This window comes from Chiloscyllium punctatum, chromosome 23 (genome assembly GCF_047496795.1).
Source record: "Chiloscyllium punctatum isolate Juve2018m chromosome 23, sChiPun1.3, whole genome shotgun sequence".
Lineage (NCBI taxonomy): Eukaryota > Metazoa > Chordata > Chondrichthyes > Orectolobiformes > Hemiscylliidae > Chiloscyllium > Chiloscyllium punctatum.
Window position 1 is genome coordinate 11,203,091 of NC_092761.1, and position 144,179 is coordinate 11,347,269.

The 144,179-nt window shown below is 44.8% G+C and overlaps 1 long non-coding RNA gene across 2 annotated transcripts; it reads left to right on the plus strand.

Annotated features, from left to right (window-relative positions):
- The first annotated feature begins 6,371 nt into the window (after positions 1–6,371).
- On the plus strand, positions 6,372–56,112 carry LOC140494025 (uncharacterized). 2 transcript variants are annotated; one of them, XR_011963838.1, is made up of 8 exons: positions 6,372–6,451; positions 14,657–14,763; positions 17,167–17,266; positions 20,139–20,243; positions 36,791–37,363; positions 42,345–42,451; positions 48,285–48,469; positions 55,507–56,112. It is a non-coding gene; the product is annotated as an uncharacterized lncRNA (long non-coding RNA). The 2 variants fall into 2 exon arrangements; XR_011963839.1 differs by having other exon boundaries at positions 48,285–48,402.
- The last annotated feature ends 88,067 nt before the right edge of the window (positions 56,113–144,179 follow it).

Genomic DNA, 144,179 nt, shown 5'->3' on the forward strand with positions numbered 1-144,179 from the left:
CAGACCAGCTGGGCCCAGCACAGAGAAAAGACCGTGATGTTTTCTTTGCAGCATCTTTCCCCACCTATACGTTTCTAGCCTCTACCTTATTCCCCCCTCCCTAGCTTTCAGCCTGAAGCTCCTTCACCAAAAACCTTGCAGCCTCTTTCTCCAAACCCACCATCACCGAATCCCCCACCATCAACATTCTGGGGGTTTACTATTGACTAGAAATTGAAGTGGACTTTCCCTATAACTACGGGAAGGAAAACACCCTCCAAACTCTGAAGCCTGTCCACCATCTACAAGAATCAACTCAGGAGTGCAATAGGATATTCACTACTTGGCTAGGTTTGGGTGCAGCTCCAAGAACACTCAAGAAGCTTGACAGTGTCAGGAAAAAGCAGACTGCTTGATTGGCACCACATTCACTCCCTCCTCCACTGATGCCCAGAGCAGCACTATGTATTATCTCCAAGATACATTACATCAATTCATAACACTTCAATAGCATCTTCCAAACCTATGACCAATACCAAATAAAAGGAAAAGGGAAGCAGTTTCATGGGAACATCACCTCCTGCAGGTTCCCTTCCAAGCCACTACCATCTGGAGTTGAAAATCCTTCGGCAGTCCTGAAGTGTCATTGAGCCAAAATTCTGGAATTCCCTCCCAACAGCACTACCAATAGGTCTATAAACCACACCGTCTGCAGTGATTCAAAAAGGGAGCTCACAACCACCTTCTCAAGGGCATTAGAATGAGGGAATAAATGTTCGCAGAGCCAGTGACACCCATATTCCATAAATTCATTAATTCCTTCATGCCTCTTCCTTCCTTCCACAACACCCCCACCCATAGACAGCTGCGCTGCACAAACACAAAGCCTTGAGCAGCATGTGGTAACCCACAAGGAGGCCCAAGCTACATTCAAGCCGTGCTCAGACAGGGGTGGTCCTGAACGAACAATCATCCCCAGTGATTCACACACCGTAGTCAACAGTGAAACTATCAGTTGTCAACGTTTTCACAAAGAGATTGGTTGGGACACGGGATGAACGGCCAGTGGAAGTGGTAGATGCAAGTACAGTTACACCATTTAAAAGACATTTGGAGAGGCACATGAATAGGAAAGGTTGAGGAATATGAGCCAAATGCTGACAAACTGCACTGGCATAGTTTGGGAAATTTGGTTGACATGGATGAGTTGGACCGAAGGGTTCATTTCCATGTTGGTGACTATGATTCTATTCTTTTCAGCCACAGTGGCATTTTGCAATTGTCCTAAACTATGGTGTAATTGAACAAGTTAATGGAGGCTTTTGACATCAGGGCCACAGTCCTCTGTAGGCAAGGTGTTGAGTAGTAGCTGCAATTTAGTGGACATTTAATAAACAACATAATGAAGAAGTATAGAAGGAAATTACTACAGATGGTGGAACCTGTACTGAAAACAGCAAATGCTGGAGCTGACAGCAGGTCAGAAAGCATCCATGGAGACCAAGCAAGCTAACGATGTGTCTCCATGACTCGATCAGAGATCTGATGTAGAATCATCTGGACTCAAAATGTTAGCTTGGTCTCTCCATCAATTTTTTTTGAAAAGAAGTTCATGGGATGAGGGTGTCATTGGCTCAGCAGCATTTATTGTTCATCCCTAATTGCCCAAGGGGCAGTAAAAAGTCAAGCTCATTGCTGTGTGTCTGGAGTCACATGTAGGACAAACTAGGTAAGGATGGTAGCTTCTTACTTCAAGCATGTTAGTGAACCAGATGGGTTTTCCGTAACCCAACAAAGGATTCATGGTCATGAGATTCTTAATTCCAGATATTCACGGAATTCAAATTCCACCATTTCCCGTGACACAATTCGAACCTGGTTCTCTAGAATGCAACCTGGATCTTTGGATAAACAGTCTAGCAGTAATACCATTCAGCCATCAGCTCCCTCCTGTGATCTTCAGTATTTGTTGTTTTCAGTTCTCAAGAAATATGTTATGCATTAATTTTGAACTCTGTAAAAGCATCCACAGTGAACACAAAAAGCCCATCTCCGGTTATGATGTTTGAGTCTGGATGACTCAGTCAGATTGGCTAATGAAGCAGAGTTACGCATTTTAATATCTGGCAGTTTCTCCGCAGTTTCGGCTGGCGTTGGGCTGGTCTCATTAAATCTGCGATGAAACAAACAAAGAGATAACAGTCGATACTCCCCACCAAATCTCTAAATTCAATTGCACCGCAACCAAAGTAATTTATTTTATTTCAAAAATGTTTCAGTGAAAGACATTTCAGCAAGCTCACCACCACCTGTCTCAGTTTAATGGGAAATGGGATCAATTCTGTAGCGCCTACTGTCCCAGTGGAAAAGGCCACTGGTTTAAGCCCTTGAACCGGCTATCAGCTGATCTGAGTTTTCAATCTTATTCTTTGACAGATTGCAACATGTTTTGCACAAGGGGGCATGCAGACAGGGCAAACTTCACTTATATTCAACACAAGAAAAGGCAATTCCATTTAAATGAGGCAGATTAATTGATAATCAGGCCTCAGGTGAGGATACAAATAGTCAAGTTTGGAACTTCCAGAGACCATCAAGGTTGTCCATTCAATTACTGAAGTTTGTCTCAGTATTGCTTTCCCAATCAACCTATTTCAATGCATTGTGACACCTCTGGAGCAGGTGGGACAGTTCCAGGCCTTCTGGCTCAAAGTTGGAGACACAAGAGCACTGTGTTTTAGGCTGAGTAAATGGTGGGTTAATTTGCCCAATTATCTTACTAATCTGGAAGATACTGTTACCATCCTAATGCTGGGAAATAAGCAAGGTATTAAATGGGAGCAAAGATGTTACAACAGTCTCTCTGACAAGGGACAAGATATCTTCCATCTGTTGTTTTGTTCATCCTTCGATAGTTTGAAATTTTTTAACTTTCTAGTCTACCATCATCTTTGCAGTTTTGTACATCTTTTCTTTCAATTTGATGTCACTCATACTTCCCTCAGCTATGCACCGCTGTTCATCGTGCATTTCTTTTACAAGTTAATATATATTGTTGAGAATTATAAAATAACTGAATACATTCTTCTGCTTTAACATTCTAACTAGATTCCCATTCCAGTTTAGCGAACTACTACCTTATCCCCTTGTCACTGCCTTTACGTTTAGATACTAGTTGAAGAACCAAATTCCTCACCGTAAAGCTAAATTCTATCATGCTGCATTGCATCTCACCAAAAGGGTCTTTTACTTTGAGCTCATTAATCAATCAGATTATCGGGTCTAAAATAGCTGTTCCATGATTGGTTCCAGAGCATCTGTTCTGTGAAATTGCACAGAGCAGTCGACCTCAAACTGCTTCAGAAGGTAACGTAAGCTGAGTGTACAATACTGTTTTAACTAACAGAGAACCCTCTGAATACCAGGATTCTGTTAGATCCCCAAAATTACTCAGAGCATGGAATCCCTATGTTGTGGAAACAGGCCCTTCAGCCCAACAAATCCACACCAACCCTCCACAGAGTATCCCAACCAAACCTATTCCTCAATGTTTACCCCTGATTAATGCACAGAAACTGTGCATCGCTGGACACTATGGCAATTTAGCATAACCAATTCACCGAACCTGCAGTTCTTCGGATTGTGGGTTTGCAGCCCTGGTTCGCAGTTGCTTCATGAAGTCTGAATGTTGTTGCCTCTATTAGTCCAACAGCACTGTCACTGACACAGGAGCTGTTCCCCCAGATTGGTTTGTGACAGTCAGAGATCCTGCTACAACCTGCGCACATGCCAACCCAGTCATCTCGATCAGAAAGTATTAGAACAGCGCAGATTAGAAGACAACTTGGATCACATTGTGCTTTTGAAATCAGAGGCCCCTATTCAACCCATCACAACAGTGCCACCTTTTTAAAATAGCTATTTGGCTAGATCCCTGCTCTCACAGTAAAGCAAATAATTTCTTTTTGCAAGTATTCAAATTAATTTTGGAAATTAACAGTGAATCAGCTGCCACCTCCTTTGCAGATGATCTCAGCTCTTCTTTGAAACAGCAAAACCCAATGAGAACATGAAGGCAACCAATGTTTAAAAAAATCACATTCTCAGTCACTGTAACATGATGAGTTTTGTTTAACATAATTCTAAGCAAAAGTTAATTTGAAGCAAAAAGGAGAACTCGGAGAGAAAGGTGAACTGCCCATGGGTAATAAAGACAGTCAAGACTAGTACCCACAAGGAAAAGAATGACATAGCCGCGGATGACTAAAAAGGGAGAAAACTGATCATGTAATTAAATTGACAAGAAACAAAAATGAATGGCAAGAGTTGTACAGGTATATAAAAATTGAGTATCTAAAGTCAGCATCGAACCCTTGGAGGTTCTGACTGTGGAATTGATAATGGGTACAAGGAAACAACAGATCATTTAAACCGATATTTTACATTGACCTTCATGAAGGAGGATACCGTTATCATCCTAAAGGTAGCAAATAAGCAAGTTAATCATGGGGAGAAAATTGTTAAAACAGTCTTTGTCACAAGGGACAAAGTATTGACCAACTAATAGGACTAATGGCAGACAGGACCTAATGGCCTGGATCAAACACTTTTAGGGCAACTGACTGCAGAGATATTCAAGGCATCGATTGGAACATTCCAGAATCAGGGGATACAGGAAACATCCAGTGGATTGATGTACCTGTTCATGAAGGGAAGGGAGACAGAAATCAGGAAACTATAGACTAGTTAGTTTAATATCTGATTTTGTAATACGGCAGAGTCGAATATTAAAGTAATAAGTAGCAGGACATTTAGAAAAGCTCATCAGTTAACATGGTAGACTGGGTTTTGTGAAAGAGACACTATGACAAATTTACGACAGTTCATTGAGGAGATAACAAGCAGGGCTGATAAAGGGCAATCCAATGATGTTCTGTATTTGGATTTTAAAAATGCAAATGATAAGGTGCTACAGAAAAGTTAATTGCGTAATACAGGAGCTCACTGTGTCAGGGGTAAGGTATTTGCATGGAGTGAGGATTGGTTAACCATACTGGCTGTTGCCGAGACCTCACTTGGAGTACTGTATACAATGTTAGCTCCCATATTTAATAAGGGATAAACCAGTATTGGAGACCATTCAAAAAAAGATTCAACTAGCTGCTTTGAGAACGAAAAGGTTCTATCAAGAATAGCTAAACAGGTTAGGTCATTATTCAATAGAATCTCGACAGCCAGATTACTTACAGTGTGTAAACAGGCCCTTTGGCCCAACAGGTCCACACCGATCCGCCGAAGCACAACCCACCCAGACCCATTCCCCTGCATTTACCCCTTCACCTAACACTACAGGCAATTTAGCATTGCCAATTCACCTAACTTGCATTTTTTTTGGATTGTGGGAGGATACCAGAGCACCCGGAGGAAACCCACGCAGACAACGTGCAAACTCCACACAGAGAGTCACCTGAGGCAGGAATTAAACCCAGGTCTCTGGCGCTGTGAGACATCAGTGCTAACCACTGTGACACCCACTTAATATAAGGGTCACCTTATGGAAACAAGATTCTGAGGACCTTGACAGGGTAGATGTTGACTAGATCTTCTAGCACCAATGAAGTCTCAAACCAAACATTACATAAGGGAACATTCATTTTGTAAAAAATGTAAAGATTTTTTTTATCTCAGTGAATGGCTAGAATTTTCTAGCCCAAACAATTGTGAAAGTTAAATGTGGTAGGGGAATGGATCTGGTTGGGTTACTCTTCAGAGGGTCAGTGTGGCTTGTTGGGCCGAAGGGCATGTTTCCACTCAGTAGGGAATTTATGATTCTATCTCAAATTATTCTAAAAGAGGGCAAATAGATTTTTGAAATATTGAGCAGTTGAGGGCTATGCGGATCAAGCATAAAAGAGGTGTTGAGGTCTGGGTTGGCCCAGCCATGATCTGATAGAATGGGGGAACAAGCCGAAGGGAATGAATGCCCTACTCCTGCTCCGATTCCTTGAGGCTCCATTTCATGCTTTTTTTATCTCCAAAGAAGAGTGTGATACAATGTGCTGAAGATCTCAGATATTGTGAAAATGGTGTGTTTATGTACTGGTTCAGATGGCATTGGTTCATCAATCACAGCTATACAGTCATGAGTAGGAAGGCAATTCCCTCCATGAATAAAGGAAATCTACTGCAGAGCTCACACAAAGGGATCCTTCCCCTCAGTGAACTCTCCCATCACATTACCCAATATATCAGCAAAAGCAGCACGCACTACGCATGCTCTAGCCAACAAAGGGACCCCCGGGTGATTGATGTCAGCTCCGGACCAATGAAAGGACGGTGGGCGGAACTGGAGGTCCTCCAACCAATCAAAGTGAACTAGGGGCAGAACTAGACTAAACCACGTGATCACCCTCGCACGCGGAGGAGAGTCGCTGTAATGGATGCTCAGGAAGTTATGGAGCGAAAGGATACGGTAAGGAAATAAATAAACAGGGAAACGGGAGAAAAACTGTGTTGTTATGAGCGGAGAGTTTTTACAAATAAGTTGTGCACGTCGGAAAACACAAATTTGAACGTCCCAGTCCCGTGTTTGGAGTAAACGAGGAATTGCCTCAGCGCGGCTTCAGGCCTGAGTGAGCGCCGCCATCTTTATTCGGGGCAACGATTCACTGGACACGTGCGCGGCCGCCATCTTTGTAGGGGGCAAGGTGCAGCCAGGCGCATGTGCAGCCTTTCTCTGGTACAGAGTCATTGGGCAGGATTTACACAGAGTACATTCAAACTCAGAGTAATGAATGTTTATTTCTGGATTTGTTTTGTCATTCATTTAAATGACTTGCTGTTGTAACTGAGTTTGCAGGTCATTCAAAATTGGAGGTATTGTGCATAGTGAAGAAGTTTACCTCCGGTTACATTGAGATATCGATCAGATATGGATTAATTTAGATTAATGTGAGGTGCTGCATTTTGGAAAAGCAAGTCAGGGCAGGACTTATACACTAGGGGAAAGTGAAGACTGCAGATGCTGGAGATCAGAGCTGAAAAATGTGTTGCTGGAAAATCACAGCAGGTCAAGCTGCATCAAGGGCTCATGTCCGAAACGTCGATTCTCCTGACCTTTGATACTGCCTGACCTGCTGTGCTTTTTCAGCCCAGGACTTATACACTGAATGGCAAGGCCCTGGAGACGCTTGCGGAACAAAGAGACCTTGGACTGCAGATTCATAGACCTTGCGAGTCAAGTTGCAGGTGGATAGGATGATGAAGAAGGTGTTCAGTGTATTTTCCTTTATTGGTTAGAGCATTGAGTATAGGATGTGGGAGGTCATTTTGCTGTACAGGACATTCGTTAGGCCACTTTTGGAATATTGTGTGCAATTCTGGCCTGCCTCCTATCAGAAGGGTGCTGTGAAACTTGAAAGGTTTCAAAAAAGACTTATAAGGATGTTGTGAGGTTTGGAGGACTTGAGCGACAGGATGAGGCATAAAAGGCTGGGGCTGTTTTCCCTGGAGTGCCATAGGCTGAGCAGTGATGTTATGGAGGTTTATACAATCATGAAGAGCATGAACAGAGTAAATGAACAAGATGTTTTCCCTCGAGCAGTGGTGTCCAAAAGTAGAGGACATTGCTTTAGGTTGAACGGGGCAAAAATTCAAAGGGGCCTAAAGGACAACTCTTTCATGCAGTGGGTGGAATGAGCTGCCAGAGGAAGTGGTGGAGGCTAGTCCAATTAAAACTTGTTGAAGGCATCTAACTAGACACATGATACGATTAGGAAGTGTTTACAGGGATATGGGCCAAGTGCTGGCAAATGGGAATAGATTAGGTTCGGATACCTGGTTGGCAAGGATGAGTTCAACCGAAGGGTCTGTGTCGGTGCTATACGTCTCTATGACTGTGGGATCATAATAGCTTATACAGCTGTGCTTCATCTCTGGGATCCCTTATGAGCACTTTGTCAATATCTAGCTTGCTCAGTATCGAACAATGGTGTATTTTTGGTCGGTTTAGGATTTTATGATTACTTTTACAGACATTTTTGTAAATTAATTTTTCACTGCTGCCCAGCCCCTGACCATGTGCCGCTTATTAATTTTTTTTCTGGAAAATATTTGACAGTCAAGAATTCTTTTTTCCAATAAGCAAGTGTATTTTCCTTCCATTTCTGACTATCAAATTCTGCACCATTTTCATTCCCTGTAATCTGTTTTGCACTCCCTGAAACATCAACTGTGTTTCTCCTTCCACAGAAACCAGTGATTAATGCCAAAGCCCTGTTGCCTGTGGAGAGGGTGATGTTTGACTTTCTTGTACAGATGCAGTTTGTGTGGTGGAGGTACTCCCACAATGTGGTTGGTTAAGAGACATTACAGAGTATTCATTCAGCAACAGTGATGATTTGAAGGTAATGTCCAAATCAAGAACAGTTTGTAGTTTTATCATCGTGCTTATAATTTCACAAAAATATTATTGGGAACTTTAGACATAAGGCCAGAGAAGGATGATATTAGGTCAGGTGACCAAAAGCATTGCCAAATTAGCAAGTTTTGAGGAATGTCTTAAAGGAGGAAAGCAGAGCTGTGAGGTTTTGGCTGCGAATTTCAGAAAATATTGCTTTGCCAACTGTAAAAGCAGCCATACAGGTGAAGTAATGAATTAACAGATCATTGGGAGTCTCGAACAGAATGGGTTGTCGAGGTCTTCAATGATGTGTGATGCGGCGAGCTAGGGATGATCACAACCAGGAATTAAATCAAGGGTGAGAATTTTAAATTGATGGATGTGGGCCGGATGCTGGCAGGTGATACGAGATTGGGTTGGAATATCTGGTCAGCATGGATGGGTTGGATTGAAGGGTCTGTTTCCATGCTGTACATCTCTGTGGCTTTATGTTGTTGATTATGAATAGGAGCCTTTTGATGGATCAACAAGTTTTGGTAGGAGGGAGCACTTGGGCAGCAGAGATTTAGTTTTTCTGAAGATTACAGGGAGATTTACTGTGGGAAGCTGGCCAGGAGTGTGTTTGGATACTGAAGTCTGGAGATAACACAAGGTGGATGAGAGTATATGAGCTGAGACAAGGGTAGAATCGGCTAGAAATAGTGATCTTGGAGTGGGACTGGGCTGTCACCCTCACCTCACCTCTGGGATTCAGCTGGTTGTCAGGTTGTGAATCAGGGCGGTAACACAATCGGGAGCTGAGTGGCCCTGGTGGAGCCTAAAATGAGTGTCACTCAGCTTACTGTTGCTGAGCAGCTGCTGCTTGGTAGCCCTGTTGATGACATCTTCCATCACTTTACTGCTGATCGAGTGTGGACTGATAGAGGGAAATTGGCTGGGTTGGATTGCCCTGTGTTTTTGTGTTGAACATTCCTGGGCAATGTTCCACATTGTCGGTAGATGCCAGTGCTGGAGCGGTACTTGGCTTGGTGGGTGGCAAGTTGTGGAGCTCAAACCATCAGTATTATTGCCAGAATTTTGCAGGGCCCATAGCGTTTGCACTACTTAACCATTTCTTGATGTTATTCAAACTGAATCAAACTGGCTTAAAACTCACATCTGTGATGTTAGAAACCACTGGAGAAGGCTGAGATGGATCATCCCACTTTGCACTTCTGGCTGCAGATTGCTGCAAATGCTGTCATCTTATCTGTTGCAGGGTGTGAGGCTCCTCCATCAGTAAGGGTGGGGATATCTGTGATGCTTCCTGCAGTGAGTTGTTTAATTGTCCATCACCGTTCACAACTGGGTGTGGCTGAACTGCAGAGCTCCGATCTATTCCATTGGTTGTGGGATTGTTTAGCTCTGTTGCTGCTGATGCTGTTTGACATGAAATAGCTTCAGGAAATGGTTTAAGTAGAACCCAAAGAGATTAAACAAATATATCACAGACAAAAGATGAACTGGACCAGAGAATAGGACCCCTTAAAGATTAACGAGGCTGTCTATGGAACCACCGGGGGTGGGAAAGATATGCAAATATTTCACGTCCTTTTTACTGGAGAAAGATATGGAAGCTCGAGAGTTTGGAGAAATAAACAGAGAGAACATGAAAGTATCCATGTTATAGTGGAGGTGTTACTGGATGTCTTGAATCGCATCAAGGTGGATAAAGCCCTGGGACCTGATCAGATGTATCCCAGAACTTTCTGGAAATCTAGGGAAGTGATTGTTGGGCCTCTTCTGAGGTATTTGTATCATTGATAGCGACAGGTGAGGTGCCATTATTTTAAAAAGGTGGTAAGGAGAGGCCATGGAACAAGAGAATAGTGAGCCTGAAGTCAGTGGCAGGCAAGTTGTTGGAAGGGATTCTGAGGGACAGGATATCCATCTATTTGGAAAAGTAAGGAATAATCATTGACTATTGTCAATGTGGCTTTGTACGTGCACAATAGTGTCTCACTAACTTGACTGAATGTTTTGAAGTGACAAAGAAAATTGATTAAACCAGGCTGTGAACTTTGTTTATATGGACATTCAACAAGGTTCCACAAAGCAGACTGGTTAGCAGGGTTACATAACATGGAATGAAGGGAGAACAAGCCATCTGGGTACAAAACTGGTTTGATGGTAAGCGACAGAGGGTGATGATGGAGGTTTGTTTTGTGGACTGGAGGATTGTGAGCAGCAGTGTGCTACAAGGATCGATTATTGGGTCCTTAAATAAATGACTTGAATGTGAATATATGAGGTATTATTAGTAGCTTTACACAAGACATCAAAACTTGGAGTTGTTATGGACAGCGAAGAGGGTTAGTTCAGAATACAACAGGATATTGATCAGAATGGCAGTGGAGCAAGGAATGACAGATAGAGTTCAATTTAGATAAATGTTAGCTGTTGGATTTTGGAAAGGCAAATCGGGGCAGGACTTATACACTTACTGGTAAGGTCCTGGGGAGTGTTGCTGAACAAAGAGACCTTGGAGTGCAGGTTCATAGTTCCTTGAAAGTAGAGTCACAGGTAGGTAAGGGAGTGAATGCAGCGTTTGTTATGCTCTCCGTCATGTTGTTGCTGTACAGGACATTGATTAAGGCTCTTCTGGAATTCTGTTTTCAGTTCCAATCTCCCTGTTCCAGGAATGATGTTGTGAAACTTGAAACATTTTAGAAAATGTTTGCAAGGACTTTGCCAGAGTTGGACAGTTTGAGGGCAGTGCATGTTTGGAGTGAGCTGCCAAGGGAAGGGGTGGACGCTAGTACAATTACAACATTTAAAAGACATTGATGAAGCCATTTCTCGTATTCTGTTTTCAGTTTGATTTTCCCTGTTCTGGGAAGGATGTTGTGAAACGTGAAAAGGTTCGGGCAAGAGTTACAAAAATGTTGCCAGGATTGAAGGATTTGGGCTACAGGGAGAGGCTGAATAGGCTGGGGTTAATTTCCCTGGAGATTCAAAGATTGAGAGGTGACTTCATGGAGATTTATAAAATCACCAGGGGCATGGATAAGGTGTGCAGCCGGGGTTCTTTTTCTTGAGCTTAGGTGGGTCCAAAACTAGAGCACATGGTTGAGAGGGCAAAGATTTAAAAGGAATCTAAGGGGCAATGTTTTCAAGCTGAGTGTGGTGTGTGTATGGAATGAGCTGCCAGGTAAAGTAGTGGAGGCTGATAAAATCACAACATTTAAAAGGCATCCGATTGGGTAGGTGAACAGTAAGGGTTTTGATGGATACAGACCAAGAGCTGGCAAATGGGACTCCAGTAGTTTAGGATTCCTCGTTGGCATGGATGAATTGGACCGAAGTCCTGTTTCTGTGCTGGACATGTCTATGACGTTAATAAACTAAGATCCGTTCCTCTTTTGTGGAGAGCAAGCTGAAGCACAGATAGGTGTCCTTGGAGGTGAGAAGGTGAAGCAGTGATTTTGACCTGGTGCAGATTTGGTTCCAAGGTCTTGAATTTGCAGAGAGAGAGACGAATTATTAACACTGTCACAACGTTTAGTAACTACTTTCAAGTAATTGGCAAATAATATAAAGTGAAAATGTGAACATTATTGTACTCAGTAAGTTCTGAGCCTCTGGAACAGTCTGAACGACACAGATTTAGCAGATATTCTGAAACAGACTTGAAATTTTAATTTTTCAGGAAAGATTTGGGGGGCTGTGGGCAAATAGGAGGGGAATTGGGACAGATTTGCAGCATCTCCAGAGGGAGTGAGTACAGCCCCGATGGGCTGAATAGCCCCCAGGCCCTGTGCTCTGTGATACTGCCCCATTCACTGTGAATGATGAAGCTCATCCCAGGGCAGAGAGAGGGATTAGCCCTCCACTCTCATCACAATGGGGCCTGGCTGATTGACGGCAGCTCCAGACCAATGGGAGGAGAGTCTGTGTGGTCCTGCAGCCAATGGGAGTGAATGAGGGGTGTGGCCAGCAAGATGACACCTGTCCATGAGCTGTGCAGGTGCAGTGTCACTGGGTGGGGTTGGGAGAGACAGCAGAGACTGGGACAGAGGCTGTGGGACCTGAATTACAAACTCCCGGTAAATTAGAACCAAAAGAACTGCAGAAGATGTAAATCAGAAACAACAACCAGGAGGTTCTGGAAAAGCTCAGCAGGTCTGGCAGTATCTGTGAAGAGAAATCAGTTAAAGTTTCAGATCCAGTGTCCCTTTCTCAGAACTGATACTGAGAGAAAAAATGTTGGTTTATATGAGCAGGTAGGGTTTAGGGGAGGATGTAAGGAGTAAAGGATAGGTGGGAATAGAGTGAGTAGAAGGGTTGGATAAAGGAGTGATAACGATCTGGCTGGGGAGGGCGACTCGCTGTTAGTGGAGACTGTTAGTGGCTAACCATAGGTAGTGTGTAATGGCAGGCTGTGAGAACAAGGCCTGGTGTGTGGGGTAGGGGGGGGCTAGGACTTGGGTTGTTAACCTATGGTTAGCCACTCACTGTCTCCATTGTAAGCTGTTCTCCACAGACATCACTCCATGATTGGAGCTGCAGAGGACAAAGTTGCAGATTGGCGGCACGGTGGCACAGTGGTTAACACTGCTGCCTCACAGTGCCAGAGACCCGCGTTCTATTCCCACCTCCAGCAACTGTCTGTGTGGAGTTTGCACATTCTCCCAGTGTCTGCGTGGGTTTCCTCTGGCTGCTCCGCTTTCCTCCCACAGTCCAAAAATGTACAGGTTCGGTGAAATGGCCACGCTAAATTGCCCGTAGTGTTAGATGTAGGGGAATGGGTCTGGGTGGGTTGCTCTTTAGATGGTTTGTCTGATCTAAAAACCTCTTCAATATCCTTCCCAACCCCCTCAGTACTCCTCAAAGATGTATCTTAAAGTTGTTCTCTTTAATCAATGTTTCCAGCATTCGTGAAGCACTTCAGGAGACTTGTCAGTGTGAAAGGCTCCATACAATGCAGTTCGTTGTTGTTAATGTCTGACATTAGGAGAAACAGGAATGAACACTCTCTCTTGTACCTGATGAACAGCAGCAAAAGCAGGAAGCACTGAGCATGCTCCAGCCACAAAGGGCCTCTGGTGATTGATCTCAGTGCAGGACCAATAAGAGGATGGGGACAGGGCTGGAAGACAAGGTAATGCCGGTTGGTCTGAGTGAATGAGGGGCGTGGCTACACTCAACCATGTGATAAGCTTCTGGATTAGTGGTGCTGAAAGAGCACAGCAGTTCCGGCAGCATCCAAGGAGCAGCGAAATCGACGTTTCGGGCAAAAGCCCTTCATCAGGAATGAAGTGATACCACGTGATAACCTTCACTGGCAGCACTGTGATGTTGTGACCAAGGCATTGGAAATGTGTGAAGGTGCAGTACATGGTTAAGGAAAGACATATTGACCAGGAAGAGAAGGAAATTTTAATGGAACGGGCTGAGACGTTTTACAGAACTTAGTGCACATGGGAAAACACAAATTTGAAAATCCCAGGCCCGTGTTTGTGGCAAACGGGAAAATGCTTCAAATGGTGAAAGGTGTGAGTGATCGCCGCCATCTTTATTGGGGGCAGTGATCCACGGGACACGTGTGTGTGGCTGCCAACTTTGAGAGGGGCAAGCTGTAGGGGGACGCATGCGCAGCCTTCCTTGGCAGGGAGTGATAGGGCAGGATTTACACAGTGTCAGAGTCAGGATGTTTTCAATGTCAAAGAGTGTGATGCTAGAAAAGCACAGCAGGTCAGGCAGCAGCCGATTGGTGGGAAGGAAGTTGGAAACGTAGGACAGGTCAAAAGGGCAGTGCCGCGTTGGAAGGCTGGATCTGGGATAAGGTGGGTGGAGTGGAAATGAGGAAACTGGTGAAATCCACATTGATCCCATGTGATTGGAGGATCTGAACACAGAAGATGAGGCGTTCTTCGTCCAGGCATCAGATGCCTGGGATTTGGCGGTGGAGATGGCCCAGGACCTGCATATCTTTGGTGCAGCGGGAAGGGGAGTTAAAGTCTTTGGGCACAGGCTGTTTGACTTGTTTAGTGTTTTCCTGTTACTTTCACAGACCTTTTGTTAGTTAATTTTCCTCTGCTGCCCAACCCCTGACAATGTGCTCCTCTCTAAACGGACTAAATTTTCCACAGTATCTTTGACAGTGAATAATTCTTTTTTTTTCAACAAAAGAGTGCATTTTCTTTCCATTTCTGACCATCATATTCTGCAACATTCTCATTTCCTGTAATGCATTTAGCCCTCCCTGAAATATCAACAATGCTTCTCTCTCCACAGACACCAGTGATTAATGCCAAAGCCCCATTGCCTGTGGAGAGGATGATGTTTGACTTCCTTGTACAGCTGCAATTCGTGTGGTGAAGGTGCTCCCACAATGTTCTTGGGTAAGAGATGTTATAGGTTATTCATTCAGCGACAGTGAAGAGTTGACAATGTGTGTGCAAACCAACAGCAGTTTGTATTTTTATCATTTTTATAATTTCACAGACATTGAGAATTTCTGACATAAGGCCACAGATGGGGATATTAGGTAGGTTATCAAAAGTATTGCCAAATAAGCAGGTTTTCAGGAATACCTTAAAGAATAAAAGCAGGTCTGAGAGGGTCAGGAAGTGAATTCCAGACCGTGTTGCCTTGACAACTGTCGAAACAGCCAGACCGGTGAAGCAATGAATAAATGCATCTTTGGGAGTCTGAAAGAAAATGAGTTGTCGAGGTCTCACAGGTTGTGTGGTGCAGGGAGACAGGGATGTTCACAGCCAGGAATTACATCAAGTGAGAGAATTTTAAATTGTTGCTTGTAAATAGAAGCCTTTTGATGAATCAACAAGTTTTGGTACAAGTGAGCACTTGGGCAGTAGGGTTTTCGATACTCTTGAGATTATATGTAAGTTGAATGTGGGAGGCTGGCCAGGAGTGTGTTTGGAGAACGAAGTCTGGAGATAACACAAGGATGCACGAGTATTTCAGTAAATGAGCTGAGACTAGGGTGGAGTTGGGTGATGTCACTGATGTAGGAATAGCAGTTTTGAGTCGGGCCCCTCCTCATCACTCCCCCTCACCCATTCACAAATATTGTTCGTTGTTCTGTCTGTCTTTTCTGGTTATGTCCTTCTCTCCAATTCTGCTAAGAACTAATGTTTGACGTCAAGGTCCTGCTCCATCTCCACTCTCCCTTTCCTTTCTGGATTCCTCATATGTGTTGTCCATCCAGGATCTATCTTTGTGCCCTCCTGTATCTCACCTACATACTGCCAGGAGGTGACATCGTATTGGTTTCCCATGTACACTGACAATGCCCAGCTCTCTCTCCCTATCATCCCTCTCCATTGCTCCACTGTTACTCATTCATCAAACTGCTTACCACTCGATTGGCTGCAATTTCCTCCAATGAAACACTGCAATGGTTAAACCCATTGCCTTCAGTTGCTATTACAAATTCCTTTCCCTTATTGCTGAGCCCATCCCTCTTACTGGGAAATGCCTGAGGCAGGACTTCACAATATTGCTCTCATATTCTGACCCCAAGGTGACCTTCTGATCAGACATCTACACAATCGCAAACACCAGGAACTCCAATCTCTAAAATGTTATTTTTCTCCACCTCACCCCAGCTCCATTGCTACTGAAACCCCTTACCCATGTCTGTGTTGCATTAAAGTTGACAAATCTAAAACAGAACCCTTGATTCTGCAACTGCCCCAGAGTCTGGTTCCAGGTTCCCTCATGATGGGACACATCCTCTCAGTATTTACCCTTTTATACCCCTTAATAAGCCAATGTGTTTCAATAAGATCCCCTCTCATTCTCCCCCAAATCCAGTGAGTCGAGTCCCAACTTCTTCAGCCTTTTCTTAAAAGGGAGTCCCTGCAAACCAGGGATCATCCCAGTCAATCTTCTCTAAATGCCTCCGATGAAGTGATGTCTTTCCTTATATAAAGGGTCCAAAATGTCTCTCATTACTCCATATGTAGTCTCACTCGCACTTTATAAAGTTGCTCTCAGGTATATACTCCAAACTCTTATACTGCAAATCCCTTCAAACAAGGAACAACGTTTCATCTCCCTTCCTGATGACCTGTTGTAACTGTGTGCTGGCTTTCTGTGTTTCCTGCACAATTACCTCCTGGTCTCTTTTGTGTTGCAGGTTTCTACATTTCTACCATTTAAATAGTCCTCTGTTCTTTTATTAACTCCTCCAAAATGAACAACTTCACATTATCCCAAGTTATGCGCCATTTGCCAACTTGGTGTCCACTTCTCCAACGAATCCCTCTCTGTAAACAGTTTATAATCCTTTTGGAAGTATACTGGTCTGCATTTTCTCGGAGATTCCCCCCTCATTCTTCTCAACCTTTCCAGGGAGCACCGGGCAGTGTGAAGCATGCTGAGTTGCTGTCTTTTCAGAGAGACTCTTTGGAAGGATTGGGAAGATCTTGCTGCCCATTGGTCAGAACTTGCCCATCAAGCTGCATGAGACTTTCACCCTCCATGTCTTATTGATGAGGCACAGCGGCAGCACGGAAGGAAAGAAAAGGAAGAAAATCCTGCTGTCCGCATCTCACTGACTCTTGGAACATTCTCTCCCATGTGTCAAAGATCTGCCCTGTTCAGTCACATGAAGTCCCAAGGTGGAAACTCATAGAAACCCACACAGATTTCCCCCTGAGCTGACTACTGGTCTCCACAAGGGGTGATGTGTACAGTCATCCTGGACCAGGAGGAGGGGATGGTGTGAGTTTCTAACCTGACCTGACAGTGACAGATTTTATAAACTTGTATTACAGGATACTACAGGTGGATATTCAGATAGGATTCTCAGTAATTGTAACGCCAAACTCTGATTGAATTACTCCATTCATCAGGACCTGGATATTTGCACTGTGTGTGAGTATTTTGTTCCAGCTCAATTCCATTTTCTGCATAAAAATTCTCCTTTGAATCAAACCGTCCTGTCAATCGATCTCCCCGAAATCTTCAATATGTGTCCAGTAATCCATTTATGATGAATTGATGAGTGTAAGGTTTAACATCCTGATGTATATGTTTTGTAAGCACTTGTCTCTCAGCTCCCCTCAATTTCCTTTGCTACAAGGAGAACAATCTCAGTTTTCCCAAACCCCTGATTCCCCAGTGTCTGTTTGCTCTCTATAAGGCACGCATCAGGATCGTGTTGGAACATTCTCCACTTGCCTGCATCAGTGCAGCCCTCAACAGTATGAAAGAAAGTTTTCTTTCTCACAGACCCAATGTACCACTAGAGCGTTTTTCTGTCTTGTAGACCGCTGAGATGTTTATTATAGGAATATGACAGGCTCCATTGGACATCAGGTCAGAAAAGGTGATACTAGAATAGATGGCACGTGATTGGTCAATGTTTTTGGGAGAAACGTGAGATGCAGAGTTTTAAGAGGAAATTCAGAAGCTCAGCGCAGGAATTGGAAAGGGCCATCATCAAGTGAGAAATAAACATTGGGCATCCTGAAAGCTGGAAATAACGAAAGGCAGATATAGCAGAGCTTTGAGAGACTGGAGGGGATTAGACATGGGGAGGATAATGAAGCTGGAGGAGATGCAAGTTGGAAAGGATTGTGAGGATGGGGGATATTACAGAGATAGAAATATTTGTGATAGAGGTTTTTGGATTTTGAGGCTGGAGTGGAATTATAGAGATGTGGAGGATTTGTAAGGCTGGATGAGGTGACACTGATAGGGAGAGTTCCAAACATAGAGGAATTTACAGAGATAACGAGTCATAAAGTTACACAGCATCAACACAGACCCTGTGGTCTAACCAGTCCGTGTCGACCATAAATTCGAACTGAACTAATCGCACCTGCCTCCACTTGGTCCAAGTCCATCCGAGCATTCCCTATTGATATACGGGTCCAAATGTTTTTTTTCCTATTAGAATCCCATTCCCCTACCCTCTTGCTCTACATTTACCCCTGACTAATTCACTCAACCCAATCATTCCTGAACACTATGGGCAATTGAGCACGGCCAGTTCACCTACCCTGTACATCTGTGGATTGTGGGAGGAAACGGGAGCACCTGGAGGAACCCACGCTGTCATGGGGAGGAATATGCAAACTCCACATGGACAGTCACCCAATACAGGAATTGAGCCTGTGTCCCTGGCGCTGAGAGGTAGCAGCACGAACCATTGAGCCACAGTGCCACCCTGAAATTGTAATTGTATTCACATCTATCACGTCCTCTGCAAGTTTGTTCCACATGTGAACCACTCTCTGTGCAAAAACAAAATATAAATCCGGAACTTCTTTTTAAACCCTTCCTTTTCTCACGTTAAAAAGTATGTCCCCAGTCTTGAATTGCGTCCCCTCCTGGAAAGGGCACCTGCTGTTCACATCACCGAAACTCTTCAGGATTTTATAAACCTCTAATCAGGTCACCCCTCAGCCTCCTGTGTGCTCCAGTGAAAAGGGACCCAGCCTATCAGGACTCTGTTTATAATTCAATCCCTCCGTTCCCATCACCATTCTGGTAAATCTCTTCTGAACCTGCTCCAATTTAATAATATCCTTCCTATAACAGCACAACCAGAACTGGGCACAGTATTCCAGAAGAGGCCTCACCAACATCCTGTAATACCTCAACATAACGTCCCAACTCCTATATTCAAAGATCTGAGCAATGAAGGCAAATGTGCTAAAGCCCTTCTGAACCATCCTGTCTGCATGTGACACATACTTCAAAGACCTGAACCCCTCGGTCTCTTTGTTCCATATCACTATCCGAGGCCCAACTTTTAATCAGTGTAAGTCCTGCCTTCGTTTGTTTTACCAAGATGTAATATTTTGCATTTATTCCAATCCAACAAATCACAAACATCCTTCGAGTATAAAGGCAAGAGGAGTATACTTAAGAGTAAAATCAGTAAGGCTAAAAGGGGACAGGACACCGCTTTGGCGAATAGGGAAAGGGTTTTTAGAAATACATTAAGAGCAAATGGGTCACTAGAGAGAGAATAGGCCACCTCAAAGATCAGCAAGGCAGCCTATGTGTGAAGACGCAGGAGATGGGGTTGTTGGGGGGATACTAAACGTGTGGCATCAGTGTTTATTGTGGAGAAGGAGAGATTTGTGGGGGTTGGCAAAATTAGAGATCGTGAGGGTGATGAGACAGGAGGAGATTGGAGGATGTTATAGAGATTGACATGTTTGTGATACCAGAGATAGTGATGGTTCTGAGGCTAGAGAGGACTTCTAGAGATAAGGAAGAGTTAAGTCTGGATGAGGTGACAGAGATCTGGGGAGTTGTGAGGATGGAGGAATTCACAGAGATAGCGAGAATTAGTCATAAAGTGATACAGCATAGTAACAGACCCTGTGGTTAAACCAGTCCGTGTCGACCATAATTCCCAACTAATCTAATCGCCCCTCCCTCCGCTTGGTCCACATTCATCCAAACATTTCCTATTTATGGACTTGTCTAAATGTCTTTTAAACATTGTAATTGTATTCACAGCTGCCTCTTTTTCTGGGAGTTCACTTCACACATGTAAAAGTAAAAACAAATCCCCAATTAGTTTTTCAAACCTTTCTCATCTATTTTCAAATTGTATGCACCCAGGTCTTGAATTCCACCCCCCCCCCACCACCTCTTACACGCTTGAGTGAAAAAGCATCCCAGCCTATCCAGCTTCTCCTTGTGACACAATCCCTCCATTCACAGCAACATCCCGGTTAGTCTCTTCCGAATCCGCTCCGATTTAATAATATCCTTCCTATAACAGCACAACCAGAACTGGACGCAGTATTCCAGAAGAGGCCTCCCCAACATCCTGTACAGCCTCAACCTAAATTCCCAACTCCGGTACTCAGAGGTCTGAGCAATGAAGGTAAGTGTGCTAACCACCTTCTTAACCACCCTGTCTACATGTGACACAGACTAAGAAAACCTGAACCCCTCGGTCTCTTTGTTCCATATCACTACTCAAAGCCTTACTTTTAATTAGTGTAAGTCCTGCCCTTGTTTGTTTTATCAAGATGCAATATTTTGCATCAGTATTTACTGTGGAGAAGGACACGGGAGATGTAAAATGTGGGGAAATAAATGGTTACATCTTGAAAAATGTCCATACTGCAGAGTTCTGGATGTCTGGAAATGCATAAAGGTGGATCTATCCCCAGGCTTTGATCAGGTGTATCCAAAAAATTCTGTAGGAAGCGATGGAAGTGATTTCTGGGCCTCTTGCTGAGATTTTTGTATTATTGATAGTCACAGCTGAGGTGTCAGAAGACTGCGGGTTGGTTAATATGGTGCTACTATTTAACGAAGGTGGTTTGGACAAGCCAGGGAACTACAGACGCTGTGCTAGACTAGGTGTTGGAGGGAGCCCTGAGCGATAGGATTTGTGTGTATTTGGAAAAGCACGGACTGATTAGGGATAGTCAGCATAACTTTCTGCATGGGAAATCATGTGTCACATACTTGATCTGGTTTTTAAGAAGTAACAAAGAGGATTGATGAGAGAAGAGTAGTAGATGTGATCTATATGGACTTCAGTAAGGCATTCGACAAGGTTCCCCATGGGAGACTGGTTAGCAAGGTTAGATCTCATGGAAGTAGCCATTTGGATATAGATCTGGCTCAAAGGCAGAAGACATAGGGTGGTGGTGATGGATGATTATTTTTCAGATTGGAGGCCTGTGACTAGTGGAGTGCCACAAGGATCGGTGCTGGGTCCACTACCTCTCATCATTTATATAAATGATTTGGATGTGAACACAGGAGGTATTGTTAGTAAGTTTGTAGATGGCATCAAAATTGGAGGTGTAGTGGACAGTGAAGAAGGTTACCTCAGATTTCAATGGGATTTTGATCAGATGGGCAAATGGGCTGAGAAGTGGCAGATGGAGTTCAATTCAGATAAGTGCGAGGTGCTCTATTTTGGAAAAGCAAAGCTTAGCAGGACTGATACACATCATGGTCAGGTCCTGGGGAGTGTTGCTGAACAAAGAGACCTTGTTGTGCAGGTTCATAGCTCCTTGAAAGTAGAGGCGCAGGTAGATAGGATTGTGAAGGTGTTTGGTATGATTTCTTTTATTGGCCAGAGTATTGAGTAAGAGAGTTGGGAGGTCATGTTGCGGCTGTTCAGGACATTGGTTTGGCCACTCTTGCAATATTCTGCGCAATTCTGTTCTCCACCTGTCAGAAGGATGTTGTGTAACTAGAAAGGTTCACAGAAGATTTATAAGGATATTGCCAGGGTTGGAGGGTTTGAGATATAGGGAGAGGCTGTACAGGCTGGGGCTGTTTTCCCTGGAGTGTCAGAGGCTGAGGCGTGATCTCCGAGATTTATAAAATCATGAGCATGGATCGGATAGATAGACAAGGTATTTTCACTGGAGTGGGGGAGTCCAGAACGAGGGGGCATAGATTTAGCGCGAGAGGGGAAAGATATAAAAGGGACCTAAGGGCCAACTTTTTCATGCGACAGTGGTGCGTTTATGGAATGAGCTGCCAGAGGGAGTTGTGAAGGCTGGTACAATTGCATCATTTATTAGGCTTCTGAATGGGTATATGAATAGGAAGGGTTTAGAGGGATATCGACCAAGTGCTGGCAAATAGGACGAGATTAGGTTCGGATATCTGGTCGGTATGGACGAGTTTGATTGAAGGGTCTGTTTCCGTGCTGTATGTCTGTGACTCGCAGCCGGGGATCAGCTCAGTGGGTTTCAGTCTCTTAAAAGGTAAATCTTACTCTGTTGCGGATTGTAAAAAGTAAAACATTCAGTAGGGTGAGTGTTTACTAGTTTAAATGCCTCTGTTATGATCTTTTGGTTGAATGTTTTAAATATAAAATACAGGTACCAATGTATTCGAGAGTAGTCTTTTGTAAAGCTGTAAGACTCTGCCTTTTTCTGGATCTACAGATTAAGGTGCAGAGATGGCCATTCGTACAGTGATGTGCACTTCCTGGAGGAGAGTAGGGGGAGTTTGAATGATCCTGATGATAGCCTGCAGGAAGTGATGCAAGTCCTCTTGGATCACATGGATCAGATGGAGCAGTACTTAATGGTAATGAAGAATTTACAAGAGTCAGGATGTGTGATAGGTGGCAGTTTCAGGCCGGAAAACTGCCGATACAGTCAGGTAGATGGGTTACCTCTCGGAAAGGTAGGAGAGGGAGGTAGGTAGAGCAGGAGTCTCCTGTGGAGAAAGTGAGGACTGCAGATGCTGGAGAACAGAGCTGAAAAATGTTTTGCTGGAAAAGCGCAGCAGGTCAGGCAGCATCCAAGGAGCAGGAGAATCGACGTTTCGAGCATAAGAAGGGCTTGTGCCAGAAACGTCAATTCTCCTGCTCCTTTAATGCAGCCTGACCTGCTGCGCTTTTCCAACAACACATTTTTTCAGCCATGAGTCTCCTGTGGCTATCCCCATCTCAAACATGTTTACTGTTTTGGATAATGTAGGTTGTTATAGACTTCCAGGGAATGTTGCACTGACAGCCAAGTTACTGTTACTGAGATTGGCTCCACTATAATGAGAGGTCTATCAGATTCCAAACGCTCAAGGATGATAAGGGACTTTCTAGTCGGGCACAGACTGCTGTTTCTGCAGCTAACAGTGAGACATCAGAATGGGGTGATACTTCCCTGGTGCCAGGGTCAAGGATGTTTCGGACAGGTAGCAGAATATTCTCAAAGGAAAGAATGACCAGTGGGAGGTCATTGTACATTGGTACCAATGAAAAAGGAAGGGGAAAAGATAAATGGCCTGATGAGAGAATATAGCAAATTAGCCTGGAGTATAATAAACCAGGTCCTCGGTCATAATATGTGGATTACTCCAGGTGCTCCATGCTCGTGAGACTAGGAATAGCAGGATGGAGGAGATGAATGATTGGCTAAGGAGCTGGTGTAGGGCAGAAGGATTCACATGTTTTGATCATTGTAATCTCCTCTTGAGTAGAGTTGATGTGCATAAGAAGGATGGATTGTACCTGAATTGGAAGGTGTCTGATATCCAAGCAGGGAGATTTGCTCGTGCTACTCAGGAGTCATTAAACCAGTGAGGGAGTGTGGGTAAACTCAAAGAGATAGTGAGAAAAGAGGTAAGTCTGAGGCTGGTACAGTTCAGAAGTCAGGCGGTCAAGGCAGGCAAGGGCAAGGCACAGAACCAGGTAGAACTGACAAGTTACACTGCATTTACTTCAATGCAAGAGGCCTGACAGGGAAGGCAGATGGGCTCAGGGTATGGTTTTGAATGTGGCACTGGGATATCATGAGTATTACAGAAACGTTGCTCAGAGATGGGTAGGACTGGCAGCGTAATGTTCCAGGGTATCGATGCAAGAGGAAGGATAGAAAGGGGGACATGAGAGGGGGCGGAGTGGCCTTTTTGATTAGGGGTAGCATTACAGTTGTGCTGAGGGAGGATATTCTGAGATTACGTCCAGCGAAGTTACTTAGGTTGACCTGGGAAATAAGAAAGGGATGATCACCTTGTTGTTATTACCTGCGTGGGTTTCGTCTGTTTGCTGTGGTTTCCTCCCACTATCTAAAGATATACAGGTTGGGTGGATATTCCAGGCTGAATTGGCCATATTGTTCAGGGATGTGCAGGCTAGGTGGATTAGCCGTGGGAAATGCAGCGTTACAGGTTTAAGGTAGGAGGCTTTGAGGGTCAGTGTGGATGTGATGGGCCGAATGGCCTGCTTCCACACTCAGGATTCTCTGATAATTCTACTAGTTTTAAAATAGTTACAGAAAATAATAAACCAGATCTAAACGGTGTTCTAAATTGGACAAAGGCGAATTTTGACGGTACAAGGCGAGAACCTTCAATATTTCTTTGCTATTCCCAGGTAAAGGGACAGCTGGAAAGTGGGAACAAAAGAACAGAAGGAAGAGGAGCAGGAGTAGGCTACCTGGCCCCTCAAGCCTGCTCTGCCATTCAATAAGATCAGGACTGATCTTTTCATGGCCTCAGCTCCACTTTCCTGTTCTCTCACCATAACCCTTAATTCCTTTCCTGTTCACAAATCTACCTTTTGACCTAACGATAGTCAAGTTGATAACGTCAACTGCTGCACTCAGCAGCAAATTCCACAGATTCACAGATTTATCTGAAGAAGTCCATCCTGATCTCAGTCCTAAATCTGATATCCCCTTATTTTGACTCTCTGCTCCCTATTTTGCTCTGTCCCCAGTGGAAATCACCTCCCTGCTTCAAGTTTATCTACTCCCTTAATAATTTCAATTTTTTTCCTATCCAACCCCCCGATACTTCGAAATTCCAATGAGTATAGAACTAGTTTTCTCAATCTCTCTGTATACGCCAACCCTCTGAAATCCTGACTCAAACTAGTGATCCTCCACTGCACCCTCTCCAGTGCCAGTACATCCTTCCTGAACTAAGGATACCAAACCTGTACACAGTACTCCAGGTGTGGCCTCTCCAGCACCCTGTACAGCTGCAGCATAACCATCCCTCTAGCAATGAAGGACAATATTCCCTTCACTGTCTTATTTACCTGCTGCACCTGCAAACCAACTTCCTGTGAATCATGCACAAGAAAACCCAGCTCCCTCTGTACAGCAGCCTGCTGCAAGTTTTCACCATTTCATCAGTTAGCTGTTAGTCCGACCAAAATGGAGGACCTCACATTTCCCAACATTGTCCTCCATCTGTTCGACCCTTACCCACTCACTTAACCTATCCGTATCCCTCTGCAGACTTACAGTGGCCTCTGCACACATTGCTCTACCACTCAGCTTAGTGTTGTCTACCTTTCATGAATCGATGCTGTGTCTGCTCTGAGACAATTTCTATCCAGATAGCTCACTATTTCTTCCTTGAGAGATCGAGCATTTCCCCCACTACAGATGTTATGCTAACAGGTCCATTTAAAAATATTGGCATCACATCTGCAGCTATCTAATCTGTCAGAACCGTCCCAGAGTCCAGCACATTTTAGTGAATTATCACGAGTGCGTTTGCTATTTAGCCTCTGCCATCTGTTATAGTCTCCTGGGATGCACTCCATCACGGCCAGACGACCCATCTACCTTTCGGCTGTTATCTTTCCCAACACCACCTCTTTACTGAGAATGCTTCTATGTCCTCATCTGCCATTGCATCCATAGGCCTGCAACAACGAGAGTACACAGACAGTATGTTCCTGTTAAGGCCAAGGCTGGGAGGTGTAAGGAATGCTGCCTGTCGAGAGAAATTGAGGGCCTGGTCAAGAAAATGAAGGAGGGATATGGCAGTTACAGGGTTTGCGTGAATCCCTCCAGGAGTAAAAGGGCAGTAGGAGTATAGTCGGGGGAAACCATGAGGGCTAAAAGGGGACATGAGATAGCTTTGGGAAATAGGTTTAAGGGAGAACCCAAAGAGATTCTACAAATACACCTCGGACAAAAGAGTAACCAGGAAGAGATTAGGGACCCTCCAAGATCAGCAAGGCTGTCTGTGGAACCATCGGGGGTGGGAGGATTTCATGTCAGCTTTTACTTAGAGGATGTGGAAGTGAGACAGTTTGGAAAAATAAATCGGGATAACTTGACAAGTGTCCATATTACAGAGAATGAGGTACTGGATATCTTATAATACATAAAGCTGAATAAATCCCTGGGACCTGATCAGGTGTGTCCCAGAACTTTGTGGGAAGTTAGGGAAGTGATTGCCGGGCCCCTCGCTGAGATATTTGTATCACCAATAACCACAGGTGATGTGCTGTAAGACGGGTGCCATTATTTGAGAAAGGTGATGAGGAAAGTCCAGGGAACAATACACCGATGAGCCTGAAGTCAGGCAAGTTGCTGGAAGGGTTCTCAGGGACAGGATTTGGATGTAATTGGCAAGGCAAGAAATAATTAGGGATAGTCAGCATGGCTTTGTGCATGGAAATCACTAACTTGGTCTTCAGAAAGACGTTCAACAAGGTTCAACATAACAGACTGGTTAACAAATTATACAAAATTGGCTGGAAAATTGGAGACAGAGGATAGTGGTGAAGGGTTGCTTTTCGGACTGGAGATCTGTGATGAGCAATATGGTGTAAGGATTGGTGTTGGGTCCACTGCTTTTCATCATTTATATAAATGATTTCTATGTGAATATAGGAGCTATGATTAGTGACTTTACAGAGACACCAAAATTGGAGATGCAGTGGACAGGGAAGAAAGTAACCTCAGAGAACAATGAGACTTCAAACAACTGGGCTGAGGAGTGGCAGATGGAGTGTAATTCAGATAAATGTGAGGTGCTGCATTTTGGAAAAACAAATCAGGGAAGGGCCTGGGGAGTGTTGCTGAACAAAGAGATGTTGAGGTGCAGGTTCATAGTTCTTTGAAAGTGCAATAGGCAGGGTGGTGAAGAAGGCATTTGGTTAACTTGCATTTATTGGTCTGTGCATTATGTATAGGAGTTGCGACATTATTTTGCAGCTGTACAGGATATTGATTCAGCCATTTCTGGAATTCTGATTTTAGTCCTAGGCTCCCTGCTATCGGAATGATATAATAAAACATGAAAGGATTCAGAAAAGGTGTGCAAAGATGTTTCTAGGGTTGAGGGTTTGACCCATACAGAGAGGCTGAATAGGCTCGGGCTGTTTTCACTGGAGCATCGGATGCTGAGAGGTGACCTTCGAGGTTGATAAATCGTGAAGGACATGGTTAGGGTGAAGAGCCAAGGTCTTATTCCCAGGTTAGGGGAGTCCAAAACCAGAGAGCACAGACGTGAGGTGTGAGGGAAAAGATTTAAATGCGATCTAAAGAGCAATGTTTTCAAGCTGAATATGGTACGTGTATGGAATGAGCTGCCAGAGGAAGTGTGGAGGCTGGTAGGATTACATTTAAAAGGCATCTGATTGGGTACGTGTTTAGGAAACGTTTAGAAGGATATGGGCCGAGTGTTGGCAAATGGGACGAGATTAATTTAGGATATCTGGGCGGCATTGACTAGTTGGACCCAAGTGTCTGTTTCTGTGCTGTGCATCTCTATGACACTAATAAATTCAAATTAAGATAGATTTCTCTTTTATGGAGAGCTAGCAAAAGACCTGACAATTCTCCTTGGAGCTGAGAAGCTTAATCAGTCATTTCAACCAGAAACAGATTTGTTTCCAGGATATTTAATTTACAGAAACACTGAGAGAATTTATTGTCACAATTTTTAGTAACTACTTTCAGGTAATTGGCAAATAATGCAGGTTAAAAATGTGAAGGTTATTTTACTCAGTAGGTTCTGAGCATCTGGAAATGCTTGAACCACAGCTAGATGCAGCTTTTGTTATTTTCAAAAAAGATTTGGAATTTAACTATTTGAGGATAAATGTGGAGGGCTACTGGTAAATGGGAGTGGAGAAAGGGCAGATTGGCAGCATCTCCAGATGGAGAGAGTACAGCCCCAATGGGCTGAATAACCCCCAGGCCCTGGGCTCTGTGATACTGCCCCATTCACTGAATGATGAAGCTCATCCCAGGGCAGAGCCACAGTCATGTACAGCAAGGAAACAGCCCCTTTAGTCAAACCTGTCCACACCGACCAGATATCCCAATCTAATCTAGTCCTATGTGACAGCAGTTAGCCCATATCACTCTACGCCCTTCCCATTCATATACCCATCCAGCTGCCTTTCAAATGGTGGAACTATACCAGCTGTCACCACTTCCCTGACAGTAGATTCCATACACGCACATGAAAAAAGTTGCCCCTTGGGTCTCTTTTATATCATTCTCCTCTCACCTTAAACCTATGCCCCCTCGTTCTGGACTTCCTAACCCCAGGGAAAAGGCCTTGTCTCTGTATCCCATCCAGGCCCCTCATGATTTTATAAACCTCTGAGGTCACCCCTCAGCCTCCTACCACTCAAGTCACAAAGGGACCCGGCTGATTGATGGCAGCTTCAGACCAATAGGGGAGTTGGTGTAATCCTCCCGCCAATGGGAGTGAATGAGGGGTGTGGCCAGCAGGCCAACACGTGACCATGAGCTGTGCAGGTGCAATGTCACTGTGAGGGGGGACCCAGTGAGTGTGAAGAGAGTGGGAGAGACAGCAGAGACTGGGAGAGAAATTGAGTTTGTGTACTAGGTGGGTTGATAAACCCACGATGCAGGCTGCTAGACCTGAATTATAAACTCCCAGTAAATGAAAACCAAAGGAATTGCGGATGCTGTGAATCAGAAACAACAACCAGAAGATCCTGAAAATGCTCAGCAGGTCTGGCAGCATCTGTGAAGAGAAGTCAAAGTTAACATTTCTGATCCAATGACCCTTTGTCAGAACTGATGTTCCTGAGAAACAATGTTGGTTTATATGCAGAAGGTAGGGTTTAAGGTGTAAATGATAGGTGGTGATAGATTCCAAAGAACGTGATGGGAGCAGTTGGACAAATGAGTGCATAACGATCTGGCTGGGGGAGGGTGAATAGCTGTTTATGGAGACTGTTAGTGACTAACCATAGGTAGTGTGTAATTGCAGGCGATGTAATAACAGGGCCTGGTCTATGGGATGGGGGCTAGGACACTAGTACGTAGGAGGCTTAGGACTTAAAATTATGGAATCCAATATTGAGGCCAGAGGGCTGAAGGGTCCCCAGGTACAAGATGAGGTGATGTTCTTCCAGCTTGTGTTAAAGTGTGGCGCTGGATGTGCACAGCAGGTCAGGTAGTATGCAAGGAGCAGGCGAGTTGACATATTGGGCCTAAGCACTTCTTCAGGAATGTGAGGGTGGGGAAGAGGACAGATAATAGGATGGGTGTGTAGGGCTGGTGGGAAGGTCGTTGGGAAGGCAATAGGGAAATGCAGGTGGAGGTAATGGTGAGAGGGTGGAGTGGATATTTGGGAAGGAAGATGGACAGATGGGACAGTTTGAGGGCGGTGAAAAGTTGGAGGGTTGGATCTGAGATAAGGTCGGGGAGAGGAGATGAGTAAATGTTGACAAGTTGTTGAAGGGTCGCTCCATCCCACCTATTATTTACTCTTTTACCCCTATCTCCTGCAGTCCAAAGATGTGTAGGTTGGGTGAATTGACCAAGCTAAATTTCCCGTCGTGTTCAGGGATGTGTAGGTGAGGTGAGTTGTTCAGGAGAAATTTAGAGTAACAGAGTAGCAGAATGGGTCTGGGTGGGATACTCTTCAGAGGGGCAGTGTGGATTTGTTGGACCGAATGGCCTGTTTCCACACTGTCGGGAGTCTAATTTTCCCAGCTGCCATCGGTTCTGAGGAAGGGTTACTGGACCCGGAATGGCCCTTGTTGTGTGCAGGAGCCGGAAACTGGGAAGGGGGATTGGCAGCGGAAACCGGGAGAAAATGATTCAGTTTAGACTGGGAGGTTTTATTTACACGTCTGTACAGGGTGTTAGTCCTGAATTAGAAACTCTTGGTCCCATGTTTACAGCAAATGGGAAAACGGTTGTGGGCCTCAGTCAGTGATAGGTCCTGGGTTATGGCCGCCATTTTTACTGGGGGCACGGTACAGCAAGGTGCATGGACATGTCCTCTTCCTGGGTGGGGGAGGGGTGATTTGAAAGAGGAGCATTTACACATCAGACACATACCGGAGAAATATTTGTCTTTCCAATTCATCCTGCACTGGCTGAGATTTGTTTTGTGAATTCTCTTTATGGGATATTAAATGAGAATAATTGAGGACGGGATTTCAAAAAAGCAGATTTCTGCACTCAGCGGAGTCATCAGGCTCTGAATATCATGAGCATTTTACTGTGGAAGGAGAAAGGGTTGTCTGTTCTGTCTCTGGTAAAATATCTTCAATACTTTTGTAAAGCAAAATGCAGAAAGATGTTCACATTTGTGGTTGAATCCCCCATGGGCGATTTGGCCTGAGTGGGAGCACAGAATTATCTAAATTATACCTAGTCTCTTTGCAGGAACTGTCAGATTTAGTCCCAATCACTCACTTCATGATGTTAACCTGTAAACTCCTAATTTTCAACTCCCTGCAAAATTCTCATTAAAATTCTTTGTGAACTCAAATTCCAGCACATTTTCAGGTGGAATGTTCCAGGTTCTGACAACTGTCTGTTCATCCAGAAATTGCTGAGGTCCATGTTGACGCTGGGGTTACAAAGGGCTGAGCTGAAAGATGAGATGCAGTTCCTGAGCTCCCATTGCGATGCATAGGGACAGGACAGGATGCTGAGGGCAGTGTAGGTGTGAGCAGACAATGAAAATGACAGGGCTGCACTGAGTGTTGCTTGACTTAATGAGTGCGTTTTGGAGTTGGGTGTAAACAGAGGGAGGTGAGACAGGGAGAAGTTGAAGCTGAAACTCTGGTTTAGTTCAGGCCATTGAGAAATTCACATGGTCCCAATGGGAACAGCCAATTTGTAAGTGATATCTGCAGAGTATTTGTTAAGTTTTTGAAATATGATGTATGAGCTTAAATAAAGATCGGGGCTTTTGATGTATAATGGAAATGTTTGAAGTGAAGGAAGGTTGAAAGTTCTTTTAAATTCTCTTAATGGGAGTAATTAGCTGAATCTAGAGAGACGTTGTGACAGGAGCCCTCAGACCTGTGGTGTGCTCCTCTTGTACAATGTGGGAAATAAGGGATACTTTCAGTGTCCCTGATGGCTATGTGTGCAGGAAGTGGGCCCACCTACAGCTGCTGGGAAACTGCTTTTCAGACCTGGAGTTATGAGTGGACTCATTGTGGAGTCATCTGAGAATATTATGGACAGCACGTTTAGTGAGTTTGTCACACTGTAGGTGAGGGTTACACAGGCAGAAAGAGAATGGGTGACCATCAAACCAAATAAAAGGCTCAAGAAGGCAGTGCAGGAATCCCCAGTGATCATGCACTTCTCAAAAAGATACTGAATCCTGCTTGGGATTCTGTTGGGGGTGAATGCGTGGAGTGGCTTCTCGGGAAATCAGCAACAGCCAGGTTCATGATACCACAGATAGCTCTGCTGTACAGAACCGGAGGAAAGACAGTGGCAGGGCTATAGTGACAGGGGATTCAATGGTCAGGGGTACAGGCTGGCACTTCTGTGGCCACAGACATGAATCCAGGATGGTATGTTACCTCCCTGGTGCCAGGATCCGCGATTATCATGGAGCAGCTGGAGGGTAAAGTCAGTGGTTGTGGAACACACCGATACCAATGACATCACTTAACAAAGGGATGAGATCCTGAAAGCTGGATATAGGGAGATCAGGGATACAGTAAAATGTAGCTCCTGAAATAAAATAATGTCAGACTTACTCACAGTGCCATGTGCTCGTGAGAGCAGGAATAAGAGGACAGATCAGTTGGACGTGTGACTGGCGAAATGTTGGACCAGAGAAGGGTTTAGATTCTTCCGGCACTGGGACCGTTTCTGGGTGGGTCCTGTACCAGCCTGACCGGTTACCCCTGGGCAAGCTCGGAGAAATCTCCTGGTGGAGTGTTTTGCCAGTCCCATTGGTGTCGTTTTAACGAGTCTAACAGGGGGATGGGAACTAAAGTGTAGGCTTAGATGGGTCAGATTCAGGACAGGGAATGGGAGGTAGAAGATTAGTGATGTAGTCAGCAGCTCAGAAAGCCAAAGGAAAGGAGGATGAAATGAAGATTGAGTCCCTCTTCATCCATCAGTCCTGACATCCCAGGAATTATAGTCAGCAAAATATGGAGCTGTACAGCTCTCTGACTCGAAGTGCTTGAGCAAAATGGGGGAAATCCACAATAAAAACAAAAAGTGCTGGAGATCCTCAGCAGGTCGGGCAGCATCCGAAATGGTGACAGATGCAGGAAACATTGCAGCCTTGAAGAAGTGTTGAGATGATCACACCAGGCACTACAATAACGGTTACACGCTGAGTGCCAGAACGTGGGACGAGAATTAATAGGTGCTTGATGACCAGCGTGAATAAGATGGGGCTGGAAAGGTGACGTTTCAGGTCAAGACTATTCATCAGGGCTGACAAAGGGTTCCGACCCAAAACATCAACCATCCTGACCTGCTGCACTTCCCCAGATCCACATTGTATAAACTCTGACTTCCAGCATCTGCAGCCCATAACTATCTCCACATCCCAGGACTCAGGCTGGTGACCCTACTTTACTGTCTCAATAACCAGGAGAGCCTTCCTTGCGAAAGGGGAACAAAGGTATACACTGTACTTCAGGTGTGGTCTCACCAAGGCCCTTCCAGAAAGGGATCCCTGCTCCTGTACACGAATCCTCTCACTGGGAAGGTCACCCATCATTTACATTCTCCACTGCTTCCCACTCCTGCCTACTTCCGAAAAAGAGGGAATCGCAGAGAAACATGGAATCAAATGAGGTCAGAGTCTCTGGTATAAAACTGTTGAACACAATGTCCCCATCTTCTACATACTGGCCACCAAGCGCACATGCCTGGTGTGATAATCTAACCACTTCTTCAAGGCTGCAATGTTTCCTGCATCTGTCAGCGTTTCAGATGCTGCCAGACCTGCTAAGGATTTCCAGCACTTTCTGTTTTCACTGCTGTAGAGTACTGAAAGGGGGGATTTGCAGTTGAGAAATTCAAATTGAACTTCATGTTCAGTTTTGATAGTTACTTGATCCGTGCTGATCTGAATATCATTGGCCTTTTCATCTGGATGGAAAGGTGGTGCATTCTGTCCGTGGGCGAATATTTCAAATCTCAGTGTGATTGGGGAAAAAAGTACTGAGACAGTGAAGTCTATGTTAGCGTGGGGATTGTGGAGAGAGATTTCATTGGTTCTTGAAAGTCTAAAAAATCATGGCACATTTCCCTGGAAGAGGTAAGCCATAGATTGGTTTTGTATGAGGGCAATTAACCATGAAACCAGAAAGACAAAAGGATACCTGCATCATGGAAAAAGCTATGAAAATGGGATTGTTGTAACGGGGTAAGTTATTGATCATTGATTGTAATCCATTGGCGTTGTCATGTCTGTTCCAGCGCCATGGGGAAACACTGGAAAAGTGATGAACGCAATGTTATTAAACTATTATTGTTCAGTTATTAAACTGAAAAAGGTGCAGAAGAAATTTACAAGGGTGATGCCAGGGCTCAGGGATCTGAGTTACAGGGAGAGGTTGGACAAGTGAGGGCTTTTTTGTTTAGAGCAGAGGAAACCAAGGGGGAATATTTTATAGAAGTGTATAAGATCATGCGAGGCGTGGGTAAGGTGAATGCACTCAGTCTTTTTCCCAAGGAACCAAGGACTGGAGGGCATCAGTTTAAGGTTAGAGGAGAAAGAATAAAAGGGAAGCTAAGGGGCAACTGTTTTATACAGAGGGTGGTACGCATATGGAATGAGCTGCCAGTGGAAGTGGTTGAGGCGGGTACACTAACAACATGTAAAAACATGGACAAATACATGGATAGCAAAGTTTCAGAGGAAGGTGGGCCAAGTGCAGGGAAATGGGGTTAGCATGGATGGGCATTCTGATCGGCATGGGCCATTTTGGGCCAAAGGGCCTGTCTCTGCTGTAGGATGCAGTAAGTAAGTGCATTTGCTATTTGTCCCCCTAACTCTGTTGGTATCCTGGGATGTATTCCATCAGGGCAATGAGACTTGTGTACCTTTAGCTCCATTAGCTTGCCCAGCTCTAACTCTTTCACGATAATGGTTATTATCTAGTTCCTCACCTTCCTCAGTCTCCTTATCAATTACTGGCATGTTCTTCGTATCCTCCATTGTGAAGACTGACTGCTGTGTACTCATCTTCCTGAACCCTGCTGGATAGGAATTACAAGGCACAGAACTCTGAGAGGTCTTCTTTGAGTATTTATTGATGAGACGTGGTCGTTACCTGGGTATTTTTCGTGCAAAACGCCTTTAGGCAGCATCAGGTCCGATGTACGGCTCCCATTCTTCTACCTTTGTGATTTGTGACTTTACATAGAGACTGTCTCTCAGGATTATCTCCATGGCAACAACAGTTAAAAATTCTAGTTCAGTTCAACTCTGTGGTTAAACCACACACCACTCCACCCCATCCCCCCACACCCCCCGTGGCTCCCTCAAGTACCTGACAGGCGCTTCAGTTTCAGTGGGGCTGTCTGTCAGGATTCTGATGTGGAGGAGCCGGAGTTGGGGTGGGGTGGGCAAAGTTAAAAACCACACAACACCAGGTTATAGTCCGACAGGTTTATTTGGAAGTACAAGTTTTTGGGGTGTGCTGTGATTTTTAATTTGATCAGGATTATCTCTCTGGTAACTGTTAAATGCTTCAACAATTACAGAGGCCATATGTTCCCCAAACAATAGGTTTCCCTCTAACAGTGTAAACTGCTATTCTGGCCCTGGGCATAGCTACTCATCACTATTTATACCCAATCCCATTAAGCTTTCAGTTGACCTTTGAAGTTTTTCTAATCTCCTAATTTCTCCTTGGTTTTGCCAATTTGTATGCCTTCTATTTCAATTTGATAGACTCCCTTATTTCCTTAGACACCCCCGGCAGATTACTCCTTTTCCGACAGTCCTTCCTTTTCACTGATATATACTTTTGCTGAGCACTTCGAAAAATTACTTTGATATTCCTCCACTATCTGTAAACTATCTCACCGTAAAGTCTTTGCTCCCAGTCTACATTACCAACTCCTGCCTCGTCCTATTGTAGTCTTCTTTGTTTAAGCACAGGATCTTAGTACTGGATTTAATCTACCCGCTTTCCATCTGTGTTCTAAATTCAACCAGATATATCACGCGTCTTTTGTTAGATTACGAGGTGAGGCGATGTTTCCTGGGTGTTTTGGTTTTCATTATCAGTGACCTTGGCTTTGTAATAAATTGCAGAATAGATATTCACAAAACAGTATTCTGGACAGTGTGAATGTACCACACAGTCTATAACCATAAATCACTGTTACCCCTCAGTTTAAAATTGCAAAATCATTATCTTCTACACACTTCCTCACTATCTCAGTTTTGAATACTATTCCACTTGACTATCCGACATTTTCCGAAAATCTCCTTTGGTGAAGTTGGTGAGTTTTGATTCCGCTTTCCAGTTATTACCGTAAGAAGATAAGCGCTGGGCACAGGAGAGGCAATGCAGCCCTTCGAATCAACTCCACCATTTAATACCATGATGATTGAGCTCACCTCGGTCTCAGCTGGATTTTCCCGCCTTCTCTCTGTCTCTCTCACCCTTCAGCTCATTGCAAATTAAAAATCTGTATCTGTCCATTAAATTTGCTCATTGTCTTGGCATCCACTGCGTTTTGAATAGGGAATTCCACAGATTCACAACACATCGAGATAGGTACATTCTTCTTCATGAGAATAGAATAGAATCCCTACAGTGCAGAAGCAGGGTATTCATCCATCGAGTCCACACCAATCCTATAATGAGCATCCCATTCAGAGTCACCCATTCCCAGTATTTCCCATGGTTAATGGCTTAACCTGCACATGCATGGACACTGTGGTTTAGCATGGCAAATCCACCTAACCTGCACATCTTTGGACTTTGGGAAGAAACTGGAACACCGAACAAAACCATGCAGCCACTGGGAGAACGTGTAAACTCTACACAGTCACCTAAGGGTTGAATCAAACCAGAATCTCTGAAGCTGTGAGGCTGAGGTGCGAGTCACTGAGCCACCTCTGCCTAAAACTGCTTCCCCGTATTGACCCCTCCACCCTGCAATTGACTGAATCTATATTCCTTACGTCAGAAATTGGGATGTCTAACCAGATGTCTCAGTAAAACCCAGTGACAAGCCATATGTCCTTGTCTGTCTGAATGGGGATCCTATACATAACACCCTTCCACCCCACACATTTCATTCACTTTCCAGAGACAGGCCTCCAGTGACTTCATGGGGACTGAAACTCCCACAATCCCTGAGGCAGGGACAATACATGTGTGGGGAAACCCGGCACTGTACATGTGCAGAATGTTGGCAGGTTTTGGAGCACGTGTTTTGGGGTAATTAGGGGAAAGTATTTCACACTGTGATTGGCTAGAGGAGGAACGTATCTGCTTGTAGTATTGATCAGTTGGGGGGTCAGAGTGTCACTACACCCTCGTGGGACCACTCTCCATCCCCAGTTCATTGTAATGCTGGGAATAAACTAATGGGAAACAAGGAAGAATCTGACTCATTCTCCCAGACTTAAGGTTCCTCTTCTGTCCAGGATGTGCCACCTCCCTTTCTGTTTCTGTCTGTTTCATTCTGTTCTTATATTATTGTCTTGCAACAACTGAAGGGAAAGGAAGTGAACCCAGAAAGGGTGCAGAGTCTAACCAGGGACAGGAAGTGATGGCATGGATCTGTTTATCAGTAACTCCATGAGAATGGGGAGGGTGTTCATTAGGGGCAGCAGAGTCAGAATGGTAGGAGAGAGTAAGTGGACTGGAGGGTTACAGCTTCGGGGGAAGAAAGGGGAAAAAGATATTCCAGAGAAACTAGAATAGTCTGTTCTGAATTTCTAATCTGTGCATATTCCTTTATACAGGGTGCGAGACGGTGAAGATTTGCAGACTGAAATCTCAAAATCATGTGCAGATTGTGATTAAGTTGACCAGTATTTGAAGAACCAAAGATGGAGAATCACTGGACCAATATCCTGCAACACTCTCCCTCCCAGCATTGTCGGTCTATCTGCGCCAAATGGACTGCGAATGGTTCAAGACAGCAGCTCACGACCATCTTCTCAATGGTACCTAGAGATGGGGAATAAATGCTGGCTGAGCAAGTGATGACCATATCCTGGAAATGGGTTCTATCTCTAGTTGCTGAAACCCAGTTGATGTTACTGCAGGATGATGAGGGACGCTGAGTGTGTCCTCCAGGAAGCAGCACCATCACATTACCCCTGCCTACACCCAGCAATAACACAGCAACATCACTGGTATATAAGGCAGTGAAGCCCAAGGAGGACTGAAATATAGTTCTTCGTGGTAAAGTCATGAAAGGGGATTGGAACAGAGCAGGAACAGGAGACTGATCTGGATGGTCAGCTGTTTCCCATTGAATGGTGGAGCCAGATTCAAAGGTCGAATGGCCTTCTCCTGCTGCTATCTCCCAGGTACGCATATAGCCAATGGCCCCAGGTAGGAAGAAGTAGTCAGGGCAGGGATTCTGCAGGAGATTGCACTTCCACATCTGTTTTCAGTGAGGGATAGTTTGATGGATTTTATTTAACATTTGTCTTTAACGCCAGGTTTGTGAATTTGTTTTTTTTTAAAAGTACAAGTTTATTCCATAATAAATAAAACTTAAAGAATCGAAACTATCTGCATGTAACAGTTTTTAAAATTTCAAATGCCCTTTAAACAAAATCCTGCCTACTCCCGGACCCCATCACTTTTCAGTTACTCAAACTCCAGGGAAATATTCCTTCCTCTCTGGTTTGATTTAACTAATTTCAGTTCTTGTTCTGTGAGCTGTAAAGCATTTTTCTCCCATTTCTCCTACCCTGAAGTGTTATCTCACACAGCTGAGCAACTTTCCCACCATCAACACATTATTCCATTATTTTGCTTTTTGTTAACATATAATCACCATCAGTAGCACACCAGTGTCATCAGTTGAATATTTACAAACAAAGCCCATTATGGGCAAAGCAAACCATTACAAGTGACAGAGTGGGAAGGGGCTAAATTAAAGTAGAGTTGGGGGTGAGGGGGTGGCGGTGGCGGTAGAGATAATGCACTGTATCCCCTGCGGTGCCCACCTCTATCTAATGGCGTAGAGAGCATTGATACACTCCACATGCTCCTCTTCCAAGGAGACCCTGAGGATATTCTTTATCCTCAATCATAGAATATAATCCCTACAGTGTGGAAGGAGAGCATTGGCCCATCAAACCCCACCGACCATTCGAAGAACATCCCGCCCAGAGCACTCCATCCCTGTAACAGTGTATTTCCCATGGCTGATCCACTTAGTCTGCAAATTCTGAACACTGTGGACAATTTATGACGACCGATCCACCTAACCTGCATATCTTTGAATTGTGGGAGAAAACCAGCGCACATGGAGGGGACCCACACTATTATGGGGAGAATGTGGATACCCCACATAGGCCGTTGACCAAGGCTGGACTCTAACCTTTTACCTGGTGCTGTGAGACAGCAGTGCTATGATCACAATTTAAATCAATGCAGATGAACCCTGCTCCTTGTCACATTGCTGTTTGTGGTGACCTACTGCCCAGAGAGACACCCAGAGGTTCAGAAAGTGGCAATATAAATTCAGTCAACTCCAGCCCAGTTAATGTGGTTAACAACAACATCAATACTCCAGCAGTGTCATCATGTACAAGGTCCACTCCTGACTCTGATGGACAGTAACATCAGAATCAGAGTCCTGCAGTCCACACGGAGCAGGGGGATGACCACTTCCCTGTGAGCACTCACTGGGCCCTCAGTCGTGTTGAGTCTCAGCAAATCCCTTGTCACACAGAGAGGGAAACAGCTCCTACCCAGTGTGAACCTGCTGGTGTCTCAGGGAGTCAGGATGAATCACAGAATCCCGTCTCACACACTGACCATCTGAATGGTCTCTCCCCTGTGTGGGCTCACTGGGGTCTCAGGGGGTCAGGATGAATCACTGAATCCCCTCTCACACACTGACCATCTGAATGGCCTCTCCCCCTGTGTGGGCTCACTGGGGTCTCAGCAAGTGGTCCATTTGAGTGAATCTCTCCCCACATTGGGAGCAAGTGAATGGTCATTCTCCAGAGTGAGCTCGCTGGTGTTTCAGCAGATCAGAGGACTGAGTGAATCCTTTCCCACACATGGAGCAGGTGAAGGATCTAAATCCATTGTGCCCGCTCTGGTGCCTCAGCAGATTGTAAGATCGAGTAAATCCCTTCCCATACGTGAGGCAGGTGAACAGCCTCTCCCCAGTGTGACTGTGTCAGTGAGTGTCCCACTGGGAAGGGTAAGTAAATTTCTTCCCACAGTCCCCACATTTACACAGCTTCGCCCTGGTCCCGTTACATTGGTGTCTTCCCAGATCACATGACCAGTTAAATATTCGACCAGCTGCCTAACATGGGAATGATTTCTCTGAGCTAGGAATGCTGCTTTCCCTTTTATATTACTGATAAGGACCAGGACCTGCAGAATTGGACAACTCTGCAGTTGATGTGATGTTAAAGCTGAGTTTTCCATCTGTGAACTCTCTCTCTCTGTGAAACAAGTTTTTCCCTATCATTACGACAACTCCCAACACCAGCTCTCCCTTCAGCTCTCCTGAATTTCTAAATTTTAACTAATGTAAAGGCCTCAGTAATGTGCTTTTCTCTCACTTGTTTCTGAAAGTAAATTGGAGCCATTTTGAATAAATTTATACACTTTTACCAGCAGAACTCATGCCTACTCTGTCATTTACGATTTGTAACCTCTGGCAAATTTGTTACCATCTTCGATGACCGTTATAATGCTCTGACCACTTCTCTGGAGCCAGGATAAGTCAATTCTAACAATTACCATTAGATTGTATCCAAACAGAATGTCCCCACAACAGTAGGCACTCTGACACTCAGTGCCCATCATTTAAGTTCTTTTTCTAAAGCCCCTCATGTGTCTGGCAAGCTGGCAATACAATTGAAGATATTTTATACAGTAACCTTTCAGTCTCAATTGCCAGTTCCAGTCCTTGAAGCAGCCAGTAACACACCATAGCGACTTGAATTCTAACAGCAGCATTGCCTTGGCAGAAGACATTGAGGAGAATGAAGCTGTCTTCTCTGGACTATCTGAACATGAAACACTTCAAATGAACAAAAATCTGAAAGAGATCAATATGGTAGACACAGCACGGAAGTGTGCCCTGGCCGGTGTGTCTGGAATGAAATCAGCACTAACTGTGGTATCTTTACCCAGTATCCCCTTTAGCTGCATAAATGTTTAAGATTTATTTGCTGCTCTAATTCCACTCTCTTGATCAGTCCCATTTGTAACTTCTGTAATGTTGGCAGCCGTGCAAATTGATAACATTTGATTCAATCCATCCCAAAACCTCTCTGTATTTGTGTCTCACTTTTGTTCACTGAGACCCTCATTCAATCTGACCTCTTTACAAACCCTGCCCTGATTTTCCTTCGAGGGCTCAGAATGAAATGTTCACAGAATTGTAAATGCTGAAAGGAGGCTGCTTAACTCATCAGCTCTCCAAAAGTAAGAGGGCTGAGAGGTAAATAAGAGGGGTGTGTGGGGTTGGTGGGATGGGAACTCGGAAGGCAATAGGTCGATGTAGATGGGAGGTAATGATGAGAGGGTGGGGTGGATAATTGGGAAGGAAGATGGACAGGTGGGACAGTTCAAGAGGCCAGTGTCGAGTTGGAGGGTTGAATCGGAGATAAGGTTGGGGGAGGGGAGGTGAGCAAACCTTGATGCCGTGTGGTTGAAGGATCCCAAGGTGGAAGATCAGGTGTTATTCCTCCAGACGTCGGGTGGCTGGGATTTGGCGATGGAGGCAGTCCAGAACCTGCATGTCCTTGGTGGAGTGGGAGAGGGCGTTGAAGTGGTCGGCCACAGGGTGGTGGAGTTGTTTGGTGCATGTGTTCCAGAAATGTTCTCTGAATCAAGTTGGCGTTCTGATTCCCCAATGTAGAGGAGACCACATTGAGAGCAAAGGATAAAATAGGTGAGGTATCTGGACGTGCAGGGAAATCTCTGCTGGATGTGGGAGAATCCTTTGGAGCCGTGGATTGACGTTGAGGTGAAGGTGTGGGCACAGGTTTTACACCTCTTGAACTGGCAAGCAAAGGTGCTGGGAGTGGAGGGTGGAGGGTGGGTTGGTGGGGAGCATGGATCTAATGAGGGAGTCGCAGAGGAAATGGCCTTTGTGGAATGCTGAAAGGAGTGGGAAGAGAAATATATCTCTGGTGCGGTCTGATCGAAGGTGGTGGAACTGTCAGAGGATGATGTGTTGTATCTGGGTGGAAGGTGAGGACTGGGGGGTTCTATCCTTGTTGCGTTGGAGGTGTGGGGTTCAAGAGTAGAGGTGCAGGAAGTGGAGGAACTACACTGGAGAGCATTGTTGACCACATGGGAGGGGAAATTGTGAATCCTTGAAAGAGGAGGCAATTTGGTATGTTTTTGGAGGGTTCTGCCAGCTTGCATCAAGTTTCACTGGAACACTGCAGTAAGCTTGAGATAGAGATGTTGTCCAGGGAACAGGCTCGTGTGTTAAAGTGGCAGGCAACTGGAAGCTCAGGGTCTGTTTTTGCAGCGGAACGTAGATCATCAGCCACCATTTCCACCACCTCCACTGAGATGCTGCCAGACACAGGTTCCTGTCCCCTCCATTAACAGCTGTGCACCCTTCCAGCAAGATCATTATCCACTCTTTTGTCTGTCCACATGTTCCTGTCTCTCTTTGCACTCCATCTCAACCTATTATTTACTCTTTATCCCCTATCTCCTGCAGTCCAAAGATATGCAGGTTCGGTAAATTGGCCCAGCTACATTTCCCGGAGTGTTCTGGGATGCATAGTTTAAGTGCATTAGTCAGGGGAAATGTAGAGTAATAGGGTCGTGGAATGGGTTTGGGTGGGATAATCATCGGAGGGTGGGTGTGAGCTTGTTGGGCTGATGGCCCTGTTTCCACACGGGAGCTGGGAAAATTCAGAATTCCTACAATCGGATCTAAGGACGGGTCACAGGTACCAGAATGACCCTTGGTGTGTGAAGGAGGTGGAAACGGGAAAGGGGAAGTGTCGGCGGAAATCGAATGAAATGTATCAGTTTAGACTGGGAGAGGTTTAATTACACTCTGTACAGGTCGCTAGTCCTGAATTAGAAACTCCTGCTCCCACGTTTGCAGCAAATGGGAAAATGTCTGTGGCCCTCAGGCAATGATCGGTCCTGGGTTATGGCCACCATCTTTATTGGGGGCAAGGTACAGCGAGGCGCATGGACATGTCCTCTTCCTAGGTGGGGGCGGGGCGATTTGAAGAGGAGCATTTACACATCAGACACATACCAGGGAAATATTTGTCTTTGATATTCATCTTGCACTGACTGTGACCTTTGTCTTGTGATTTTTTTTATCAGATATTAATTGAGAATAATTGAGACCGGGATCTCAAAAGCAGGTTTCTACAGTCAGTGGAGTCATCAGGATCTGGATATCATTGGCATTTCACTGTGGAACGAGAAAGGTTTGTCTGTTCTGTCTGTCGAAAAGTAGCTCATATTTTTAGGTAAAAACAATGTCCTGTGGCCCAACACTTAAACTCCCCTCCCACTCAGCCGAGGACATGGAGGTCCTTGGCCTCCTTCACCGCTGCTCCCTCACCACCCGACGCCTGGAGGAAGAACGCCTCATCTTCCGCCTTTCAACACTTCAACCCCAGGGCATCAATGTAGACTTCACCAGTTTCCTCATTCCCCCTTCCCCCACCTCACCCCAGTTCCAAACTTCCAGCTCAGCACTGTCCCATGACTTGTCCTACCTGCCTATCTTCCTTTCCACCTATCCACTCCACCCTCCTCTCTGACCTTCATCATCACCCCACTCACCTATTGTACTCTTTCCTACGTTTTCTTCCTCTCATTTATCTCTGCACCCTGCAGGCACCCTGTCTCTATTCCTGATGAAGGTCTTTTGCCCGAAACGTCGATTTTACTGCTCCTCAGATGCTGCCTGAACTGCTGTGCTTTTCCAGAACCACCCTATTCCAGACTCTCATATTTTTGTCAAGCAAATAGCAGAAAGATGTACAAATTCATGGTTGGTTCACCCTTGGGGTACGTGCTCTGTTCTGGGCCGTGCAGCCCGGGAAGGAGATATTGGTCTGAGAGGGAACATAGATTTATCCAAACTACACCTCGACTCTTTGCAGGAACTGTTATGTTTAGACCCAGTCAACCACTCTATGACTTTCACCTGTGAACTCCTTACTTTCAATTCCATGTAAATTTCCCATTACAATTTCTTATGGACTCAAATTCCAGTAACTTTTCAGGTGGAATTTTACAGATTCTGACAATTATCTGTTCATCCAGAAATTGCTGAAGGCCATGTTGACGCTGAGTGCTGCTTGGCTCAATGAGAATGTTTTGGAGTTGGGTGAAAACAGAGGGGGAATGAGACAGGGAGAAGGTGATGCTGAAACTCAGTTTTAGTTCAGGCTATTCAGAATTTCGCATGGTCCCAATGGGAACAGCCAATTTGTAAGCGACACTGTGGAGTATTTGTTAACAGTTTTTAAAGTATAATATATCAGCTTAAGTAAAGATTAGGGCTATTGATTATAATGGACATGTTTGAAGTGAAGTAAGGTTGAAAGCTCTTTTAAATTCTCTTAATGAGAGCAACTAGCTGAATCTAGAGAGACATTGAGACAGGAATCTTCAGACCCGTGGCGGGCTCCTCTTGTACAATGTGGGAAATAAGGGACGCTTCCAGTGTCCCTGACGGCTATGTGTGTAGGAAGTGTGTCCATCTGCGCTACTGGGAAACTGCTTTTCAGACCTGGAGCTGTGAGTGGACCATCTACGATACTGAGAATATTATGGACAGCACGTTTAGTGAGTTCGTCACACTGCAGGTGAGGGTTACACAGGCACAAATAGGTGACCATCACATCAAGTTAAAGGCTCAGCAAGGGAGTGCAGGAGTCCCCATTCATCATCCCCTTCTCAAACAGATATTGTATACTGGTTGGAATTCTGTTGGGGGTGAATGGGTGGGGTGGTCTCTCGGGGAAATCAGCAACAGCCAGGGTCATGACACCACAGATAACTCTGCTGCACAGAACAGGAGGAAAGACAGTTGCAGGGCTATCGTGACATGGGATCAGTCGTCAGAGTAAGGGCAGGTACTTCTGTGGCCACAGACATGAATCAAGGATGGCATGTTACCTCCCTGGTGCTAGGATTCGTCATAGCATGGAGTGGCTACAGTGAGTTCTGCAGCTGGAGGGTTAATAACTAATGGTTGTGGAACACACAGATACCAACAACATCGCGAAACAAAGGGATGAGGGCCTGAAATATGTATAAAGGAAAATCAGAGATATATTAAAATGAAAAGAAATAATGTCAGATTTACACCCAGTGCCATGTGCTAGTGAGACCAGGAACAAGAGGATAGATCAGCTGGATGTGTGGCTGGAGAAATGGTGTACCAGAGAAGCGTTTAGATTTTCCAGGCACTGCGACCGTTTCTGGGCTAGGTGAGACTTGTACCAGCCTGACTGGTTACCCCTGGGCAGGGCTGGGAGAAATCTCCTGGTGGGGTGATTGCCAGTTCCATTGATGAGACTGTAACTAGTCTGGCAGGGGGTTAGGAGCTAAAGAGTGGCTTAGATGGGCCAGATTCAGGTCAGGGAATGGGAGATAGAGTATTCGTGATGCAGGCAACAGCTCAGAAAGACAAAGGAAAGGAGAATTAAACGAGGTTTGAGTCCTCTTCATCCATCAGTCCTGCCATCCCAGGGGTGAGAGTCAACAAAATATGAAGCCTTTTAAATGTCTATGACTCTAAGTGCCTCAGCAAAATCGTGGAAATCTGAAATTTAAAAAAAAAAATTACTGGAGCTCCTCAGCAGGTCTGGCAGCATCTGAAATGGTGATAGTTGCAGGAAACATTGCAGCCTTGAAGACGTTGTATAATGCCATCCCACAACGTCCACTACTCCAGGCAAAATGTCCTCAGCCCCTCCTTATGGGTCACATGTTTCAATACTGGCAGCACCCTTATAAATCTTTTCTGGACTTTTTCAGGTTTCCCAACATCTTTCCGATAGCAGGGATACTAGAATGTAAAGCAGTCTGGGCATTCCAAAAGTGGCTGAGCCGATAAACTGTACAACCGAACCATGATCTCCCAACTCCTATACTCAATGCACTGCCAAATAACAGCTAGCATACCAAACACCACCTTCACCGACCTGTCTACCTTCAGCCCTACTTTCAAGGAACGATCAAACCACTCTGCACAGTGTATTTATTTGTCAACACTTCCCAGGAACTTGTTATTATGGCGCTGAGTCCTATCTTCCTGAAATCGGGGAGACTAGAATTGAATGTAGTATTCTAAAACTGGCCTCACCAATGCCCTGTACAGCCACAACGTGACCTCCTAACTCTTATACTCAGTGACAGAATCCATACAGTGTGGAAGCAGCCCATTCAGCCCATGAGACCTTACCAACCATCGGAATACCATCCCACCAGAACCATGTAACCCAGCATTACCCACAGTTAATCCACCTAACCTGCACCTCTTTGGATTGTTTGAGGAAACCAGAGCGCCCAGAGGACGCCCGTGCTAACACACAGAGGGAGAATGTGCCAACACGACACAAAGTGGAATCGAACCCAGGTCCCTTTATTGATGAGTGCACAGACCAATAAAGGTCAGCATGCCAAATGCAGTCTTCAGCACCCAGTTTCCCTGAAACTCGACTTTCCAGGAACTATGCAGTTCTGAGCTCTTCAGGGGGGTTGAAAGTGAGGAGGCGAAAACAGGAACAGGGTTGAGTTGTAGATCCATAAAATAACTCTGTTCCCCCCCACTCTGTTTCCCTCCCCCTCTGTTCCACTCCCCGTTCTCTGATTCTCACCTGCCTCTGTCTGTCCTCCCCTGCCCCCATCTCTGTCCTCACCCGTGCGACCACTCTCAATCCCCACATCCTCTCTTTCCCCCCACCCTCAGCCCACCCTCTCTGCCTACTCTCCCCTCCCTCTCCCCTAGTTCTGTATACCCCAACCACAGGGAAAGGACCTTGTCTATTTGCCCTACCCATGACCGGCTGATTTTATAAATCTCTATCAGGTCACCCCTCAGCCTCCGACGCTGTAGGGAAAACACCCTATCCAACGCTGCAACATCCTTGTAATTCTTTTCTGACCCCTTTCAATTTTGAGAACATCCTTCCGATAGGAAGGATACCAGAATTGCTGGAATATTTCAAAAGTTGCCTAATCAATGTCCTGTACAGCCACAATACGACATCCCGACACCTTTCCTACAGTCCCTGACCAATAAAGTAAAGCATACCAACTGCCTTCTTCACTATCCTATCCACCTGTGACTCTACTTTCGAGGAACTCTGAACCTGCACTCCAAGGTCTCTTTGTTTCGCAACACTCCCCAGGAACTTACTATTAACTGCAAAAATCCTGCTAATGTTTGCTTTCCTAAAATGCAGCATCTCACATTTATGTAAACTGAGCGCCTCAGCCCATTCGCCCATCTGATCCAGATCCCGTTTAACTCTGAGGTAATCTTTTTCACTGTCCACTACACTGCCAATTTTGGTCTCATCTGCAAACATGCTAACAATCCCTCTTATGTTCACATTAATATAAATGGCAAACAGTAGTGGATTCAGCACCGATCTTTGTGACATTCCATTGGTCACAGGGCTCCAGCCTGAAAATCATCACTCCACCACCGCTCTCTGTCTTCGACCTTTGAACCAGTTCTATATTCAAATAGTTAGCTCTCCCAGTATTCCATGAGATCTAACCTTGCGAACCAATCTCCCATGAGGAACCTTGTTGAACGCCTTACTGAAGTCCATGAAGATCATGTTCACCGCTCTGCCCTCATCAATCCGCTTTGTTACTTCTTCAGTAAACTCAGTCCACTCCATGAGTCATGATTTCCCACGCACAAGGCTGTTATTGATAGCCAGGACTTATCTCTGTACATTGGGGTCTGCGTCTCCCAGTTATAGGAGTTAATATTCTGGATAACGTTCACGTACATCAGCTTTGTGTTGGTGACTGCGTATTGAGTCTTGTTAATAACACCAACACAGGTGAGTTCCTTTTGAAAGGCAGTCCCTATATCCCTACCCCCTACCCCCTCCCACCTGCTCTGTCTCCTCCATCTCCACGGTAGACTGTAAGTACAAGGAACTCGCGGAGTTTCCATGTGAGTGAGGTTGAGCAAATCTTCCTTTCTTTCCACAACCCCACTATGAAATGGTGGTAGTGTCCTTTCCTCTGGACCAAGAGGATCGGGTTCAGAGTTTGGTAACAGTGGCTTTGAAGAAGATGATTATAAAACATGCCCAAGCCACCAGGCCATACTGTCTCCCAGCTGTCCCTGCCTGAGGCTCCAAACAGAACATTCCTGTAGTTTCTCTCCTGTCAGACTCTCCCATTACTCAGTTTGTCTAGTATTCCCTCCTACTGCTGCACTGCTCCTGTCCCTCACTGACCTGTCCATCCCCCAGTGTCCTCCACATTCATTCATTGGTTACAATTCCATTATTTCCCGTCCTCCAGCCCCGCCCCCTCCACTCTATTGGGCAGCAGCTGATATCAATCCTCCAGGCTCCTGTGTGATCGAGAGCATGTTCCGTAGGAAGGGAGATCAGTGCATGGGCACAGTGCTGGCCAGTTGTTGGCGGATATGCAGGGCGGGTCAGTGCCAGGGAGGGAGGCTGTGGATGTGTGGGATTAATCTGTCATTAGCAGCTCCCTTCCTTCTTTCTTCTGAGGACACGACCCAGGGGAATAGCCCTTTGCCTGGTGTCCTGACAATTGGTCAAAGTATCACTGGGGGAGCATTTTGCAGCAAGTTGTCAGAACTCTTATGAATAGTCAGGATTGTTATGGAAAATGACAAGGATGGGCCTCTAATTAGAGTTCTAATTTGGTTAATTTTAGTTCAACCAGATATGATTTGGCCAGTGTGTGCAGAATGGTTCTCATCAGAGAATGGGTGTTCTGGGAGATTGGGGGAGGATTCACCAACACCCTGGAGGCTCCAAGTCAAACTCATTGATTTGGTTCTTAGTCTGCAGACAGCAGCTCGGAAACTGAATTCAAGACGAGGAGAGAGATTGCGAGAACTGAGTGTGGAGGAAAGGAGGGACGAGATTGGTTTGGATTTCAGTTAACAAGAGAGAGAAATCGTGAGACTGAGATTTAAAGTTTTGGGGGAACAAGGAAACTACAATTTAATACTATCATTGTCTTTTAAAGTTCCATCCTGTATTAACAATGTTGACTTGTTTTTTCCTATTGTAGGGTACTGAAAGGGTGGATTTGCGGATGAGAAATTCAAATTGAACTTCATGTTCTGATCTGATAGTTACTTGATCCGTGCCGATCTGAATATCATTGGCCTTTTCATCTGGAAGGAAAGGTGTGTATTCTGTCCGTGGGCGAATATTTCAAATCTCAGTGTGACTGGAAAACGGACTGAGACACAGGCAAGTCCATGTTAACGTGCTTTGTGGCTTTGAATGGAAGCTGGTTGTCAGGATTATCTCCGTGGCAACGGCAGTTTAAAAATACTAGTTCAATTCAGCATTTTTTTTTTTAACAACACACCCCTCCCCAACACCTCCGTGGCTCAGTCAAGTACTTGACAGGTGCTTCATTTTCGGTGGGGTTGTCTGTCAGGATTCTCATGTGGAGGAGCCGGTCTTGGAATGGGGTGGACAAAGTTAAAAATCACATGACACTAGGTTGTAGTCCAACAGGTTTATTAGGAAGCACTAGCTTTCCAAGCACGATGTAATTTTTAACTTTATCAGGTTCATCTCTATGCTGACAGACTTCTTCAGATAAGTACTTCAACAATTAAATAAGCCATATGTTCCCCACGCAATAGGTTTCCTCGAGCATTGTAAACTGCTATTCTTGCCCTGGGGATAGCTACTCATTTGTATACCCAGTCAAAATCCCATCAAGCTTTTTGTTGATCTTTAAAGTTTTTCTAATCTCCTAGTTTCTCCTTGGTCTTTGCCAATTTGTATGCCTTCTATTTCAATTTGATAGACTCCCTAATTTCCTTAGATACAAATGACAGATTACTCCTTTTCCTACAGTCCTTCCTTTTCACAAATATACATAATTTTGTTGTGCACTTTGAAAAATTACTGTCTCATCCTGTTGTAGTCTACTTTGGTTAAGCACAGGATCTTGGGATTGGACTTAATCTTCCAGCTTGACATCTGTTTTATAAATTCAACCAGACTTCTCACATATTCTTAAAGTGCCTCTTTGGATTCATCCTAATCTTCTCAGCCAAGGTTCTTTCATAACCACTTTGTCTCCTGATTTCCATCAAAGGTTAACTCCTATATTCCTTATTGTGCGCCAGGGACTCCCATGATCCCAGTTGCCTGTGCCTGAGTCACACATCCCTTTTTTCCAGTCAATGCCTAAATATCTCTTGTCATCCTGGGTTCCCCATTCCTGCCAACCTTGCCCTTCACCCTCACAGAAACATATAGACTTTGAACTCTAGCTATCTCACGTTTAAAGGATTCCCACTAGCCAGCGAGCCATTTACCCGCAAAAAAATTACTCCAGTCGACCCCTGCAAGATCCTGTCCAATCCCATCAACATTCCCCTTGTCCCAATTTAGAACTTGAACCTGTGGACCAGTTCTGTCCCTCTCCATAGCTATTTGAAAATTAATAGGACGATGGTCACTGGTCCCAAAGTGCTCCCCCACTGTCACCTCAGTCACCTGTCCCGCTCTGTTTCCCAAGAGTTGTTTGAGTTTTGCCCCTTCCCAAGTAGGACACTCTCCATCCTGCTGGAGGAAACTTTCCTGAATTCACTTATCGGATTCCACTCCATCAAATCCCTTCACACTCTGGCAGTCTCAGTCTGTTACAAATTAAAATCCACTCTTCTGACAACCATATTGCTCCTGCATGTCTACTTTCCCCCTGCATATTTGTTACTCAAATTCACGTTGACTATTTGGAGGCCGATAGTACAAACCCAGTGACATCATCATCCACTTCCTACTTCTTAGCTCCACCCGTGAAGCCTCACTGGATGATTGGTCAGTTATTTTATCTCTGATTACTGCTGTGATAATCCCCTTAATCAAAAGTTCAACTCCTCCCCTCCTTCCACCATCCGTGTCCCGCCTAAAGCACCAGCACCTGATGCGTGAAGCTGCCAGTCCTGACCCTCGCTTAGCCATGTTTCTATAAAGGCTACATTATCCCAATCTCATGTTCCTATCCACGCCATTAGTTTATTGGTCTTACCTGCCAACCCTCTTGCACAGAAATGAAAGTAGTTTAATCCAACAGGCATTCCTTACTCCTTATCATGTTCCAGCCTGTCCTGTCTCTTCACTTTATTGTTTCTGATTACTGTATCTCCTACCAGCCTCGTTCTTGCCTCCCTGATCATGACGATATTGCTCCTCGCCAATATAGTTTAAATCCTCCCTTGTAGCATGAACAAAATTCGCCAACAAGATCCTGGTCCCATTCCCAGTGCATGCACCACCTGTCCCTCCTGATCAGGTCAACTCTGTCACAGAAAAGACAACAATGTAAAAATCTGAATCTCCCTGCCCCCCACCCCTGCACCAATTCTTTAGTTACTTATTTATCTGCCATATCCTCCTGTTCCTACTTTCACTAGCTCATTACAATGGAAGTAATCAGGAGATGACCATGGTCAAGGTCCTGGTTTTTAACTTTTCTCCCAGCTCTCACTAATCACTGTGTCCGACCTCATTCCGACATCGACCCGTGTCATTTGTGCCAACGTGCATAATGATTTCTGGCTTCTCCCCCTCCCCCTTGAGAATGTTCTGCAGCCGCTCGGAGACATCCTGGACCCTGGCACCTGGGCGGTAACTCAACATTCTGGATTCCCATTTGAAGCCACAGAATCTCCGGTCTGTCCCTCTAACAATCGACTCTACTATCTCTAAGGTCCTGTTAACTGTTACCCTTTCCCACTGTGCCCCAGAGTCAATGGTAATGCCACCAACCTTGGCGACTGCTGCTTTCCCCTGGATTGTATTTACCCTGAACAGGTTCCAAATCGGTGTACTTGTTTTTGTGGAGAATTGCCATAGGGTATTCCTGCATTCTCTGCCTACTCCATTCCCCATTCCAGGTGGTCGCCAACTTCCTCTCTGTCTTGAACACAACAGGGAGCAAGGACTCATGTTGGATTAAATTGCCCTTATTTAAATGCAACAGGTCAGATAGGTAAACCTAATGTACTCACAACATGGATCTTAATGCGGGACTGGGATATTATAGTCATTACAGAAATATGATTGGGGCGAGTCTTGGGTGTGACCACAACACGAAAGCTCTTATCGATGAAGTTCTCAATATCTCAGATGATCCTGAGTGCATCCAGCTCCAGCTCCCGAACACGGTCTCCCAGGAGTTGCAGCTGGGTGCATTTTCCACACGTGTAGTTACCAAGGACTGTGGGAATTTCTCTGAGCTCCCCACATCCCGTATCAACAGTCCTAACTGCCATCTCCATTGCTGCAAGACTAAAGTTTAAAGGACTTTTTTTTGAGCTTGCCTGTAGTTTTCGCTGAGCTGCTGTTGTCCAAAACCTCTTGAGCCAAACATTACTCCTGACTCTGCTACCAACCGCATGTCTCTCTACCGCTTCACATTTAGTTTTGGTTAGGGAAGGAGGGAGACACTCAGTGATGTAGCACTTGGGCATTAAGCACTCCTTGACACCTGGCCACTAACTACCTGCTCTCCATCCAAGATCACTGATTGGCCTTGGAAGATGTCTTACTGAGATTTTCCTTCTGGTAGTGCTAACTGCGCTGATGCTAATCTTGACCCCGGCAGCCAATCTGCGTTGTCACAGTCCCTTGGTCCTTTCTGTCTAAGAGTACTGCATTTATTAATTCCATGAATCTATCGACTGCATTCCAAACTGTGTCTCACTCCACAGCGAGAGAGGTTGATGTTCCAGAGAATACAAGGCGATTGAAAAAATGATACAATTCGACACAGGGCCAACAATATGTCTATCCGCTCACTGAGTCTGCTTTTCCACTCAATTAGGTGAGATCGATTTTGATAATCCCCCATTCCACTTGTCTGCATTTTCCCCATAAACCTTGTATGAGAATGTCTGCCTCAATCCTAAAGATATTTAATGAGCCAGCCTCAACAGCCCGAAGAATTTTCGAACATGATTTCCCTCTCACTGATGTGAGACTTGGTGGTCTTTAACCCCATGCGGTATTTCTAGCACTCTGTTTGAAAGTTGTATCAATATTAGATATTATCCTGTCCTATCACACCTTCTCTGTGGCCAGAGGCAAAACAAAAATGAAAAGTTAAGAGACAGTATTCTCCTCACGTCAGCCTAAGATACAGCGCATTCTGGTCTGTGCATTTGACTACTCTCTATCCCACAAAAACTTCCAATTCATTGCCAGCTTCTGTATCAATTCACTCAAGGATCACACGGTCACTCTCCTTGAATCCAGGAACTCCTTCTTCAAACTGAAGACCGAAAGAAAGTCAGTGTTTAACATATTCTCTGGCTCCGTGCACAGGCTGCCCCCTTGGTCCTTAATACTCCCCATTCTCTCCCGCGTTATCCTCTTCCCCTTAATAACTCGAAAGAATGTCTTTGAATTCTTGCTCATCTCTACCCTCGAATGTTTTAACTCCCCGCCAACATTTCTGCTCTTCTACTGACTTTTTAAGTTTTGCCCTACACTTTCTATATTCTTTTCGGACCTCCGTGGACCTGCTCACTTTGTAACTGCTTTAAGCTTCTTTTTCCTTTTTAATTCTGTTCGGAAATGTGTCGACACCCGAGGTTCTCTGGGCTTGTGTTCCTAAAATTTATCTTCGGTGTAACATGCTGGGCCGATACTGTCATCAATTACATTTTGTTCAAGTGACCCCCTAACTAGCGCCCCACGCTGTTCTGCTACAGTTGCACCCAGAAGCATCTGCACTTTGGCCAGATCCTGTCATATATTTTTCATAAAATCGGTCTCCAAAATCCAAGAAGCTTTTATTTTTCAAACATTTCTGGGTCTTTTCCTTAGCAAACTCAAGACATAGGAGACACGGTCACTGGTCCTTTCATGCTCACCCCAATCCTGCCTGCAACATCTGACTGGCGTCGTTCCCCACGGTGAGGCCCAGCACAGCCCCGCCCATTGTTGTATCTGCTACACGTTGACATAACAAGCTCCCAGGAATAAATTTCAAGGCATCTGTCCCCTCTTAAAAATGTTATCACTGTCCGAATGAATGTTTGGAAGTGAAATGCCTGAATATAATGACCCCATTGTTGTATTAGCACACCTCAGTAAATTGGTTCTATATCAGCTCCTGTACTTTGTTTTGTTTGGGAGTCTATAATATATCCCCAGCGGTGTGTCTTCATGGTTTTGATCCTGAGCCCTAACCACCAAGCCTCATTAGATCCTTCTTACTGCAGTAACTTTCTCCACAATTAGTAATGCTACCCCCTTTCCTCTTTTACCACCTCTCCTGTCGTGCTTCGAGATCTTGTACGACAGGACATTGAGTTGTCAGCCCTGACCTCCCTCAAACACATCTCTGTGATGGCAAAAATGTCACAACTCTCCATTTCACCTCATTCCGTTATCACATCTGTTTATCCGATAACATTCCCAGCATTAAGGTAAACAAAATCCAGCCTGGAATGTAACACCTGGAATACTCTATAACGCGGAGTTCGTTCGTCATTCATTGTTTGTTCTCAAGCTGCCCAATTCATGAACCAATCCTATACCTCTGGGAATGAATGAATATTTGTTGAATTGTAATTTCTCTTTTAATAAATGTATTCATCAAATGCAGCTTTCCAGAACTAAACAGTCAGCTCCACATGCAACGGGTTTCTGCTGATTAATTCCCTGTTCAGTGTGCAGAGGGGAGAGCTCGAAGTAATGGAGAAAGTGAGAACTGCAGGTACTGGGGATCAGAGTCGAAACGTGTGGTGCTGGCAAAGCACAGCCATTGGGGCAGCATCTGAGGAACAGGAGAGTCAAAGCTTTGGGAATCAGCAGTTCATCAGGATCTGCAGTTCTCACTTTCTCCATTACTTAGTTCTGGAAAGTTGCATTTGATGAATACAAAGAAGTATGAGAGATGACTTGATAGAGGTTTATAAGATGACGAGAGGCAAAGATAGAGTGGATAGCGAGATACTTTTTCCCATGATGCAAATATCTATCACAAGGGCGAAAAACCTAAAGGTAAGTGGAGGAAGGTTGAATGGAGATGTCAGAGGTAGGTTCCTTTCATAGAGAATGGTGGATGGTTGGAATGTACTGCTGGCAACTGTAGTAGAGTCAGCTGCATTGGGGATATATTAAGAGACGATTGGATAGGCAATTGAATGATAGTATAATGAAGGGTATGTAGGTTAGTCTGATGTTAGAGTAGGATAAAGAGTCGGCAGGATGTCAAGGCCAAAGGGTCTACCCTGTACTGTTCTATGTTTCACTCAGCATGTGGATTCTTTTCAATTGTTGAATGTGTGAGGGAGTGATGTGTGTGAGATCAGGAAGCTCTGTAGGGGCCTTGGGCCAAGGCGTCCACTTCTGGGGTGCATTTTTACAGTCACCTGAGTACCAGTACAACATGTGTGTGATGACCTACACCAGACAGAATCTGTCAAGTTCTGTTATTAAGGTGATTCTGGACTTGTCATTTGCTGCTGTTTTCTTCAGATAGATTTTGTTGGTTGACCCATGTATTATTTTTTTGTCCATCAACAGAGATGTACAATTTTATTTGTATACTGGTGAATGTGAAGGTGACATTTATTGGACACGGGTTTGGAGCTTTCTTTGCGAGACACAATGTGCTGCAGAATACTGTCAACTTGTCTTTACCCAGTGTCTGGTCCAGATAGCAGATGCTTGGAGTCTGGGAGGCAGGCCAGATATAATCACCATAAGTAACTTGTGCGATGTGATTCTGAGACTTCATGTCCATTCATCTGCCCCCAGTCAAGGCTCAGACCGAAGATGGAGTCGAAATAATTTGTTGTGAAATAATGTTTGAATGACTGCCCTGACCCAGGTGGAAGCTCTCTGGATTCATTTAAGAGCAGACAAATGTCTTACCCAGTATCACAGGCAGCTGTGCATGAATTCAAATCTTTTAAAGTCTTTTTTCAATGTAGGTTATGATTGCAATCTGATCTGATAAAATCAGATATTTGCTATGATCGTGAACTGTGATTCACAAAAGTGTGAAATATCATTATTTAACCAAACAATAATTGCATCACCTCTGAAAATAATTAGGTTGATGTTATATTTATGGAACTAAAATATACTTTCCTGCCAACATTTTATGATACAAAAATAAAGATTGTATATTTTATTTAATACCGAACAAAGAACATGTTATCTGACTATAGTGGTGATCACAATTACATGCTTTTGCATACATGAACATCATGTAACCACAAAAATACATCATCCTCTCTCACTAGTATTCTCACATACGGATGAGGAAGGACACCACTTCAACTGGGGCAACACATCCCTCCTAGGACAAACCAAATAGAGGCACGCACGAGGATTCCGAGAAGCATTGCATTTCAACTTGAACTCTATCAACAAACACACCGAGTTAGACCTCAGCCATCACCCCTGAGAAAAGGAACAGGACGTGACTTCACCGCAGGAAATAACATCACCACAGGAAATGACATCACAAACCCAAAGAAACTCAAACATATAAATAGAAAGCAGGAAGTTTCAGCGTTGGTTCCCCTGAGGCCCACTGAAGATGAAGATGGTAAAACATCTCGAAATGAACCTCCCAGCTCAGCGAAGAAGCCTACATCCAAAATTTCAACCTGAGCTAAAAATCTTCTCAAAACTCGCTGCAATTGCACACTCATTGTCAGTATTTAAATGAATACATCGTTGCTCCAACATTTGGAAAGTCGTTGGCTTCTGAATGATTGTATTTTTCGAGTGAGAAAACTATTGAACAGTAATATAGAAATTGCGTTCTTACATATTTATGCATAATCGATCAGTTTAATTTCTCACCAAATGTGCGAGCTTCAGTTATTTTCCAACAATTGAAAAATGACAATAATTCAGAGAATATTAGATTAAATAAATGATTTATGTTATTAAATTGAAGTGAACAACAATTTGAAACCTTGCAATTTTCAGAATGAATGGTATTTAATGTGAAATGTGAAAAAGAATGAACAACATACATCCGTGTGAGTAAACAGTCAGACATTTTCGAAAGAGTATTGTGGCAAAGCAAAGGAAATATTTGTTTTATTTGTTGGGATACAAAATTTAAAATATTCGTGTGCTGAGTACTAATTAGACTTCATCATCAAGCTGAACTTGCAATACTTGCATTATAAATGGTTATGCTACAGCAAAATGATCAGATATTTGCCAACATTTACAGCTGGAAATAATCTGATACTGGCTTTGACTTGCATCTGTACCTGATAGAGAACAGAACTTTAATGTACACAATGAGGCTATTGGAACAGTGTGTATGCATCAGCTGAGGAAGTGTCTCCCAAATCCTCCCATTTGCCACCTCTATCACTGTTGCCCTTTAATTTGGGAAGGTTAAATTATATATCCATTTCCCTCTTGAGTCTTCATTCACAAATCTCCCAGGTAGGGCATTCCAAATCCTAACAACTCTCTCAATAAAGAGGTTTTGACTTATCTCACTCCAACGTCTTGTGCCGATGATCTTGAAACTGGGATGATGTAATGCCAGCTAAGAGAAATGAAGTATTCTTATTTTACCCTGTTTTTTTGCCATAATTTTGATCACTGCAATAAGTTCACATCCTAGTCTGTTCTGATCAATCAGGAGTAAGTTCATTACTCTAATTTCTCACATCCTACCTTTAACTAATTTCTTCATTCCACTTATCATTCTGATTATTTATAAGGTTCCAGGTATTCTTCTTCAAAGTAATGAAGGGTGTGTGTGTGTGTGTGTGTGTGTGTGTGTGTGTGTGTGTGTGTGTGTGTGTGAGAGAGAGAGAGAGAGAGAGAGAGAGAAAACAATTCTCTGTAATGTCTGAATTACACCCAATGCCTGGTGTAAAAGAGGTAAGGATTAGGTAACGATTAACATATGTTAAAAGAGCTACTTCAGGGGCGATGATTTCAGATTTCTGGATCATTGGGCCCTCTTCCACGACAGGTGGGGGCTTTAAGAAATGGAGAGATTGTATCTTAACTGGAAGAGCACCAACATCCTAGTGGGGAGGTTTTCTCGTGCAAATTGGGTGGATCTAAACTAATAAACCAGGAGGCTGGGAAACAAAGCAGCAGGTCAGCAACGGAGCAGAATGTAGAGGTGAGTCTCATGACGATGCTGCGAGAAGGAATCAAATCAGTCCAAAATGTTAGTTGGAGATTGGAATAAATGATCGAGATGTATGTCAACGATTAATAAATGAAGATGGAATGTATGGGGTTCGTGAAGGAGTGCGGTGTGTGAGATCAAGGAGCTCGTACTCAAGAAACTATTAAAGGGGAAAAATAAATCGAAACAATCTTATTTAAAATCCTTAGGCCTAAAAGCACACAGTATTTCGAATAAAATTTCTGAGCTGGCAGTAGATACAGACATAAATGGGTATGGCCTGGTAAGGATGATTGTAACATGGTTACAGGAAGATCAGGACTGGACAGTGAACTGCCCATGGGTACTCCGTATTCCGAAAGGATAGACATGAAGGTAAAGGAGGTGGAATTGGTGTGTTGGTTAAGGATGATATCAAGGCTATATTAAGAAATGATATTGGCACTAGGGAGCAAAATTAAAATCAGTCCAGGTGCAAATAAAAAGCAACTGAAGAAACCTCTTTGGAAGAGTAATTTTCAGCCACCGTCTCCCTAAAATACTTCTGAGGTCGGAAATGATGAAGGTTCGTGACAAGATAACAACGGTGGGATACACGTGCATATTGAATCAATTAATCAACTTGGCAAAGGGTAGGCTCCAAGAACAAATCGTAGAGTATATGAAGGATAGTTTCTAAGAACACATGTCATGGAACCAACCAGAGAGCAGGGTACTTTAGTTTTGATATAAGCAAGGAATGAAAAACGATCTTGCAGGAAAGGATCCTCTTGAAAAGAATGACCACAACATGCTGTAGTTTCAAATTTAGATTGAAAGAGTGAGGACAGAGTCACATACGAGAGCCTTAGTGTAGGGTAATGATACTTACAGTGGCCTAAGGAAGGTGTTGGTGGGGTGTGGGGGAACAGTCAAAGGCAGGACAGATGAAGAAATTTGGCAAATACTTAAGGGGATACTAAATGCCTCTCAATTAAAGTATATTTGTGAGAGAAGAGGAATTGCATGACAGAGAAAATTTATCCATGTCTTGATAAGGAATTCAACGACAACATGAGGGCAAAAACTAGGGCAAATCATACTGCACAAGTTAGTCATGCTCCGGGAGATTGGGTAAGGCGGTGGCCTAGTGCATTACAGCTAAACTGCTCATCGAGAGACCCAGACAATGTTCTGGTGAGCTGGGGTCGAATCCTGCCATGGCAGATGGTGGAATTTGAATTCAAATTTGGGATTAACAAACTGATGGTGAGTACTGGATTAGTGGTGCTGGAAGAGCACAGCCGTTCAGGCAGCATCCAACGAGCAGCGAAATCGACGTTTCGGGCAAAAGCCCTTCAGCAGGAATAAAGGCACTGAGCCCGAAGCATGGAGAGATAAGCTAGAGGAGGGTGGGGTGGGGAGAGAGTAGCATAGAGTACAATGGGTGAGTGGGGGAGGAGATGAAGGTGATAGGTCAAGGAGGAGAGGGTGGAGCGGATAGGTGGAAAAGAAGATAGTCAGGTCGGACAAGTCAAGGAGACAGTAAGTGAGCTGGAAGTTTGAAACTAGGATGAGGTGGGGGAAGGGGAAATGAGGAAACTGTTGAAGTCCACATTGATGCCCTGGGGTTGAAGTGTTCCGAGGCGGAAGATGAGGCGTTCTTCCTCCAGGCGTCTGGTGGTGAGGGAGCGGCGGTGAAGGAGGCCCAGGACCTCCATGTCCTCGGCAGAGTGGGAGGGGGAGTTGAAATGTTGGGCCACGGGGCGGTTTGGTTGATTGGTGCGGGTGTCTCGGAGATGTTCCCTAAATCGCTCTGCTAGGAGGCGCCCAGTCTCCCCAATGTAGAGGAGACCACATCGGGAGCAACGGATACAATAAATGATATTAGTGGATGTGCAGGTGAAACTTTGATGGATGTGGAAGGCTCCTTTAGGGCCTTGGATAGAGGTGAGTGAGGAGGTGTGGGCACAGGTTTTACAGTTCCTGCGGTGGCAGGGGTAAGTGCCAGAATGGGAGGGTGGGTCGTAGGGTGGTGTGGACTTGACCAGGTAGTCACGGAGGGAACGGTCTTTGTGGAAGGCGGAAAGGGGTGGGGAGGGAAACATATCCCTGGTGGTGGGGTCTTTTGGAGGTGGCGGAAATGTCGGTGGATGATTTGGTTGATGCGAAGGTTTGTAGGGTGGAAGGTGAGCACCAGGGGCGTTCTGTCCTTGTTACGGTTGGAGGGGTGGGGTCTGAGGGCGGAGGTGCGGGATGTGGACGAGATGCGTTGGAGGGCATCTTTAACCACGTGGGAAGGGAAATGGCGATCTCTAAAGAAGGAGGCCATCTGGTGTGTCCTATGGTGGAACTGGTCCTCCTGGGAGCAGATACGGCGGAGGCGGAGAAATTAGGAATACGGGATGGCATTTTTGCAAGAGATAGGGTGGGAGGAGGTGTAATCCAGGTAGCTGTGGGAGTCAGTGGGTTTGTAAAAAATGTCAGTGTCAAGTCGGTCGTCACTAATGGAGATGGAGAGGTCCAGGAAGGGGAGCGAGGTGTCAGAGATAGTCCAGGCCCCAGCTATGCCTGTCTCTTTGTTGGCTACGTAGAACAGTTGATCTTCCGTAATTACACCGGCACCACTCCCCACCTCTTCCTCCGCTACATTGATTACTGCATTGGCGCCACCTCGTGCTCCCGGGAGGAGGTTGAGCAATTCATCAACTTCACCAACACATTCCACCCTGACCTTAAATTTACCTGGACTATCTCTGACACCTCCCTCCCCTTCCTGGACCTCTCCATCTCCATTAGTGACGACCGACTTGACACTGACATTTTTTACAAACCCACTGACTCCCATAGCTACCTGGATTACACCTCCTCCCACCCTATCTCTTGCAAAAATGCCATCCCGTATTCCCAATTTCTCCGCCTCCGCCGTATCTGCTCCCAGGAGGACCAGTTCCACCATAGGACACACCAGATGGCCTCCTTCTTTAGAGACCGCAATTTCCCTTCCCACGTGGTTAAAGATGCCCTCCAACGCATCTCGTCCACATCCCGCACCTCCGCCCTCAGACCCCACCCCTCCAACCGTAACAAGGACAGAACGCCCCTGGTGCTCACCTTCCACCCTACAAACCTTCGCATCAACCAAATCATCCACCGACATTTCCGCCACCTCCAAAAGACCCCACCACCAGGGATATGTTTCCTTCCCCACTCCTTTCCACCTTCCACAAAGACCGTTCCCTCCGTGACTACCTGGTCAGGTCCACACCCCCCTACGACCCACCCTCCCATTCTGGCACTTACCCCTGCCACCGCAGGAACTGTAAAACCTGTGCCCACACCTCCTCACTCACCTCTATCCAAGGCCCTAAAGGAGCCTTCCACATCCATCAAAGTTTCACCTGCACATCCACTAATATCATTTATTGTATCCGTTGCTCCCGATGTGGTCTCCTCTACATTGGGGAGACTGTGCGCCTCCTAGCAGAGCGATTTAGGGAACATCTCCGAGACACCCGCACCAATCAACCAAACCGCCCCGTGGCCCAACATTTCAACTCCCCCTCCCACTCTGCCGAGGACATGGAGGTCCTGGGCCTCCTTCACCACCAGACGCCTGGAGGAAGAATGCCTCATCTTCCACCTCGGAACACTTCAACCCCAGGGCATCAATGTGGACTTCAACAGTTTCCTCATTTCCCCTTCCCCCACCTCATCCTAATTTCAAACTTCCAGCTCACTTACTGTCTCCTTGACTAGTCCGACCTGCCTATCTTCGTTTCCACCTATCCGGTCCACCCTCTCCTCCTTGACCTATCACCTTCATCTCGTTCCCCCACTCACCCTTTATACTCTATGCTACTCTCTCCCCACCCCCACCCTCCTCTAGCTTATCTCTCCATGCTTCAGGCTCGCTGCCTTTATTCCTGATGAAGGGCTTTTGCCCGAAACGTCGATTTCGCTGCTCGTTGGATGCTGCCTGAACTGCTGGGCTCTTCCAGCACCACTAATCCAGTATGTATTTTTAAGCATCTGCAGTCATTGTTTTTACCAAACTGATGGTGAACATGAGTAGATTGTCAGAAGAAGCTCACCTGTTTCACTAATGTCCTATGTGGAAGGAAACTGCCATCCTTACCTGGTCTGACCGATATGTGACTCCGGACCCACATCAATGTAGATAACTCCTAACTGCCCTCTGGGAAATCAAGGATGAGCAATAAATGCTGGCCTACGCAACAATACCCACTTCCTGTGAATTGATGAAAACAAACAAAAAAAAATCAGCAAAGGGTTAACACACAACATTAAAAGAAGCTATGACAAGAAATGAACGGAAATATAAATACTGATACCTGTAGCTTTCACTAGTACATAAAAAAGAATCGCAGAGTGAAACTAAGTGATGGCTCTTTGCAGGATGAAACTGACAAAATAACGATGAAAAACTCAAAAATGGCAAAGGCACAAAAGCAATGTTTTCTGTTTTCACAGACTACACTAAAAACTATAGTTCCTACAGAGGACCTTGTTGGGATTACTGCTGTTTGTCATTTTAATAAATTACCTAGATGAGGGCATAAAATGATGTGGTAGTAAATTTAATGATGATACTAAGGTTGGTGAAGTGTGGATAGTGCTGAACGATGTTGCAGGTTACAGAGGGACATAGATAAGCTACAGAGCTGGGCTGAGAGGTGGCAACTTCAGGTTAATGTGCAAGAGTGTGAGGTGATTCATTTTGGAAGTAGCAAAATGAATAAAGAGTACTGGGCCAATGGTAAGATTCTTGGCAGTGTCCACGAGCAGAGAGATCTCGGTGTCAATGTACGTAGATCACTGAAAGTTGCCAATCTGTTTAATAGGCTTGTTAAGAAGGCGTAGAGTATGTTAGCTTTTATTGGAAGAGGGATAGAATTTTGGAGCCACATGATCATACTGCAGGGGCACAAAAATCCGATGTGGCCGCACTTGGAGGACTGTATATTTCTGCTTGCTACATTACAGGAAGGACGTGGAACGTTTGGAAAGGGTGCAAAAGAGATTTACAAGGATGTTGCCTGTTTTTGAGAGAAGGTCTTATAAGGAAAGTCTGAGGTAGTTGTCGCTGTTTTCATTCGAGAGAAGAAGGATGAGAGCTGTCTGAATTGATCTAGAAAAGATAATCAGAGGGTTAGATAGGGTGGATAGTGTTATGAATCTTTAAGTGTATATACCTTCAAGAGATTTGAAAGGCTGGCCAGAGTAGTGGAAAAATTAAAAATGTAATATTTGGTCAAACAGCTAGCATTATCTGGGTTGTTATGAAACAAATTCAAATTTAAATTCAGCCAATCAGTTTAAATAATGTGCCAAGACGCCAAATGCTAATCAAGTTTGTATTTAGTGTTTGTACAATAATAAAACCAATAAAACAATCCAATTTTTGAAGGTATAAATATCAAACATTTTGAACAGTTGGCCAGAGCTGCAAAGAGCAGCAAGCCGCTAACAAGTCCAGCCTGGCAGCAGAAAGATCTGCTCTCAAGGGCGGCACGGTGGCACAGTGGTTAGCACTGCTGCCTCACAGCGCCAGAGACTGGGTTCAATTCCCGCCTCAGGCGACTGACTGTGTGGAGTTTGCATATTCTCCCCGTGTCTGCGTGGGTTTCCTCCCATAGTCCAAAGATGTGCAGGTCAGGTGTTAGGTGCTGGGGTAAATGTAGGGGTATGGGTGAGTTTCGCTTCGGCGGGGCGGTGTGGACTTGTTGGGCCGAAGGGCCTGTTTCCATACTGTAAGTAATCTAATCTAATCTGACAGGGACCTTTATCAACCAAAGACCTGGGAAGCAGAATCCCCAATAATAAGAAAGGAATATCGAGAAGATTCGACAGCTGCCTGGTTTTGAAATAAGAGTTTTAAAAAAAATCTTCATCAGGATTTTTTGATCGGGCTATTATTATAGAGGTGGAGGTATCAGTGTGCATATCAGTCTATTGGTTAGTGAAAGCGGCGAACTTGCAAAATTTTTGGCAATACCATGATGACTTTTAACAAGGTAAGGTGCTTTTTGGTGATTCAACAGAAGAACAAATGTCTGTGGTAAGCAGTTTACAGGTGCCCAAATTGAAAGAATGGATCAAACCCGTTCAGTTAGCAGGCCCAAGCAGCATTTTTATCCAGGCAACAGTTCAAATGCTGCCAATTAACTTCAAACGGCACTTGGAGATTAGGAACCATTTTTGCGTTAACAATATGAAACTAATCATATACTAAGAATTTATTGTGTCAAGGAGATATATATAACAGAGAGGCAATTGGACAGAGGGGGGGAGTCCACTGCTAGCTGAAAAAAACGATGACAGGGAAGTGTCATCTGTGAAAGAAATATTGGGGTCTCACAAAAAATCTCCATGCCCTGCCTAAAAACCTCTATCCATCAATAAAGGTACACAACACGCTGAGCAAATATTCTTGAAACCAGAAAACAACTGAGAAGGCATTTCAGGCAGAGAAAGACGACGGAATAAGATACAGAAATTTCAAGAGATTCCATTCTGGATGAACTTTGAGAAACTAAGTTTTAATTTTACTCTTAGTACTACTGGATTTATGAGTGGAATCCGCATTAATGAAACTGCATATCATGAAAATCTTGTTTTTTTTTCCGGAAAACGTAATTAGTTACAGACTGCTCGTTCAGTTTGTTAGTGATTTGTTCACTGTTCAAGTTAGAATCATAGAATACATAGAGTAGGGAAACAGGCCCTTCGGACGAACAGGCCCTCCAAAGAGTAAACCACTCAGATGCAATCCTCTACACTGTTGACTATATTTACCCCTGACTAACGCACCTAACCTCCACATCCGTGAATACTATGGGCAATTTGGCATGCTCAATTCAAGTAACCTGCACATCATTGATTGTGAGAGGAAACAGGAGCACGTGTTTGACCCCGCGCAGACACGAGTAGAATGTGATAACTACACATAGACAGTTGCCCGAGGTTGGAATCAAGCCTGGGTCTTTGGCACTATGAGGCAGCAGTGCTAGCCCCTGAGCCACGGTGTCACCCTTAGACAATCAAATAGTACTTGTTAATTACAAAATGCGTGAAAGGATTCCATTTCATTGAACCATTCCTTTATAACAAACTGGGTTGTCAAAAAGGAAGTGGGTTACATCACTTGTCACACTCTCTTCGCTGGGTGCATTGCTTTTAATTATCAGATGGATGTTGACCTCCACTTCATTATATTATAGAGAGTTCGAAGTGGGTCAAGTGAATGATATATTGGTATATGGGGCATAGCAGGAAATATGTGTCTGTGTTTGAATAGATTGGTGATTTGAATGAAAAACGGTGCATTAATCCAATGGAGAGATTGCAAAGCTGAGGCACAGAGGAATCAGACACCTGGATAACAAAAAAAAACACGTTGCGTGCACATCATAGGGAGGCGATATAAATTTTCAAACCTTTTGAAAGAGAATACATTCAGGAGTAGGGAAGATATCCTACACTTTTGTAGGGTACGGTGAGACCACATTAGGAGAGCTGAGGGCCCAATGACATGAAAAGCAGTCCAGAGAAGATTCACTCAACTGATTCCTGTGAGGAGCATTTATCTCTGAAAGAACATTGTCAGATTGGCCTTGGATCAGTTGGGGTTTAGGCAAATGACGCATGATCCCTTTTAAACCCATAATATTCTGAGTAGTCTATTCAAGTTGAATGCTGAAACAATATTTCAATTTGTGCGAGAGATTTCCAGAAATGGATGGACTCCTGGAAACTGGAGAATATCCCAGTGAAGGAGTTTGTGATTGTTTTAACCATCTCAAAGGGTTCTGCGTCTGTGGGAACATCCCTCCCAGAGAGTGATGAAACGTAAGACAATGAATATTCTAAGATTGAGTCAGACAGTTTATCGGCTATGAATTATGAATTAAAGTTATAGGGCATAGCCACAATCAGATCATCCATGATCTTATCACATGGCAGACTTGGTTCAAGTTGTCCAATCACTTACTCCTGATCTTAGTTTCTTTGTAGCTATTGCCTTTAGATACTGACAAATAATGAAAGCATTCTCAAGTGCAAAAAGGCTGTCCCTTTCAGAATGATGAGCACACCTTGCAAATGTGATTTTTAATCAGCACTGCAAAAGCGCTCGTGGAAGTTTCATGGAGTTACAGAAAGATCAGATGCTTAGGTCAAAGGAAAAGCCTCATTAAAACGGCGTTAGAAATCAGACAGGTTAGAATGGATGCCGTTAATTGAGCAGATTCCTGTCAGTTGTTCTTGTAAGGTGAATTCCGTTAACAAGACCAGCATTTATTTCCTATGTCTAATTTCCATTCAGAATATGGTGGTGAACCCCAGTGATCCTCGTGGTGCAGGGACACTAACTGATATGTTTCAAAGAGAGCCACAGAATCCTAAACAAGTGAAGTGAAGGGACAATGATATTGATTCAAGCCAGGATGCTGTGTAACCTTGGAGATTGCATTCCTCAGGTGGAGTGAGGGGTAATGAGGAAACTGGAGAAATCTGAGTTCATCCCTTGTGGTTGGAGGGTTCCTATGCGGAAGGTGATGCGCTCTTCCTCCAGTCGTCGTGTTGCTATGGGTCTGGCGATGGAGGAGTCCAAGGACCTGCATGTCCTTGGTGGAGTGGGAGGGGAAGTTGAAGTGTTGATCCACGGGGTGTTGGTCCGGGTGTACCACAGGTGTTCTCTGGAACGTTCCTCAAGTAGGCGGCCTGTCTCCCCAATATAGAGGAAGCCACATCGGGTGCAGCGGAAGCAGTAAATGATATGTGTGGAGGTGCAGGTGATATTGTGGCGGATATTGAAGGATCCCTTGGGGCCGAGCAATTAGACTTTCTCATTGCTAGGACTAAATCCAATGTTGCCCAATCTCTACTGGATTGTGCTATGTTAAATTTAAACTGAGGAGTTGTGGGTGGTATTAGTTTTACATTTGTCATTAAACATTCCCACTTTTGAACTTATGATAGAGGGAAGGGCATTGATGAAGCAGCTGGGATATTTCGCTGCAGAACTGGGCCCTTGTAATGCAGTACTTGGAGGTGCATAGTAAAATAGGACTGAGTCAGCATGACTTCGTCAAGGAGAGATCTCCCTGACAAGTCTGGCAGAATTCTTTCAGATGAGAATGTGCAAGTTTGACAAGGAAGGATGTGATTTGATTGGCTAATTGGGACTCTGCGAAATATGAATCTGCCTTAAATTGAATTTTGTTCATCTATTGGTTACAAGTTGCATAAGTAGAGATATAAAAACATTTAAAAATTAAAAAAAAAACAAATTCAGCACTAGCTAAATACAACAACGATGGTGGGTCGGGGGATGTGTTATTTCTGCATCATGTGGTAGCTGGAGACATTCACTGTCTCGCTCAGCAATCCTTACCTGCTGTGTGACCAGTTCACTCAATGTACTATCCACTCCCTCCTCAGCATTGCGGATGCTCCACAGTGAGTCCATCTCCAGCTCCAGAGCCGACATGCGGTCAAACAACAGCTGCAGCTGGACACATTTCTTGCAAGTGTAAGAGTCAGGAACGACAGACATGTTCCTAAGCTCCCACATCAAGCAATAATCACATGGCACGTGTCTGAGGTCCCCTGCCATTGTAAGCTTACCTTTATATGAACTAACTAAAACCAAACAATGCACTTAAATAAATGAAAAAGATGGATAAGATATAAAAGCCTTACCTTACAGGATCGTTTTCTTCTGGTTAGTGGAGCGGGGCGTTAGGGAGATATACGTGTAGTATCTCGGTATAGCCACAGCCAAGATATAAATTAAGCCCTAACCTTCCCAGCAGCCCTCGTTTCACTCCTCCTCCTCTCCCCGCAGCTCTGAAAAGATGGAGTTCGTTGTCAAGCAGGTTTGGTGGAGGTGATAGATATCAGATCCTGTCATCACTGGACTGATTCAGAGGACTCCTCTTTCCCAGTTAATGAACTCACTCTTAAGTATTTATTGTCAAGTCTGTCCATTTTAAAGAAAAAGCAATGCCGGAGTTGTGCTGAAATGATATGCACATTTTCATGCAACAAGACTATTCAATGCGCCAATGAGGTTAGGAATAGGATGGAGGTAGAGTTAAATACATGGGCAAAGAACTGGTAGAGGAAGCAGCACTTCCGATATGTGTATCATTGGGATTCCCGAGTCCCTCTCTCAAACAAATCTCTATAATATTAACATAGCAGTGATATATACTCACCCAAGCTCCAAGTTCATCCGTCTTGCCAGTCATACTCCTCACATTATAATCAGCGCACTTCAGACTGCCAGGCTCATTGTGTTCAGTCACCTCTGTCTGTTTGTTGTTTGTCTTAGCTGTACTGGGATTAGTCACCAACCCCGCCTCAGTCGTGTACTTGTGGACCTACTGCTCTGGTTCCCACTGTTCCCCCCTCCCCCCAACGACCACACTAGCATAAACCCTCCTGTTTGACAACAGCAAACCTGCCTGCCAGGAGATTGCTGCCAGTTCAGGTCCATCCCGTTCTTCTTGCGAACATCCTACCGACCTGCAAATCCCAATGATCCACATATCGGAGATTGCTGCCAATTAAGGTCCATCCCGTCCTTCTTGTGTATATCCTATCGACTCTGGATCTGATGACATTGGGCTGAAGTGTGTTTATGTCAACGCAATGATTATTATGGGTAAGGCAGATGAGCTTACAGCCTGATTCAATACGTGGAACCATGATGTTGCAGCTATGACAGGCATTTAGTTTGGAGAGGGACAGGACTGGGCGTTCAACATTCCAGGGTATTGTTGTGTTAGATGAGATATAAAGGAAGGTAAAAGAGGTGGAGGAGCTGTATTACTAATCAGGGATCATGTTGCATTTGCACTCAGAGAGGTAGTACTGGAGGGCGCATCCACTGAGGCAATATGAGTAGAGCACAAAAATAAGATTGATGCAATTGCTGTGTTCGGATTATACGATAGTCCGTTCAACAGCCAGCGAGACTTTGAGAACAAATGTGTGGACCAGTTATGGAAAGGTGTAATAAAAACAGAGTTGTCATTTTGAGTGACTTCAAAATCCCCAATATTAACTGGGACTCCCTGAGAGCAAGTGGCTTAGACGGGGCAGAATTTGGTGCATCCAAGCGGGTTACTTGAATTGGTATGTGGGTAGTCCACTACAGGAAGGGCCATACTGGACCTCGTATTGGCTAATGAGCCTGGACAGTTGGCTGACATTTCAGGGGGACAGCATTGTGGAATCATTTTGGAAACTCCTTCAGTTTTAAGATAGCTAAGAACATGCAAAAGTCAGGACCTTTTGAGAAGCTATGGAATTGGAGTAAGGCAAGTTATGTCAGTATCAGGCAGGAGCTAGGGAGTGTTAATTGGGAGGAGTAGCTATCAGGCAAATCCACATTTTGTATGTGGCAACTGTTTATTAAATCCTGATTGCAATATCATCTGGCGAACGTCCTCTTGACTGTTCGAATTTCAATCTATTTTATTTGAACAGATATTTCGAAGTCGCTGTATACCAGAGAACAGAAAGAGATAATGGATGATTGTGACCTGTGTCCTTCACTGAATCAGATTGTCTCTACAGGCAACTAATATTTTTATTGTGGGTCAGAGCACCACAGAATTAATAGAGCACAGACGGAAGCCATTCAGTCCTTCGACCATTCACGAGCTCTCCAACTATGCAATCAGAAAGCAGAGAGAGTTATTGGAGATAGAGAGAGAGAGAGAGAGAGAGAGAGAGAGAGAGAGAGAGAGAGAGAGAATGAAATAGAAAGAAAGAATGTGAAGGGAGATGAACAGAGAGGAGAGAAAACGGAGTGACAGAGTGAGTGAGAAATGAAGGGGTGTGAAATGGGGATGAAATTAGGTAGATCAGGAGACAGCATGAGGAGACATAGACAGAACATGGAAGTTTTATTTCAACATTTCCCCTGAACCAAAAGGTCTTTGTTTGGGAGCCATACCCTGTGAGCACCATGGTGATACTGGTTATGATCCCAGATCATTTATCTCCTATAATATCACAGAGTTGAGTGGCTGACAGCGTAACAGAATCCAATAGACCAATTGACTGACTCCAGAGAGAAGGTGGATTAATTTAAATAGACTGTGCCAATGGTAGCAGGAACTGATAACCCCCTGAGACACTGTCCGAGTGACTGAGCCAGAGAATCTCAGTGAGGGGGATCACTGTCAGAGGGGAAATCAGCATCTCAGCTATGGGTCAAGTAATGACTGAAAAGGTTTGCACCCCACTTCCATGGTTTAGTAATCCACATTTCACTTCATACAGCTCGATATCATGAGGGTATTTTAACAACCTTATCTCTTTGTACATTTCATATTTTGATTTGTCGAGAAAATCATTTTGACCCTGTATTTTGTGTTGAATAAACGCATATCATTTCTGGGGAAGAAAGTACCTGTTCTGATGGGACAGCTTTTATCGGATCCATGTTGGGACCAGAGTCCGAATGAATCGCTTAACTAGGGCGATAGACAGAGATGTAAATGGAATAGGAGTGGGGGAACGGGAGTCAGTTATAGGGGTAATTAGCAACCTGAATTAAAAGAGGAGGTAAGAGTGCAGAATTCAGAATAGATTATTAAAATCTCCATCACAGACATAAATAGCATTGAGTATCTAGAAATGATTAACAAACAAACTTCAAGCACACTGGAATATGAATGACAATGAGAAGAGAGATGGTTAATACGGGACTGGCAGCATTATATCTGAATGCATGCAGTATGAGGAATAGGATAAATGAATTCGTGACCCAGAACGAAATTGGCAGGTATGGCGTGATGGGCATCACGGAGATATAGCTGCAAGGGGATCAGAATTGGGAGCTAAATATTCCAGGATATGCACCCTATCCAAAAGATACACTGGTGGGCTGATGAGGTGGGGTTGCCTTATCGGTAAGAAATGAAATTAAATCAATAGCAAGAAATAACATAGGGTCAGATGGTGCAGCATCTGCATATGTAAAATTGAGGAAGCACAATGTTAAAGCAACGACAGTTGGTGTCTTATACAGGCCTCCAAACAGTCGTGAGGAGCTGGGCCATCAGATATATCAGGAGATAGAAAAGTTGTGTCGGAAAAGCAAGGTTACAGTGATCATGGGCGATGTCAATATTCAGGGGGAAATGGGAAAATCAGATTGGTAGTGGATTGTAAGAAAAGAAATTCATGAAATGTCTACAAGATTTTTTTTTAGTAGCTTGTGGTGCAATCCACGAGGGAACAGGCAATACTGGATTTAGTGTTGTGCAAAGAGGCAGACTAGATAAGGGATCTTAAATTGACGCAAGCCGTCGGAAGCAGCGATGATAGCATGGTTGAATTTATACTACAATTTCAGAGGCAGAAGATAGAATCAGAGGCAACAGTACTTCAGCTGAATAAAGGCAACTGCAGAGGCATAAGGGAGAAGTTGGGTAGAATTGACTGGGAGAGTAGCCTTGCAGAAAAGACAGTAGAACAGCAATGGCAGGAGGCTCTAAGAGTAATTTAGGAGACACAGCAGAGATACATTGCAAGGACAAAGAGGCATGGTACAGGGAGGATGAGGCAACCATGGCTGACGCGGGAAGTTAGGGATAGCATCAAAGCAAAGGAGAGAAGTATATAATGTGGTGAAGGGCAGTGTGAAACCAAAGTATTGGGAAGCTTATAAAGACCAACAGAGGGCAACAAAAATGTTTCAGGAGGGAGAAAATTAAATAATGAGGTAAGCGAGCCACTTAGATATATAAAGTGCAAAAGAGAAGCAAAAGTAGATATTGGAAATGATGCCAGAGAGGTCGTGGTGGGGAACAAAGGAATGGCTGAGGAACTTTGCGTCAGTCTTCACAGTGGAAGACAGGATTACTTTCCCCAAAAAATCAACAGAGTGAGGGGAAGAACAGAGTATGGTGGTCATCACCAAAGAGAATGGGTTAGAAAACTGAACAGCCAGAATGCAGATAAATAATCTGGACCAGATGGTCTACACCCAAGCCTTGTAAGGGAGATAGCTGAAGGTGTAGTGCAAGCGTTAGTTGTGATCTTTCAGGAATGACTAGAATCAGGAAAGGGCAAAGTGGACTGGAAAATCTCTAACGTGACACCCCGGTTAACAAGGGATTAAGGCAGAAGACAGAAAATTACAGACTGATTAACCTACCCTCAGTTGTGAGTAAGATTCTGAAATCCATCATGAAGGATGGGATTTCTGAATACTTGGATGTAGATGGTAAAATAGGGCAGAGTTAGCCTGGTTTCATCAAGGGGCGGTCATGCCTGACAAACATACTAGAATGTTTTGAGGAAGTACTGAGCAGATTAGGAGAGCCAATGGATATTATCTACCTACACCTCAAGACGTCCTTTGACAAATTGCTACACTGGAGGTTATAGAGAAAGGGGACCCATTGTGTCAGAGGCAACGTGCTGGCATCGATTGAAGACAACAGAGAGTAAGCATAAAATCTGCCATCTCACGATGGCAGTCAGTGACAAGCATTGCCACAAGGCTCAGTGTTGGGAGCACCAAATTTCACCTTATACAGCTAACGATCTAGATGAAGGAACAGAGGGCACTTTGGCTAATTTTTAGTATTAGAATCACCATAGTGTGGAAACAGACCTTTTGGCAAAATAAGTCCTACACCAACCCTCCGAAGAATAATCCAAGCAGACCCATTTTCTGCTGACTAAGAACGTAATATCTGGGCAATTTAACACACCCATTTCACCTAATCTGCACATGTTTGGACTGCAGCAGGAAACCAGAACACCCTCAGGGAACCCACGCAGATATGGGGAGAATACACAAACTCCAAACTCGCATTGACCCGAAGTGGGAATCGAGCCCGTGTCCCTGAGACTGTACTAACCACTAAGCCACCATGCCACCGATAGCTTGATGTTCAGACAGTACAAAGATATGAAGAGGGTCAGATAGCATTGAAGAGGTAGTGAGCTTGTGGAAAGTTGCTCCACCGATTCTCCTCAGCTTCCCAAACCTCTCTACTTGAACCCCACCCTTCCTACCACAACAAGGATAGACTGCCATGATCCTTAAGTTCCACCCCACCAACCTCCAGATAGAATCATCATCCTCAACTATTTCTGTCACCTCCAGTCAGACCCCACCACCAGAGATATATTTCTCTCCCCACCCCTATCAGCATTCTGCGGAGACCATTCCCTCCACAACTCCCTCATTAGGTCCACGCCCCAACCCCCCCAACCAAGCCATCATCCACTCCCAGCACCTTCCCTTGCCATCCCAAGTTGTGTAAAATGCGCGCCCACACCTTCCCTCTCAACTCCATCAAAGGCCCTAAAGGATCCTTCCACACCCCGTAGACATTGTACTTTGTCCATTGTTCCCTGTCTCCTTTACATTGAGGAGACAGGATGTCAAATTTTGGAACGTTTCAGGGAGCATCACTGGGACACACACACACAAACACACACACACACACACACACTCACACACACACACACAAACACACACACACACACACACACACACACACACACACAAACACACACACACACACACACACACACACACACACTCACACACACACACACAAACACACACACACACACACACACACACACACACACACACACACACACTCACACACACACACACAAACACACACACACACACACACACACACACACACACACACACACAAACACACACACACACACACACACACACACACACACACACACACACACACACACACACACACACAATGACCCTGCCACCCTATGGCCGAAAACTTCAACTCTCCCTCCCAATCCGCCAAAGACATGCCAGTCTTGGGTCTGCTCCATTGCCAAACCCAAGTCACCGAACACCTGGAGGAACAACATCTCATCTTCCACCCTGGGACCGTGCAACCACACGGTATCAATGTCAATTTCACCAATTTCCTCATCTCACCTTCCCCAGCTTATCTCACATCGAACACTCCAACTTCGCACTGTCCCTTTGAACTGTCCAATCTCTCCATCTTCCCTGTCCTTCACGATCACGATCCACCTTCATCGAACTATCGCATTCCATGCTACCATTCCCCCAGCCTCACCCTCTCCTATTTATCTTTCAGCACCGTTTCGCCCACCCTCCTCAATCCTGACAAAGAGCTTATGCCTGAAACGTCGCACCTCCTGCTCCTCGGATGTTGCCTGACCGGCTGTACTTTTCTAGCACCACACTTTTGGGCTATGATCTCTTGCATCTGCAGTCCTCACCTTCGCCTGCAGAAGGATGTGGGCAGTTTGGGAGATTGGGTAAAGAGCTGGTCAATAGAGTACAGTGCGCGAAAGTGTGTGGTCGTGCTCTTTGCCAGAAAGATAAGAGGCATGGACTATTTTCAATATTAAGAGTAAAATCAGAAGTCTGAAGTGCAGAGACTTGGGAGTTCTAGTCCAGGAGTCTCTCAAGGTCGACTTGCAGGTTGTCACTAGTAAGGGATGCAAATACAATGAAGCTATTCATTTCAAAAGGGTTTGAATATAAAAGCAGGGATATACTTCTGAGGCTGTATAAGGCTCTGGTCAGACTACATTTGGAGCATTGTGTGCAGTTTTGGGCCTCGTATCTCAGGAAGTATGTACTGACACTGGAGGATGTTCAGAGAAGATTCATAGGAATGGTTTTCGAATGAAAAGCTTAACATATGTGTAACATTTAAGGACTCTGGGTCAGTATATGATGGAGTTTAGAATTATCTGGGGAATCTAATTGAAACTTACCAAATACTGAATGACGTGGACAGACAGGATGTGGGAAAGATGTTTCTACTGATAGGAGAGACTAGGACTCTAGATCCCAGCATAAAGGGAAGACTTTTTAGAACAGAGATAAGGAGAAACTTCTTCAGCCAGAGAGTCGGGGTTCTATGGAATTCACGGCCACAGACGCTGGAGAGACCAGGTCATTATGTATATTTAAGACTGAGCTCGATAGGTTCTTGATTGTCAGGGAGACCAAGGGTTATGGGGAGAAAGTGGGAGAGTGATGTTGAGAAGCTAAACAGAAATAATCAAATGGCGGAGCAGTCTCAATGGGCGGAAAGGCCACATTTCTGCTCCTATGTCTTCTGATCTTATGGTTAATGTTGGCTCTCCTCATCCCTTATTATAGCTGCATCATGACTCTGACCTAATGATTTATAAAGAGGCACGTTCCAATACTGATGACTGGCAATATCATTATCTCTCCCTCCAGTCGCAGCAGCCATTTCCTCCAATTCTCTCTGATTTCTGTCTCCTCCCCAATGTCATAATCACACAGTAATTGAAGTCTAATAAATTATACTTTATCAGAGTTCATTGACATCAATAACATCAACAGCATGACCCTTACTTGCCCCTTCTCATCCTCAAATAACAATCTGAATTGTATTTGTCATGTACAATTCTCTGTTAACATATCCATGCAGTTTGCCTGTTATAATCCATGTTATATTAAACACATTTTCCCATCAGATTTTGGGCTATAAAAGTTAATTCATCAATATAATCACTGATCAATAATTTCAGGCTATCATTTCCATTGATAAATGGAGAAACTCGTTTATGTTCCAACAATTCTCTGTCATTGCTCTCATATCCAAGGCAGATTGAATGATTGCACACAAACAATCTGCCATCTCCAACATCCCTTCCCACAGTCACTCCAACATATCCCATGCGGACTGTGAAAATTTTAAACGTTATTTTGAATTTTAATAAAATTAATATTGAATTGAAAGGGTTTAACTGGAGCTAATTGTTCACCGACTGTGATTCTTGTCAATCTCTGTGGATTCTAATTATCCCAGTGGAGGGTTTCCATCGTTAAACGATAAATGGGCTCTGTCAATGTATTATCCGATAGTGTGAGAGGGAGTATTACCGACAGCACTAACAGGGATCAGCAGCTCCAAAGGGAAGGGAGGAGAGATTAGAAGCTGAGAACATTACACTCGAATGTTCCAACAATGGATCAGAATCTGAGAGCATTAGACTTGAATGTTCCCACAATGAACAGGAGTTTATCCTTGGGTCTTTACTTTCTTTCTCAGCCTTGGATATCATTAGCATGGCGGATCCAGGAAATCCTTTGGATTATTCAAGGTGGTTACTAACCCATCCTCACTATAGTTGGTGTTCTTAGTAAGTCATTCTCTTTGACTGTTAAACTGGGTCGAACTGAATTTCTGCTCATGATATGTAAATAATAGGAAATGGCAATCAATGTCTTCAGTTCCAATCAAAAGTTCCTTTCCTTATAAAATATATAAAGCAAATTACTATTTACAAATTACTCACAGATATGCGAGAAGGAACTCAAACTCCATAATCCTTTCTGTCCTGCACAAATTTTCATTTCCATATCCTCCCTACCCACCAATCCTGTCCAATACCACCATTATGATATCCCAGTCGCCTCCTCAGCCTCAGTGCAACTCCTGAATGAACCATCGTTTGTGTTTTTGTTAAATCCGATACAGCTGTTTCTTCAAATCTCTTCAAACCACATGTCCACTACAAAATAATTGCATTTGAGATGTTTAACTTGTTCTCTGAACAAAATCTGTCAGATGTAAGACAGTGTATAGTGCTCAAGTCAATGACACTTAACCTACTGCCATTGAATAATAATCCATTGACATCTCATGAAAGAAATTGATATAATTAAAATGAAACCATTATCATTTGTGAGAAAAAGCCCATCTGCTTGCCTCATGTCCTTATGAGAAGACAATGGGTCATCCTTGCCTGGACAGGTCTCCGTGTGACTGCAATCCCACAGCAATGTAGTTTATTCTTTACTGTCCTGTGGAACAGCTGAACCAGCCACTCAGTTTCAGATCGGTATAACATGCTGGTCTGAACAGGGCTGCACACATCCTGTGAGGGAAGAACAAAGGAAAGATAGCTCCTCCCTCTCCGTGTTTACCATATTCCCACAGCCCATTTCCATTGGGGGAGGTGACCATTCCTTGTTTTAGGTGGATTCTATATCTTTGAAGTTCTCCACAAGAGTGATGTTCATCTCCATCTCTGGTGTTGGCTTTATTGATGTTGATGTACAGACGGAAGGAACTTGTAAATTTCACGTCAGTCTCAGGGCATAGAGAAGGAATGGCTTTTTCACACCACAGGAAAGAAACAGAGACGGCAAAGTGAGGGAAGGGAATTATTATGATCATCCCTGAGAGTGTTGTTGAGGCAGTATTTAGGGTATTGTGGGCAGATTTTCTCTCCTTTATAAGGAATGATCTCCTCGTCACAGAGAGAGTGTGAAAGAGTGTCAACAGACTAATCACTGGGATCATGGTACCATGAGGAGTGAGTGAAGATTAATCTGTAGCTCTGTGACACAATAAGAGGTAATTGCATTGAAACTTGAGGGGAATGGGCAATCACTCATTATGTTCTAAACAGACACTAAGAACGTGATAAATTCCATTGTTTGTATTTTTTTACGCGGGTTATAATTCTCGATAGTTTAAGTGCCTCTGAGAACGTTTCTCCTACTTCAGCCCTACTCTCCATGTCGATTGACAGAGACAGGTTCAGGGTTTGCATACAGTCTCCGACATTAATATAGTACATTCGGTATGTGTGATTCTGCACAGAACGTCATGTTATCCACAATCCCGACAGCAGCCAAAATATCTTTACTCTAAAACAGTTAACTATTCCCAACAGCTTCTGTCCTGGATGGAGAACATGGTTCTGTCTTCTCGGAGGGGGAAGATGTCTCCTTGAGACCTCGCATCAGATATGTGGCTTCTCTCCTCACCGCCAGGAAACTATGTTAAAATGGCACACGTTCCACATGCAATGGGGCTACGAGGAACATCATGGAGCCATCGCTGAGTGCAGTCTCTGCTCCTTTTGTTTGTCACGTTGGAGCATCAATGACATCCTCCTTTTTCTCCATAAACCCTTGAGGAGATGAATGTTCTCGTCCAGGTCGCATGGAACACGCTCAAGGGTCTGATTGGAGTTTTCACGTTCCTGTTTAGCAGTTAGATGCACTGACGAGACTGCTTCTTTTCTTGTGGAACAGGCAGAAGGGTTGAATGGTTTGTCCCTCTTCTTGTTCATTCGTTTCGATGGCCTGAATTACTGCCTCATATCCGGGTGCAACCACATTGAGATGCTGAATGAGCTCCTCTTTTAACTGTGGAAATGTGCAGTATCTGGCCGTGCTGTATCATGAATGTTACCGACACTTTAACAGCACAAGCCTGAATGTTGTCCGGGTCTTGCTGCATATGGACGCAGACTGGTTCAGGAGCTGACAGTGTACAAAATGTCCTGAATATTGTCTGATCTTCAGTGACCATCACAACTTCTAATCTTATGGTGGTGGAAAGGATTGATGCAGCAGCTGGAGCTGTTTGTGTTAAGGAAGCTCCCCTGAGGATGTCTTGAAGTGTTGTCCTGGAACTGAAAGGATTGATGTCCACAAACCACGCATATCTTCTGTTGTGCTATGGATGACCCCAACCAGAAGAGATATTGTGGCTGATGCCCACGAAATTTAATTTAGTCAGCGTTCCTTGATACCATACTTAGTCAACTCCGGCCTTCATATCAGGGTCTGCCACTCTTAGCTGGGCTCCTGTGTTCACCTCTTTTGAACTCATCAATAGGTTATTGTGTCTGTGTGGGGAATGTTTTCTTCTCACAGAGGGTAATGCATGTCAGGAACCATCTGGATGAGAGAGTTCGGGGATCTAGATCACTGAACGTAGTTACAGTGGAGCTAGATTGGTTTTTGCCCACTATCATTTTGTTGAAGGGTGTGAAGAATTGGGAATTGAATGGAATTGCTACCAACAGTGAATCAGCCATCATGGTCTACAATGGCACAGCAGGATTGACTGGCCGACCTACGTCATCCTGTTCCTTATGCTCTGATATCTTGTATCTGGAAAGTTAATGGCTGTAATTTTCCTGAATGTTGCAGTCGGAGAGCGCAAATAATTTTGTGTATCATCTCTGAGTGATATCTGTGGGCTGTTTTCAATCTGGGCTGTAATCTGGGTCCACTACATGACCAACAAATGAACCGCAGATTGCAGAGCGGAAACACTCTGTAAAGAGACCAGAGGCGTCTTTCAAACCCAGCTTGTATTACCCAATAGCATTTTCCAATCCACACCATACTGTGTGTGTCAGTCTGGAGGAACTGAATGATATACTGTGTTACTGTGAACCAGGTATTTCGTGCAAGTGGCCTCCATCTGCTCCTGTGCGGGGCTGAATAGAACATTGGAACATTTGAGTGAGGAGCAGGAGTGGGTCATTAACCACTTTGCCACTGCTGTACCAGGTACTAAGTTCGTAGCTGATCTGGTTGTGGTCTTAAAAGCACTTTTCTGGATGCACCATTTCCATTCATTCATTTCTCTGTTCAATACAAACACCTAGACATCACATATTTCTGGGAAAGGGAATTCCCGCTTTTACAGCTCTTTCAGAATTTCTCATTCGTGTTCCAACCAATGTTACAGGGTCACTGATTCCTTTTGCAGTCACACTCCTCCACTGGTTACAAGAAATTTCAAAGTTTAGTGATAAGGCCAATGATATAAGTGTCAGCCTGGCTCACCTTCTAGAGAAATGTGACAAACACACAAAAGTGCCGCTGCATGCACACATGAACACACACATTTTAAGACAAAACAAAAAAAGAAAGCTTTCTCGAGTTCTTTAATAGCTGAACTCTTAACAAATGGAAAGATGACAGAATGTCCCAAATGTTATTCGGTCCTCTGAAGTTCTTCCGCTCACACAAGCTGCTTCCAGGCTATCTCCCCGGAACAGCTGGATTTGGTTCAATTCACTTTACGTCAGACAGTGGAAAGATGCCAAAGAATCTTTCATCAGGAAACCTACACGATTGGTAAAGATGACGCAGGATTTTTTTTTTCTCTTGTCAGGTGGAAAAAAATGAGAGAGGGGGGCACGAGGCTGCTACTTCTGTGGCAGGTAACATTTTTATCCCTCCCTGTGTTAACCTATGAAATAATGCTAACTGAACACCAAAAAGGACCACGTGTGATTTCCTTGAAAATTCTCTGCAATGGATGATAAGATCCTATATACAAATGCATCATTACTGCTGTTGTACACAGTGCCTTTTCTGAGCAAAAGAAAAACAAAATCCCAGCTGCATAATTTCATGGCATGTTTACATGTGTCTGCATAATTTTAAGGAATCGGTTGATGTCTTCATTATATCTGCGTTAAAAATCAATGTTACGACAGTGTGTGAAGCCCTTCTGCTAATTTAAACCAGACACACAGAAAAAAAAATCACCTCGCCTATAGTCTGTAAAAGTGTGAGTGACAAAGAACGACCAAATCCCACTATCTATCGAAAGAAATAATAGTTTATTTTTTAACTCCAAGAAAAAAAAGAGAACATTAATCAACAACTTTCCACACTGTACTCATCTTGGTCTGATCAGTTTATCTACTTCCCACTCTATAGCAATGTACTGATCCAATAAAACCACCCGATTAAGATTTACAAAAAGAAATTGAACTTCAAAACCCCGAGTGAGTTATGTCGATTTTCCTGTGAATCTTCATCTGTCGGTTTTCCCGGGTCTTTTCTTCGGTCTTCAACTGCACAGATTTCATGGAAACAGGTCCCTTTCAAAGAGCGATTCTGCAGGCAGTCTGCATTTATTAGTGCTTTTTGCCGCCCTGGCTAACTGTTCAAAATGCCCGATTTTATACTACAAAACACCAGAATGTCTCATTGGTTTTATAGCATTAAAATTCAAATTCGTTTGGATTTTGGTTTCTTGGGCGTAAGTTAAACTGATCGGCCTAAATCGAATTTGTTGCATATCATAGCACTCAGCTCAACTGTTTCTTTCAGTCAAATGTTACTTTTTTTAAAAAAAATCAGCACACTCTGTGTTTGTTAAGTCCTTGCCAACTTTTACTCTCTTTAAAAGGTGCAGTACCCGCCTAAGCATTTTTATCAATCAACACATTTTATTCTTAACACTTATTCTGTAGTTTCAAACACCCTAACAAGATAAAATATGTATCCAGCAAATTTTTTCACAAAATCGTGTATGGTTCAAAAAGATTTCGCATCCAATACCTAAACTGGTAATGCTTCTTATCAAAAGGCCTCCCAGGACCGTGTGGACAGGGAGAAGGAGAGGCATGTTTCGGGCACAGTCCTGATGGAGGGCTTATGCCCGAAACATTGACTTTCCTGCTCCTCGGATGCTGCCTGACCTGCTGTGCTTTTCCAGGGCAACATTTATTGACTCTGGCCTCCAGCATCTGCAGTCTCGCTGTCCAGATGTAGTAAAACATTGCTATGATTAAACCCGATCCCCTTTCCCAGAAACAACATCATTTCATACCACTTGCTAAATCTGTGGACTACCTTAATGGATCGGAGCAGAAGTTGGCCATTCGCCTGCACCATTCAGAATGCTCAGGGCTGACCTGAATGTTCTGACCATCTTCTGGTCTGTTCCCAATAAACATTGACCCTCCTGTCCAGGAAAGATCATTCGAGGTCAGCCTTGAATAGCTTAAAAAGCCGCGTCTTTACTGCTCCCTGAGGAAAAAGGCACCACAGATAGCATAACACGAAAGGGAAAAGAACGTCCTTCTTTCATTGCAGGACCCATTATTTTAAAACTGTTTTAAACTAACATCAAATTGCCACCTTTTTTGAAACATAAGGACAGAATAATTAGAAATAGACATAGACTATACAGCCCTCTAAACCTGTCCAACATTACCACTGACTCTTTCCAATCAAATATGTATTAAACTCATTCTCCGCTCCTGTCCCAGGAAGAGAATACCAGATAGCAGAACACCACACGAGCATTAAAAAAAAGGAGCAGAATTAGGCAATTCGGCCCGTCGAAGCTGAATGTCATTTAATAATGGCTTAGAGGTTTCTGAACATCATTCTAGTGACTTCTCTCGGTAACCCTTGGTACCCTTATTCATCAAAAACCTATCTATCTCTGGCTTATCGACACAAGGGAAGTGCCTGCGTTTCTGTGTATCTGCATGCGTGCGTGTGTGTTTGTTCATGTGTTTGTGTGTCTGTGTATTTGTGTGTACACATTTGTTCTTCCGCGTATCAGCCTCTGCATTTTATCTGTTTAAGTCTGTGTGTGTGTGACTGTGTATGTCTCTGTATGCCTCTACATGTGTGCGGGTCCATTTCGTTGCATGTGCTGTGAGTGTTAGTATGTTGTGGTGTTTACATATGTCTCACAGTATTTCTGTGTCTGCAACTTTCTGCAATGAGATATTTGTTGTTTTGGGAGGGAAAGAAGTAGCAGAAAAGACAGAGCGGTTAAAGTGAGAATTGCCCTCCATAAAACATTGCTTCTTACTCAGTTGGTGGATATTACAGAGTCTCCATACGATTCACTCGGTGCTCTCCAGCTCGTGCAAGGGTCCTACCAACATGGCGGGGAGAGGGGAGGGGGGAAAGCAAACCGATATCAGACACTCCACCACCCGGCTTGGCCCTTTCTGTCTTGTTCCAGGCTGTTTATCCTGGAATGGGAGAAAGGGAAGTGGGGAATGAGCCGTTCGTACTGTTGTAGGTGGTGGTGGTGGTGGGGGGGGGGGGGGAGGGTTGCTGAATGGTGAGGTGTCTGGAGGGAGTCAGTCCACAGTGCAGAATCCATAAGGTGTTATTGGTGTGGGTGTATTGCATGGGCGACAGACAAAATGATGGAAGGAAGGTGCTGAATTCAACAGTGAGATTGGAAGTACATGAACTTTATTTGGAGATAGAGCGTGAACCTTGTTTGTGGGTAGGTGCGATAACAGATATATAGTGAGTGTGAGGGAACAGAGAAAATATGGTTATACTTATCCGGGTAGAACGAGGATACAGAATGTCCTGGACATTTTTTCAGATCATCTCAGCGTCGAGGTGAGCCTCAATGAACGTCTTCTCTAAGTCTGTCACTAATAATGGCACCGACCCTGTCCCTCAGATCCCACAGAATCGGTTTGGGAGGATCTTAGCAATGAGAAACAAGCATTGGTGTGTTCTGCCATGCAAATTTTGTATATCTTATGCTGTGGAAAATTTGTATTGTTGGTGCTGCAGTAATATTGAATTATCTCACGTTACATCTAAACTGCATAAACTAAGTGACTGCTAATGCTGTGAAAAATAAATTACAGAAGTGTGTATCAGGCAGCTGGAAGAGTGTGTTGTAATCCAAACTAGAGACAAGGTTAGTTTGGATTTGGTGATGTGTGCTCAGAAGGACTAATTAATAATCTTGTTCTCAGGAAATGTGACATTAATATGTTACATTTTACACGGCATCTGCATATAATATCGAATGTTGAACATGATTGTCAAACATCAGGGAAGCCTGCAGGGTGGAGGGTCAAGTTCGCTACAGTGAATTGGGAAAGTACAATATTACATTCAGTGGAGACAAACAATGGTTGTGAGAGTCATAGAGTCCTAAAGCACAAAGGCAGACCCTTTGGTCCAAACTGGCCCATTCCGACCAAAATGTGCATTCAGACTAACCCCATCTCCCTGCCATTGCCCCGTAACCTTCTAATCCTTTCTGATACATTACACTCTATGGAATAGCTCCACAGTAAGCTGGAATTCAAACCAAAACTTTTGGTTGAGACTTTGACACACGAAGAAGCACAGTAAAAACCAGGCACTTTGTTCACTTGTGAACTTGCTGTGGTTTCAGTAGGTTGGATTTCACATAAAATCTCCTCCCACACCAGTTCAGGTGAACAGCCTCTCCCCACAGTGAGATGGCGCGTGCACAGACAGTTCAATTAACCACTTTAATCCAGGCCCAGTTTGGGAGCAAATGAAGTTTCTCATCAGTGTCAACATATTGATGAGTCAACAGATTCTCAGAGATTTTAAGCCGCTTCCCACGTTCAGGGCATTTAAAAGACATTTCCGCTTTGCTGTTGTTATAACAACGTAGTGGATCAAGTGAATTCTGTCCCACACTCGAAACAGATGAATGGTCTTTCCCTCGTCTGACTGTATTTATGTTCTGACTCGGCCGATGATCTGTTGAAGCCCTGCCCACACGTACAACACGTGTACAGTTTATCCAGACTGTGAATGATGCTTTTCCCTTTCATGTTCAAAAGCGAATCATATTCAGGCAACAATCAATTGGACAACACCATCAGACACTAAAGTGATATATACATTTTGGCCTTCGCACTGTAAATCTTCTTCTTCTAATGCCCGGTAAATTCATTGATAAAGGAAAAACAGAAGCAATTGAAAGTCCAGAAAGGAAAGATAATAAGATGCAAGAGCAGAAGTCGTCAATTAAACCTGTGCAGTCTGCTCTCACCATTCAGTGTGATTGCAGCTGATCTGATAATCCTTAGATTCAAGTTCCTGCAATAGCACCTAGCCTTTGAATACCTTGCTGATTAAAATCTGTTTCTCACAGTCTTAGATCATAGAACATAGAACAATACAGCACACAACAGGCCCTTCGGCCCACAATATTGTGCCGAACATTTGTCCTGGCTTAGGTACCTATCCATGTATATTTCCAATTGCCGCTTAAAGGTCACCAATGATTCTGAGTCTGCCACTCCCACACGCAACGCATTCCATGCCCCCACCACTCTCTGGGTAAAGAACCTACCCCTGACATTCCCCCCATACCTTCCACCTTTAACCTTAAATTTTGGCCCCTTGTAACACTCTGTTGTACCCGGGGGAAAGTCTCTGACTGTCTATTCTATCTATTCCTCTGATCATCTTATAAACCTCTATCAAGTCACCCATCATCCATCGCCTTTCCAATGAGAAAAGGTCTAGCACTCTCAACCTATCCTCGTACGACCTATTCTCCATTCCAGGCAACATCCTGGTAAATATCCTCTGCAACCTCTCCAAAGATTCCACGTCTTTCCTAAAGTAAGGCGACCAGCACTGCACACAATACTCCAAATGTGGCCTTACCAAGGTCCTGTACAGCTGCAACATCACCTCACGACTCTTGAAGTCAATCCCTCTGCTAATTAACGCGAATAGACCATAGGCCTTCTTACAAGCTCTATCCACCTGAGTGGCAACATTCAAAGAGCTATGAACATAGACCCCAAGATCCCTCTGCTCCTCCACCTTACTAAGATTCCTACCGTTAACCCTGTATTCCACATTCTTATTTGTCCTTCCAAACTGGACAACCTCACACTTGACAGGGTTGAACTCCATCTGCCACTCCTCAGCCCAGCTCTGCATTATATCTAAGTCCCTTTGCAGCCGACAACAGCCCTCCTCACTATCCACAACTCCACCAATCTTTGTGCGTCTGCAAATTTACTGACCCACCATTCGACTCCCTCTTCCACATCATTAATAAAAATTACAAACAGCAGAGGACCCAGAACTGATCCCTGCAGAACTCCACTTGTAATTGGGATCCAGGCGGAATATTTACTATCTACCACCACTCTTTGGCTTTGAGTGGTTAGCCAGTTCTCTATCCAACTGGCCAAATTTCCCTCTATCCCATGCCTCCTGACTTTCCGTCTAAGCCTACAATGGGGAACCTTATCAAATGCCTTGCTAAAATCCATGTTCACTCCATCCACTGCTCTACACTCATCCACTTGCTTGGTCACCTCCTCAAAGAATTCAATAAGACTTCTAAGGCAAGACCTACCCCTCACAAATCCGTGCTGGCTGTCCCTAATCGAGCAGTGTCTTTCCAGATACTCATAAATCCTATCCCTCAGTACCGTTTCCATTACTTTGCCTACAACCGAAGTAAGACTAACTGGCCTGTAATTCCCGGGGTTATCCCTATTCCATTTTTTGAACAGGGCCACAACATTCGCCACTCGCCAGTCCCTGGTCCCACCCCCATTGACAGTGAAGACGAGAAGATCATTGCCAACGGCTCTGCAATTTCCTCTCTTGCTTCCCACATAATCCTAGAATATATCCCGTTAGGCCCGGGGGACTTGTCTGTCCTCAAGTTTTTCAAAATGCACAACACATCTTCCTTCCTAACAAGTATCTCCTCTAGCTTGCCAGTCCGTTTCACACTCTCCTCTTCAACAATACGGACCCTCTCATTTGTAAATACTGAAGAAAAGTACTCATTCAAGACCTCTCCTATCTCTTCCGACTCAATACACATCTCCCATTACTGGCCTTGATCGGACCGACCCTCGTTCTCATCATTCTCAGGTTTCTGACTTGTACATAAAAGGCCTTGGGGTTATCCTTGATCCTACCCGCCATAGACTTTTCATGCCCTCTTTTAGCTCTCCTAATCCCTTTTTTCAGCTCCCTCCCGGCTATCCTGTATCCTTCCAATGCTCTGTCTGAACCTTGTTTCCTCAGACTTATGTAATCCTCCTTCTTCCTCTTTACTAGATATTCAACCTCCCTCGTCAACCAAGGTTCCTTCACACGACCTTCTCTTTCCTGCCTGACAGGTACATACATATCAAGGACACGTCGGATCTGTTCCTTTTAAAAGTTCCACATTTCAATGACATCCTTCCCTGATATCCTATGCTCCCAACTTATGCTCCTCAGATCCTATCTTGCAGCATCGTATTTACCCTTCCCCCAATTGAAAAACTAACCCTGTTGCATGCACTTATCTCTCTCCATAACCAATGTGAAAGTCACAGAATTGTGGTCACCATCATCAAAATGCTCACCCACTAACAAGCCCATCACTTGTCCCGGTTCGTTACCGAGTACCAAATCCAATATGGTGTCCCCTCTGGTCGGACAATGTACATACTGAGTTAGAAAAGCTTCCTGGAAGCACTGCACAAACACCGCCCCGTCCAACCTACTTGATCTAAAGAGCTTCCAATCAATATTTGGGAAGTTGAAATCGCCCATGACGACTACCCTTTGGTTTCTGTACTTTTCCAAAATCTGTTTCCCAATCTGTTTCTCCTCATTTCTGCTGCTATTGGGGGGCCTATAGTAAACACCCAACAAGGTGACTGTTGCTTTCCTATTTCTGACTTCAGCCCATACTAACTCCAAGGGCAGATCCCCCTCCAACTGCCTTTCTGCAGCCAATATACCATTTCAAATTAGCAACGCCACACCCCCTCCTTTTTTACCACCCTCCCTAATCTCAGTGTAATCTTGGATACACTGAGCTGCCAATTTCTAGAGCGGCCTGCAGTAAATACTTTCACATATTCAATCGGCTCGAAGAGAAAGAAATTCCTCCACATCTTTCTTAAATCGGTTACTACTTACTCTGAGATTATGTTCTCTGCTCTTTGATTCTCAGACAAGGCGAATCATTCTCTTCTAAATTGTCCTATCATGGCCCTCATAATCTAATGTATCTCAGTAAAGTCTTGTTACATTATTCTACACTCCATTGAGTACAGGGGCAATATGCTCAGTTTCATCTCTCGAGAATATCCTCCCATATCCAGGATGATTTGTGCTAAATTTCCCTGAACTGCTATTCCTAAAATAGGGGGACTAAATTTGTTCACAATAATCCAGCTCTGATCGGACTAATGAATGGTGTATTTTGAAAAAAAAACATATATATCCCCATTCCGTTTAAATAAAGTGAAACAAAATTATTTAACTTCCCGATTACCTGCTGAAACTGGATGCTAACTTTTCATATTTCATGTCCAAGGAAGTGAAGTGCTCTGTATGCTGATGCTTTGTGCTGTGTATTTCTCCACTTAATATTTATATCTGCCAAAACGCATAAACCTCTTCTTTTTTGCATGTTATATGCTGCTACGTTTTTGTCCACTTGTTTATCCTAATTCTCTCCGTCCACAATGTTGCTGTGCCGCCCTCATTACTTGCATCCATATCTATTTTGTGTCATCTCCAAACGAAGCAACAGTACATTAACTTATGTTTTACAGGTGATTAGTACATATTGTCAACAGCTGTGGCACCAATATTGTTGGGCTCCGGGTATCTGCAAGTTACAATTTACTATCATGAAAATGCCCTCATTACCTCGCCTCTCCATTCATTCCCCAATCCTCGACTAATACATACCCCCAACTGTGTTGGTTCATACTTGTGAAGTGCTATCGTATAAAACACCGTTCTGAATAATTTTAGAAATTCAGATATGTCCATTTACTGCATTGCCCTTTATGTATTGTGCTTGTTACGATCTGAAAAGACTTATTAACGTGTTCGGTCTGATTTCGTCTGCACAAAGCCATGCGGAATGCATTTTATTCTGTAATGCATTTCTAATGCTCTGTTATTCCAACTTTAATCACAGACTAACATTTTCCCAGTGGCAGATATGCTGTCAACCTGAGCTGAATTTGTCAGGCTGGACACTCACAAGACGTGACCATTGTTGAAAAAAGGTGTTGAGAACAAATCAAAACGAAAGAGTATTCTATATCAGATAGACAACAGGGTTCAAGGTCAGAGACAGAGTGAATCCCTTTCCACACACTTAGCAGGTGAATCTCTTTTTCCTGGAATCTTTGCCTCCATGGGAATTCAGCTCAGACAAGGAAATGAATACGCACATTTCCATAGACTTTCCTTAGTATGACTTAAATCAAGGCAGTTCAGAGAGTCGATGCAAATAAAGATGAACGGAAGCTTCCTGAGCTCAATGGGCGCATCAGGAGTCGTGACACAAGAGAGATTTACCACACCCCTATTGTGCGAAACCAGTAATGGGGAAACATTCCAATTCTCATTTCTGTTATTGGAATTCTGTTCTTTAAATCGGATGTATCGGGATCTCATAGTGAGACTGGAGTCAGATTTGCGCAGTAACCCGACGGGCTTGCAGGTAATACAAAAGAAGATTTAACAGTGCAGGCTGGAAAATACGACTCACGACCCCTGATTCATGTCAGAGAGCGATAGGTTCCGTGAGCGATTCACTCACCCAGGAAGCAAGTAGCTATGTTAATCCCATTAACACCGATTTTCTTGCTGGCGATATGCTGCACTGCACAGCACACATAGACCGCGATGGTCCTGACAAATCAAAAGAGAAGGACTGGTTCAGGAGATTGGTTAAACCAGATCAGTTGTTATTGTGCGAATTTTATTGGAATGATCACTCATGTGCTGTCAGTTTAAACTTATTTAAGTATCTGTGACGGTAAATAGACCCTGTTATTTTGATGTGGAATGCTCTTTTCCTCACGGATCATTGTCAAAGGCATCCAGTGACAGGTGTCAGAATTTGGGACCATGGTTACGGCAGGCACTAAAAACCATATATTATATCTTCAGGGTCGGTGTGGGTATCTGCTTCAATGCAGTTGTAAGGACGTATAGGAAGAAACTAAATTGGCTAACTCAGGCAGACAGGGCAGTCCAGGTAATCCCCGGCAGGAGTGTCGTCTGGCGTTTACCGATGGTAGATGTCTCGGACCCAAGATTAGTCTCGCAAAACTACAACTTGTGGAACAACAGTTGAAGTTCTTAGATCACTTAATATCTGAACATGAAAAGGCCATTGGTCAAGACAGAGTTCAAACAAACCAGCAAAATTCAAAGCCTCACATGAAGAAACAATTGCTATCCTTTTTGGTCATGCGATCCTACTGTAGAATGTTTAACCCGCATTACACAATTCCTTCAGGCGCCCAAAAGTGACATAGCTCATAGTTAAGGTTTGCAGAGCTAGAGTCCGTTGCAGTGACCCCTGAGGGCCAGAGTGCCTTTGTTGAATTGAAATGGCACTCCAAACTACACCGACTCCAAATCCAAACAAGCCTTTTGTACAAACGATGGATGAGAAGCGTGCCTGCATGATATCTGTGCTGATGCAGAATTATGTGTGAAAATTGAGGCCAGTAGCTATTTTTTTACCTAAACCTAGATCCCTTAATGGCAGGATTGCATAAATGCCTGCGTGTCGTGGCTGCAGCTGAAAAGGCTGTTGTAGCTTCCAGGGACATAGTAGGCTTTGGTGAATTAACCCGACTGGTCCCACATGCAGTATCCTTACTGCTTTCCGAGCAAAACTCAGCACAAATTGTCGGCAGCACGTTGGCTCACATTCAATGCTAAGCTATTGGCTTAGGCTAACATGACAATAAAGTGATGTAACGTCCTTATTGCTGCTTGTCTTCTCCCCACAGAAGGCATACGGAGACCCACATGATTGTGTCGCTGTAATTAATGAAATTTGAAGCCCGAGACCAGACTTGTAGGATTCACCAATTTAGAATCTAGATACGGCATTTTATTGTGGATAGGTCAGCATTCACTTGCAAAGAGATAGGCCAGTGCTTGGTATTCTGTCGCAACTACCCACGAGGTAGCCAAAGCAGGATCACTTCCTTCTCATCTGTCAGCGCAAGCAGTAGAGCTGATTGCCTTGATTGAGGCATGTAAATTGGCCGAAGGAAGAACAGTGAATATTTACATCGTCAGCGGATATGCATTCGGGGTTGTACATAATATTGGATCCCTGTGGAAAAACAAGGGCTTCTTGACCTCCACTGGAAAGCCAAGCACATACCATGGCCTGATCTCTGACCTCCCGATTGGCTAAATCAGAACCGATTGGCTAAATTTAACTGTTTTTAAATGTGAAGCCCACAGGAAAAGTTATGATTCAATTTCTCAAGACAATGAAAATGCAGACTCAGCGGCAAGGAGGGCAGCCAAGCAGCTGCCAAGTGATCACTTTGACATGTGTATGTGAAATATCTGTAATCCAAAGCAGACTTGTGGGAGTTACAATCGCAGGCCACACCGAAGGAGAAGCGTGAATGGACAAGGGCAGGGTGCAGAATGAGGGAATGGGTGTGGTGTGACCCCAATGGTAAACCCTGACCAGCACGATCTTTATTCCCTTTCTATGCCAAAGTAACACACGGGAAGGACCATGTGTCAAAAGTGGGGATGTACGACAATATTTCAGCACGCTGGTAAAGAAATGGATTTACTCATTACTCATAAAAATAATGTGAATAATGAGTTATCTGTGCCACTAATAATGTGGGGAGGGGAATACAGGTGAATCCGGCAGAACACCCCCAATCCCAAAGACCCTTTGAACATTTAAGATGGATTTTATTGAACTAACACCCAGCGAAGGGAAAAGGCATTGTCTGGTAATAGTTAATGTTTTCCCAAGGGGTCGAAGTGCTCCCATGTCTAAACAGGATGCCAGTGCAGTAGCCAAGGCTTTCCTAACTGAAATAATTCCGAGATGGGTCATCCCTGAAAGGCTAAGCAATGACAATGGAAAGCCATTTATAAATATTGCCCTACTGCAGATCAGTGATTACTTGGGAATAAATGTGAGACAAAATTGTGCCTACCACACAGCGAGCGGTGGGGCAGTGGAAAGAGTGCTAATGTATATGACGGAGAGGAAGAGCAAATCTTAGGACGTTTCAGATTTTGTTTGGAAGGCCGCCCAATGCAGGAATTGGCCGAAGATCAATTGTAAGACAGATAACAGACCACTCTGAGGACGAGATGTTATATTACAGTATAAAACTCTCTACACTACTGTCTCAAATACAGAATCAAAAGAAGGGCAGCACGACCCCAATCAGCAGAAGGGAAGATGCACAATCTAGAACCTGAAGACTGGATAGTGGTGAAAGACTTCAGGAGCAAAAGCATGAAGGCGACGAGCTGGCTGGGACCGTTCCAAGGGCTCCCTACAGCACAGACAGCTGTTAAGATCCCCGGAAGAGCCACGTTGATACACGCCAGCCATTACAAACGTGTAGCTGACCTTGAGGAGACATTGGACAATACCGGATCCAAATAAGTGTAAGTAATGATTAGAAGACTCATAGAAATATGGGGCTGCATGGCAGGACGAGTCGTGAAGGCAGGGGTGTCTGGGATACAACCGCAGACGGTAATCTAAACCAAGGATGCGAAGTTGACCTTTACATGCCACCCATGCCCGTTTGGTATCCCGGACGACTATAAATAAGGCAATAAATATTTACACAGAGATCCTTGTGTACCCAGTTACTGGCATTTAGTAGTATCCACCACGGCTACAGGTACACCTGACACGGGATATCGGTTTCCTGTTATCAAGGAAGGAGGTGCCATGGCAATGGTAATAATAACCAAGATTGAGAAGAGCGATGAGGAAGCCTGGTGGTGTGGAATAGATAGACCCTTCTCCGATATCTAATGACAGGTGAATATCATGGTACAGCCTCGCACCCACCCCACCCGAGATGCAGTGCAGAAAGTCATCCAGGAAATAGTCGCTCCTGGACTCGAAAAGATGCATGTCCAATGACCCGCACTGCAGATGGGCGGAAAGGCCTTTTCCAACCTGACAGAAATGGAAGAAAGAAAGAAACTGATGTGTAGCTACAATTATCACAAATGAAAAAAGTAAAAGTGGATTCATTGAGAAAACTTACAGCGCGATATTTCACTGTCAGTGGAAGTCAACTGTTAAGGACTCAGTGTTCTCACTGCTGTAGCAATGGGGGATTTCCTCTGACCATTTATGTTGTTGACAACCTTCCCAAAGCAGGGAATGTTGTATGGAGCTGGCAATTAATCGAGTATTGTCACAAACAGGATTCGAACTAGCATAAAACAAAGAAGTGCAAATCCTGGAAATCTGAATCAACAACAGGAATTGACAGAGAAACTCAGCGGGCCGAACAGCATCTGTGGAGACAAAGAGCTGTGATGTTTCATATCACAGAATCAGGCTACTTATGCATTTTATTGTTTTATTGCCTGGGTAATTGTCAATTTCACTTCACAAAACAGCATACTTACCAGAATCTCTCATTAGCTGACAGACGTCATCTGGAAAAATGCAAAATTCCTTTATCGGCTGCAATGCTGTTGCTGTTGCTGTTATCCTGAGGTGGTGAAAGGCTGGCCTTCATTACCTTTTTCTTCTCCTTTATGTCGATGAGCAGCCATGGTGAATGGAGAATTTCTGTTTGTGTCCCTTTGTCTCTCTGTACCATCTCACTCTCTTCTACATTCTCCCACTCTCTGTCTGTCAATATCCCTCATTTTTCATTTCTACTCTTGGAAAAGTGTTAAAATCGGAGGCTGTTCCGTGGCTTTCTCCGCCCCAACCCCCCCCTCCCCCGGCCAGAGTGTGTAGAACTGGGCTCACAGTCTCCAAGTAATGTCTGTGTTACTTCGGTCTGAGATCAGGTGACATTTGTTCACTCAAAACGTTATGAGCTTTTTACAATTCTAAATAGTATTCGTAATCGACCAGAAAAAAAAGCAGTTTCACTCCAATTATAGGATTTCTATGATGCCATTGCCGTTTGCCGAAAATCAATGAATGGTGACAGCAGACAATGAGAGCCATTCTCTCATTGGATGCGTTATTACTACAACATTGTCCTGCAAGTCTGCAGTGTCTTCTGCGTCTCTTCATTATTCCCAAAAAACTTGAAAAGACGGACGGAGAATAATAGTAGAAGAGATAGACAAATCCTTGTCGAACAGAGTAAAAAGAAGTCTGCGTTGAATGAGCAGGATAGAACATAGACTAATGGGTCCACATCAGGTGGTCGGGCTTGGTAGCACGAAATAATAACGGTCTGAGCTCAAACACAAGAAGCATGCTGAGCCGTCACTTTCGCGATTTTGGATAAACAATACGGCTTTTACAAGAAGTTTAAATAATGAACTTTCAATGTACAGAACATTTGACAGCATGTGACACCGTTAACGTCTGGTTATTACCACATGCTTTAACTGACGAAACCACAAACACTGTTGTTCAAATCAATAAGGGAATTTAATGAAGTATTTGATCACAGTTAAACGGACTACCTTTCTGTAATAAAGCTGCTCGATGAGAATTTATATCAACGTCCGCTTGTGCAGGAAAGAAGTTCACAGCTGTTAACTGTCCACTGAAAATGTACAGGAAGAGGCAATCTCTTCTTGCTTTGATTTCAAACTGATGCCTTCACCTCTTTAACCTGACAGAATAAACAGTATGCGTTCATCGTCTCGGGCCCGATTTACCGCCTGAATATGCACAGAGGGAAACTCATACCAAGAGACCAGGGTAATTGTGGTGAATTTGCCAGGAGTGGTGTGTGAGTTGGTGTTAACAGTGGGCAGTAAGGGCTAAACCATGAGCACTGACATTGATCCTTGTACCAACAGCTCCTCACTCACTTTCTGCCTCATTCATCTCAGTCATCATTTACTTTCAGTTTATCCTACTTTCCCTTTGAAACTTTACTTTTGTTCCGGACCACTTTCGGATGTCCACTTGGAAACTGCAGTTTTTTCAACCGAAATTCTGGAGAATGCACGTCACTCTTTGGGATAGGCTTCACTGCCCAACCAGAATTACTCAAGAGATTGAGATGGTAAGTTACTTCACTTCGTCCTCGAAGTGCTCAACACAGTGATACAGCCATGATGTCGATAGGGAGGGAGTTCCAAGAATTAGACATAGCGACATTGAATGAACAGCGAGATCGTTTCAGCTCAGAAAGGCGAGATCCTTAGAGGGGATTTGCAGTGACAATTTATTCGGTGTACGTGCTGCCATGGCTACCAGAGGATGTGGTGGAGGCTCGTACAATTGCAACATTTAAGAGGCATTTGAAATTGTACATGAGTAGGAAGGGTTTGGAGGGATATGGGCCGTATGCTGGCAAGAGGGACCAAATTGAGTTGGGATTTCTGGTCAGCATGGACAGTTTTGAACGAAAGGTCTGTTTCCCTGTAGTACATCTCTATGACTCTATGATTCCAGTTGGATGCAATCAATCACTGGATTCCTTCTGGCAGAACCGGGTCTGTGCTCTGTGTGGAAGCAGAAAATGGTTTTCATTCAGATTAGCCACAAGAAGAGAAATAAATCTTCAATTTATTTAATTAAAATAAAATATTTACAACAATTTGAAAGGTTTGCACGGTGTGGACATTATTGAGAAGCTGAATATTCTTCGACAGTTTTCCCCGGAGCTACAGGCCTGAGGGATGTCCTTGGAAAAGTTTACAAAATCATGATGTAGACGAGCAGAGAACATAGTCAATCAACACTTTTTCAGAAATCACGTGAGTTTAAAGTGAGATAGCATAGGTTTAATGTGAGAGCAGTACAATTTGAAAGGGATGTGAGCGACACTTGTTTTTAATACAGACATTTTTGTGCGTGTGGAATAAATTGCCACATTTAGTGGCAGAGTTTGGTGCACTCACAACACTTCAAAGGCATCTAAATGGGTATGCATACAGGAATTGTTCGGAGAGATAAGCGACAAATATTGGCAAATGTGTTTAGATTAGTTACGGTCATTTGTTCAACAGGTGCAAGGTGGATAGGAAGGTTTGCTTCCATGCTCGGCAGTTCTGTGACACTCCAGTACCTGACAACAGTTTGAATAGACCACTTGCAAAAACGCATGCTGTTTGTTCCTAAATCAGCGTGTTTGAATTTTATTTTTTTCATGAGGCATAATGTTTTGAAATGACACAGAGAGGAATGTTTTCCAGACATTTACAGACAATGACCATTCTCCTTGATACATTCTCAAGTTCTCCATCAAATAATTTCGTTGACAAAAAAAAACCCTCACAAATCGTGTTAACCCCTCAACTCTCCAGTGAATCCAAAAACTGACAGCTCTTAACGTGGACCAGGTGCAAAACTCAAAAGGCAGAGTCATTATCAGACACACAAACTCATTACTTCTGTCTGTGGGGCAGTGCGAGACGTGTATGTCAAGAACTGCTCACACAAATAACACCGAAGCAATTCCAAACGGAGCTTCCCGACATTCTGGAGATTTAGTGCATTGCCAAGTAACAGAAAGTGCTCAAGTAACATTAAACAAAACAGAAAAATGTACCATGCAAAGTGATATTACCAATTATATTCTCGATTAAATTAGGTCAACAATGCGCTGGTGCCTCCATCTGAGCGAGCGAGCCAATCTCCAGCCTGCCTCACCAGGACAGTAATGAAGGAAATGAGAGAAATATAACAAAGTTTCACGTTGCGATTGCCCACCTTTTAGCCACAACAACAAAAAACGAGGGAGCAGTTTCAGTGCAGGATCTGGCTTCACAACAGCGGTGAAATAAGGACGTCCACTCACTTTCAGGGAAATCTGTGAACAACTCACATTGTCCAGAATATGAATACACAGCGCAGAATATGTTTAGTTCCCACATTCTACTGCTGCCCCGACATTCATACAATAATGTACCTTTCAAAGAGAGCGTTTGTAGCTGTGGAATGACAGTGGCAGCTGTTTCCCCTCGCTCTTACTTCCACCCTTGGTCGTGTAGGGGCTGCAATACTCATCTTACACGCGGTAGTTGAGTGTCCAATTCTCTGTTGTGGAAAAGCGGAGTGTTTTGGAGCAGAAAGATGTGAAGTTCGGATGCTTCTGGAGTTCTTGTTGAAAAGTTCGGTGACGCTAGGAAGATGGTTTGCAGACTTTTCCTCCTTTTCTGGGTGACATTCTCAGCGCTGCAGAGGTTCCTGTGTAGCGCTGCTCTCGTGTTTTGGTACGAATTCATTTGATTTCATTCCCACTGCTACCGTTTGTTGGGATTGCAGATTGGGTCCAACAGATGGAATCCGTGAATGAGTGCCCTGCTTCCAGGAATTGTCTGGCTGTCTTCTGCTTGCCCTGTCCCATTATTGTTGTGCTATTCTAGTCGAATATGTGGCCCTTGCCGTTTGTACGTATTGCTACGAGGGACTGCTGGACTGACGCCCACACAAATTATTTGCCAAGAACCAATATCCACCCACCTTCATTCGCAAATGCATGGCACACAAAGTTCGCAACGAGGATTTGCTATGAGGTAATCTTTAAATCATGCTTCCCTGTGTTAAAAGCAAATTCAGGAAAACGATATCCAGACTCCTCCGAACGCTCGGACGTATGACAGCACAGAAACCGAGAGCCTCACTCAGACAACAACTCACGTGAATCCAAGGCCCAATACCCATCATGTGCAGGTCAAACGTGGTTGACGAGATTCCACGCAGGGACTGCACGAAACACGACATAGGAGAAAGAGGCTGACAACTAGAGAGCTGCATTCACAATTTCATCTGGACTGTAAAAACGCCTCGGACAGCTGTTCCTTGCAGTTATGCAAAGAATATTGAATGTCTCTGATTCCAGGGCTTGGAATTCGGATGATATGACCGTCTGCAGCACTGGATACTTCCTTATGCGAGGTAACTCCTGATGGAACACATGTCACACTCTATTGCTCATTGAGAAATACCTCCAAAAAAGGAGCTTATAGCAGCATTTCTGTTGTCCTTCTGGGGCTGTCCCTGACATGCCCTGTGGCACTGCACTTATTCTGTGTTTCCTGATGGTTCGGCACATGCTTCCACGATCGTATTATGGGCAGTAATCTGCATTTTCGCTTCAATAACGGGTGTGTGAAGCGGAGGTCCACCATTCTCTATTCTATTTTTCTCTTCTTATGCACAACTGCAATACAGTAAAGGATCAATTAATATTGAAAGATGATATACAGAGGCGTGTGAAATACCTAAGTTTTAATGACATTTATGCAATGGTTATAGATTACCTTGATTCAGGAAATAAGGATGTAAAGTCTGTTTGGCTGGAATTCAGGAACAGTGAGGAATGAACTCACAAGCATGTGTAGTTTACAAGCCCACTCGCAGTAACCACAAAGCGAAATAAATCGTACAAGGGGAAAAAAAATGCGTGTGAGTGACAAAAATGGCAATAGTCATGCGTGATCTTAACTTCCCATCTAAAACTCTCGGTTCCATTGTAAAAACGTTTGGAGAACCAAACTAAAAAAAAATCCCACATGTCCCATAAAACATCACGAGGGATATCTTGGTAATTGATTACTCTACTGGTGACTTAATCTTCCTATTTTCTTGGAAACCAACGCTTTAATTGTGAGCATCAGAAAAGCCTTTTGTTTTGCCAGCAAGAAATAAATATGTGATTAAGCTTTGTCCGTTTCCTGTATAAGAACACTGAGACTCCTCTGCACCGCACTTCTTTTGCGTTTCTATCGATTTTAACACTAGTGTGTCTTTTGATTCTTCCCAACAAAGTATATGACCTCGCATTCCCTACATGAAACTGCATCTGCCAAGAATACTCCAATTGTTGGAGGGAATCCTGAGGAACAGAATGTACATGTATTTGGAAAGGCAAGGACTGATTCGGGATTGTTAACATGGCTTTGTGCGTGGGAAATCATGTCTCACAAACTTGATTGAGTTTTTTGAAGAAGTAACAAGGAAGATTGATGAGGGCAGAGCAGTAAATGTGATCCATACGGTCTTCAGTAAGGCGTTCAATAATGTTTCCCATGGGAGACTGATTGGCAAGGTTAGATCTCATGTAACAGCAGTGGACCTAACACCAACCCTTGTGGTCCGCTGCCAGGACCTGGACACCAAGAAGAACATGTTCCAACTACTACAACACTGTTTTCTTTTGGCAAGCCAATGACTGATCAAAGCTGCAATCTTTCCCACAGTTCCATTCCTCCGCATTTTGTATACTAGCCTATTGTGGGGAAACTTATCGAACACCTTGCTGAAAACCATATACACCACATCAACTGGGTTACTGTCATCTATCTGTTCGGTCACTTTGTCGAAAATGTCAACAAGATTCGTTAGGCAAGCCCTACCCATCACAAAACCGTGCTGACTGTCCCTGATCAGATTATTCTTTTCGAGATGGTCATAAATCCTATCTATAATAACCTTTTCCAACACGTTATCAACAACTGCAGTGAGACTCACTGGTCTGTAATTACCAGGGTTGTCTCTACGAAACTTTTTGAACAAGGGAACAACATATGCTATGCTCCATTCCACGGTTCTGTTCCTGTAGACAACGATGATTTGACGATCAATTCCAAAGGCTCATCAATCTCTTCCCTTGCTTCCGAATAAGGATCCTAGGACAGATCCCATCCGGCCCAGGGGACTTGTCTGTTTTCACACTCTTCAGTATTTCTATCATCTAATGCTTGTGAAACTCAATCTCTACCACACTAGACGCAAGTATCTCTGTATCTTCCTCGCCAACATTTTCATGATCTACAGCGAACACTGTCGAAAAATATTTATTTAGTGCTTCCCCTATCTCCTCTGACTACACACAAAACTTCCCACTAATTTCCTTGATTGTCCCAAATTTAACTCTCGTCATTCTTTTATTGCTGACATACCTATGGAAAGCCTTAGGGTTAACCCTGATACTATCTGCCAACAACTTCTCATGTCTCCGCCTGGCTCTTGTAAGCTCGCTTTTTAGGTCTTTCCTGATATCGGTGGAACCCTCGAGCGCACTGAGTGTTCACGTTTTGTCCCAACATAAGACTTTTTTCCTTCTTGACCAGGGAGTCCACTTCCTTAGTAAAGCACTGCTCACGCGTTCTATATCTTCCTCCCTACCTGACAGGTACATACTTATCTAGGACATACAGGAGCTTTTCCTTGAATAAGTTCCAAATTTTTAATGTGCTCACCCTCTGCAGTTTCCTAACCCATTCTGCGCTGCCAAAATCTTACCTCATTGCATCGTGATTTCCCTTCCACCAGCTGAAACTCTTGCTCCGTGGAGTACACCTCTCCCTTACCATCACGAAAGTAAACCTGAGAGAATTGTGATCGCTGTCTCCAAAGTGCTCACCTACTTCCAAATCTAAAACCTGGCCAGGCTCGTTACCCAGTACTAAATCGAAAGTGGCGTCATCCCTTGAAGGCATGTCTACATACTGTGTCAGGAAGCCCTCCTGCACACACTGGTCAAAAACCCATCTATAGTACTCGTACTGTAGTGATCTCAGTCAATATTTGGATCTTGTCTTGAGTGTTCCAGAGTTTTTCATTGTACCAGAGTCCAGATGAAGTTTGTATTCCTCACGTACGGGAGCGAGAATTCTTTCAATGTCTTAGATCAGTTCCTGTGCCGAGAACATCAGAGTCAATGTCCCTTCCTCTACTCGGACTGACAATTTACACTTCTTCATTCTCCTCGGATTCCGTTTCCCAAAGAGTATCTCAAGAGTTTCACAGTTGGAGCCTAAATTATATGGTTTGCTTCCTAAACATTTTTCCAACTGCCAACTGACAATATTTTCACAGTATCTCTTCACAATCCTCTGGCTTGCACCATGTCCAGGGATGAGAAGTCTCGTTTGGTGGAGAGAGTTCCTAGGCTGGTGAGTTTCACTTTGGAACAAAGATGGTTAAGTGGCAATTTCCTGCGGTTGTTTGTAATGATGGGAGAGGGAGCGGTGGGGAATGAGCACTCTGACGAGCAGGAGGAAGTGTTGCCAATGAGTCAGAGAACAGAGGACAAGGGATGAAAGGAATCTAATGAAAAGCAGCACTTCTGCTCAGGGCGTTCAATAACAGCTGCAGAAACCCGATGTGTCGAGCAGTGTATCTGGAAAGAGAAACAGAGATAATGTTTTAAATATGGAGCATTTCTGATGAAGAACTCAAGTCTAATCAAATTACAGGCCTGCCGAACTTTGAATTGTTCCAGCAGGAAAGTATTCATAACGTAGTCAGCAGGTTTCAAACCGACGTGGGGCAACCCCAATGGATTTCGAACCCACCGCCTTAACCACTCGGCCATGGCTACAGACAGTGCTGTACCCTGAGCACTGACCAAATCAGCCGATATCTCATTGAAAGCTGCCGCTGACTTGATGAGTTAAATGCTTCCATCTCCATTCATACCTTTGCTGTCATTTGTCAGGTGCGAGACACCAATGTAAAAGAAGAAAAGCACAAAGTTAGGAAAAGATATTTGCAGCAAAATTGAATCAAAATTATTTCTTGAAAGGAAAATTACACTTGGCAATTTGCTAGATCTCTTTGCGAACATGACCAGTGGAGGTAATCAAGGGAGCTATTGATCTGAGTATTCTTGGACATGAAACAAACAAAGGTTAATGACATATTCATTTCTTTTTTTAGCGAACGAAATGGTCTTTCCTGATGGTTACAATTAAAGAGATGGTTCCCAATAAAAGACAGAGATTAAGTCGCTTGGAGATATACTTCAATGTGATACGATTCACTTTCAGCCCCTAATTACCCCAGAGATGGAAGGGGTGAGTTACTTTTCTTCACTCTTCAATTCCACAGCATGGAGCTACAGACATGAAACCGCCAGAGATGGGGTTCTTGAATTGGGAACCAGCGACACTGAAGGAACTCGGCAAAAGTGAGGAGTGCAGATGCTGGAAACCTGATTTTAGATCAGAAAATGCTGGAAAAGCACAGCAGCATCCGAGGAGCAGGAAAGTCGATGTTTCTGTTGCCAGTCTTTCTGCGTTCCGCAAACAATTTTCGTTTTTGGCTCAGATTTCCAGCAACTGCAGCTATTTGTATTATGTGAACATTCATAATGTTTGGACAAAACCAATGACCTGCTAGCATCGGAAAATCGGCAGAAGTACTGGGACACCGACATGTTAGCTGAACAATACAACCATTCCATGAGCGGGAATACGATCCGGGCCACGGGGCTGAGAGTCTTCACAAGTAAATAACAAGACAAGGCGAAAGATACTATCGTAGTTAGTGCAAATAAAACACCCTTTATGAACATTTTCGTTGTAGATTATTTTCAACTTGTCTTCGGAGATTTACAAAGTGGGAAAAGGCCATTCCGCCTGTGTGCATTGCGGACGAATCAGAGAGCCATCTATTCCAAAGTCTCATGTGTTCTAATGTTCCCAGGGCAAATGTCAATGACTTTATCCTGTGTTTTTAAATGGCACAGATGTATGACACTTCCACAACGACTTGTAACTCTTTTGAGGAACTCATGCTCATTTTCCCCTACAAAGGGAGACACACAGAAAGGTCCCCCCAAACCGACAGCGGCACAGAAGCGACATCCCGACAGGACTTCACAGGGGAGCGTCAACGTGGACCACAGTTATAAAGAGAAATGCCTAACGAGCCAGATAGGATTCGAACCGACAATCGCCTGACCCGAAGGCAGACACATTACCCATTACGCCACTGGCCCGACAGACACGCTCACCACCGGCAGAATGTCGATATGTAATGCCATGGACTTTCACACGGAATCAGAATTAAAAAGGTGAACAAGCAGCGAAGATAATCACCAACACTGCTTCACTTCGAAGTTTCCAATTTGTGAAGCAGTGCCTTTCACTGGCAAAGGAGAAACATTTGTCCGCAGCTGACTGCTTCCGGGTCGCCTCCTTCTCTGCTGGAAGTGTCCATCGTTTCATTCACAGTCCCGACGCGATTTCATGATCTACTCCAGTGAAAACGTGTCATGGTGTCGTCTAAGCAAGACCCTGCCGAAACTCAGCGAGAGACATCTGGTCATTTCTAGCTCAGGATGTGGAATTAGACGAGCTGCGTGCCGCCACTTCACTGCAAATTAGCGGCTCAAAACGAGCCGTTGTTAGCATCAGCTTGATTTGTACCTTCCTGCAGTGCATTTGCGAAACAACATCAGATAGATCCCATCCGGCCCAGCTGACTTATCTATTTTCACACTCTGCAGTATTTCTAATATCTCTTCCTTGTGAACCTCAATCTCTTCTAGTCTAGACGCAAGTATCTCTGTGTCTTCCTCGCCAACATTTTCATTATCTATAGCGAGCTCTGTCGGAAAATATTTATTTAGTGCTTCCTCTATCTCCACTGACTCCACACACGACTTCCCACTATTATCCTTGATTGTCCCAAATTTAACTCTCGTCATTCTTTTATTCCTGACATACCTATGGAAAGCCTTAGGGTTAACCCTGATCCTATCTGCCAACAACTTCTCATGTCTCCTCCTGGCTGTTCTCAGCTCTCTTTTTAGGTCTTTCCTGATATCGTTGGAACCCTCGAGCGCTCTAACTGAGTTTTCACGTTTTGTCCTAACATAAGACTTCTTGTTCTTCTTGACCAGGGATTCCACCTCCTTAGTAAACCACAGCTCACGCGTTCTATATCTTCCTCACTGCCTGACAGGTACATACTTATCTAGGACACACAGGAGCTTTTCCTTGAATAAGCTCCACATTTTTAATGTGCTCACCCCCTACAGTTTCCTACCCGACTATGCGCTTCCTGAATCTTACCTCATTGCATCGTAATTTCCCTTCCACCAGCTGAAACTCTTGCTCCGTGGAGTACACCTACCCCTTACCATCAGGAAAGTAAACCTGAGAGAATTGTGATCGCTGTCTCCAAAGTGCTCACCTACTTCCAAATCTAAAACCTGGCCAGGCTCGTTACCCAGTACTAAATCGAAAGTGGCTCCTTCCCTTGAAGGCATGTCTACATACTGTGTCAGGAAGCCCTCCTGCACACCTGGAGCAAAACTGACCGATCTATAGTACTCGTACTGTAGTGATCCCAGTCAATATTTGGATATTTTCTTGAGTGTTCCAGAGCTTTTCATTGTCCCAGAGTCCAGATGAAGTTTGTATTCCTCACATACGGGAGCGAGAATTCTTTCCATGTCTCAGTCAGATCAGTTCCTGTGCTGAGAACAACAGAGTCAATGTCCCTTCCTCTCCTGGGACTGACAATTTTCACTTCTTCATTCTCCTCTGATTCCATTTCCAAAAGAGTTTCTAAGATTTCCAAAGCTGGAGCCTAAATTATATGGTTTGCTTCCTAAACATTTTTCCAACTGCCAACTGACAATATTTGTTCAGTATCTCTTCACAATCCTCTGGCTTGCACCATGTCCAGGGATGAGAAGTCCCGTTTGGTGGAGAGAGTTCCTAGGCTGGTGAGTTTGACTTTGGAACAAATATGGTTAAGTGGGGATTTCCTGCGGTTGTTAGCAATGATGGGAGAGGGAGCGGTGGGGAATGAGCAGTCTGACGAGCAGGAGGAAGTGTTGCTAATGGCCAGAGTCAGAGGACGAGGGATGAAAGGAATCTAAAGAAAAGCAGCACTTCTGCTCAGGGCGTTCAATAACAACTGCAGAAATCCGATGTGTCGAGCAGTGTATCTGGAAAGGGAAATAGAGATAATGTTTTAAATGTGGAACAGTTCTGAGGAAGAACTCGAGTTTCCCAAGTCTAATCAAATTACAGGCCTGGTTTGTAAAGCAGACTTTCTGAACTTTGAATTGTTCCAGCAAGAAAGCACTCACAACAGAGTCAACAGGATTCGAACCTACGTGGGGAAACCCCAACGCGTTTTTAATCCATCGCTTTAACCACTCGGCCATGACTACAAATGGCACCGCACGCTGAGCACTGACCAAATCAGCCGATATCTCATTGAAAGCTGCCGCTGACTTGAGTTAAATGCTTCCATCTCCATTCATACCTTTGCTGTCATTTGTAAGGTGCGAGACACCAATGTAAAAGAAGAAAAGCACAAAGTTAGGAAAAGATATTTGCAGCAAAATTGAGTCAAAATGATTTATTGAAAGGAAAATCACACTTGGCAATTTGCTAGACCTCTTTGCGAACATGGCCAGCAGAGGTAATCAAGGGAGTTATTGATCTGAGTATTCTTGGACATGAAACAAACAAAGTTTAATTACATATTCTTTTCTTTTTCTGGCGAAGCAACCGATCTTTCCAGATGCTCACAATGACAGAGATTTTTCCCACTTAAAAAAGGCAAATAAGTCCCATCTCACGCTGACACCATCGTAAGCGCTGCTGTTTCACAATGCCACAGAGTCAGGGTCAATTCCCACCTCAAGCAACTGAATGTGTGGAGTTTGCACATTCTCCCCGTGGCTGCGTGCGCTTGCTCTGGTTTTGTCCCACAGTCCAAAAATGTACCGGTTTGTTGAAATGGCCGTGCTAAATTGACGGGGTTAAAGGAGAGGAATGCATTTGGGCTCGGCCGGGTCGGTGTGGAGTTGCTGGGCTGAAGGGCCTGTTTGCACATTGTAAGTATTCTAATCTACAGTAATCAATGACCAAGGTACGGCGCATGTTGTTCGATGGGGCATATATAACTTTTCGATTGTTTTTCTTGAAAGTTTCTTTACAATTCAAACGGGAGAGGAAGAAGGGAATTCTTCCCATAATTCTTGCCTTCTTTTATCATTCACAGGCGGTATTTTTTCCTGTACTTTTTTTTTACACTATGGTTACTGTTAGTGTCCTTGTAAGCCACACTGGCTGGTTTCCTCTTTCCTCAATGTTCCTCATCTCTATCCTTATCTCCTGAATCAAAGTAATCTCTAACCATTGCATAATCGCCACGGAAACTGAGCTTTTCACACGCCTGTGCATGTCATTTTCCAATATTAATTGATAGTTTACTGTGTTGCAATTGCGCACGAGAAGAGGAAAATAAAATACAGGCCGGTGGTCCTAGGTTTCAAACACACGTAATTGCAGCTAAAACGCAGATTACTGCACACAATGCGATCACAGAAGCATACACCGAACCGTCAGGAAGCACACAATAAGTAAAATGCTGGAGGTCATGTCAGGAACAGGACTAGAAACACAACAGAAATACGTCTCTTGGGTCCTATTTTGGACGTATTTCACAATGAGCTATCGTGTTTTACATATGTTCCATCGGGAGTTACCTCACACAAGGAAGTAACCAGTGCTGCAGACGGTCATATAATCCGAGTTGCAAGTCCCAGAGTCAGAGACACTCAGTGCCCTGTGTGTACCTACAAGGAACAGCTGTGCATGGGGTTTACAGGGTAACTGAACTGCATGACTGCAGCTCGATGGTCTTCTCTCTGCTTCTCCTCTATAGTTTTCTGTGCAGACCCTGCGTGTAATCTTGTCAACTACGTTTGTCCGGCACAAGATGGGCATCGGTCACTTGTATCTGAGAGAGGCTGTTGGTTTATGTGTTGTCATAATTCCGAGTGTAAGGAGGAATCTGGCTGTCAGTTCCCAGAAACCTACTTTAATAAATGGAAGCGTGCTTTTTAACTTGCCGCGTGGCATATACTCTTTGCAAAGTTTGTGCACTGCGAATCACGTTGCAGGACTATCCAATTTTGGCAAAGAATTTGTGTGGCAATCACGAGTTGCCACGACCAGCTATCCCTAGTAGCAATACGGACAAATGGCAAGAACTACAAATTCGATTAGAGCAGCACAAGTTTAATGTGACAGGGCAAACAGAAGGCAGCCAGAAGATTTCTGGGTGTAGGGCAATCGCCCAAGGTACCTTTTCATATGAAAGTCTGTGCATCAGTGTAATCTGGGACCTAAGTAGTCTACGTTGGTTATTCATATTCCAGACAACTTTCGTTGTTCCCCGTTTACTCTGAAAGTGAATAGACATAGTTATTTCACTGTTATTTCGAAAGAAGATCCTGCATTGAATCTGTTCGCCGTTTTTTGATGTTGTGGCGAAAAGGTGGGCAATCGTGATGTGAAACGTTGCTATACTTTCATTTCCTTCATTACTGTCCTGGTGAGGGAGAAAGGTGATTGGCTCTCTCGATCAGATGGGGGTACCGGCGCATTGATAGCCTAATTTAATCACGGATATAATTGGAAATGTTCACTTTTAATGGTTCGTTGTTGTGTTTTGTTTTATGATACTTGAGCATTTCTGGGACTTGGCAATACACTTAATCTCCAGTAGGTTTGGAATTGCCTCGCTGTTATTTGTGCGAGCAGTTCATGTCAGAGACGACTCACAGTGCCTCACAGACAGCACTTAAGCTTCGGTGTGTCTGATCATGGTTCTGCCTTTTCAGTTTTGATTCTGGTCCACGATAAGAGCTGTCAGTTTGTGGATTCGCTGGAGAGCAAAGTGGGTAATGCGATATGTGAGGTATTTGTCTTCAGCCAAACTCTTTGATGGCGAACTTGGGAAAGTGTCAAGAAGAATGGTCATTGGCAGCAAATATCCGGAAAACCTTCATCTCTGGATCGGTTGGGCTCATCCACCCTCCAAACAAAATAGCCAAACTCGCTGGCTGAGTAACAAACAACATGCGTTTTTTTGCAAATGGTGTATTCAAACTGTTGCCGGTGGCTGGAGCATCTCAGACTTGTCCAGAATGGAAACAAATCCCGTGATCCAACTTGCCCTTGCTGAATAGATAACCGAAATTAATTCATACTTTTCTGCCAATATTTGTGCCTTATCTCTCCGAGGTCTTCCTGTCTATACACCCATTCAGATGCCTTTGAAATGTTGTGAGTGCACCAGACTCTGCCACTAAATGTGACAATTCATTCCACACACACAAAAGTTCTGTGTGAAAAACATGTGTCCCTCACATCCCTTTTAAATTTTTCCTCTCTCACATGAAACATTTGCTATGTAGATCTGAACTCGTGTGTCTTGTGAAGAAGTGTTCCCTGACTATTTCCTCTGTCTGTCTTCCTCATGATTTTATAAGCTTCTGTGAGGCCATATCTAAGCCCTGAAGCTCCTGGGAATCTGACAAAACCTATTCAGTTTCGTTCTCATGTCCAAGCAGTGCAAACCTTGCAAATCCTTGTAAAGGTTTTCTAAACTTACACTTGCAAGACGTGTGTCCAGCTGCAGCACTTGTTTTACCGCGTGCCTACTCTGGAGCTGTGGGTGGACTCACTGTGGAGCATCAGCAATTCTGGAGAGTTATGTTACCTCCCAGGTGCTCAGGCCAGGGATGTCGCCCTTCGATTGAAGAGCATTCGAAAAGGGGATCGTGAACAGTCAGTTATCTTGGTGCATACAGGCACCAACGAAAAAAAAAACGAGATGTGGACCTGCAGGGAGAATTCAGGGAGCTAGGAGAGAAATTAAAGAGGAGGACCTCAAAGGTAGTAATCTCGGAATTACTGCCGGTGCCATGTGACTGCCAGCGTAGAAATGAATTAAAAAAACGGCACGGTGAACACGTGAGTTGAGGAATGGTGCTGCAGGGCGGGTTTCAGATTTGTTGGATTTTGTGACCAGTTCTGGGGAATGTGAGACTATAAGAAAATTGACGACCTATATCTGAACCAGACGGGAACGTATGTCCTTTCGGGAGTTTTTGCTACTGCTGTTGGGGAGGTTTTATACTAATGTGGCAGGGGACTGGGAACCACAAGATTAAACAGGTTGGCAGTGAGGTGGAAACTGGAAACGCTGAGAATCTGGAAGATAGCATTAATAATGGGAAGATTAGGCAGAGAGCAGATAAATGCAAAAGAACTGGTGGCCTGAAATGCATCTACTTTAATACATGGAATATAGACAGATGAACGTAGGGCTTAGGCTGGTGCCTGGGAATATGACGTTATTGCAATTCTTGGCGAATGTGTCTGTGTTTCTCTTTCTGTGGGAGACACGACGTGGGTAATAACACAGTGTGAGTATGTCAAACTTCAATCCCATTGTTGTGTCATCTAAGATCAAAGCGAGAACCTCACTTCCATTTGCACTGGAAGCATCAGAACACATAAGGTTATGGACCAAAGCTGGAAACTGGGAATAGAATAGATGAAAGTCTTTAAACCAGACTGCACCATGGGCCAAATTGGATTTTCCATTCTGCAAAACTTGAAGACGAGTAGAAACCAATCTGCAGGGGAACTGATCAGAAATGAAATGGAAAATACATTTCATTGAGAATAAGTGCAAGAGCGTCTGTCTTCATTCCGTGTAATCTCGTAGTTCGGATTTGGAACTCTATCCACAATAGTGTTGGTACTATTCTTGGACAGGGAATGCATGTTTTATTGTGTAAATATATCGTGGTACCAGTATTTCTTACCACTGGTCCGAACCTGGTAATGCTTGGTTTTGTGCCAGGTTATCAAAAATCAAAAAGATACAGGTTTTGGAAATATGAACTAAAAACGAGAATTGATAGAGAAACCGCTACAACTGGCAACATCTGTGGAGAGAAACAGTTTTTTTTCCCTTAAGATGGACAGGAAACAGGTTACTTATAGATTTCTAGATTATACTGTTGGGAAAATGATAATCTTACCTGTCGAATCAGGATATTTATCAAAATCACTCCTGAGCTTACAAACATGGAATCTATAATCTTAAAAGGACTTAATCAGCTGTCAAGCTACTTTCATTTTCCTGAGCTGGTGGAAGGCTATGTTTTAATGGCTACATTTCCTTTTAGTTTCCGTTATTAAGCAGTCACGCCGAATGGAGAATTGTTTCTTTCAGTGTCTGACGCAATATGGGTCTTTGTTTTTTCTATATTTGTCTCTGTATCCTCCTGGGCATTTTTCACATTCTCCGACTGTCTGGCTGTCCATATCCCTCATTTCCCATTTCTGCTCTTGAAAAGCCTGACATTCAGAGACAGTTTGAGATTCGAATTGCTGAGAGGCTTTCTGACACCTGGCTGGAGTCGGTCGAAGTAGTCTCACATTCTCTAGATAATGCGTCTGTCACTTCGACCTGAGGCAAGGAGACATTTCTTCCTCAAAATCTAAAGACCCTTTCGAAGTTAAAGTTATCCAACAGAAAAAGAAAGTAATTACATGATAGCTGAAGAAGAACAACGATGCATTTCCTGTTGGTGTACAACGAATGAATGGTGACAGCAGAGAATGAGGTGATCATGTCGTGGTGTCAGTGCCATGACCACAACATTTCCCGGGAATGCTGCAGTGTCTCCTGCCTCACCACTTAATTTCCACAAAACTGGGAATGAAGGAATGAGAATAAGAGGATGAGAAGCAGAAGTGCTTGTGGAACTGCGGGAAGAATCTCCAGGATAAAATAGTAGTTAAAAAGAGCAACCTACACGACTGGATTTAAACCAGGAAAATGAAGCCGGAACGCGAAATCAGAATGTGGAGCAATTCAAACAGGACACTGAGTATCTCGATCAGCAACACAATACTTGAGAGAAATAACGAGCTTTCAATACAATGAGCAGGCACCAGTGTGATGGGAGCTGCTTTCACCAGCTAAGCCATGGCGCCACTTTCAAAGCCAGATTTCTCGTTCATATGTGCAATGGCTGAACCACTTGATCACAGGAATTCGAAAACGCGTTTTCTGTATTAATGTTGCTCAGTCTGAATGGCAATCAAACTCTGCTTGTGCAAAAACAGACATTTCAATGCTGAGCATGCCCCACTAAAAAGGCACAGAAAAAGACAGTATCCTCTTGCATTGGCATCCAACAGATATTTTTGTCTGTTTAAACTGACAGAATAAAGAGGAGGTGCTCATCTCCTCTCGCGTCCCATTAACCACGTTAAGACACACGGAGGGATTTTCAAACCAAGATGAACAGGCTCATTGTTGTGAATTGACAGCAGTGGTGTGTGAGTCATTGTGAACAGTGAGCAATAAATGCTGAACCAATAGCACTGAGACTGAGCCTTGCACCATCAGCTCCACACTCACATCTTGTGTCATGTCTACTAGGCATCAGTGCATTTGACTTTAATTATTCTACCCTGCAACTCTCCTCAAGTTATTCTCGACCGCTTGCAGTGTCGAATTAGAACATGCAATTATTAGAAATGCATTTCTGGGACACAGTTGTCTTTCAATGAGATAAGATTCACTGCCCATCCCTAATTATCCCAAAGATGTAGGGGCAGAGTTACTTTTGTTAACTCCTCAAATCCATATTATGGAGGTACTGAAAAGAAACCACTAGAGATGGAGTTCCTGGATTGCGGAAAGCATACCGACCCTAAACTGCTAACGTAACTCACCCAGGGAAGAGCAGATGGACCCCACTCTGTCAATGTAACTCAACCAGGGGGACAGAAGTCTGATATCACACGATCAATTTAACTCAACGAGGAAATTATGGCTTAACCGCACGCTGTTAATGTAACTCACCCAGGGAAGAGTAGACTGACGCCACTCTGTCAATGTTAGTCATCCAGGGAAGAGCAGACTGACCCAACACTTTATATGTAACTCACCAAGCAAATGGCAGACTGACACCACTCAGAGAAGAGCAGGCTGTACCCATTCTGTCTCTGTCACTCATCCAGGAAAGAGCAGGCTGATCTGATTCTGTCGATGAAACACAAGCTGGGAGACGAGCCTGACCCCACTCTGTCAAAGTAACTCACTCAGAGAAGAGAAGACTTATTCCATTCTGTCTATGTGAATCATCCAGCGAAGACAGTAATGAAACCATACTTGCTTTTCAACTCAGACAGAGAAGAGCAGACTCTCACGATTCTGAGAAAGTAACACGCCCGTGGAGAAGCAGACTGACACCACTCTCTTAACGTAGATCACCCAGGGAAGAACAGACTGAGTGCACTCTGTGATATTACTCACTCAGAAAGGAGCAGACTGACCCCATTCTGTTAATATGACTCTCCCAGGGAAGAGCAGATGAAGTCCAATCTGTCAATGTGACTCAACCAGGGAAGAGCAATCTGACCTCACGCGATCACTTTAACACAACTAGGAAATTGCAGACTGACGCCACTCTGTCAATGCAACTCACCCAGGGAAGAGCAGACTGATCCCACACTGTCCAAATAACTCACTCCGTGAAAAGCAGACTGACGCCACTCTGTCAATGTAATTCATACAGGAAAGAGTAGACTGATGCCAGTCTGTCAATGTAACTCACTGAGGGATGAGCAAACTGACGCCACTCAGTCAGTGTTACTCACCGAGGGAAGGGCAGACTGACCCCCACACTCTCAGTGTAACTCAGGAGACTGATCCCACACGGTCAATATAAGTCATTCATTGAAGAGCAGTCTGACCCCACTCTATAAATGTAATTCACTCAGGGAAGAGCAGACTGATCCCATTCTGTCTATGGCACTCACCCAATGAATGAACACTAACCCCTCTCTACCAATGTAACTCGCCAGAGAAGAAGCAGACGGAAGCCGACTGTCAACATAAATTATCGAGGGAAGAGAATACTGACCCCGCTCTTTCTGTTTCACTCAGGCAGGGAAGAGCAGACTGTCACCACTCTGTGAAAGAAATTCGCCCAGGGAAGGGCAGACTGACCCTACTGTATCTGCGTGACTGACACAGGTAAGAGCAACTAATCCAACCCTGTCAATGTCTCTCCCTCAGGGAAGAATAGCCTGACCCCTCTCTGTCCATGTAGCTCACCCAGGAAACAGCAGACTAACTCCACTCTGTCTATTTAAGTTCACAAAAATCCTCTGAAGTACGTCCTATCCAGACACTCTCCACATCACTGTCTCTGTAACCGTGTGCGTTCAATGGTGAATCCAAATAAACTGCAAACGTTTAGAATATGGCAGCAAACCAGAGCTACCACACAGAAATTGGGCGATATCTTGCTTTCATCCCGCTTTTTACCTCATCATAGTTCTGACTTTACAAACTACGTCATAACAGGTTGACAACTGCAGACTGAGCTTTGTTCCGTTCTCCACTGATGTTGAGAGTAGTAATGCAACATATTCTAGTAGGACTTGATGCGCTTGCGGGGGGTGTATTCGAGGCATTATGGCTTCTTTTTTTCGTTTTCGGTCTACTATTTCGAGTTCATTGCACTGACTTCTGAAGAAGACATTTTGGAGTCGAAATGGTAACTGTGTTTTCTCTCGGAAGACAGATGTAGCTTTATTTCTGTTCTCTTATAAATTGATCTTCTTCTGATCTTTGCAAGTGAAATAGGGTGCATTACTATTGCTCGGTTTTAGTTTCAAAATCAAGAGAAACATGAAGGAAACAATATCAAAGAACACAAAGTACTGAGTTGTTAAGGTATTTTTTGCAGCAATGGTGGACATGAAGGTCAAATTAAGATAATGGTTCAGGAACATTTAGTCTGGAAGTGGTATGTGACTTTTGTTCCAAATATATGTTTCCGTTCTTCCAGTACATCTTTTTGACTCCCAGAAAACATTGATTGTTTTCTGTATTCACTTAGTTTCGCGATATCTGTCTTCTGTTCGACCAGGGACAACTTGAATTTGCGTCTGCATTGAATAAGATTTCGCTCTTTCTTTCGAGAAGCAAACCTGTGCATTATGTACCACTTATCATGCGGATGGCTAAGATGTTCAAAATGAATCACGGTTTATGGATCGTGAGCAAGAATGAAGTGATCCAATTGCGAACAGATGTCACCACGCCCTATTCCTACATCGGGCCTGAACGGTCTATAGGCAGAGTCTACAGAAAGGAAATGTCTAAGTGAACTAGTCCTTTGTTCAGTTTGATTTGATACCAACGGTAGTGCTGTTTTGGTGCAGAAATGTGTCAACATCTCTGACGTTAGAGTCAAAATTTAACTCACATCTACTCCATGGAGTGTCTTATCATATCGGAACATGCTGACATGAAAGCATCTAGCTCTGATAGGAAAGGTTTTTTTTCATTAAACTGGGAGTATGTTTAACTAAGCAATTCAGACAGCCAAGATGAATAATTGGCATTTGGTTCTTCAAGCTGAGCTCTTCACACCAACTGCTCCAACGAAGGCCGTGGATAAGATCCCCATCGATTATTTTGGTCAATTTTAGCCTCAACAACAACCTATTGTTCTGGAACAATGCTACACCACAAGCAGAGGGCTAAGTCTGATTTTCGTCGTTAAATTTTCAATTTCAGTTCTTAATGCACAGTTTCTTACGAATGTGGACAGCAGAAGGCCGTTAACATTCCATTTCTAATATTTCCAGAAAATTCTACTCCGGTGATATCGCCTTGCCTTATCACACCTGAAGCCAGGAACCTGGATCAGTCGAGTTCATTTCCACACATGGAGTTGCTTTTTCTAATTCATTGACTGCTGATATAATAGATTATTGGCCTTGAGAGTCAGCTGTAAATTAGGTTGAACTTTCTCAGCTTGACATTCAACTGATCCTAAAAAAAAAATCATCAACTGCAGGTAAATGCATTGCTTCTTGTGTTGCTTAATTCCATCCCCCCTCCCGAACATCCAAATTTCACGATAGTTCGACAAATGTTTTGAAACTGATTCGTGTTGGAAGTTGGTGGCTTTTTGTGTCTCGACATATAATTTATTCAATTAGACCTCGTGAAATTACTTCGGCTTCTTCACAGTTGAAAATTTACTTTCGATTGAATGCAAAGCTCAAGCTCCACGAAATCCAAATTCTGCAAAGGAATTAATGACTTTTAAAAAAATTTAACGTTGCGAGCAGGATTTGAACCTACGCAGAGAAACGCCATTCGATTTCAAATCCAACATCTTAACGTCGCGGCCATCACAGCTGCAGCAAGGTTGCTAATTTTCATAATAAAAGAATTGAATTCATGAAATACGTAATTTGTTTGAAGAACAAATTGTCAAGACCCAAAGATGTCGCCAAATCCTTTTCAGAGACCCAGATGATCGTTACCTTAGCAGATTGACAGGCTTTCACCGCAAACTAGATCCTGACACAGCTGAAGTTGCAGGAATAATTCTTCGTTGAATTATAGAGTCACGGATTTACACCACATGAAGAGAGGATCATTGTCTCACTGCGTCCGATCGATTTTGACTCAATTGCTCATCATCTGGTGCCAAAGTAGATATTCTGTTGTGTTTTAATATTCATCTAAATATGGTATTAGAAATATTGATGCTAAGTCTATGAACACTAGCTACATTCGTGAAAAAAATCGGAATTAGAAAGAATGCAGAACCAATTTACAGGAATGGATCCAGCAACTAATCCGTAAGTTCTGACAACAGGTAATGAACTTGTGAGCACATGAGAGCAAGATTGACCCAAGATTTGAACTTGAAATCGTCTTGACGGAATTATTTGCAAAGTTTTTGCGGTTGTTCTAGAGTCATCAAGTCCTTGAACAATACAACATGGACAGTGGCCCTTCTTTCCAACTTCACCAGGGTGGACAGTTATCCGAAATTAATAGGCCCCATTTGCCAACATTTGGCCCACATCCCTCTAAACCTTGTTACTCATATATCCATCCAGATGCCATTAAATGTTACAGTTGTACCAGTCTCCAACAATTTCTCTGGCAGCTCATTCTGGACACGACTGAAAAAGTTGCCCCTGACGTCCCTTTTAAATCCTTACACACTAATTTTAAACCAATGTTTTTTACATGTTGACTTCCTCACCAGCAGGAATACACCTTGACGAGTCAACCTATCCATGTCCCTCATGATTTAATAAATAGCAACGATTTGACTTTATCATACTTGTCAAGAGGGAAATGTGTGGAGCTTATTTGTCAAAAGTTTGAAGTAGAAAGTCTGATGTACAGATTTTTAGAATTGCATTTTGGAGAAGTTTTTAATAAGTCATTGAAGTCTCGTAGCAGTTGTAGAAGTCTGTTGTGAAAGCTGCAGAAGAATTTCAGGGCACGAGAACGAAGCATTATTTCCATTGTATTGTTGCTCAGTTCGACCGCACTTGGACTACAGTATGAGGAATTATAATCCTCAATTTAGGAAAGATACTAATGCCATATGAGGAATACCATGAATGGTGATTTGCCTTGATACCATGGATGAACGTTAGTCCTGTGAATTGAAATTTGGCAAATCCGGTCTTTTTTTAACAGTTTCAACACAAGAGAGGTAATCTCATTGAGAGTTGCAAAATATTTGATGAGATAAACAGGGTGGTGCAATTAAATTTTGTTCCCTCATTGGTGAATCTAGAAGCAGGAGGGGACAATTTTAAAATGAACCATTGTGATTTATGACCAGGATGAGAACTATTGATTTTTGTCTTAACCTTGAGAAGTCTCGCTATTCAGCACTACAGTGAGCCTTGGATATTTGGTCTTTGAATGCATCACTATCAGCCTGACCGCCGACACTTACTACATCACGAGAGACCTGACCCCTCACACTTACCACCTTAATATCAGCGTGAACCCCTCAAACTTACTGCATCACTATCCATCTGGCGCCCTCACATTTACTGCGCCACTTCCACTTCGAGACCCTCATTTTGACTGCGTCTCTATCAGCCTGACTGCCAAACACTTACTTTGTCACTATCAGTTACGCCCTTACACTTCCTATGTTACTATTATCCTGACTCCTTACACTTACTGTGTCACTATCAGCCTGACTCCATCACACTTATTACGTAAGTACCAGAGTGACACCGCACAATTACCGTGTCACTACAACACTGCTTCCTCAAACTTACTATGTCACTATCACCTTGACCCTCTCACATTTACTGCGCCACAATCACACTGACCACCTCACACGTACTGCTTCACTATGAGCTTCAATACTCACACTTACAGCGTCACTACCAGCCTGACTCACTCACACGTATCACCTGACAATCAGCATTACTCTCTCAAATTTATTTCATCATTATTAGGATGAGGCACTCACACTAACAGCGTCACTAACAGCCCGACCCCCTCATGCTTACTGCGTTCGTATCTCTCTGATCCTCTCAGAATTACTGCGTCACAATCACTCTGACCCCCTCATACTTAATGCTTCACTATCCCTCTGGCACCCTCATACTTCCTGCATCACTCACACCCTGACACATGCGCACCTACTGCATCCCTATCAGCCAAACCCAACTCACTAACGGCGTCACTCTCTCTCTAACCTGCTCACACTTAATGCGTCACCATCACCTTGATACTCTCTCACTTACTGCATCAATATCAGCCTGACCCCCTCACGCTTACTGCATCACTACCATCCTGATCCCTTCAAATGTACTGTGTCATTTTCAGACTGACCCACTCATACTTACAGCATCACTATCACCTTGCCCCCCCAAACTTAGTGCGTCCAGATCACACTGAACCTTTCACTCTTCTTGCGTCACCTTCAGCCAGACCCTGCACACTATCACTCTTACCTCCTCATACTTGCTGCATCACTATAACTCTATCCCACTCACACCGTGTGTGTCACTATCACCATGACAATTCATACTCACTGCACCACTATTATCCTGACTCCATCACAATTCGTATATCATTATCAGCCTGATCTCTTACACTTACTGTGTTACTCTCAACCAGTCTCCTCACATTTCCTGTGTCACTCTCAATCTGACACCCTCAAAGTGTCTGCGTCACTGTCACCCTGAACACGTCACACTTACTGTATGGGTGTCGACCTGAAACCTCACGCTTATTGCGTCACTATCATCCTGAGCGGCTCACACTTACTGCGTCACTAGCACACCAACACTCTCACCTTTACTGCGTCACTATCGGCCTGACACCTCACATGTACTGCATCACTATTAGCCTGAGCCGCTCACACGTTTTGCGTCACTACTACACTGACCCCCTCACAATTGCTGTGTCGCTATCAGCCTGAGCCCCTCACTATCACGCTGATCAAGCCTACAATTACAGCATCACTATCAACCTGACCCCCTCACACTTTCTCTGTCATTATCACCCTGACCCTCTCACATGTAATGCGTCACTGTCACACTGAGACACTCACACTTTCTGCGTCGTTATCAGCCGAACCTGCCAGCACACAGCGTCACTATCAACCTGACCTCTCACACTTGCATGCCTCAATATCAGCGTGAACCCCTCACACTTACTGCATCACTGTCCATCTGCCATCCTCACACTTACTGCACCAGTTTCACCTTGACATCCTCAATTTTACTGCGTCACTATCAGCCTGACAGCCACACAAATATTGTGTCACTATCAGTGACGCCCTCGCACTTCCTATGTTAATATCAACCTCACTCCTAAAACCTACTGCGTCACTATCAGGCCGACTCCATCACACTTTTTGTGTCAGTATCAGACTGACGCCTCACGCTTACCATGTTACTAAAACTCTGCCCCATCACACTGACTGCGTCACTATCAGCCTGACCCCACAGACGTACTGCGTCAATATCACCCTGACCCACTCACACTTTTTGTATCAGTTTCAGTCTAACGCCTCGCACTTTCTGTGTAACTAAACCTTTCCCCCTCACACTGACTGTGTCAATCTCAGCCTGACCACTTCCTACATACTGCGTCAATATCAGTCTGACCCCTCAGACTTACTGCGTCACTCTCACTCTGATCCTCTCTCATTTACTGCGTCACTCGCACCCTGACCCACTCACACAGTCTTTGCCATTTTCAACTTGCCGGCCTTATTTTTATTGCGTCCCCATCAGCCTAACCGCCACACACTTATTGCGTCACTTTCAGTCACGCCCTCACACTTCCCATGTTACTATCACCCTGAATCCTTACACTTATTTTGTCACTATCAGGCTGACCCCTCACACTTACTGTGTCACTATCAGCCTGACTTCATCACATTTATTGTGTCAGTATCAGACTGACGCCTCACTCTTATCTTGTCACTAAAACACTGCCCCGTCACATTGACTGTGTGAATATCAGCCTGACACCCTCACATTTACTGCTTCACTATCGCAATGCCCCGCTCTCACTCACGACGTCATTTACACCCTGACACCCCACACTTGCTGTGGCACTATCACACTGAGGGCCGTACACTTAGTGTCACTGTCATCCTTACCCCTTACCCTTACTGCATCACTATCACACTGGTATCTCACATCCACTGTGTCACTATCATCCTGAGCCGCTTACACCTATTGTGTCACTATCACTTTGACCCCAACACACTAACTGCATCAATATCAGCCTGACCATTTCACACATACTGCGCCACTACCAGGCTGACTCCCTCACATATACTGCGTCACTATCAGGCTTACCTACTCATGCTTACTGCGTCACTATCACCCTGACTCCCCACTCTTACTGCGTCGAGATCATTGTGCCCCCATACACATACAGCGTAAGTATCATCCTGGCAACTTCACACGTACTGCGTCAAGATCAGCCTGATCCCCCAAACTTAATGCATCACTATTAGCTTCAACAGTCACATTTACTGCGTCACTCTAGCACTACCCCTGCACACTTACAACATCCCTAACATCCTTACTCCCTCGCATTTACTTCATCACTATCAGCCTGAGACACTCACACTTACAGCTTTACTACAACCTGGCCCTGTGAGTGCATCTACATCACTGTCACCCTGACCCTTGCCCATATTGCGTCACTATAAGCCTGGCCCCTCAAATGTTCTGCGTCACTATCACACTGACATCTCACACTCACTACGTCACTATCACCCTGACCCCTCACAATTACTGCATCACTACAACCTGACCCCCTGAAAGCATCTGCGTCACTGTCACCCTGACCCCATCACACTTGCCATATCACCATCACAATGACACATTCACACAGTCTGCTTCACTGTCATCCTGACACCTCACACTCACTGGACCGCGACCATCCTCCCCCTCATACTGACCTGTCACTATCATCCAGAGCCGCTCACTCTTATTGCATTCCTATCACTCTGCTCCCAAAACACTTCCTGTGTCACTTTCAGCCTGACACTCGCACACTTCTAACATCACTATCAGCCTGACCGCTCACAATTTCACCATGTCTATCAGTCTGACTCCTCACATTTCCTGCATCACTATCACCGTGTCACTTAACACTTACTGTCAAGTATTAGCCTGCCGCCCCCGACATACTGCATCAATATCAGCCTGAACACTCACACTTACTCTGTCACCATCACGCTGACCCCCTCACACTTACTGCGTCAGTATCACCCTGTCCCTTCTCTCTTCCTGCATTAGGATCATTCTGACTCACCGACACTTACTGCATCACTATCAGCCTGACCCCAACACACTTGCTGCACCTCTATCAGCCTGACCCCCTCATAACTTACTGCTTCACTATCAGACTGACCCCTCACACTTACTGCTTCACTATAAGACTGACCCCTCAAACTTACTGCGTCACTATCAGCCTGAACACTCACTCTTACTGCGTCACTGTAACACTGACACCTCACACGAAGTGCTTCACTACCACCCTGACCACCTCACACTTACTGCGTCACTATTGGTCTGATCATTCAGACTTACTGAACCCCTCACGGCGTAACTATCGGCCTGATCCACTCACACAGTCTGCGTCACTACCACGCTGACACCTCACTCTCATTGTGTCACTATCATCCTCATTCCATCGCACTTATTGAGTCACTGTCAGCCTGATCCCCTGCAATGGAAAATTATCATTTTTTGTGAAATCTGTGAAAGCATGGTTGAAACAAAGAAGTATGGACCTAACTTTGCCAAAAGACAGAAAAAATGTAAAGTTCAACCGAATTTTCAGCTGACACTCAAGGCCAATAATCTATTATATCAGCAGTCAATGAATTAGAAAAAGCAATTCCATGTGTGGAAAGGAACTCGACTGATCCAGGTTCCTGGATTGAGGTGTGATAAGGCAAGGCGATATATATTATAAAGGGAATATGTGAAAACCGTCAGGCGTCCATTTTATGAGGCGTCTTGCAAATGTGTCGGGTCCATTCTGCAAATTTCAAAAATAAACTTTTTCCTTGCTCTTGGTAATATTTGCGTCGAGTCGATTGAAATTCCACGTCAGTAAACTCGGGGGCTCGCCTGGGACCCTGCGACTGGGTAAGATTTTGAAGATTCCCAGGAGGTGTACGCGCCACTGGCTTGAAGGACTTTCACTTCATCTCGAGCGCTGAATTGGCCCCTTTGAGTGAGAGTTCTGGGGATAAGTGGATCGCCCCGGAGTCGCGTTCTGAATCGAATAGGGTCAGGGTAAGAGTTGTGGCTAAAGTAATCCGACATAGAGACTCGTTCGAAGAGAAGAGATGAACCAGGAAGAGGGACCAGTGAACTCTCGTGCGGTATACGAGTAAAACTCAAGGGAACGGATTGCCGTCTCTAGAGAGTTTAAGAGACAGCAAGATTAACGGTGTTTTGAGACTTGGAGTCACCATGGGCAGCGTTGGAGTCGCCAAAGTTGTACTGGTTATGTGAGTTCTTGGTTTGTGAAAATCAAGGCAATGAGGCAGTCGCGCCCATTGAGAGGAGACCTCCAGAGGTAAATGCAAGTTATATTGGCAAAGAGAAGATTATGGTATCGTGAGAGAGAGAGAGAGATAGACAGATAGACAGACAGAGAAACAGACAGAGAGAGATGAACACTCTTCCAATATCCATGAAAATCGGCTCCAGCAAGAGCAAACAAAAAGAGGATCGACAGACAACTCGGTATGGTCAAGAAAAAATACAATATATGCTAAATAATTATTGCCCAGTTTCTGTAAAGCAGTTAAAAATGTAAATCAAGGAATGTGTTTTTCTGGAGGAAGGAAGTTTCAGTAATATTCGGTTGCAAATGCTGAGGTCACCATTGGAGGAGAGACAGAAGGAGAAACGGAAGGGTAAAATAGAACCTGTGAATTGGAGTGCTTATCACATGTTGAAGGCTGAGCCTGATTTCAGGGAAAGAAAACCTCGAAATAAAGATAGATCAAGTACACGTACAAACACCAGCGCACATGCACAGACACACGGAAAACAACCTAATGAAGCTGGACAGTGTCTTAAGACTGGATCAGATCCTGACCTTAATGGGTGCCATCGAAGAGCTACAGCCTCCCTACGAGATCCACTTCACGAATATTCCAAGTCAACGGTCGCTGCCTCAGGGTCTGCTGAATCACCAGTAGCATATCGTACCCATAATCAATTGAAGCAAGAATCCCTAAAGAAGTCGAGACAGTGTCCCAGTACCTTAAGCGCCTCACCAAAGTCGATAACGTCTATTGTGGACTGATACCCCCCACGGACATAACGACGGCAGAGATCACACCGTATGTGGCACACCTGAGGAGCAGCTTCATCAATGGAATGAAGTACGAAACAACAAAATAGGTAATAATATCCGTGTATTACCAGGGACACGGGAAAGTAAAATGGATAGAACAATACGTGATACATGCTGAAAAACTACTGGCTCAAGAGAACCATAACCGGAAATTAAAGATGGAACAGCAATCACATGAACCTCACCTTATTATGATGCAAATGGTCGTTCAGCCATTGGAGGGAGGAACTGCAGGAAAAGAGGCACAGGTGGAGTTCGCAAAAGAGAAAGGGATCGCGAAGGTGCGCTTGCAGAGATAGATCTGGCTGGTGCTTTGTTTGCAGAGAAATGGACCACTGGTCAAGACAGTGCCCACACAGACAGCCTCAATCGGTCCTGGAGGCTGGACAGCATGGTGACTGACAGGGGACGACTGAGGTTGAGGTGGGCAGGTCACAAGGTACAGGATAACCTCTTTCCTTTATACTTGGCAACGAAGAATCCCTAATGCTAATCACTTCTACTAACCTAACGGGCACCGAGATGTGTCCCAACTCTGTATTGAACATTGAGATTGCGAAGTGTGGACAATATGTTCAATATAACAATGATGCGTATATGTCGATGCTGACCTCTATGTGATATGTGGAAGGTACATAAGTTACCCTTTTGGTAGATACATGGCCAGGATATTCACTCCTCAAATCAAGACAGTTCAGAGAGTTGACGCCAATAAAGAGGAGTAGAATGTTCCTGAACTCAATGGAGGCATCAGGCGTCGTGATATGAGAGAGTTTTACCGCACCCATATTGTGTGAAATCAGTAATGTGTATCCATTCTAATTCTCAATTTGTTAGCGTAATTCTGTCCTTTACATTTGATGGCTCGGGATCTCATAGTGAGACTGGGGTTGTATTTGCTCAGTACTCCGATGGGCTTGCAGGTAATTCAAATGGAAGATTCACAAGTGTAAACTGTAAAATACAACCCACGACCCCTGGTGTATATTTATGAGTGGCAATTAAGCCAAAGAGCAATGAATTCAGTGAACAATTCACTCGCCCTGGAAGCAGGTAACCATGTTAATCCTGTAAACACCGATTTTTGTTGCGGGAATATGCTGCACTGCACAGCACACATACACCACGATAGCCCTGAGGAACCATAAGAGAAGTATTGGTTCAGGAGATTGGTTAAATCAGGGCAGTTGTTATTGTGCAAATTTTATTTGAAGAGATGACAGATGTGCAGTCAGTGTGAACTTATGTAAAGTACCTGCGACGGCAAGTAAACTCTATATTTTTGATGTGGAAGGTTATGCTCCTCGCGTGTCAGTGGCGAAGGTGTCCAGTGACTGGTGGCAGGATTTGGGGCCATGGGTACTAAAGGCATAAAGAACGAAATGTTGGATGTTCTGGGACGATGTGGGTATGTGGTTCAATGCAGATGTGTGGACATATAGGAAGAAACTAATTTGTCTAACTCAGGCAATAGAAGAGTCGACGTAACCCCCTCTAGCCCTGAAGAGCCTAGAAGGCTGGCCTCGTGTTTCCCTAAGATAAACTTCTCAGACCCAAGATTAATAACGGTCCCTACTGAATTATGGGTAAAAGGCAAACATGATGTGGGGCTTATACGAGGTTGTGAACCAATACGAGTAACCACGAAGTCGGAGTATCGGCCTTGCAGGGCACAATACCCGTTAAAACCGAGGCCATGGACGTAGTTACTCCAGTCTTTCAATCCTTCCCAAAGGCTAGAGAGATAATCCCCTGTGTAAACTCACCGGTGAGAACTCCAATTTTTCTGATCAAAAAGGCAAAAATTCCAATTGAACCGGAGGAATGCAGGTTTGTTCAAGACCTGCAGGCAGTCAATAACAGTGTTGTCCCACGCGCATCACATGTTCCCAAACCCTATACTGTATTAGTTCAATTTCCACCGGACAGTAAATGGTTCCCTGCTGTGGATTTAGCAAATACATTCTTTCGTGTAATGGTGCATCCAGATAGTCAATTCTGGTTCACTTTTTCATTCAAAGGGAAATCTTATGAGTTCACACGACTTTGTCAATGTTACTGTGAGTCACCCACCATATATAATGAGGCTCTACGCAGGAGTCTGGAGACTTTTGTTTTAACCCCTGGGTCTGCACTTCTGCAATCGGTAGACGATTGCTTAATAGTAGCACCGACAGAGGAACAATTTGAGAAGGATTCCCTTGCGTTGCACGAGGGAAGGGCACAAAACCAGTCTCGCAAAGCTTCAATTTATGCAACAACAGGTGAAGTTCTTCAGTCACCTCATACCTGAACAAGGGAAGACCATTGGTCAAGACAGATTGCAAGTAATTCAGCAAATTCCAAGGCCTCACATGAGGAAACAATTGCTATCCTTTTTGGGCATACGCGCCTACTGAAGAACGTTTATCCCAAATTACACAAATCTTGAGGCGCCCTGAAGTGACATGGCCCATGGAAAAGGGGAGCAGAACCAAGGTCCGTGCAATGAACCCAGCGGCCGAGTTGAATTTAAAAAGACGTTTCAAAGTACACCTACACTGGGGATTCCGAATCCAAACAAGCCTTCTGTCAAATGGATGATGAAAAAGATGGCTGCATGACATCTGTGTTGTTGCAGGATCACGGGGGAAAATTCAGACTGGCAACTTATTTTTCGGCTAAGCTAGACCTCGTAGCGGCAGGATTGCGTAAATGCCTGCGAGCTGTGGTTGCTATATAATCGGCTATGGCGACTGAACTAAACTGATCGCACATGCAGTATCCTTACTGTTTTCCGAGCAAAAGATAACACATACGTCGGCAGCACGTTGGCTCAGATACAATACTGTGTTCTTGGAGAAGCCTAACATTGCAATAAAACAATGTAACGTCCTTAATGCTGCTTGTCCTCTCACTGGAGAAGGAGACGGAGACCCACATGATTGTATTGCTGTAATTAATGAAATGTGCTGCTAAGACAAGACTTGCAGAATTCACCACTTCAGAATCCAAATATAGCGGGTTTTTTTTGTGGATGGGTCAGCATTCAGGAGCAAGGAGATAGGCCAGAATTGTATTGGGGATGCTGTAGTAACTACCCATGAGGTATTCAAAGCGGGATCACTCCCTTCTCAACTGTCAGCTCAAGCAGTGGAGCTGGTTGCATTGACTGAGGCATGTAAATTGGCTAAGGGAAAGACAGCGAATATTTAACCAATAACAGATACAGATTCGGAGTCCCACATGATGTTAGAACCCTGTGGAAACACAGGGACTTCTTGACCTTCACTGGAAAGCCCACCGCACACCGTGATCAGATTTCTGACATCTTGGAAGCGGTCCTATTGCCTCAATCAATCGCTGTGTGTAAGTATGACGCCCACACGAAAAATAACGATTCCGTTTCTCAAGGAAATGCAAGGGCAGACTCAGAGGCATGGACGGCAGCCCAGCAGCCGGTAAATGATCAGTTTGACATGGGAATGACAAAAATCCTTACCCTAACAGCAGATGTACGGGAGTCACAGTCGAAGTCCAGGCTTGAAGACACGTTTGAGTGGGAAAAAAAGCAGAGTGCAGTTTGAGGTAAGGAGTATGTTGTGGCCCCAATGTTAAACCTTTTCTACCACGATCATTAAATCCATTCTATGCCAAACTGACACACGGTAAAGAACATGTGTCAAAAGAGTGGAGATATGACAGCATTTCAGTACAGTAGTACACTGAGGGATTTGCTTATTACTTCCAGAAATATTGTGAACGGATGTGTTATCCATAACAATAATGTGGGGAGGGGAATACAGATGAGTCATGTAGCACTTCCGAAACCCCAAAAACAATTTGAACATTTACAACTGGATTTTACCGAACTAACACCCTGCGATGGAAAAAGGTATTGTCTGGTAATAGTTGATATGTTTTCCAAATGGGTGCAAGCGTTCCCCACGGCAAAACAGAATCCCAGTGCCATAACCAAAGCTTTCCTAACTGAAATAATTCCGAGATGGAGCATCCCTGAGAGGCTTAGTAGTCCCAAGGTTTGTGAAGGTTTATAGCTCAGGTTGAGGTTTATGGTGTAGGTTTGCTCGCTGAGCTGTACGTTTGTTATCCAGACGTTTCATTACCTGGCTAGGTAACATCATCAGTGGTGCTCTCCAATTGAAGTGAAGCTGTTGTCTCCTGTTTTTTATTTTTATGTTTGTTATGGATGGGGTTCCTGGGGTTTGTGGTGATATCATTTCCTATTCGTTTTCTGAGGGGTTGACAGATGGTAAATCGATCTATGTGTTTGTTTATGGCGTTGTGATTGGAGTGCGAGGCCTCACGGAATTTTCTGGTGTGTCTGCATATACAGCAAAACGACAAACACAGACCAAATACTTAACTACATCAGCAACCATCCCAACACGCAAAAAGGAAGCTGAATCAGAACACTATTCCAACGAACCACCACACATTTCAGCTCAGACGAACTATGGAAAACAGAGGAGAACCACCTATAAAACGTATTCAAGAAGAACGTATACTTAAAAAATACAGTCCACAGATTCCTCAGGAACAAACCACGACAAGTAGACTTAACACAGCCAGAAACCCTATCGACCTTTTCATACATCAATGAAGTCTCAGAAGTGGCAGCCAGAATATTAAGACCCCTCGGAATCTCACCAACAGTCTCAAACAAAACTAACAAATTTAAAAGACCCAGTCCAACCCATGAACAAAACCAACGTCATATACAAAATTCCATGCAAGGACTGCCACAAACACTACGTAGGACAAACAGGAAGAAAGTTAGCCACCAGGATACAGAACACCAGCTAGCCACAAAAAGACACGACCCTCTCTCCCTCGTCGCCCTTCACACGGATGAAATTTAAACACCATTTCGATTGGGACAACACATCTATCCTGGGACAGGCTAAGCAAAGACATGCCAGAGAATTCCTTGAGGCCTAGCACTCCAACCACAACGCCATAAAAAAAGACATATATCTAGATAGCATCTATCAACCCCTCAGAAAACGAACAGGAAATGGCATCACCACAAACCCCAGCAACTCCATCCTGGACAAACATATATCTAGAAAGCAGGAGACAACAGCTTCTCTTCACTTGGCGTTCGTCACTGATGATGTTACTGAGAACACAGAACATAGAAAAATACAGGACAGTACAGGCCCGTTGGCCCTCGATGTTGCGCCGATCCAAGCCCACTTAAACTACACTAGCCCACTAACCTTCATATGCCAGGTACTGAAAAGTCTAGATATCAAACCGACAGCTCAGCGAGCAAACCTACACTCTAGGCTTAGTAGTGACAGTGGGACACCATTAGTCCATAATGCCCTACAGCAGATTAGTGAGTATTTGGGAATAAACATGGGATAACACTGTGCCTACCACCAAACGAGCGGTAGGGCAGCGGAAAGAGAAAATTCTACCTTAAAAAATATATTGAGAAAATGCTGTGAGGATCTAGGGATGACATGGACAAAAACACTTCCAATTGTGCTAATGTGTATGAGATCCAGGAGGAGCGGGAGAGCTAACCTTAGCCCGTTTGAAATTTTGTTTGGTAGGCCGTCAAACACAGGAATTGTCCCGAGACGTAAGGGAAGCCAGGTAACAGGCCACTGTGAGGATGAGATGTTGTGTTACTGCATGAAACTCTCTACACTTCTGTCCCAAATACAGAATCAAGTGAAGACAGCACTACCCCAATCAGCAGAAGGGAAGATGTACGATCTATAACCTGGAGCCTGAATGGTGGCGAAAGACTTCAGGAGGGAAAACAGGAAGGCGAAGAGATGGCTGGGACCGTTTCAAGTACGCCTTACAGCACAGGTAGCGGTTAAGGTCGCCGGAACAGCCTCGTGGATACACGCCAGCCCTTACAAATGTGCAGCTGGGACTGAGGAGACATCACACAACACCAAAACCAATTTAGAGCAAGTATTTATTAGAAGACTTAAGCAAATGTGGGGCAGCCCCAGTTCACACTGTTGGCAAGCGCCCTGATAGGACTATTCATAAGGGCAGGTGCGACTGGGATGCAGCAGCTGACTGTAATCTTAACTGACAGGACGAAGTGGATCTTTACATGCGGCCCATAGCCGTTCAGTAACAAGGACGACTATAAATTGAATAATTAAGATTTATGCAGGGATCAATGCCGTGCCGGTGACTGGCATTTAGTAGTAGCCACCACAGCAAAAGGGGCACCTGACATGGGAAATAGATATTCTATGATCAAAGTAAGACTGAGAAGAGCAATGAGGGAGTCTCGTGGTGTGGAAAAGATAGATCCTTCTCCGACATCCGCCCCACCCCCGCCCTCCGAGATGCAGTGCAGAATGTACTACAGACGATAGGAGCAGTGGGGCATGGCAACCAATCAAACCAGATCATGGACCTAACCCCAAGCCGGGCGAAGGTCATTAATGACACACCCGAACCCGAAGGGAGACGGCCGTGGTGAGAAAGCGAAATTAAAGCAGGAGGGGAATTTGCCTCCTGGATATAAATGGCGTAAATGCGACGCCAGTAGGTTGGGAACTACGAAGGGCCATTGCTAGATGTGAAGGGAACAGAGCATGTGCTTTGGTCATAAGACAAAACGAGAGATTAGACGTTGCCTACACTTGTTGGATATGTTTGCACACAGCCCAAAGGTAGACTGCCCAGCAAATTACTGAGAGCCTGGCGAGAAATGCCAGCTGTCTGCTTCCACGGGAGGCGACTAGCCTGACCATGATAGTGGGGGGCAATTTGGGCAAATCTCGTGTCACCACCCGAACTCCAGGCTAACTACAGCCCCAAGCCTGACACGCTCCCGACCACAGCCTTCCACATAGTGGATTGCAGGGGAGAAACGTGTACTTGCACCAATCGGGGGAGACTCCTTTTGAGTATCTACCAGTGTACCTTGATGCTGTACTTGAACAATGACTCTTGCACACCAACATACACAAATGATACGACCATAAACATTGTTTGTTCCTTTTTCAATGGTCAGACCATGAGCGGCATGGTGGCACAGTGGTTAGCATTGCTGCATCACAGCGCCAGAGACCCCGGTTTAATTCCTGCCTCAGGGGACTGACAGTGTGCAGTTTGCACATTCTCCCTGTGTCTGCGTGAGTTTCCTCCCACAGTCACCAGGATGTGCAGGTCGGGAGAATGGGCCATGCTAAATTGCCCGTAGTATTAGTTGTTCGGTAAATGTATGGGTGGGTTGCGCTTCGGCTGGTGTGTGTGGACTTGTTGGGTGGAAAAGCCTGTTTCCACACTGTAAGTAATCTAATCTAATCAAGATGGCAGGTATAATATGGGCAGGTGGCGAGAAAGGGTACCACCACTCCCCCGGGGAGAAAGGGGTGCTGCTGCACTGCGATACTGTCCACCAACACAACAGTGTTCGCCCTAAAAGACAGCAATTGCCGAACTCGAAGGGGCATCCTTCTGCATTGGAATGGGTACACACTCGCAGAACATCCTCGCATATGGTGTATTTGCAAATGAGATGGAGGAAGGCCTGGCACTCATTAACACTGAGTTAATGGCGGTTAGGAAGCAGTGATTAGTACTAGACATCCTGACGGCCGAGAGACAGGGCGTCTGCAAAATGTTAGGTACCTCGTGCTTTATTAATGTTCCTGATGAGTCCCAAAATATTGCCGGTTTAATAAATGGTATGAAGGCAGCTAAATGACCTCCTCCACTAGCAGATGACTTCTCCTTCCGATGGCTCACGTCCCTTATGGAGGATGGGGGTAATGGACCCATATCGTTCTATTAGTTGTAGGACTGGTCTTACTCATACTGCTTTGAATAAGACCCTAGTTGTGTACCTGCCTACACCACTCGCTTACGAATGCAGTAAGATACGAAATGTTAAACAATCAGTGACCCCAAAGAAGGAAGATCCGATTGCTTGTCCGCACCCTACAGTGACGTTGACGAATGTGACGTGGGAAGATGGGCTGTGTATCGGGCAAACCAGAGTTAGGTGGTGTCTGAGGAAATGCCTGGTGTTTATAAATTATTTTTGATATATAGCTATTTGGCTTTTTATTTGGTTGTTGTCCTTGTTGTAAAATGACAAAAATTTGGAAAATGTAATGGATAATTAACAAAATTAACATTTACTATGAAATCTGTCAGAGAATGTTTTGCAAAATTTAATACTTCGCTGAAATATGGAAACACTTTTCTGAATTCTGCAAACATGTCACCTGGCCTTGCGAGCAGCCGAGTTCAGAAAAAAAGCTTCGCAAAACATAAAGACAATTATGTGCAAGGCATGGGAATGAGAAAATATGAGCTCGAATGTTTCCCAACACTTGTCCTTGAGCATGTGATAAGAATAGTATAACACGAATATGTGAAGTTTGCTCACAGCCCTTACATAAGGCACTTTTGCCAAGTGTATTGGCCGCTCTGCATGCAGAGGTTGAAAAATAAAGCCTTTTCTTTGCTCTTGCTAGCAGTTGATTCGAGTCAATTAAATTTCCACGACAGGTGTCAGGGTGTCAGGCAGTGGGAGAATTGTTGGGTATCAGTAAATGGGAGATGTGTTGCACAGTGCCATTACATTGGAAAATTAGTACAAATTGCCGATTCATAAAAGAATTTTAGCAGAACACCTCTAAATGGAAGAATAGGGACAGGGAATCATTGAGAAGGAACAATTTTGCAAGCAGCAGTAAAGTCGAGATTCGATCCGCCCACCAAGAAATGAAAAAAAGACTTTGGAGCAGGGAAGCCAATAGTGGAGGACGTGTATCAGGAAAAAACGCAATGGGACAATTGATGCAGGGCATCAATAATGGGAGAGTTGGTGACGATGTCACGAAAGTAGAGAATTGTTGTGGTTCTGTTCGCCGAGCTGGGAAATTGTGTTGCAAACGTTTCGTCCCCTGTCTAGGTGACATCCTCAGTGCTTGGGAGCCTCCTGTGAAGCGCTTCTGTGCTGTCTCCTCCGGCATTTATAGTGGTTTGTCTCTGCCGCTTCCAGTTGTCAGTTCCAGCTGTCCACTGTAGTGGCCGGTATATTGGGTCCAGGTCGCTGTGTTTGTTGATAGAGTCTGTGGATGAGTGCCATGCCTCTAGGAATTCCCTGGCTGTTCTCTGTTTGGCTTGCCCTATAATGGTAGTGTTGTCCCAGTCGAATTCATGTTGCTTGTCGTCTGTGTGTGTGGCTACTAAGGACAGCTGGTCGTGTCGTTTCGTGGCTAGTTGGTGTTCGTGTATACGGATCGTTAGCTATCTTCCTGTTTGTCCGATGTCGTGTTTTGTGCAGTCCTTGCATGGGATTTTGTACACTACATTAGTTTTGCTTATGCTGGGTATCGGATCCTTCGTTCTGGTGAGTTGTTGTCTGAGCGTGGCTGTTGGTTTGTGTGCTGTTATGAGTCCTAGTGGTCGCAGTAGTCTGGCTGTCAGTTCCGAAATTCTCCTGATGTATGGTAGTGTGGCTAGTCCTTTGGGTTGTGGCATGTCCTCATTCCGTTGTCTCTCCCTTAGGCATCTGTTGATGAAATTGCGAAAGAACAATACTGGCCAAGGGACGCAACTACAATCACAGGGACGCCAAGACAGCAGACTTCCTCGCAGCACTGGAATGCACACTCAGGAACAATGGACTGACGGAAGAGACACAAAAAACTGTGAGACAAAGTATCGTACCGCTGATAACAAGAAAAAGACAAACACATAACCTCAACACCAAGGAGAGGGAAGCACTAAAATCACTAAGAAACGATAAGAACATAATTATACTACCAGCAGACAAAGGCAAAATGACTGTCATCCTGGACAAAGCAGAGTACATCCATAAAGCACAACAACTACTTGCAGATACCAACACCTACCAAAAGAGGGAGGTTGACCCCATCCCACAGCTCTCCAATAGGATAAACAACACACTGAGGAACCTACAAAAAAAGGAACAGATAACCAGATCTGACCTGCAAAGAATGAAACCTGAAAGCAACAACAACCCCAGATTCGATGGACTACCCAAAGTGCACAAACCAGACATCCCACTCAGACGCGTAGTATCACTACCAGGGACACCATCACACAAACTGGCCAAAGAACTACAGCAGAAACTGAAACACCTGATCAGCGGATCCAGACAATCTATACAATCGACATTCTTGGACATCATCAGAAATATACACACAGACAAGGAATAAACTATGGTCCCATTCGATGTAACAGCACTGTTCACCTCCATCGACAAAACCCGAGCTAAAGAAACAATAGCCAACCTGCTGGACAGACATAAAAGACAACAGGACGTTGAACCTATTAACAAAGACGGCATACTTAAACTACTGGACTTGTGCCTCACAACACACTTCACATTCAACAACCAAATATACGAACAAATCAACGGAACACCCATGGGCTCACCCATCTCTGGACTCATAGCAGAAGCAGTAATGCAAAGGTTAAAACAAACAGTCTTACCACAAATTCAATCCAAACTCTGGGTCAGATATGTGGATGATACCTTTGTAATAATTAAAAACACAGAAATGGAGAACACACATCAGATCATCAAGCCACACACACAGGAACCCGATTCACTAGAGAGGAAGAAAAGGACAACCAACTCCCATTCCTAGACGTGATGGTACAGAGAACACCGAACGGAGAATTCACCACAAAGGTTTACAGGAAAGCCACACACAGACCAAGTCCTAAACTATGAAAGCAACCACCCCAACACACACAAACGAAGTTGCATCCGGACACTATTCAAAAGGGCCACAACACACTGCAGCACACCAGAACTACAAAAAGAGGAAGAGGAACACCTATACAAGGTATTCGCCAAAAACGGATACCATCGCAATTTCATCAACAGATGCCTAAGGGAGAGACAACGGAACGAGGACATGCCGCAACCCAAAGACCTAGCCACACGACCATACATCAGGAGCATTTCGGAACTGACAGCCAGACTACTGCGACCACTCGGACTCATAACAGCACACAAACCAACAGCCACGCTCAGTCAACAACTCACTAAAACGAAGGACCCGATACCCAGCATAAGCAAAACTAATGTAGTGTACAAAATCCCATGCAAGGACTGCACAAAACACTACATCGGACAAACAGGAAGACAGCTAACGATCCGTATACACGAATACCAACTTGCCACGAAACGACACGACCAGCTATCCTTAGTAGCCACACACACAGACGACAAGCAACATGAATTCGACTGGGACAACACTACCATTATAGGGCAAGCCAAACAGAGAACAGCCAAGGAATTCCTCGAGGCATGACACTCATCCACAGACTCTATCAACAAACACATCTACCTGGACCCAATATACCGGCCACTACAGCAGACAGCTGGAACTGACAACCGGAAGCGACAGAGACAGGCCACTATAAATGCCGGAGGATACAGCACAGAAGCGCTTCACAGGAGGCTCCCAAGCACTGAGGATGTCACCTAGACAGGGAACGAAACGTTTGCAACACACATTCCCAGCTCGGCGAACAAAAGCACAACAACGAGCACCCGAGCTACAAATCTTCTCCCAAACTTTGAAAGTAGAAAATTGGTGGAAGACGTGGGGAGAAGTAGTGCTGAATAATATTAAATGTGGTGGAGGTGCAGTTGCTGACGAAAAGAAGATTCGTGCAGGATTCGAAAATGGGAGAATGGTGCACGGACGTGAAGCTGTATTTGGGACAATTGTTGCACGAACCACAAAATGGAAAAATTGCACAGTGGAACTTTAACAGCGAATTGGGGTATGGCACCACTATCTCAGAGAGTCAGAGTGGCGTTCCCCACACTGGGAGAAGTTGGTTTGGGTATCAATGAACATGAGAATTGTTTCAGGCATTATTGAATTCGAAAATTAGTGTGGCGTGCTTAAAGCATGTAGAGTTGGAACAGAGCATAGTTAAATGGGAGAACACGGGCATGAATCAGTAAGTCGGAGAAATGTTGTAACGTTCAGGAAAGTGGCCATTCGATGCAGGGCGAAATTAATGAAAATACTTTGAGCAGTAAACCATGATGTGGAAGATTTTTGTCAGGAACAGCAAAACAGGAGAGTTGGGGCAAGGCAATACTCAGTGGGAGAGTTTCTTCAGTTCATGACGAAAGGGTGGATTAGGGCAGAATTCGCAATTTGAGAATTTGATGAAGTAAACGCCAAAATTGGAGAATCGTTGCAGCTACATAGTTAATGGAAGAAGTGGGGCGGAGTGGACCAAAATTAGAAATTTGGTGCAAGTCACCATTAAAATGTAGAATTAGAGTAGGGCACTCCTAAATGCGAGATTTGAACTCAGGCATCAGAAAATGAGAGAATTATACTGGGATATGAGGAAATGGCAGAATTAGTATCGTTATATGAAAAAGCAGGAGAATTCTGTGTCGGAGTATGAGGAAATGGGAGAATAAGTATAGGGGTATGAGTAAATGGAGCCGCAACAAGATCTCACGGCTCTTAAACACAATCCCCCTGTTAATGAAAGCCAATAACACCATATGCTTTCTTAACAACCCTGTCCACTTGAGTGGAAATTTTAAGTGATCTATGTACCGGCACACCAAGATCCCGCTATTCCTCCACAGTGCCTTAGAATGCTACCTTTAGTCCAGTACTCCATTTTCAAGTTCGATCCTCCAAAATGCATCACCTCTCATTTATCCAGTTTGAATTCCACCTACCACCTCTCAGCCCATCTCTGCATCCTGGCAATGTCGTGCTGCAGCCTGCAACAGTCCTGTATACTGTCAATGATACCTCCAACCTTTGTGTCCTCTGCAAACATGCTAACCCAATCTTCAATCTCCTCATCCAAGTCATTAATAAAAATTACAACGAGTAGAGGCCCAAGAACAGAGCCCGAGGAACACCATTCATCACTGACTTCCAGGCAGAATATTTTCCTTCCAGAACCACTCGCTGTCTTCTGTCGACCAGCCAATTCTATATCCAGACAGCTAAATTTCCCTGTATCCCATTCCTCCTGACATTCTGAACGAGCCTACCATGGGGAATCTTATCAACTGCCTTGCTGAAGTCCAGATACACAACATCCACCGCTCGACCCTCATCAACTTTTCTAGTTATATCCTCAAAGAACTCAATAAGATTCATGAGGCATGACCTGCCCCTCACAAAGCCGTGCTGACTGCATTTAATCAAGCCATGTTCTTCCAGATGGTCATAAATCATATCCCGCAGAATCCTTTCTAACACCTTGCAAATGACAGACGTGAGACTTACTGGTCTGTAATTGCCGGGGATTTCCCTATTTCCTTCCTTGAAGAGAGGAATTACATTTGCCTCCTTCCAGTCCTCTGGTACGACTCCAGTAGAGAGCGAGGATGCAAAGATCTTCGCAAGTGGCGAAGCAATCACATTTCACGCTTCCCAAAGCAGACGAGGCCAATTCTGGTCTGGCCCTGGCGACTTGTTAATATAAATGTTTGTCAAAATTTTCAACACATCAGCTTCCTCAATCTATCTGTTGCAGCATGATTACCTGCAACTCAATGGTTTCATTCACTACAAGGTCCTTTTCTTTCGTAAAGACAGAAGCAAAAAACTCATTTAGGGCTTCCCCTACCTCCTCAGACTATACACAAGATCCCTATGCTGTCCCTGATCGGTCCTCGTCTTTCTTTGATCATTCTCTTATTCCTCACATACGTGCAAAATGCCTTTAGATTCTCCCTAATCCTTCCTGCCAAGCCTTTTTCCTGCCCCTTCCTGGCTCTCCTCAGACCATTTTTGAGCTCCTTCCTCGCCTGCCTGTAATCCTCTAGAGCTGAGCAAGACTCTTGCTTCCTCCAACTTACGTAAGTTGCCTTCTTTCTTTTAACGAGAAGCTCCTCCGCTCTCGCTCTCGTCTTCCAAGGTTCCTATATCTTACCCTTTCTTGCCTGTTTTAGAGGAACACATTTGCGCATCACTCGCAACAACTATTCCTTAAACAGTCTCCACATGTCTATAGTGCCCTTTCCATGGAACAATTGCTCCCAGTCCATGCTTCGCAACGCAGTCTGATCGTATCATAGGTTCCTTTTCCCCAACGAAATATCCTCCCATTGTGCCCGCTTCTCTCCTTCTCCATAGCTATGTAGAATATGAGGCAGTTGTGGTCACTATCACCAAAATGCTCTCCTACTGCAAGATCTGATACCTGCCCCGGCTCATTGCCAAGCACTAAATCCAAAATTGTCTCTCCCCTCGTCGGTCTGACAACGAACTGAGTTAGGAAACCCTCCTGAACACACCTTACAAAAACAGCTCCTTCCAAACCATCTGCCAGAAGGAGGTTCTATTCAATGTTGGCGAAGTTAGCCACCCATTACAACTATCCTATTCTAGAACTATAGAATATTTGAATTTAAAGAACGTGTAATAAATTCATCGCATCAAATTACAGATGATTAGGTCAGAATCGCTTGGTTGCAGTTACAGTGGAAATACTCTTTTAGGTGTACACTCTGTGGAACGAATAATCTTCAAAGACAAATCACTTTCACATTGCCAAGCGAAAACATATATTACTCAGGAGCATTCGCCACTCTGAGTGTCCTCAGTACAATTATGATCATCCCTATACCCAACTGTGTGTGTGTGTGCGTGTGCAGATGGTGCTGTCAGTTTGGATGGTGCTATGATCTACCTCCCTGTCCCCACCTCCTTGACTGAATCCCTTATGGTTTTCTCCCTCCACTGCCATCAATGCAGTAGAGTGTGAAGACCAGCAGAGGCGGACATTGCATCACTTTAAACACCAGAGAGGCTGGCAGATCCGCTGTGCACACGGATACGCACAGAGACACGCAGATACACAAACATATGCATATAGATACACAGGCACACATAGAGACTGATGCAGTCACACAGATACGAAAGCACACAGAGAGAAATGCCAATACACTGATGCACGTGCACACACAGATATACAGGCATCAGTACAGACACACCACAAACACTGACACACTGACGTTTATACAGAAATGCAGAATCTGTCAGTATTTAGTTTTCGCGTGGTGACTTCCTCAATATTTCACTCGATCGTGTGGTGTGTGCCAAAATTTCTGTTGAACCGTAGGGATTCCTCTGCACCATCGCTACAGCTTCTACATCTTTCCTATAACAAGGTGAGCAGAACTGAACACAATGTTCCAAGTGTGTTGTTACGACACAGCAATGCACCCGTTTGTGAATTACCCAAACTCCCAGAAAAGCTTACCTTGCCTTATAATCTGTTAAAGCACCCACCCTCCTCCTCTAACCAAAATCAAAGTACCTGTGCTACAGCTTGGAAAGTTAATGAGTTTTATTATTCGTTTTTTCTTCAACAGTCTCTTTGGGAATTTAGACTAGTGGGAATGGAGGTGAGTGCAATTGAATGTTCCTCCTGCAGAATGTGGGAGGTAAGGGTCACCACCAGTGTCTACATCTGCTGGAAGTGCACCTGACTCCAGCTCCTTGAAAACTGCCTTAGGGAACTGGAGCTGGAGCTGGATGAACTTCGGATCATTCGGGTGGCAGAGGGAGTTATTGAGAGGAGTTACAGGGAGGTAGTCACTACTAAGGTACAAGAAAAAGGCAAATGGGTTACAGTCAGGGGACGGAAAGGGTACCGGCAGGCAGTGCAGGGATCCCCTATGGCCATTCACCGCATCAATAAATATACCGTTTTGGATACTATAGGGGGGACTTACCAGGGGAAAGCAGTGGGGTAGAGGGCTCTGGCACAGCGTCTGTCCCTGCTGCTCAGAAGGGAAAGGGGAAGAGGAGCAGAGCAGTTGTCATTGGGGACTCCATAGTTAGGGGGACAGATAGGAGGTACTGTGGGGACGAGAGAGACTCACGGTTGATGTGTTGCCTCCCAGGTGCCAGAGTTTGTGATGTCTCTGATCGTGTTTTTCGGATCCTTAAGGGGGAGAGGGAGCAGCCCCAAGTCGTGGTCCACATAGGCACCAACGACATAGGTAGGAAGAGAGATGGGGATTTAAGGCAGAAATTCAGGGAGCTAGGATGGAAGCTTAGAGCTAGGACGAACAGAGTTGTTGGCTCTAGTTTCTTGCCCATGCCATGTGCTAGTGCGGCAAGGAATAGGGAGAGAGAGTAGGTGAACACATGGCTACAAGGATGGTGCAGGAGGGAGAATTTTGGATTCTTGGCTAATTGGGGCTCTTTCTGTGGTAGGTGGGACCTCTACAAGCAGGATGGGCTTCATCGGAACCAGAGAGGTACCAATATCCTGGTGGGGGGGAGTGGAATTCGCTAAGGTTATTGGTATAGTTAGAGTAGGGAGGTCCAAAATCAAGTTTCAGGGACGCAAGATGGCACCGGCAAGCAAGAGGTTGGTTTGAAGTGCGTCCACTTCAATGCCAGGAGCACCCGGAATGAGGTCGGTGAACTTGCAGCATGGGTTGGTACCTGGGACTTCAATGTTGTGGCCATTTTGGAGACATGGTTAGAGCAGGGACAGGAACAGTTGTTGCAGGTTCCAGGATTTAGATGTTTCAGTAAGAACAGGGAAGATGGTAAAAGAGGGGCAGGTGTTACATTGTTGGTCAAGGACAGTATTGCAGTTGCAGAAAGGATGTTAGAGGACTCGTCAACTGAGGTGGTATGGACTGAAGTTAGAAACAGGAAAGGAAAGGTCACCCCGTTGGGAGTTTTCTATAGGCCTCCGAATAGATCCAGAGATGTAGAGGAAAGGATAGCAAAGATGATTCTCGATAGGAGTGACAGAGACAGGGTAGATGTAATGGGGAACTTCAACTTTTGAAATATTGAACGGGAACACTATAGTACAAGTATTATAGAGGGGTCAGATTTTGTCCAGTGTGTGCAGGAGAGCTTCCTGACACAATATATAGACAGGCCTACAAGGGGCGAAGCCACATTAGTTTTGATACTGGGTAATGAGCCTGGTCAGGTGTTAGACTTGGACATAGGTGAGCACTTTGGTGATCGCAATCACAATTCTGTTATGTTTACTTTAGTGATAGAAAGGGATAGGTGTATACCACTGGGCAAGCGTTACAGCTGGGGGAAAGGCAATTGCGATGCCATGAGGCAAAATTTAGGAAGCATATGATGGTGAAGGAAACTGCAGGGGATGGGCACATGAGAAATGTGGAGCTTATTCAAGGAAAAGCTTCTGTGTGTCCTAGATATATATGTACCTGTCAGGCAGGGAGGAAGCTGTAGAGCGCGGGAGCGGTGGTTTACGAATGAAGTGGAATCTCTGGTCAAGAGGAAGACGGCGACTTATGTTAGGATGGGATGTGAAGGCTCAGTTGGGGCGCTTGAGGGTTACAAGGTAGCCAGGAAAGACCTAAAGAGAGAGCTTTGGAATGCTTTGCCTGCAACAGTAGTAGATTCGCCAACTTTAAGTACATTTAAGTCGTCATTTATCAAGCATATGGACGGACATGGAATAGTCTAAGTTGTATAGGCTTCAGATTGGTATGAGAGGTCAGCGCAACATCGAGGGCCGAAGGGCCTGTACTGCGCTATGTTCTATGTTCCCCTATCTCCTCCGACTCCTGGCGCAAGTTCCCTCCACTATCCTGATGAGCCCTACCCTCACTAAAGCCATTATCTTGTTCCTCACAAAAGTATAGAACATCTTAAGTTTTACCTTAATCCAACTCACCAAGTCTTTTTCATGCCCGCTTCTCACTCTCCTGAGATTATTCTTCACTTCCTTCCTGACTACCTTGTAACCCTCGAGAACCTTGTCTGATCTTTGCCTACTTAATCCTAAATCATTTTCCTCCTTCCTCTTGAGATATCCTACATCCATTGATACAATGGCGATATGGAGCTGCAAATGGATTGGAGCTGCACATCCCGTCTCTTCCAGCATTGGCTGCAGGTTTCCCAACGCTGGGCAGTGATCTAACACAGTGTTACTGAACAATGCACTGGGGCAGTGTACACAGCTCTACATTCTGGTATGGTAACTGCTCCTGTTTACAGATCCATGCCCTGGGGTGGCGTACACTGCTGTACATGCTGGGAGGGTAAATGCTCCTCGTTTAAGTAACAATTCACTGCTGTTCAATGCATAGCTCCCAGTGCTGGAGAGGTAGTTCATGGACTGGTGTGGTCTGCACAGATTGCTGGGTTGTATTGAGCAGTACACTAGCCTGGTCTGAACACTGCGACATGCTGCACAGATATATCATCTGGATTATGGTGTCTGGTTCTGTGACGTGGATTTCAGCTGATTTGTCTGCACATTTACTTTATATTCTTTTGTTATTGGACCTGAGAAAGTACTACTCATCCAGTTTATCCCATTTGTCTGAGAAGAGCCACGTTTACTGAACTTGTCGATCAAGTAATCATCCAATTATAACATGAATATCCGTCCTTCTGTACCTTAACCTGGCCGTTGGTGCTCATATCCATGGAATCCCGGGGAAATCATTATGAAGCTCAGAAATAATGTGCAAAACGTATGGCTCGTGGTCTCCTGTACGTCCCGGCTGTGGGTCCCATTTGGCTCCCTAGTGTATCGAGAGCTGGCATTGCGAAGCTCAGAAACAATGAAACGGTATGTGTCAGACTGCTGTTCACTTCCTGGTGTGTTCCATGTGGTGCTCCATAGACAGGGGTGTGTGTGCTGGGCTGTTGTTCACTTCCTGGTGTGTCCCATGTCGTACTCGATAGACAGGGAGGTGTGTACTGGGCTGTTGTTCACTTCCTGGTGTGCCCCATGTGGTACTCCATAGTCAGGGGTGTCTGTGTTTGACTGTTGCTCATTTCCCGGTGTGTCCCATGTACTGCTCCATGGGCAGGGGTGTGTGTGTGCTGGGCTATTGTTCACTTCGCGGTGTGTCCCATGTCGTACTCCATGGACAGGGAGGTGTGTGTTGAGAGAGTGTGCTAGAGAGAGATGGAGGAGTATAAGAGAGAGAGGGGGTAAGAGAGGGATGAGAGAGAGTGGGGTAAAGAGATAGAAAGGCAGAGATGTGAGAGAGAGACGGGTAAGAGAGAGAAGGGTGAGGGTGAGAGAGAGAGAGCTGGGAGAGAGAGGGTGTGAGAGAGGGGTGAGAGAGCGCGGTGAGAAAGACGGGTGAGAGAGAGAAGGGTGAGAGTGAGAGAGAGAGAGAGGGGTGAGAGAGAGGGGGGTGAGAGAGAGAAGGTGAGAGCGAGAGAGAGAGAGAGGGTGAGTGAGAGAGGGCTGAGAGAGAGAGGGGTGAGGGAGAGGGGTGAGAAAGTGAGGGGGTGAGAGAGAGAGAGGAGTGAGAGAAAAAGAGGGAGTGTGAGAGAGAGAGTCGGGTGAGAGACAGAGGAGGGAGAGAGAGAGGGGTGAGAAAGAGAGGGGTGAAAGAGAGAGAGGGGTGAGAGAGAGATGGGGTGAGAGAGAGAGAAGGTGAGAGGGAGAGATAGAGGGATGAGAGAGAGGGTTGAGAGAGAGAGGGGTGAGTGAGATAGTGAAGTGAAATAGAGAGAACGCGTGAGAGAGAGAGGTGTGAGAGAGAGAGGGTGTGAGAGAGAGGGGGTGTGAGAGAGAGGGGGTGAGTGAGAAAGGGTGTTGTAAATGAGGCAGTGAGGGAGAGGGGTATGAGAGAGAGAGACAGAGAGGAGGGGAGACAGACAGGGGTGAGAGAGAGGGGGTGAGAGATAGAGAGGAATGGGCCAGAAAGGAGGTGAGACAGACAGGTGGTGAGAGGGGGTGAGAGAGAGAGGTGAGACTGAGAGAGGGGTGAAAGAGGGGGACGAGTGAGAGAGGGTGTTGAGAGCGAGGCGGTGAGAGAGAGAGGGGGAGAGACAGTGACGGGGTGAGATAGAGAAGGGTTGAGAGAGGGACTGAGAGACAGGGGCAGAGATAGAGGGGGAGAGAGAAGGGGAGAGAGTGGGGGGAGAGAGAGAGGAAAGAGGGGAGGGCGAGAGAGAGATGGCGAGAGAGACAGGGAGCGAGAGAGAAGGAGTGTGTGAGAGACAGGTTGAAAGAGAGAGAGGGTGAGGGAGGGGGGTGACAGAGAGGGGTGAGTGAGAGGGGGGATGAGAGAGACGGCAAGAGAGACAGGTGGCGAGAGAGAGGGAGTGTGTGAGAGACGGGGAGAAAGAGTGAGAGGATCAGGGAGAAGGGTGTTAGAGGAGGTGAGCGAGAGCATGGCGTGAGAGACAGAGGGGTGAGAGAGAGGGGTGAGAGAGAGGAGTGAGAGAGAGTGGTGAGGGAGAGAGGCGGAGAGAGAGTGACGGGGTGAGAGAGCGAGGGGGTGAGAGAGAGGGGCTGAGAGACAGGGAGAGAGAAGGGGGAGAGAGTGATGGGGAGAGAGAGGTGGGAGAGAGTGAGGAGGGAGAGAGGCAGCGAGAGAAACAGGGGGCAAGAGAGAGAGTGTGTGTGTGTGAGGGATGGGATGAAAGAGAGAGGGCGAGGAAGGTTGTGAGAGGGAGTGTGAGAAAGAGAGGGAGAGAGAGAGGGTGAGAGAGTGGGGTGAGAGAGAGGGGTGAAGGCGATATGGGGATGTGTGAGAAAGAGGGTGTTGAGAGAGAGGCGGTGTGAGAGAGAGAGAGAGAGAGAGAGTGACGGGGTGAGAGACTGAGGGGGCTGAGAGAGGGGGAGAGAGGCGAGAGAGAGAGGTGCAGAGAGGGACAGTGGCGAGAGAGAGGGAGTGTGTGAGAGACGGGGTGAACGAGAGAGAGGGTGAGGGGGAGTGTGAGAGAAGGGGTGAGCGAGAGCATAGGGTGAGAGAGAGTGAGGGGTGAGAGAATGAGGGGGGCGATAGAGGTGTGAGAGTGAGAGGTGTGAGAGAGAGGGGATGAGCAAGAGAGGGTGTTGAGAGAGAGAGGTTGTGAGAGAGAGGGCTGAGAGAGAGAGGAGGTAAGAAAGACAGGGGTGAGAGAGAGGGGTGAAGGCGATATGGGGATGTGTGAGAAAGAGGGTGTTGAGAGAGAGGCGGTGTGAGAGAGAGAGAGAGAGAGAGTGACGGGGTGAGAGACTGAGGGGGCTGAGAGAGGGGGAGAGAGGCGAGAGAGAGAGGTGCAGAGAGGGACAGTGGCGAGAGAGAGGGAGTGTGTGAGAGACGGGTGAACGAGAGAGAGGGTGAGGGGGAGTGTGAGAGAAGGGGTGAGCGAGAGCATAGGGTGAGAGAGAGTGAGGGGTGAGAGAATGAGGGGGGCGATAGAGGTGTGAGAGTGAGAGGTGTGAGAGAGAGGGGATGAGCAAGAGAGGGTGTTGAGAGAGAGAGGTGGTGAGAGAGAGGGCTGAGAGAGAGGAGGTAAGAAAGACAGGGGTGAGAGAGTGTGAGAGAGGGAGAGGTCAGAGAGAGAGGGCAAGAGAGAGCGGGGTGAGAGAGAGAGGGGTGAGAGAGAGGGGGTGAGAGCGAGAGAGGGGTGGGGGAGAGAGGAGGTGAGACAGACAGGTTGTGAGAGAGAGGGGGTGAGAGAGAGGGGTGAGACAGAGAGAGGGGCGAAAGAGGGGGATGTGTGAGAGAGGGTGTTGAGAGTGAGGCGGTGAGAGGAGAGGGGGAGAGACAGTGACAGGGTGAGATAGTGAGGGGATGAGAGAGAGACTGAGAGACAGGGGAGAGATAGAGGGGGAGAGAGGGGGGAGAGAGAGAGAGAGGGATGAGGGGAGGGCGAGAGAGAGACGGCGAGAGAGACGGGGCGAGAGAGAGAGAGTGTGTGAGAGAGACAGGGTGATAGAGTGAGAGGATGAGGGAGAGGGGTGTTAGAGAGGGTGAGCGAGAGCATGGGGTGAGAGACAGAGGGGTGAGAGAGAGAGAGTGGTGAGGGAGAGAGGGGGAGAGAGAGTGAAGGGCTGAGAGAGTCAGGGGGAGAGATAGAGGGGGGAGAGAGAGGGGAGAGAGAGGGCAGAGAGAGAGAGGGTGGAGAGTGTGAGGGGGAAGATAGACGGGTGAGAGAGAGAGGGACGGAGAGAGAAAGGGGGTGACAGAGACGGGGGCGAGAGAGAGGGAGTGTGTAACAGACGGGGTGAAAGAGAGAGAGGGTGAGAGAGGGGTAAGAGAGAAAAGGGTGAGAGAGAGGGGTGAGAGAGAGAGAAGGGTGAGAGCGAGAGAGAGAGAGGGTGAGAGAGAGAGAGGGTGTGAGAGAGGGGTGAGAGAGTGAGGGGGTAAAAGAGAGAAAAGGAGTGAGAGACAGAGAGGGAGGGAGAGAGAGAGTCGGGTGAGCCAGAGAGAGGGCTGAGAGAGGGGTGAGAAAGAAAGGGGTGAAAGAGAGAGAGAGGGGTGAGAAAGAATTGGGTGAGAGAGAGAGTGTGAGAGTGAGAGATAGGGGGATGAGAGAGAGGGATGATAGAGCGAGAGAGAGGGGTGAGTAAGATAGCGAAGTGAGATAGAGAGAACGGGTGAGAGAGAGAGAGGTGTGAGAGAGAGAGGGGCTGAGTGAGAGAGGGTGTTGCAATACAGGCGGTGAGAGAGAGGGGTATGAGAGAGTGAGGAGATGAGACAGACGGGGGTGAGAGATAGAGAGGGGTGAGAGAGAGAGAGGAAGTGAGACAGACAGGTGGTGAGAGAGAAAGGATGTGCGAGAGAGGGGTATGAGTGACAGAGGGTGTTGAGAGCGAGGCGGTGAGAGAGAGGGGGAGAGACATTGATGGGGCGAGATAGTGAGGGGCTGAGAGACAGAGTGGTGAGAGAGAGGGGTGAAAGAGAGAAGGGTGAGAGAGAGAGAGGATGAGAGAGAGAGGTAAGAGAGAGAGGGGTGAGAGCGAGAGAGAGAATGGGGTGAGAGAGAGGGGTGAGAGAGAGATGGGTGAGAGAGAGGGATGAGAGAGCGAACTGAGAGAGAGGGTACGAGAGAGCGAGCTGAGAGAGAGAGGGTAAGAGAGAGAGGGGTGAGAGAGAGAGGTGTGAGAGAGGGGGCCGTGAGTGAGAGAGAGGGGTGCGAGAGAGAGGTGTGAGAGAGTATGGTGGATGATACAGGGGTGAGAGAGATAGGGAGGGGTGGAGGAGAGAGGGGTGAGAGACTGGGATGAGAGAGAGGGGTAGAGAGAGAGGGGTGTGTGAGAGAGAGGGGTGAGAGAGAGGTGTGAGAGAGAGAGGGGCGGGAGTGAGAGAGAGGGGGTGAGAGACAGAAGTGTGAGAGAGAAGGTGATGAGAGAGGGGTGAGAGAGATAGAGAGGGTGTAAGAGAAAAGGGTGAGAGAGTGGGATGAGAGAGAGGGGTAGAGAGAGATGGTGGGAGAGAGAGATGGGTGAGAGCGAG